At 45.8% G+C, this 144,179-nt stretch overlaps 2 long non-coding RNA genes across 2 annotated transcripts; both read left to right on the plus strand.

The window, feature by feature from the left end:
- Nucleotides 1-14,769: 14,769 nt before the first annotated feature.
- On the plus strand, nt 14,770-70,655 carry LOC146170872 (uncharacterized). The gene is made up of 5 exons (XR_014703089.1): nt 14,770-14,912; nt 29,845-30,002; nt 43,331-43,410; nt 66,485-66,568; nt 70,304-70,655. It is a non-coding gene; the product is annotated as an uncharacterized LOC146170872 (long non-coding RNA).
- A 4,696-nt stretch (nt 70,656-75,351) lies between these two features.
- Nucleotides 75,352-96,085, plus strand: LOC146170873 (uncharacterized). Its single transcript, XR_014703088.1, has 3 exons — nt 75,352-75,549; nt 95,583-95,661; nt 95,768-96,085. It is a non-coding gene; the product is annotated as an uncharacterized LOC146170873 (long non-coding RNA).
- The last annotated feature ends 48,094 nt before the right edge of the window (nt 96,086-144,179 follow it).

The following is a 144,179-nucleotide window of genomic DNA, read 5'->3' on the forward strand; positions in this document are numbered from 1 at the left end:
CATGAGGCAGCTATGACGGATTGGGAGATTTTCAAGGAAGCGTTTTTGACTGCCTTTTCAAGCATCGTCCAAAAGGAAAGAGCCCAGGCCCTCCTTCAGTCAAGACTTCAACTTACTGACGAGCCTGTCCTGGCCTACGTTGAGGAGATGAAGAGCCTCTTTCGCCGCGCCGACCCTAACATGACTGAAGGTGAGAGAGTGAAATTTTTAATGTGAGGCGTCAAAGAATCGCTTTTTGCAAGTCTTGTCCGAAATCCGCCAAAACCCGTGGCGGAATTTGAAACGGAGGCGTCTACTATCGAAAAGACGTTGGCCACCCGGATGCACCACTACGAGCGACCACTTCAGCCGGACTGCTCAACCCACTACCCCAATGCATCTGCAAGCGGAGAGAACCTTATGGACCTCATCCGGGAGATCGTGCGAGAGGAGCTCCGCCGATTGCTACCATCACCGCAACAACCCCAGGTGGCGACGCTCGCGGACGTCGTCCGAGAAGAAGCTCAGCAGGCGCTGGGCATTCTTAAAGCGACGACTCCGACGGCTCCAGAGCATGAATCAGCAGCGATGGACTATGCAGCTGCATTATGTCGTCCTGCACCCCGACGCGACCTCCCAAGCCGACACGACCTCCCAAGCCCTCGTCGCTACCATCCTGCTTCCGAAAGCCGCGCCTTGGTCCCCGCCCGCCAAGCCTACCAACGACCCCCAAGCCCCAGAAAGTGCGACGCCTGGAGGACAGCAAACAACCGACCGCTCTGCTTCCATTGTGGTGAGGCAGGACACATCCTCCGTCACTGCCCGTACAGGCGCATCGGCCTCCGTGGTTTCGCTGTCGACGCCCCACGACCCCGTCCTGGCGAGCGACCACAGGAAATCAACGACTTCCTGTGCAGCGGAGAGCACTCGTCACCAAGGCGTCTGTCACGCTCCCCATCACCGTACAAAGCCCGATTTGCGTCGCTGGGCAGCGGTTACGTGCAAGGAATGTCTCCTAGCCCCCGTAGGGGAAACTAAAGGCAGCAACCTTTGGAGGTGAGGTTGCTCAACGGCGAAAAGACGAAGATCCTCCGCCGCCGACGACCACTAACGACGACTCTACCACTTCATCGCCGCTCCACACGACGGCATCGACGACAACACGAAAAGAATTCAAGCAGACACTGCCGCCCAGCGAATTAACAACGGTATGCCCCGGTCATGACCTGAAGAAACGACGGAGTTGAGATCGGACACTGAGGCCCACGTGCAATTCGAGGACGCGAACAAGTGACCTTGAAGTTGATATCGACGGTCGCAGAGTCACTGCCATTGTAGACACCGGAGCTGACTATTCAGTCATCAGTGGACCGTTAGCCTCCCATCTCAGGAAAGTTACAACCGCTTGGGACGGCCCGCTGATTCGCACCGCAGGTGGCAACTGATTACTCCATCGGGACGATGTACTGCAAGAATAACCGTAAATGGGCGTACTTACCCCACCAGCTTTGTGGTCTCGCAGCCGTGTTCCCGCGACGTGATTTTAGGCATGGACTGCCTAAATGAAAATAGGGCTATCATCGACCTCCGATCCAAGCTCATCAAGCTCTCTGCAGACAAAGCCATACCTGCTACAACGACTTCGACGCAACACGTCGCTCTAAACGTCCTCGACGGAGAATTGACCGTGCCGCCCCGATCAAGCGTCGCCGTCAGCGTAGGTAGCACAGACATCGAAACCGCCGAAGGCATCGTCGAAGGAAATATCCAATTGCTCTTGGAACGAGGTATCGGCATCGCAAGAGGCATAGCAAAATTCCGGAGAGGACAAGCTCAGGTGCTGGTAACAAACTTCACTGAAGAATACTGGCATCTCAACAAGGGAACGACCATCGCTTTTTTCGACGAATTAGCGGACCTCAAAGACGTATTCGCCCTCTACGACCAACCACTGGAAGACGCACCGGACCAATTCCGTCAGCCCACATTTGACATAAACCCAGTATTCACCCACACCAGGAAAAACCAGATTCGCAGCCTTCTTCGAAACTACAGGGAGTGCTTCTCGTCATCATCGAAGGTACGACAAACACCACTGGCCAAGCACCGCATAATAACGGACGAACACGACCGACCTCTGCGCCAAAGTCCTTATCGTGTATCGCCGCGAGAACGGCTGGCCATTCGCGATCAAGTTGAGGAAATGCTGCGTGATGACGTAATCCTGCCATCGGACAGCCCCTGGGCGGCACCAGTCGTTTTGGTGAAGGAGAAAGACGGCACACTTCGCTGCTGCGTTGATTACCGCCGCTTGAATAGCATAACGAAGAAGGATGTCTACCCGTTTCCCCGCATCGACGACACTCTCGACCAGGCTCTGCAATGCAAGGTACTTCTCATCGATGAACCTGAAGAGCGGATATTGGCAAATTGAGGTCGACGAAAGAGATAGCGAGAAAACCGCATTCATCACACCGGACGGCCTTTATGAGTTCAAGATGACGCCATTCGGCCTCTGCTCCGCACCAGCCACGTTTCAACGAGTAATGGACACAGTTCTGGCAGGCCTGAAGTAGCAAATTTGTTTGGTATATTTGGACGACGTTGTTGTCTTTTTTTCAAACTTTGAAGACCACCTAAAACGACTGCAGACAATGCTGGAAGCCATCATGTCATCGGGACTAACGATAAAAGCAGAGAAGTGTCACTTCGCCTACGAAGAACTCCGGTTCCTAGTTCACATCGTTAGTAAGGACGGTATTCGCCCAGACCCGGAGAAAACAGCTGCAATCGCACAATTCCTACCGCCTGCCGACAAGAAAGCTGTGCGCCGATTCCTTGGGCTGTGCGCTTATTATCGACGATTTGTCAGAAACTTATCGCAGATCGCCGAACCGTTGACGCAGATTAAAAAGGCTGACGTACCTTTTAAATGGGAAGCGCCGCAAGAAGAAGCCCACGAAGAACTTAAGCGCCGCCTGCAGTGCCCTCCTGTACTTGGCCACTTTGATGAAAACGCCTAGACCGAAATTCACACTGACGCGAGCAGTGTGGGCCTAGGAGCCGTTCTCGTCCAGAAGAGTGCCGGACAGGAGAAAGTAATCGCCTACGCTAGCAGGTCCCTCACAAAAGCCGAAGTCAATCACTGTACGACCGAGAAGGAGTGCCTTGCAATCATCTAGGCTACTTCTAAGTTTCGTCCATACCTATACGGCCGACCATTCAAGGTGGTAAGCTACCATCACGCGCTCTGCTGGCTGGCTAATTGAAAGATCCTTCCGGCCGCCTTACCAAATGGAGGCTACGACTTCAAGAATTTGACATGAGTGTAGTCTATAAGTCGGACCGGAAGCATTCCGACGCAGACTGCTTATCCCGCGCTCCCGTCGATGCTCCCCAGAAGAATGATGGCGACGACGCCTTTTTGGGACCGGTGAGCGCCAGCAGTTTCGCAGAACAACAGCGATCAGACCCTGAGCTGAAAGCGCTAGCCGATTACTTGGAAGGAAAGACCGCTTCCCCTCCTGGTGTGTTCAGGCGAAATTTATCATCCTTCACGTTAAGCAATGGCCTCCTCGTGAAGAACTTCGCACCCAACAAGACCGCGCAGCTTCTCGTAGTGCCTAAAAACTTCGGCAAGAAATTCTGCAGGCGTTGCACGATGAGCCCACAGTAAGCCACCTAGGATTTGCGAGCACGTTGCGTCGAATCCAGGAGAAGTATTAATGGCCGCGACTGCCTGCCGTAGTTGCCCACTACGTGAAGACGTGTCGTGAGTGCCAAAGACGCAAGACGCCGCCGATCAGACCAACAGGACTACTAAACCCGATTCCGCCCCAAATCCTGCCCTTTCAGCAAATTGGGATGGATCTCCTCGGCCCCTTCTTCGTCTATGGGTAACAAGTGGATCATCGCGGCCACTGACTACCTTACCCGTTACTCCTAAGCAAGGGCACTACCAAATGGTACCGCGGCAGAAGTCGCTAAATTTTTTGTGGAACAAATTTTCTTGCGACACGGCGACCCAGAAGTACGGCAGAGTTGACGCAAGCCATCCTCGAATACAGTCACACAAGCCATCGACGAACAACTGCGTACCATCCCCAGACGAATGGCCTTACGGAGCACCTGAACAAAACGATCGCGGACATGATAGCTATGTACGTCGACGCTGAACAAAAGACCTGAGAAGCCATCTTGCCGTACGTGATCTTCGCGTATAACACGGCAGTTCAGGAGACGACCAGAGCGACCCCGTTTAAGCTTGTGTACGGCAGGGAGCCCGCGACGAGGCTCGACACAATGCTGCCGCACGTAACTAGCGAAGACAACCTTGACGTCGCCGCCTACCTGCAGCGTGCAGAGCAAGCCAGACGACTCGCACGGCTGCGTATTAAAGACCAACAGCGCACCGACAGCCGACGATACAATTTACGACGACGCCACGCAGAGTACAATCCAGGAGACCAAGTGTGTGTTTGGACACCAATTCGCCGTCGCGGATTAAGTGAAAAGTTGTTGCGTCGATACTTTGGGCCATACAAAATCCTTCGCCGCGTCGGACCACTGGACTATGAAGTCATTCCCGACGGAACGTCAGCATCACAACGGCGACGCGCACGCCCAGAAATTGTACATGTACGACTGAAGCCATATTACGCGCGTTAAAGAATCTGTGGTGTTTAAACTTTGCAGTGTTTATGTTTAAGCTTCATTGTTTTGGAACATCGAGGCGATGTTTTTTTAAGGGGGGAGTAATGCGCGAAGCCTTCGAAACAGTATATGTTGTTTTTTTAACAGCCGCCGGCATACAGGCTTATCACTCTGATTCTGGACTGCGTATCAGTTCCGTAATCTTTGTTTGTTAATGCTCGATGTCGCGAGTCACACCTTTATCAGTTTTCTGTTAGCGCAAGAGGCACCGAGATCGGTCTCGAAGGTTCCGGCCACTCGGGTGTCTTTCCACAATGTTCCAGCCCGGGCTGGTAGCTGTTTGCGATGTTATCTAATTGTTCTGTGCAGCCTTTAAATTGAGCGTTGGCGAGTGTGACGAGCATTCTTTGTCCGACGACCGACGGGAACGTTTGTTGCTATCGCCGCCGCCGAGTTGCTTAGTTCTTTTGCGGGCGCAAGTCAGCCCAATAAAGAGTTTCTTCAGTGCAATCATCGAGCCTTCATTTGTGTCGTCGACCTTGTCACCCCTTCGTGACAATATTACAGTTGGTAGTGTGCGCCTGTATATACATTATATCCTGCTATCGGGATAATAACCCTATTATTTTTCTCGTTAAATTTAGGGTATGACTCGATCAAGGCATGAATGAATAACATACATGCCCCCATTATATCTTCCCAATATATTTATCCTTTGGACGGCGCTTTATTTCTCGGAAACACCTTGACTCTCATCTAAAAGTTCTTCGTCATATAATCCAATTGACAAAAAATCTTCATTTTGAAGTCATGCAATAAAAACGATTGGCGCTTTCCTTTTGATGTGTACAGCTAGTACTTTACATTGCATTTATAACGTTTATCGCATATTCGGTTACCCAAAGAAAAATTTCCCTAAAGCACTTGATTCTATGAAAGACTAATATAAGCCACTAGTCCGCGCAAAGCTCGAACATGGCGCAGTACTCAGGGATTTCTTTTAGGAAAACCTAATTCACTCTTTATAATGATGCAAAACTTCACTCGTTTTATTCTTTCTAGTTATTACCGAACTGCGAGCATATCTACAGTTAAATCTAACCTTAATTAGCCCTCATTAGCATTATGGCTTAAAATCTTAGATTTCAATTTTTTTACAATATATTGCCGCGAAACCTTCAAAACTGTATTTGTTGTTTTTGTAACAGCCGCCGGCATGCGGTCTCATCACCGTGATTCTGGCACGCGTATCATTTCTGTATCCCGTGTTTTTTCATGCTCGTTGTCGCGATACGATGCGTTATCATTTTCTTTGTCGCGAACGATGCGCCGAGGTCTGTCTCGAAGATTCCGATCACTTGCGTATGTTTCCACAATGTTCCAGGGTTCTACTATTAGCAGTTCGCGACGTTATCTAGATTGTTCTGAGCAGCCTTTAAATTGAGCCTTGACGAGTGTGACGGGCATTCTTTGTTCGACGATCGACGAGCACGTTTGTTGCTATCGCCGCCGCCAAGTTGCTCAGTTCTTATGTGGGCGCGTCAGCCCAATAAAGATATATTTCAGTACCATCAAGCCTATGTCTTCTTTTGGTGGCAACAGCCTTGTCACCCCTACGTGAAACCTGGTGGATGTGCGGGGTATGGAACTCAGTACCTCTCGCAGATGTCATGTAGTGGTGACAAGTACTACTACTGGCCGCGACTGCCTGCCGAAGTTGCTAACTACGTGAAGACATGTCGTGAGTGCCAACGACGCAAGACGCCGCCTATAAGACCAGTAAGACTACTAAACCCGGTTCCGCCCCCAGACCTGCCCTTTCAACAAATTGGGATGCATCTCCTTAGCCCCTTTCCAGCTTCGTCTATAGGTAACAAGTGGATCATCGTGGCCACTGACTACCTTACCCGTTACGCCGAAGCAGAAGCACTACCACATGGTACCGCGGCAGAAGTCGCCAAATTTTTTGTCGAACAAATTCTTTTGCGACACGGCGCCCCAGAAGTGCTCATCACGGACAGGGGAACGGCGTTTCCGGCAGAGTTGACGCAAGTCATTCTGGAATACAGTCATACAAGCCATCGACTAACACCTGCGCACCATCCCCAGACCAATGGCCTTACGGAGCGCCTGAGCAAAACGATCACGGACATAATCGCCATGTACATCGACGCTGAACACAAGACCTGGGACGCCGTACGTACATCGAAGTGATTTGAACTCGGTTCTTGTCTTGAAAGACGCAAGCCTGCGACTCACGCGTATATGTGTGAGCACAAAGGATCGAGCAATCGACTGTCTGGAAATTTGTTAGGAGGTCAGAGCTCCCGAGGGATTCCTGTTGCAGCAGCGCATTATTGATATACAACGTGTGACCAGAAACCCACTGCATTATATATTTCTTGCCGCTACCTTATATGTTCGGTACTGTTCGCTGTTTTACTGAAACATTATTTATTGTCCCAGTGTGCTTTGCTATTTCCATGTTTATCAATAAGATTTCTTTCGTTCCCTGCTATGCAAATGGTTGATGTTCACGCCTATGACGTCATGATCGTTTCTACTTTCTTATCCAGGTACTTTTCAAGCAGAAGTCTTAAGTTCTGGACCTATGCAGCATTCCTTCCATATGCAGGGCTATTTTACAAGCGATCTCTCGGTTTAGTACGTACGACAGATAATTCGCTTTAATCACTTCCGATACATGTCCACGCCTTAAAACTAAACGTTCTCCATATTATTAGTCTGCAAGCCACAACAAAAACCCGAAATTGCGGCAGCTGCTTCAGGAAAGAATTCTTTTCAATTAGCTTCTTTTATTGCGCGTGCCTCGTGTAGCTCTGAATAAATATTCTTAATTTTTAATCACTCTGTTTAACATAGGGGTCTCAAACTCATATTGATATGCAGGATGCGTTGAGAAAATATGTCTCTCGCGGACCAGAAGTGGACAGTAACAAGCAAGAAAATATAGAAGCCATAATTCAAAACAATCTGTAAAACAAAAGCGAAATACTAATAAAATAAATAAAAATCAACTGTTTTGTTCCTATGAAACCACACTCCCATTCTTTGAGCAAAAAGAAAAAAGGGGAAAAAAGAAACAGAAAAAGCGGAACATCTTCGATTTTTTGTGTCCAAACGCGCCGGAGGAGCGCGTTACTTCAGGATGGCTTGGCGGAGTTACTGAAAGGATACAGCGGTTGAAAACTACTACAGTCACTTGTCCTGACAGTATATAAATGCGAATGAAAAAGAGGTCTGGTTGTCCAGCGCCTAGTTATTGAAGGTAACAAAGTTGACTGTCTTGTAATTTTAACTAATAACGCGCAACTTTGGAAAACGCGCTTACATTTCCAACATTTCGTTCGCACGTACAGCGTCCTCGCGCGCTCGAGATCGTCTCTTGGTCGCGCTCTACACTTCTGCAATGAACTTGAAAGCACGCACGCACCCACGAGCACAAGCTGCCGAGTCTTCCAAGAACTGTTGACAAGAAGCGGGGGAGGAGAGGGGGGTAGTTTCCGGTGTAGAATCGGACCTCTCGCTGCGAAAATGCGCCCCTCCGACTTCCGAAAAAAAAATGAAAAGAGGCGCCCGTCCCACCCCGGCAGGTCGTAAAAGAGGATGAATGGGCCACACGCAAAGAAACAAAACCAAATGACAAGGACGCTGGCCCGTTTTCTCGCGGCTCTTAGCTTTGCCAGACTGTTTTGAGAAAAAGAGTATGCGATTAATAACCTGGACAATAATCATTTTCCTTCGTTTTTTTTCTTCATGTATTTGATCGTAAGACAACTTTGTTCGAAAAGAGCTCCTTCAAAAATAGTATACAAATACCCCAAAACTGCATGCTGTCTTCAAAGTCGGCGTGTACATATCTCTTCTCTCGCCCAGTCAGGAACGCTCGCCACCAACTTTCGAGCTGCGGGGGTGACACAGTTGCCCCGCGCTTCCCACCATTTCCCCCCTCTTTTCCGCCCTTCCTTCGAAACGTCCGAGCGTGAGGTCGGTTTGTTTCCTCCGGGTCTCCCTCCGTGTACGCATTTCTCTTCTCCTGCCGCGAAGTAGTGTTTTTAGAATTTGTCTCCTTGCTTGCCTGCCGCGGCCAAGGCTTGCCAGTGCCCTACGCATAATTTCTGCCCCCGTGTGCGTTTTCTCTTCTGTCCGCTTCTTTTATTTTACACAATAGCCTTGTCCTCCCTTACAATGAGAAGTTGCGTCTACTCAAGTGCCCTGCGATATAGCGGACGCATTTCAGTGAGTGATACGGGCTAAATGCGGTGTACGGGAGCTTGTGCGCCAAAATATAACTGATGTTACATCACCTACAGCTGCGCTTCGTAATAAGCAAACAGTATAATGACATGATTACACATGAAATCGCGGTCACCTTGTGGCTTGCTGTTTATAAGAACTCGGTAAATAATTTTACTAACAGCTATAAGGTTCACTAAAAATGTGAGCGACAAGTTAAACAAACAATAGCAATAATTAATGTAACAAAACATTTACACTAAATAGCATGTATCATTTTGTTCCATACTAAGCGCAAATTACATAACATCGCGAAAAACCAAAGCCAAGTAACAGGCAAATTTAAAAAAAGTAGCAGTCGTGCTCTTCATAACTTTTTTTCAATGTACCGCCTCAACAGTCGGGCCGACGCATTGCCGCACTCTTGTCATTAACCTGGCGCCGTGTCCGGCATATAGTCCGCCCAAAAAGTCGGGCCAAAGCCCGTTGCGAACTACTTGCCGAAATGGCTGGCGGATACTTCCGGGCCGACCGCTTGCCGTGGTTTACTAGCCGACTAAGTAGGCTGCCGACCATTTTCCGAACGTCGGCCACACGTAAATGGTCGGCCAAGGATGCCTGGGCGTCTTGCCGTACGTGATCTCCGCGTATAACACGGCAGTCCAGGAGGCGACCAGAGCGACCCCGTTCAAGCTTGTGTACGGCAGGGAGCCCACGATGACGCTCGGCGCAATGCTGCCAAACGTAACCAACGAGGACAACCATGGCATCGGCGCCTACCTGCAGCGTGCAGAGGAAGCCCGACGACTGGCACTTCTGCGTATTAATGACCAACTGCGCACCGACAGCCGACGATACAACTTACGACGACGCCACGCAGAGTACAACCCAGGAGACGAAGTGTGCATATGGACATCAATTCGCCGTCGCGGACGAAGTGAAAAGTTGTTGCGTCGATACTTTGGGCCGTACAAAAACATTCGCCGCGCGGACCACTGGACTATGAAGTCATTCCAGACAGAACGTCAGCATCACAAAGGCGACGCGCACGCCCAGAAATCGTACACGGTGTACGACTGAAGCCATATTGCGCGCGTTAAAGAATCTGTGGTTTTCAAACTTTGCATTGTTTATGTTTAAGTTGCTTTGTTTTGGAACATCGAGGCGGTGTTTTCTTTTTTAAGGGGGGAGTAATGCCGCGAAACCTTCAAAACTGTATTTGTTGTTTTTTTAACAGCCGCCGGCATGTGGCCTTATCACTGTGATTCTGGCACGCGTGTCGTTTCTGTATCCTGTGTTTGTTTATGCTCGTTATCGCGATACGACGCGTTATCATTTTAACGCGGTAGCGTTAAGGAGCTCGTGTCGCAGAAAAGCCAGTGTCGTGGCGTCGGCGGCGTTGGCAGTGAGCGATAAATCCCGGCATGCACTTCATAAATAAAAAGCAACTTACAAAATGGGCTGGGTGTTAATCGGACCAGGGCCTCCGGAGTGTGACGCGGAGACGCTACCACTCAGCCACGAGTTTTTTTTCTTTATTTCCGAAGTATACATGAACAACAAATGGTCACACTTAATAAAACACTTCAGCTGTCCTTGAGCTGACGCGTGTGAGGTTAAATTTTCTTTAATTTTACCAGGTCATCCAGAACTTCTGCCCACTGTGGTGGGTCGGGGATCGCGCAGATACATTCCCGTAGATAAACAGCACTTTCAACAAAATTTTCACGTACACTGCGAATGTTAATATCTTCATGCCTTACTTGCATCCGTGTTTTCCACCAGCTGTGGAGGCCCAGAAGCATTATTAAATAATATAGTACGTCTTCGTTCTCCACCGGTAAAAACCGGATGCCATAAGGCTTTAGTGGCAGCTCTTTTTTATTTGTTCTTTGTAGCACGTCCCAATGAAATACTGCATCCTAGCAGTCTAAGAATATGTGTTCAATTGCCTCTGGCTTCTTGCAAAGCTTGCAGTTTGTCGTCCAAGGAACATAGATTCCTTTTTCGTGAAGCCAGGTTTTGACGGGTAGAGTGTTCGAGTGCAGGACGTTTTGGCAGCCGGTCGAACTGGCATCCTCTTCACTCGTTTTAAAATATCCTGCCCTGGGCCTCCATGGTAAGGCTCCCGATACAAAGGTGCCGGCAGCATGATTTCCACTAGGTCCTTATACAGCTTTTTCTTGCCAACACTGTACAAATATTCACGAGAAAAACGCACTTCTAACAACTTGTAAGAGAGAACTACCTCGCGCAAAAATCCTGTGACAGCACCACGCATGTTTTCACTTGAGGAGACAACAAATCCGGGTAACAGCCTTTGCAGCCGCACTTGCATGATTGTTCTTAAAAAGGTGCCATTTCGGTCGCGAAGAAAAAAAAAAGCGCGATACCACATGGCGCAGAAACAAATGAATCAAACCGACTCCTCCGCTTTTTAAAGAAAAAAATAAATTCGTTCGCCTCGTCTTTTCGCAGGTCGAATTCCAAAGAAAAACCGCAAACACACGATGAATTTTTTGAATGGCAGTTCGTGACGCGCATAGAACATTCATTACATACCATATCTTTGAAATCAAAAACACATTGCAGATGAACGCGCGTGAAAACATTGACAGTTGCCTTCCCTGCCATGCTTCCGCTTTCCCTCGCACTCTATTTGTTTCTTCTTTCCAGTGTAAGCTAGGATCGCGATAACATTGTAGGGGCACACCCAGATACTGCATTGGCAAGGAAGACCATTGCAATCGGGAGAAAGAAGCCGGTTCAGCATCCCATAAGCCGTGCCAAAATCCGGAGCTTTTTTCCCAGTTAACTGGCCACTCAGCCACGAGTTCGATGCTTGAAAGCAGCACAAAAGCGCTTCTAGTGAATGCGGTGTTGCCTTAGAAACGTGCCGTAGAACCCTATACTGCGGTGTATATCGGTAATTATAAGCATGTTACTTACCGATGTCGCAGTTACACGAGTAACGAAGTACGTTTCTGCTACATTTCTTCTGCGCTCAGCGCACATGCAGATCTATCTTGCGGCAAACACAGAAGAACCCCTCCTTGCAAGGTGCGGCGCTGCCCCGACAGGTGGCGCGCCACTCGCCCTTGACGCTATCACGTTCCACTCTTGAAGGCGAAGCTTAAGCGTCCTCCAAATTTTTCTTTGTCGCGAAAGAAGCGCCGAGATCTGTCTCGAAGATTCCGATCCCTTGCGTATGTTTCCACACTGTTCCAGGATGTAGTAGTAGCAGTTTGCGACGTTATCTAGATTGTTCTGAGCAGCCTTTAAATTGAGCGTTGATGAGTGTGACGGGCATTCTTTGTTCGACGATCGATGAGCTTGTTTGTTGCTATTGCCGCCGCCAAGATTCTGAGTTCTTTTTCGGGCGCAAGTCAGCCCAATAAAGAGTTAATTTCAGTACCATCAAGCCTGTGCCTTCTTTTGATGTCAACGGCCTTGTCACCACTACGTGACAATATTTGCCATAGTTTGCTTAGTTATGATCTCAATCACCCTGCCCCTAAATTCATAACATAGATGTTGGACCATATCAATAATGTCGCTATTCCGTAATGAAAAGCAAATGTTTTATTTCAGTCGTTCCTATCACACCTATCGGTTGATCTGTTGAGTGGAGTCATCTTCCCGCTTCAATCGCTACAATATTGCTGATAACCAATGCTTCAAAGGGGCTTTAGATATAATGTATGAGTAGGATCATTTATTTTTGTACTGCTATTTATTTTGCTGTGTTTGTTTCGCTGGATGCCTTTTTATGTATTTTTAACCAGAAATTCATGAGCTAGTTAGATAATAATGTCTGACTATAAGTCATCTCTTCTTTGGAACACCGAGCATTGTTCTGCACTTTGTACTTTTTTTAACTATTCTCTGTCTAATGCCTCTGACCTTAAAGGTACACGAAGTAAATAAATTATAAACAAATAAATAAAAAAAATTAATTTATTCACACACAATAAATACGGAATGTTAGCAGGGGAATACTTACAGGTGCCAATTGCACTGAATCCAACTTCAAAAATCAGGCTGTTCGCATCCTCAACAGCAGTGCATACCGCCGAATGCTTTCCCTTCGCTGCGTCGACCAGTACGTCTTCTGTGCTATTAATTTGTGTGATTCTTTCCTAGCTATTATGTTTTTTACACTAATATACAACAAACTCCTTTATTCACAAAATACAGGTATTTAATGAATTTTAGCCTTGGGAAGTTTGCGGCTGAGAACATTTTTGGCGACCTCAAGTCTTCACTAATTATGTAAAACGATGTTCTTGTTCCGCATGCATTCCTCTCTGTAATAATTTGCCACTGACTTTAATAGTGCCGATGTCATTACCTAGGCTTAATTCCAACATGAGCTTCTTTTTTCTTCGACAAATGAACAGATTATAGATTGCTTCACTTCCTTGTAGAGTTTCTACTTTTTACAAAAAATTTCGTCATGTTATTTATTTGACTAATGTCCAATCATATTCCCTCCCTCCTATAGTTACCTGTATATACCTCCATAATGAATTCTCTGACTACGCTGTATTTTGATTGTGCACATACAGCATGCTATATAACAGTTTTTTCTTTGATCATTTATTTGTGGTTTTCCCCTGATATTTACTCCCGATTTATAAACGCTTCTGCGACAGTATCATCAACTGTTTTAATGCTTAAGGGGGATACGGAGCTAAAGGCCAACTTTTAAAAGTTTACACAAATACTATAGATTAATCTGGAATGCTTATCTTCGTCTTAGTATAATGTAATCCATATTTCATCATTGTATCACACATAAAAAAGAAGTTGTAGCTGTCGCAATGAGCAATTAAGTGTCTAATTTCAGAAAAACCATCATTTCAAAAAATTATGATAATATAAACTTTTGCACTGAGAGCCTATTGGGTGTCTCGATAACGCTCGTTGGGCTGTTGTGTGCGCCTGACGTGAGCACGGGAGAATTGCGGCAGCGGAACCGGTTTTCAACAGCCCAGAAAGAAGGCGTTCTGACATTCTCCTTGCCCGATGCAAAGGCCTATACTACGCGCTTATGTTTAGATAACTCAAAGGTGCAGGATAAAGCCGATTTCCGGTTCTTCATGACATTGTTCTTAACAAATCAGCAATTAAAAACAAACTGCAGGTTTTCTGGTGTAATTATTTGCCACGCGTTTTATTATTTTTTTTTTTGCAGGAACATTGGAAATCCTAAAGGTACACCTCATCTCACGTTGTTCCCAACAACATTTTTGTCCAAATACCCACCTGAAAAGAGTCTCTTTAGAAACAGTTTTGAAATTGCAGTTTTCCTCATGATTGCTCTCTTGAAAAAGGTTAAATATCAAAAAAAGATAAGTTCGAGGATTCCATAGCAAAATATTCATATTTAGGGCCCAGATTAATAAATCAAAGTGATCTAGTGCCTGCGTTGGGACGTTTTTTTCAACATGACACTGCTCGCCTGTATACCAAATTTTACCAGCCTTTCTAAGTGTTATAAATGAATGTTTTCTCTTCTTCAAATATGCGGCCTTCCCAATTCAAACCTACGGCTGTCACTAAGTTTTTGGTGGAAATCTGCCACAGAGGAGATAAATATGCAGTATGTACTGATAGCAAATAAAATTGAAAGCAATATCTGATTTTCATCAAGTACTTTGATGAAGCGAACAATTAGGCCTCTAAACCAAGTGCGAAGCGCCGCAAGACATTTGATACAAACGAAGAAAAAAACGTTAGACATAGAAAATCAGGCACTTGAAAAGGTATTTAAATTTTTTTCCAACACCATGTTTATCTTGAGCCAAAGCTGCTGTCAAGGTAATTAAAATTCATTATGTGAATTAGTTTCTTACTACAGCTGTTCAGGATATAAAAGGGAAAAGCTCAGATCATAGGACGCTTTATCAAAAGACTATAATATAGGGCTTCACACAGCAGTAATGCATATTGCTAATTTTCTTATCCTGATCGCACCTGGATTCGGCATTTATTCTTCCTTGGCCCAAGAGTTTTCTGAGGTAAGATAAATTTGAATGGCCACTCTAAAATGTTTGAGTTTAAAGAAAAGAGATGTAAAAGTATTACGGCGAAAATCTGCTTTTAATTTCAAATTCCGGGCTCACTAAGTGTTTCGCCATTGAACTGAAGGTTCTAAGTTTGTGGCATTCAGCAACGTTCGTGACAGACATGTATATTTCAACCTAAAATAAAGTAAATGCTCATGAGATCTTTAAGCCGAAGTGAGACTAAGCTACGCCATACCGAATCTGTTATGAAAAGCAAAACCGGTCATTCATCCGGAATTTCGTGAGTGGTTGGTGTTGCTTATATGACAGTCCCACGCGATCGCTAGTTGTTAAATACCCCATTCCTCGCAGCTCCATCTCAGCTGATTTAATGCAAGTTCATTAAACAATACGGAGATATCACGGAATCAAAGAAATGCGACCTGCTTTGTCGAAGTGCAGCAAGCCGTCTGCGTTTGAGATCTGCACCGACATATATTTGCATACACCACGCAAAGGTAAAAATATTTCCTTACCTCGAGGAATTTGCAAGTAAATCGTATAATATTGGCCCTATATATCAATTTGGAACAGTGGGAGCAGAGTACTTTGCATACTAAGGTACCAATTATTGAACCGAATCATTAGCTCCACTTGTAGACGCACAGCTTGCCCCGGCCATCGCGAGATCTGCAGGGCAGCTTCTATGAAGACTGCACGTAAATTTAGATGATTTCACCGGCAAGCTGTCTTGAAAACATTTTAAGACACGAAAGAAGAGATAGGATTTTTAAGAAATCACAAGCCCGACGTATACCCGTGGTCACCTCATATGGCAGACTAGAGCTTTCGTTTCCCTGCGGCGCCTATAGGTACCACCACATCGACCTCAATATCGGCATACGTGTTGACATACATATTGACATAATATCGGCCTCAACATTGACCTCAAAAGTAAAATAAAGCAGTCCACCGATTGCTGGATGGCTGAGATACACAGTGCCACTAGAGGCGGACCTAGAAAATTCTGGAACCATATAATCTGGCTAGGCAAGAAGAATCAAAGAAAGCAGGACCGGATTCAAGATAAGGAAGAAAAATGTTTAAGCCTTTGTAGGTCGAATTGTTTTGAAATAAACTTCCCCAGATGGTCAAATTACTTTACTGCGGATTTTGAAAGTTCAATCTGAGTAAAGCGGAGGAAAAGTTGCAGGAAAATATTTGGAACCTTATTTTGCTGTCAACGTTGCTCCACACTCCAAACTCAGGAGACTCAGGAAACCACAAGGAGAGCAGGAATACCTCGTGAGCGTGAACGATAACCAAGCTAACAGCACCCCCAATAAAGATGGAAATCAGGTTTCTGCGGCCCATGCACCGGGAGCGGCCATAAAGATAAAAATCAAGTTCGCGATCACCGTTGGGGGGGGGGGGGAGATGACCTGAACTATGCAAGGGCCTTGCCGCAGATCAAGCCACAAGCTGCAGCTAGGATTCAGTTATTTTAATTCCCTGCGCGGGAGCGCCCATAACGATTAAATCAAGTTTCGCGCCTCCGTGGCGATCACATAGCGAAAGCAAAACGGCGATAGGGCGGCGGCGTGGCCGCAGACCAGGCTGCAGCTAAAAATCACTTCTGTTTATCTTCGCAAGAGGGCAGCGCAGTAACTTTCAAGCGCTTCTTGTAAGCCCCAGGAGGTGGCACCACCTCCCAGTGAGCATGCATCGTCAATAGACTACGTAATTTAAAACGGAGGATTGAAACCGTACCGGTACGGCAAAATTCATGAGGGACAGAAAACCGCCGCCTTACATGTACGGCAAAAACCCTCAAAGGTATAAAAGGAGACAACACAGTGAACTACATTACATCAGTTATAGCCGAGCCAATGAAGAGCGACGATAGGGTAATATCCGCAAATCAGGAAGCAACAAAAGACAGCATAATACAAAGTAGCTAAGAAATGACCAAACTAAACTGGAAAAAGGCAGAAAAAAATATTGTTAAAAGTACATCTATAGGAATAGATGCGATTCCGATCAAATCAAGTTGATTAACGAACTTGGTCGAAGAAGTAAGGAAACGTTGTCAAAACCTTTAGAAACAGTCATAACGAATAAGCAAATTCTGGACAGCTGGCGGCAGATTAAAATGAATTTTATTTATAAAGGGAAACAGAAAAATGCCCATAAAATCAAACAGGCCGATTACCAAAACATCTGTTATATACACTAAGTTGGCCATGCAGGCGGTGAAATTGAAGATGCAAGCATGGGTAAAAAGTAACAAGATACTCGGAGAAGTTCAGAATGTCTTTAGAAATGGTAGGCGCTTAGATGATAGCCTGTTCATGTTTACCCAATGCATCAAAATATCTAGATTGGAAAATAGACCTTTGTATAAATAGGCCTTCCTGGATATAAACGGGGCGTACGACAACGTAAACAGAGAACTCCAGTGGGACATATTAAAAGAAGAAGGTATCGGTTATGAGATATCTAGGTTCCTACAGGAAATATACCTGGATAAAAAATTAGAAATTACATGGGAAGGAATAAGAGGTACAGAAGCTGTCAAGGTATGCAAAGGATTAAGACAAGGTTGTCCTCTATCACCGCTGCTGTTCATGCTTTATATAGTTACTCCGCGTAACGGCGCACTGAGAAGCAGCAGCAGAAGAAGAATAAAAGGAAGCGAGGCGCGCGCAGACTGATCCGGGTTTCTGAGCCGTGTGCGTCCGTTCTTCACACGACGTTCACCTGTATTAAAACCATTTCATCCGTTACATTTGGTGCTAGGTGCTGGGTAAAAACGTTCTGGATCCGCCAGTGTCTCGTCGCAGACGTCGTGTAGCAGGTTTACCACCTTCATCTCCTCAACAGTACCATTCAATGGCTACCACCCGCACGACGCAGACTCATGAACAGCGACCTGAAGAGACGACGACCTTTCCCCACCAACGAGAGCGGCGTACGTTCCACGGTGCGCCCGAAGATGAATATGAGGAATAGCTCCGATATTACGAAAGATGCAGCAATTACAACAGCTACAACTCGATCTGTACAATGTTGTCTTCTTCCTCGCTGGCACGGCCCTGACGTGGTTTGATAACCACGAAGAAATCATGGCGAACTGGGACCGATTCGTTAAAGAAATTACGAATTCCTTTGGGGATGCCGTTGCGAAGAAGGAACGCGCTGAGCATAATCTTTTAAGAGAGCCCAGCTGCCCGGTGAGACATGCGCACGTTACATCGAGGAAATATTAAAAATTTGTCGCATTTTAAACCGGCAGATGTCAGAAGAAGACAAGGTAGGGCAGTTTTTCAAGGGGATTGCTGAGATTGTGTACAACTTCCTAATTTCGCGGGATGCCCTTGCCACAGTAGCAAATGTCATGAAGCAGTGCAGGGCATTTGAGGCGTTAACGGCACGTCGGATAGCGCTCACATTTGGCCATCTTTCTCATGTGACAACTGTTGCCGGTATCTACATTCCGGAGGCTGAAGACATAGCTTCTGTGGTCAGGAGGATTATACGCGAAGAGCTGGATATTCAGCGGCAACGTACAAATTTCTATGTACCTTACCACCCGACATCGAGGTCCGTATCACATGGGAACAGCGCACCACCATGGGTTGCACAAAATAACAGGGAACCATCTTACAACGGCGTGGAGCGGACCCTGCAACCAACTTCACACCCTTATTTTCAGCATCCAGCCCATACAGATGAAGTGCCTCGTGATGCTCCTCGTCGCACTTCTGTCACCCCATCTCGGCCTCGAAGGGATCCTGAAGTGAACTACCAGAGCCGCCAGTCACCCGTATTTTACGGCTGTGGGGGCAGCGGACGTATCTTCCGCTTTTGCTCGCTGACGCGGAACTAATAACTAAACTCGTAGACAGATATGTCGGCGATACAACATCCCTCCCTCTTAGGCAATACGGGGGCCCACCTAACGAAGCCCTCGACGCGCCCATCTCAGAAGCGGAAGATAGAGCCAAAATCCTTAGCTTAAAGACGCGATCAGCTTCCGGCCCCGGTGGAATAATAAATAAAATGCTACGAAACCTAGACGGCGCTTCCATAACAGCACTCACCAACTACATGCAAGAAGTATGGAGTAGCGGTCGTCTTCCCCAGCAGTGGAAAACTGCAAACGTTGTACTAATTCCAAAACCTGGCAAGCCCCCGAAATTGGAAAACCTCAGACCTATTTCTCTAACCTCATGCATTGGCAAGCTTATTTAACGCGTAATCCAAACAAGGCTAACTAATTTCATGAAGAAAAACGACCTGTGGCCGCACGAGATGGTCGGGTTCCGACCGGGCCTGTGCACACAGGATGTAATGCTCCGATTACAACATGACATAATTGACTCGATATCCAGAGATGCGAAGGTAATTCTAGCACTAGATCTAACAAAAGCATTTGACAACGTAAAATACCAGGCAATTCTCGCGGGACTACAGGAGTTAGGAGTCGGCGAGAGGACATATAATTACGTAATGGGTTTCCTGACAAACAGGACGTTGAAACTAAAGTTTCAGGACCTAGAATCCCCACTGTCCACCTGGGAAGTAAAGGAACTCCGCAAGGCTGGTCGGTGCTCTCCCCTTTCTTTTTTAACGTGGTGATGAGAGGCCTTCCTGCCGCTCTTAAAGTCATAAAAGACCGGAAGTTCAGCATTTACGCGGACGACGTTAATCTCTGGATGAACAACAGCAGCGATGGCAGCATAGAGGAACGCCTACAGGCGGCGGCGGACACCATTGTGTGCTACGCGGCCGAAAGGGGTCTTTCGTGCTCTCCGCAAAAATCCGAACTTTTCATATATAATCCAAAATCAATGAGGTGCAAGGGCGACTTTAACGTAGAAATTAAGGTCGATGGCAAAACCGTACCAAGAGTCAGCAAATCAGAATCCTCGGACTTTTTATTCAAGAGGACGGTTATAACGACGGAACGATAAAAAAAAATTCACTACCTACGCGACGCAAGTAACATGAATATTTAGGAGGATTGCATTCAAAGGCAGAGGCCTCAAAGAGAGCAGCCTCTTGAGACTGATGCAGGTGTACATAAGTCGAATATGCTATGCCACACCGTTCCTCAACATCAGGACCAATGAAGAAGATAAGATAGACGCACTCATCAGGCGTTGCGTCAAGAGGGCGCTGGGTCTACGGAACGCCTGATAGAAATGGGAGTGCATAATAGCTGGACGGAACTTTCTGAAGCCATGAGAATCGCCCAACATGGAAGATTAAGCGGGTCGAGCACGGGTCGAACCATCTTAGAATGGGTGGGTCGAAAAATAGATAGGGGCACAGCCGACAAGGTAGCCCTACCACCACAATGTCGCGAGAATATCATTGTCCGCCCTTTCCTCCGCAACATGCACCCAGAATACCACAAGGAGAGACGGGAGAAGAGAGAAGAAGCACTGGTCAAAAGGGCAAAAGAATTCAGAGTAAAAGAAGTTGCCTACGTAGACGCTGCAAGCGGCCGATCAGGGGCGGCAGTCGCCGCGGTAGTCGATGGTAGCGGCGCACCAGTCGTCTCCGCACCATCCGAAGCAGAAACGTAGACACGGCTGAAGAGGTCGCAATAGCGCTCGCTTGCGTCGGAACGAAGGCTAGATTGACCTTTCAGTTCAGTTCAGGCGTTCAGTCGTGTCCGACTCTTCGTGACCCTATGGACCATGTCACGCCACGCTTTCCGGTCTCTCACTATCTTCTTAACATGACATAGCTTCATCTGCAATGCCTCGAGAATGCCATCTAACCATCGCGTTCGCTGCCTACCCCTTCTCCGGCGACCCTCAACCTTTCCCAACATCAAATCTTTCTCCAGCGACTCCTCTCTTCTCATCAGATGACCAAAGTAGCTGAGCTTTAACTTTAGAATTTGACCCTCCAATGAGCAGTCAGGGTTTATGGTCGACAATATCGACTGATTTGATCTTCTGGCAGTCCAAGGAACTCTTAAGAGTCTTCGCCAGCACCACAATTCAAACGCGTCAATTCTTCGGCGGTCAGCCTTTTTCACAGTCCAACTCTCGCTTCTCTACTTTTTAAGGCAGGGTCTCGCAAGAAGCCGCCCGAATTCTGAAAGCTGCAACTAAAATCGATCGCAAAATCACCCTAATTTGGGTCCCAGCACACACGTCCGTCCCTGGCAACGAGGCGGCCCATTATTTATCCCGAGATCTGTACTTCCGGGCAAACGCGGAGCCGCCCGACTGCCAGGCGATGGACGAACGTTTGGAAACCTATAAAGAAATAATCAAAAATTATAGATTAGAAAGACGTCTGATACCGCCACCGGATCCAAGCTTAAATAATAAAGAGGCCCTAGCCTGGCGGCGATTACAAGCCGGAAATTTCCCAAACCCTGTCTGGTTGTTTCACACCCAGATAGATGAGAGAAAAAATGATAAATGGAAAGCCTGCGAAGCGAGGGGGACCCTCGACCATATACTTTAGGAATGCCCTAAGTCTTCGGGCGCTAGGGACAACATTAAAAGTAGAGAAGCCTGGTAACCCTGCTGAGAAGCGACGTCCCCGCTGACCAGCAGAAATCCGTCCGCCTGGCGGCTGAGGCCGCGAATAACCAATGTATATTTGCCAGTCCTTAGTCGCGGAGGTTCCAGCCCCTGTTCCTCAGGCCTGCGTGCCAGGAGCGGGGAGTAGGGGGCCTCCTAAATCGGTGGAAATTAAAGTTTTAATCAATCAATCATGCTCGCGCCAACAAATTACGAGCACCGCGCGTCACGAATTGTGCCCAGTGGGAGCAGCGGCTACGCGCTACCTTCTACCGGCCATCTTCGCCTAAACGCCGTGCACGGAATGACTCCCCTGTGTCCGATCGCAGCATCACTCCCCCGCCGCAGCGACAACCCCGTTCGCCATCCCCACGTCGCCGCTTCGTTTTGCTCGACCGCTGGGAAACTAGGTGATGCGACAGATGGAGGTAAGGTCGCCAGACGGTCAATTTGACGCATACCTCTACCCATCGTCATGCTAAAGAACAAAGTGTCAGTGTGTGTAGACAATGTCAAAATGGATGCTTTGGTTGACACTGGTGCCACTGTGTCAGTTATGAGTCTTTCCTTTAAGAACCGCTGTCGACAGAAAGTTATGTTTGTGTGGGACAAGAACACTATGTTTTGTGGAGCTGGGTGTGAAACTTTAGTTCCGGTTGGCCTGTGCTTAGTTTCAGTTGTAATTGGTGAAAATTGTTATAGGACAGAATTCGTTGTATTGAGACGTGCCTCACATGACGTTATCTTGGGTGTTGACTTTTTGTGCGAGTGTGGTGCGACTTAGACTTTAGTGCTGGTGAAAATTGTTTGCTGCCGAACATTGTCCCCGCATTAGTAGATAAGGTGTTCAGAGCCATCAAGGAGTTCTCGCCCTGAACGAAGATGTGCTGCTGCCTGCGATGACGGCGACGTTTCTCCCCGTGAAGTCATCTGAATCCTTCATGGGTAAACATTCAATAGTCGTCGAGCCAGATGTCTCGAATGAAGCGAAAAAAAAATATTTTGGTGCCACGCTCCATCGGGGAGGCGGAGGATGGTCGCGCGTGCCTCTGTGCTGTGAACGTGTCAGAAAAGCCTGTTCGCCTTCCTTCTGGTTTGAGAATTGAGGTTTGAGATTTGAGAATTATGTGACACATACCGTTTGGAATTATTTCCGATTGCAGAGGAGCCGCAAAAGAAATGTCTGATTATTGTGCTGAGTTTGAAGGCATGGTCAACAAATCGCTCCCGTCTAGTGAACGTCGTATTCAGCAAGACATTTTGGCAACTCATGCCCAAGTGTTCGACTTTGCGTCAAACGGATCGGGTAGCCATTTCCCAGCTTCTCGGCTACAGCACAAAATTAACACAGGAAATGCACCCCCTATTCGCCAAGAACCCTACAGTGTCTCCCCGGCAGAGCGCAAGAAAATTCAAGAACAGGTGGACGAAATGCTGCACAAAACAAACATCCGAGAATCTTCCAGTCCGTGGGTGGCACCTGTGATTCTAGTGCCAAAAAAAGACAATTCTTCGCGAATTTGTGTAGAGTATCGTCGTTTGAATCCGGTAACAAAGAAAGACGTATACCCGTCACCTCGCATTGATGACGCTGTTGACTGTCTGCATTCGGCGTCATATTTCGAGACAACGCAACGACCGGTCGCTACGGCCCCTTATACAGGAGGCAGAAGGAAGAGCAGAGTCAACGCAGTTTACTGTTGAAGGCGGTGTTTTGTTCAAGAAGAACTATTCAGTTTGACGGTGCTGCCCTCCTTTTAGGCGTCCCAAAAAGTCTCCGTGCACAAGTTTTGCATGCCAAGCACGATGATATTACCTCTGGACATCAAGTTTCTGTCGTGCCCTGCACCAAATTCGGCACAGTTTTTATTGGCCACAAGTTTATGCGGCAACCAAGCAATATGTTGCGATATTTGAACAATACCAACGACGTAAGGCACGCATCACCTCGCTGGCCGGACCGTAACAACCCGTCCAGCCGCCTACCTCACCTTTTTAAAAGATTGGAATTGACCTGCTCGGTCCATTCCCAAAAACTGTAGAGGGCTGCCGCAGGGTTATGGTCTGCGTTGACTATCTTACCAGATATGCGGAGACCGCTGCTCTCGCTACCGCATAGGCTGCTGATGTTTCGTCGTTTCTTTTGGATTCCGCTATTCGCCACCATGGCGCACTCCGTGTTATTATAAGTGATCATGGTCGGCAATTCACTGCTGATGTCATCGAAAAAATATTCCGACTTTGTGGTTCACACTACCGACACTCGACATTGTATCATTCGCAGACCAACGGCCTCAGCGAGCGCACCAACCGCATTTTGACAACCATGCTGTCCATGTACGTCTCGTCTGACCATCGCAACTAGGATGCAGGGCTACCGTGTGTGACGTACGCTGCAAATTATGAAGTTACCGGCTATTCTCCTTTCGATTTACTCTATGCAAGACCACCCCCCGTTTTCCTAGACACTATGCATCTTCCCAGTTTCTCCCAATGACGATGCTTCCGTTTCCCAGATACTACGCCGTGCCGAAGAAGCCCGTCGTATAGCCCGCTTACGCACACTTTCTCAAAGCCGCTCGAAAGAACACTACGATCTGCATCATCGTGCAGTAGCTAACTCCCCATGAAACTACATCTGGCTTTGGACGCCCATTCGCAAGCGAGGATTATATGATAAGTTTCTCTGCAAGTACGATGGCTCCTTTGTCGTTTTGGACCAACTGAATGACGTGAAGTACGTGATCGCCAAAGTCACGGCGGACAACCGCCGATCCCTAAAGACACAAGTTGTTCACGTGGCTCGCTTGAAGCGCTGCCATCTTCGATCTGCCTAATTTTTCGAGGGCGAGAATCGTTTGCCCGGGGGTGAATTGATACGCCGCATAGCGGCGCACTGAGAAGCAGCAGCAGCAGAAGGAGAAGAGGAAGCGAGGTGCGCGCAGACTGATCCGGGTTTCTGAGCTGTGTGCGTTCGTCCTTCATACGACGTTAACCTGTATTAAAACCATTCCATCCGTTACAATATGATAAAGATGGAATAGAGGATACAAGAAAGTAACCTAGGTTTTAGCCTGTCATATAGATTAGGCAGAAAGGCGGTAAGCAGCGCCTCAGCGGTTTAATGCATGTAGACGATTTTGTGCGGCTAGCAGAGTCACGAATAAATGCAAACTCTAGTTAAGTGTTGCGGAGACAAAGGGGACGCTCTAGGCTTCCTTTTCAGCCCAGTTAAATCGGGTCTCATGATTTTCAAAGCTAAACTGATCGTGGACCTAAAATACAAGGTCATGAAATATTCAGAGTGGCAGAATATAAATATCTCAGTGCATGGGTAAACGATGGATTGGCATACAATGAATTGCTTGAGCAATCACTTAATGCAAAATGGCGAAGAAGTGCCGTGAGAATGAAGCATATATGGAATCGTGAGGACACAACAGGTATGAGGTTTTGAGGTGTGTTAAGAAAAGAATTATGGTGCCCGGGTTTAATTTTGGAAATGTGGTTTTGTGCCTAAAATTGTAGGAACAGTCTACATTAGAAATAAATCAGAGAGCCGTCAGGCGATCAGACTTTGTGTCCACACGCAAAATCACAAATGAGGCGGTACAGAGAGATAAGAGCGGGACATCTTTCGAAGTACGGGAAGCTCAGCGTAAAATATTACATGAGGAACGCCAGAGTAAATTGGTCAGTAACAGATGGGGAGCTAAAGTATTTAAATATCTATATTTAAAAAGCGTTGACTCACAATGGAGAAAAAGAACTATGAAACTAACTAGTAAGTATGCTAGTCACAAAGACGGAGAAATAAAGAGCGTTCAGCAACAGGTGAGAAACACAGAAGGTAAAAATTGGATAAATTCCATGAAAAAAAAACAGAGTGTGGAATTATACCAAAAGTAGAAAATTCAGATCAGAAATGAAGCTTTATTTGATAACTCAATAGGCAGTGTCCTACTTTTTGAAGCTAGATAAGGGTGCCTTAGAACACGCAGCTACAAAAAGAAATTTAACAATGAAGACGACACATGAGCAGTGTGTGGTAACTCCAGTGAAACAATTGACCATATTATACTCGAATTTAATGGTATCCATCCGGAAGTCGATGCAGGCGCAGTCACTGTTCCTGCAGCTCTGGGGTTTAGAGATACCAGTGGTCGGGTGCATGAACCTGCGTTGGAAGGTAACAAATAGGATTGAAAGACTAGTGGCCTAAAATAAGAAATGTGACAATGTTAGTAATGGAGAAAGAAAAATTCAATAAAGGTAAGGATGGTATTGGTAACCGATCTAAACAATAATTAAGATATAAGGGAAAAAACGAGCATAATAGCAACTGCTACCAACCCGTTTCAAAGGGGACGCTCCGATATTGCATCCATCCGTCCATTGTATGGACGGATGGATGGTCTTCATAAATTAGAGATGACGCCGAAAACTATATTACGTCTCTTATAGGTGAGTTGTTTAGGAATTTGTGGGGGACATATAACGCTTCATAGCGACTCAGGCTATGAGAAACGCTGTAGTTGTGGGCTTCGGAAATTTCGATCTCCGGGGGATCTTTAACATCCACTGTCATCGCACAGAGGATGGACTTTTTAACTCCATCGTAAGCGGTCGCAGGGCCCGCACTTGATCGCGCATCTTTGGGAAGCTTTAGAGCCTAATCACTGCACTATCGCGGTTGGACATGCTTAAGAGTGACGATTGGGTAATCTCCTTTCATGAAGGAGCAACGCTGGAAAGCGTGATAGAAAGACGCTTATAATTTACCAGTCTGAAGTGGAAAAGTTACGGAAAGCAACAATTCCTAAATGCGGATTGGCAAGGATTCACGAAATTGTTATGAAGCTTATAAACGCTATTGGTCCAATAATAAAGGAAGAAAATTGTTAAAAGATTTGGAAGCCGCCATAAAGAATAAGCATATTCCTGGCAGCTTACGGCTGACTAAGATGAGTTTTATTTATAAAGGAAAAGGAAATAGGTTGCAATTATATCCTATAGGCCGATTACGACAACATCAGTTTTATACCGGCTGGCAATGCAAGCGATGAAAAATGCAGTCATGGGTAAAAGCTAATAAGATACATGGAGCACTTCACAAATAGTAGGAGAATAAATGATAGCCTGTTTATGATTGCGCAAATCATAGAAATAGTTAGGTAAAAAATATTTATATTTATCCTTCCTTCAAATTAACTTGGCATAGGACGACATAAATAGCGGGCTCTTGTGGAAAATACAGAAAGGTTAACATATAGATCTAACCAACAGATGAAATGCCATCCGGGCGTAGTAAAATTGTAGAATCGAGGGAACCCCTTATAATCGAGTGCGGAAGTCTCTATTAGGACTGTATTCTGTTTGGTTTGTGGATATTTAACGTACCAGAAGTGACTCGGGCTATGAGAGACGCCGTAGTGGAGGACTCCGGAAATATTAACTACCAGGGTTTCTATTAAGACCTTTATTCAGGCACAGTCACTTTAAATGAGGCCTTGGGGATTGGAGAGCCTACCGGTCGCGTAAGCCAATCTGCGGTGCAAATTACCAAGACCCGATCGGTAGATTAATGGTTTAAAAGCGAAACGTTGACGCAAGTGTGGGAATAAAAACTGAAATACGAAACTGAAATAGAACAGCAATAGAGGTATAGGGGAAATACACCAAGCATGATGGTAACTGACCCACCTCATTTCAAAGAGAATGCTTTTATAACCTATCGATCCATTCATCTGCGGTGTTGGATTTACCGTCCGTGTTCTAGTATATGTACGCTGAACACCAGCCAGCTAGGTTCGTCTCGTTAAATTGGCAGCACTTCGATGAAATTATGGTGGAAATCTTGCACATTTAGATTAAGCAGAACCCATGCGATAATGTGCGCCAATACGTGCGCCACCTTTGCAGTCTCCTGGTCTTTCTTTTGGTGATATTCTCTTGCCGTCGAGATATCTGTCGAATGCTATCTATATTTTTCCAAGAATCGCTATCCTACGCCACATTTCATGTGGCGCGGTGGTTACGGCGCTCCATTACTGTGCCCAAGGAAGCGGGATCGAATCCGGGCCTTGGCGGCCGCTTTTTTATACCAGCGAAAAGCAAGGCATCCGTGTGCTGTACTATATCAGCACACGTCAGGTCTCTGCTGTTGGTGGCGTAAATTTGTAATAAGAGAATAATTACGCATTGAGTGGACATCAAGGATATAATAACTTCCTTATTGAAATGCCTTAACCATCCCACATGTAAAGTATCGGTCGATAATTCTGGATCCCCAATAAAAAACCGACATCATAAGCGTGAGCCATCTCGAAGGAAATCAGTGTGGTTTATAGGAGCTTTTAAATTTCGTCTGGCATTCCTTACCTAAGTTTTTCCTGTTAAGCAGTTGACGCATAAAAAAAAATTCACAACATTGTTCTTTCATCTCGTCTTGCTTAAATAATTTAATTTTTCTGAACTTTCATATACAATAATTGTGTCGCCTACTTTTGCACTAGCATACGCTTTCAAATTTAGCTCCTACCCACGTATTAGGGATGCACGATGATGCGTGGTGATGGACGCTCGTTGCCATTAGAACACATATTGAATATTATTAAAGATCCTAATTATGTATTTGTTATGATGTGTATTTTCGGTTGTTTCCGCTGTTGATTGCTAATTATTTCTGCAAATTTCTAGCTCTACTACGGAGGCATTATGCTCTATGGTTTGCTGTTGCTGCTGTACTCGATGCTGTAATATTTCCTCACTTCTGTAATCGGCCCTTAGGGGACAGCAGTATATGCAAATTAATAAACAGGCAATTTCAGCAGACATCGCTCAAACTTCTTCTACGCTACTGTCACCTGTATATTTTTATGTATTGGAACTAAAATTCAGCATAGAGATTTATTCGGTGACAGCCTTTATATCGTTTATTTTCTGTAAAAAGCGAAGCAAACATTGAAGGGTATCTGTGCATGCCTGTAGAGGTGTAACCCTTGGATAGGATGGATAACGCCGCAGGATTTTATATTTGTAGACAAGCCATCAGATCAGTGATTTGGTAAGTCGCGCATGATATATTAGATTTTTTTTCAATATATTGGAAAAAAACACATAACGGAATAATACTGACTTCTGACTTTCAGAGCGATACCATCGTGCGCATTTCTCCCTTCGTTTATCAAAATTTTTATTTCGCCCTGCTGCCTAAGATGAGGGCGAGCCAATACGCGAGTCAAGATCAGTTGCCTAGCTGCACGTTCAGAAGCAGTATGTGTACCTAATCATGGGCATCAATATTGCACATGGGCGCCATTCTGCTTCATTTGAGTAAAAAAGCCGGCAGCGAGGTTTCATTCTAGCTGCGTTTTTAAAGCATCAGCAGATCCGCATTGCAGCGCTGTTTTCCAAGTACCAATACTGCCACTTTTCACTGAGCAGTTTAACCTCTTGGCAATGTCATCATTGTTTGGGACATCTATGTACATTACAAAGCATAGTTCAACTTTTACACTAGAGAAAAAAAAAAAACTAAGCGACACTATCACGCAGTGGTAGCAATGCCATGCCCACAATAGATTATAAAGTCGTAGTAGCACTAAAAAGCTCTCGTTTGTACTTACTTTTGCCTGTAAACAATTACGGAACTTGGCGAAGGAGATATCAGCAAGCGTGCTCGCCGGTCTCCGAAACGAATTCTCGTTGCACTCGTCAGCTCTAAATATAAAGTCGGGAATAAATATCTTTATAAAGGCGTAAAACTGACTAGAACAATCTGGTACTCTCTGGAAAAAGACGCCAGTGAGTGGAACCTTTCAAGATATGTCTCATTGCATACTGTGCGAAAAGCAAACTATAAATTTGCATCTCTGCCAAAGTGAGCACAAATAAAAGAATAGAAGATCTTTCTGTGCGGGGCACACACAGTGAAAAGAATTCACATAAGCTGCTGCCTGCACTCACAAATAATGGTTACAAATGTTTGCTGCAATACGAATATTAAAACCAAATTTTTACTTTTCTTCGAGGTAGACAACGGGGTGCTGAATTTTCTTCCACTCTCCTTTGCCTGGATAGAGTACATGATCGTCGAGGGCAGAAGTTCTGTTCCTAAACACTGAAAATAATGTAATATAGTATTAATTACCAGCCTCATGCAGAACAGCAACAGTGACACTAAAGGCTGCTGCATATGTGACTGGTTCCAGGACATTTTTATTCCTTGTCGATCGAATATAACATGTTTTGAAATTGCAGTACTTAATAACAGCCTAAAAATATATTAAGAAGAAATTTGAGAAAATTTTAAAGCCAAAGAAGGAATTTGATATTGCAATCATATATTATCCATTAGAAAAATAAAATATTTTTTCGCACTTTCATTATAGGTTTTCAACACGGATGACTACATATATTTGTTTATGCGCAGTAAGGCGAAAATGTACACTATGGATTGGATTTGTGTGAGATACTACGCTCGCAAAATGCGCACAGGAAACCGCTACTGCCTGCTGGAAGAATATAAACATCGTCAGACAAAGCAGTGGTAAGCATGTCCAGTAACAAAAAGAGAACCGAATTATTATATGCATAGTATTTTTTATTCGGAAACGAATTGCAAGAATTGCAGTTGTTATATTGCGGAAAAAAGCTTAAGCTATGCGCTATTACAACACCTTTGAAGATTTAACTGAGATACATGTTAATTAGGCTTAAATAAATTTTTATCAAGAGGCGACAACTGTTTACACTACTACTGTATGTTATCCGGAAATATTGTTCGGTGATGTTGTACCCCACGGTGTGGCGCTAGGAACAGAAATATGTACAGTAATCCCGGATGAACTCTCACAGTCCGTGGGAGATCTCTTATTTCCACTGAGGACGCAAATGCCGACACTATGCTGTAATGGCGCAAAGGAACTGAACTAGCTACGGTGTAATAACTTCGTTTTTTAGTGTTTAATAGGTAAATTTAGCGATTTCTTGGCGCGGAAGAATTATTTTATATGCTTTTACAAAATCACACTAGGGAAGACAGCTATGATTCACAAGTACATCATACACATATTCTCATAAAAAACTCTTACAAACGTTATGCAATCACCCATATTTCTCATACGTAGAATGATATTGGCAAGTGGTGGTGACATGGTCGTAGGGATCAAGGCGTCAAAATAGAAGACAGGCGTCATTGCATCGAAATCAATTATTTATTAGCTCTGGCTTGCCCTCGCTAAAGTATCAATCAAATCGACAGCAGCGACAGGAGCAAATGCGCTCTCTGGTCGTCGAACTGAGAATGCCCGTCGCACGATCCAGAGCGCAATTTAAAGGTGCAGAGAAAACATCTAGAAATAGGCACAGACCGTGACCAGCATAACCTGGAACATTGAAGAAACACACGCGAGTGGCCGGAATATTCTAGATACATATTGACGCATTTTGTGCGAAAAAGAAAATGATAAATGAGCACCTCACGACGAGTATGAACAGGGAATAGAAAATCGGTCCGTGAGCTAAAATAACAGTGATAGGTCACAGGCGACAACTACCGAAAAACAGCAAATAAAGATTTGAATCGTTCGCGGCAGTATTTGTATGACCATTCTACTCTTTATTTATCCTCTTTCGACAGCCGCCGGCACGCAGCCTTATCACTCAGATTCCAGCACAAGAATAGATTCTGTTTCCTTTGCTTGCTAATGCTGATTGTCTCGCGACTCAGCCTTATTATTCCGTTTCAGCACAAGTTGCCCCGATATGTATATCATATACCAGTGACTTGCGTGTGTTTCTGAATGTTCCAGGCAATGCTAGTCTCAGTTGCGGCTTTAGATGTTTCTTCGGTGCGGCTACTTTCGTCAGACATGTCGTTTGAGGAACGCCCAATGCCTGTTGGAATTATTCACAGACGACATCAGCGAGCGACGCCACTTGAGCTTCATGGGCGATAACAGGAGTCTGCGCCGTTCTTCGTGGACGACTTGGCTCATGAGTTTCCGTAGGCTATCTCTTCTTGTAGTCGCTCGTCGCTTTGGCTTGGAGTGAACATGTCAAGAGGCCAGTTGTACTGGCGCTTCCTGGAGTCCAACATCTTTCGAGTTGTTGCCGCTTCCTGGTAGAACACCGCCACAGGCTTTGGCGGAGGTTCAGAAGAGTTCATGTTTCACACCGAGTGTGAGCAAGTTCACTTTGGGTTTCTACCTCATGTTGTGATAGGCGCGGCGAAAGAGACGCTTCATTTCTTCAACGTAAGCCATGACTGACTCAGTGGGGAGCTAACGCCATGACTAAAGGAGAGACTGTGTGGTTTTCGTATTACGCACGTGAAAGCCTTCCGAATATCTGTCTTGAAAGTGTACCATTTCTTCAGATAAGCCTCACAATTCTCAATCCATATTCGAGTAGATGCCAGGAGAGTTTAGTGGACTTGTCTTAGCTTTTTTTTGTCGTTCCAGGCGTTGAACGTTGCCACACGGTCAAACACGTCGAGTCAGTCTTCCGCGTCCTTACCTGGTCGTCCTTGAAAGCAGGGGGTTTTCGGGGTTGGACTAAAACCAAGGAAGCTTCCTGCTATACTGGTGCCATCTTCAGGGGTACGTCCCAATGTAGGGATACAGCACATCTACCAGATGTCACGTAGTGGTGACATTACGATTGGTGACAACTGAGGACGATTGTCATTCATTTGAGTAAACTCTTTATTGGGGTAACTTGCTCTGGCAAAAGAACTAAGGAATCGGCGGGGGCGAATGTAACAAAAGAAATATTTATTTAAATATGAATGTACGCAAACAGTACTACTAACGGAAACAAGCTGATCTGTAAAACCATATTGTACAAAAGCTTAATTCATTACACAAAAAGATACTCTCAAAAATGTAATAAAAACCACGAATAATATCAATTTCAAGTCAGATGGTCTGGAACTCGAGCTTCCTTTCAATACTTAGCTCTTAGTAATGCTCTAAATGAAGCGTTTATAGTGCTCAGTGCTACGATTATATGAATATACTAAGATTTAAGGGGAATATCGGCTAGATCATGCAGCGCCCAGAAAAATCCAGCTATGCTTTACGAAGAAAAACGATTAGGAGGTGGTTGGCTGGCATTTCACGGCAAATGAACAGTGACCACCTCAGTCACTTGGTCGAAGGTAAGAAGAGAAAAAAGGGGAAGGGGAGGGCTTTTGTTCAGAAAGGGCTCAAGAAAAGGAACTAGTGCACTATTTGGCGCGTGCTGTTATGAAATACAACTTCAAACACCACCCTCCTATTGAATACATGTATGTGCCAAGATGACTATTTACGCAGCAAAGCCTGCACACCGAAGGTGAACAGATAAGAACCCAAGACGTCCCCAGCATCTCTGTCAGTCATGAAATGATGGGGTGCATTTGTCGGTACGCCCTCCTTTAGTAGGCGGATTCGTTACTGTTTTTCCATAGTACGAAGCCAACTGAGTTCACAACTCGTGTGCGCTAGACTGGGATAGAAAATGCCCGCATCGCTAACCAACGAAATGTGGACGCAAAAACGTGCAGTCGTTAAATGTATGCTGCTGTGTTTCTATGTGAGTGCACTTATGAACTTGTTGTCCGGTAATATCCCAAACTGGAGAAGTCGTTATTTGGTGAGCAAGACTCGCCACTCGATTCGCCAGCGATAATCTCTGATGGTATCGAATAGATCGGGGCAATGAGCGTACTTCCATTTAGGGTCACAGATTTTGCTTGAGGCAGGACCCGGTGGAAGCCTAGCAGATTTGAGTCCATTCCTCACTGGCGAACACTTCCTCAAGCTGTGTGCACATGCGCGCTGCCGCCGTGTACTATGACAAATGTATTGCTGCTGATGGCGCAGTGTCACCTAGAGCGCGGGGCACCAAGGTGCAAGATGGCTCCCAATCCAGTAGAGGAGCAAAGGCCTACCTACATAATCGGTCTGGCCTACAGAGCTCGTCATCCACTTAACGCATAGTGTTCTGCAGAACGTTACCTCAGACGGCATGCTCCACCCTCAGCAGTCACGTGCAAGACGAAGCTGGGCTCGCGAGACTAGTTCAGTTTTGCCCTTCCAGAACCAGGCAAACAACGAAGTGTGTTGTTCGCGCAATACGGAGGAAGGAGGAAACGCGATGCGTGGAAGAAGCCATAGCTTTCTACGTAACACATTTTTCACAAAATATGCCCTCTTCCTCATGCCAAAGATTAAGCGGCGATGACATCCAGTTGCTTCTTTATTGCTGCAAGAATCTTTTGCCACGTGCGTCGAGAACTGCTGCTCGTTAAAATGTTTCCTAGAATTATTAAATGCTCCGAGCGTGTTTAGCACGTCCGGTAGACTATTAGAAGAACGCCCAAGACATCCTGACTTTTACATTCCTGCAACTTTCCACCAGAGAGAAAGAGAGAGGCATATCATTGTACAATAGTAAAAAGCTCCCCAGCCAATCTGAGTCATGAAACAGCAAGGTGACGTCGTACGTATGACGTAATCTTCATCTGCGAGACACCAGGCAGTGGGCCAGGCCACGAACATTCTTTTTGCTGTCCTATATCATGCGCCAAACGGCAGCAGTAAACCATTTTGCTAATAAATGGAAAATATTTTCCATTATACAAACACGACCAATTACCGTTAATTCTTAGGCCCACACCTTAATATTTATATAGTAGAAAATTCTGGTGTTAAAAATAATTTCTAGGTTCTCCTTGAATCATATATGCTTGCCAACGTTATTGCTGAACCCTCACGTATTACCTGCTCTTCACTAATGTCTCACTAATGTCTTGTCTGAAACTTTATCTGCAGGAGGGATAAATATACCGCTAAACACCTTCCGCTTTACATGACTTGGACTCTGAATTTTAGAGCTGCAAAGTATAGATATTATAGACATCACACTGTCTGCTGTATTTTCCCATAAGGACTGGATTCATTTCCTGCAAATTTTGGCTACAAACTAAAAGCCAGTTTATGCAACACCAAGTACAAATGAAGTGTTAAATTGTTTTCTGGAGATATACATGTTCATATTGTCACGTAGTGGTGACGAGGTCGACGACACAAATGAAGGGGGTCGATGATTGCACTAAAGAAACTCTTTATTTGGGCTGACTTCCGCCCGCAAAAGAACTAAGGAACTCGGCGGCGGCGATAGCAAAAAGCGTGCTCGTCGGTCGTCGAACAAAGAATGCTCATCACACTCGGCAACGCTCAATTTAAAGGCTGCACAGAACAGTCTAGATAACGTCACAGACAGCTACCAGACCGGGTTGGAACATTGTGGAAAGACACCCGAGTGGCCGGAACCTTCGAGAAAGATCTCGGTGCATCTTGCGCTACAACAAAACTGATAAAGGTGTGACTCGCCACATCGAGCATTAACAAACAAAGATTACGGAGCTGATACGCGGTCCAGAATCAGTGATAAGCCTGTATGCCGGCGGCTGTTGAAAAATAACAAATACAGTTTTGAAGGTTTCGCGGCATTACTCCCCCTTAAAAAAACATCGCCTCGATGTTCCAAAACAAAGCAACTTAAACATAAACACTGCGAAGTTTAAACATCACAGATTGTTTAACGTGCGTAATAAGGCTTCAGTCGTACAACATGTACAATTTCTGGGCGTGCGCGTCGCAGTTGTGATGCTGACGTTCCGTCGGGAATGACTTCATAGTCCAGTGGTCCGACGCGGCGAAGGATTTTGTATGGCCCAAAGTATCGACGCAACAACTTTTCACTTAATCCGCGACGGCGAATTGGCGTCCAAACCCACACTTGGTCCCCTGGATTGTACTCTGCGTGGCGTCGTCGTAAGTTGTATCGTCGGCTGTCGGTGCGCTGTTGGTCTTTAATACGCAGCCGTGCGAGTCGTCGAGCTTCCTCTGCACGCTGCAGGTAGGCGGCGACGTCGAGGTTGTCCTCGTTGGTTACGTGCGGTAGCATTGCGTCGAGCGTCGTCGTGGGCTCCCTACCGTACACAAGCTTAAACGGGGTCGCTCTGGTCGTCTCCTGGATTGCCGTGTTATACGCGAAGATCACGTACGGCAAGATGGCGCCCAGGTCTTGTGTTCAGCGTCGACGTACATAGCGATCATGTCCGCGATCGTTTTGTTCAGGCGCTCTGTAAGGCCATTGGTCTGGGGATGGTACGCAGTTGTTCGTCGATGGCTTGTGTGACTGTATTCCAGGATTGCTTGCGTCAACTCTGCCGTAAACGCCGTTCCCCTGTCCGTGATGAGCACTTCTGGGGCGCCGTGTCGCAAGAGAATTTGTTCGACACAAAATTTGGCGACTTCTGCCGCGGTACCATTTGGTAGTGCTCTTGCTTCGGCGTAACGGGTAAGATAGTCAGTGGCCACGATGATCCACTTGATACCCATAGACGAAGATGGAAAGGGGCCGAGGAGATCCATCCCAATTTGTTCAAAGGGCACGATTGGGGGCGGAATCGGGTTTAGTAGTCCTGCTGGTCTGTTCGGCGGCGTCTTGCGTCGTTGGCACTCACGACACGTCTTCACGTAGTGGGCATTTTCGGCAGGCAGTCGCGGCCAGTAATACTTCTCCTGGATTCGACGCAATGTGCGCGCAAATCCGAGGTGGCCTGCTGTGGGCTCATCGTGCAACGCCTGCAGAATTTCTGGCCGAAGGGTTTTAGGCACTACGAGAAGCTGCGCGGTCTTGTTAGGTGCGAAGTTCTTCTTCACGAGGAGGCCATTGCTTAACGTGAAGGATGATAAATGTCGCCTGAACACACCAGGAGGGGAAGCGGTCTTTCCTTTCAAGTAATCGGCTAGCGCTTTCAGCTCAGGGTCTGATCGCTGTTGTTCTGCGAAACTGCTGGCGCTTACCGGTCCCAAAAAGGCGTCGTCGTCATCGTCCTTCGGGGGAGATGCGACCGGAGCGCGGGATAAGCAGTCTGCGCCGGAATGCTTCCGGCCCGACTTATAGACTACAGTCATGTCAAATTCTTGAAGTCGTAGGCTCCATCTGGCAAGGCGGCCTGAAGGATCTTTCAAATTAGCAGAGCGCGTGATGGTCGCTTACCACCTTGAATGGTCGGCCGTATAGGTATGGACGAAACTTAGAAGTGGCCCAGATGATTGCAAGGCACTCCTTCTAAGCAAATCGGCGGCGGCGATAGAAAGAGAAGTTTATTTGGTACCTTGAACGTACATTTGAAACCACAGACGATCGTGGGTGCGATGTTTATACAGTCGTCAATAATACACGCTATTCACTGTGCTCAAACAAAGGGTAATAATAACCGTAGCCAAAGCTGTCCGTATGGCCTCTCTTCCCCAAAACCCCAGGGGGTCGAAATTTCCGGAGTCCTCCACTCCGGCGTCTCTCATAGCCTGAGTCGCTTTGGGACGTTAAACCCCCAAATTAACCATCATATCCTTATATATAAGGACAATTTTTCATATAAAACGGTAAACTATTTAAGAGGAGTCGGTAACCATGGACGACGCAAAAAATACTAAAAATGATAACTGAGAAATCTAGTGTATACCAAAAATTTTTCAAGATCTAAAATTCGTCCGATTTTGCCGTCTTCAAAGCACACCGCACTAAAGCAAATTTCATTCCCTGGAAGGCCAAGAATAGTTATAACATCAACATGTTCGACGGGATCCATGATTAAACAAACGTATTATCTAGACGCAACAAGCTTTTTAAATCGCACATCACGAGATGAACATGAAAAGTTGGCAATTGATGGTGTTATGTATACTGAATAGGAACTAGCTGATAAGTTTAATAATTATATTGTTACACTTCTGGACAGTACCCATCACTTTACAGCAACTGATAACATTTCGAGATCCAATATTTACAGTATTAACCTCACTTCTTGTGACGAAGTAATTACAGCGCTTAAATCTTGAAAGAAAAGTAGGAATGAAGATGCATTTGGCATAAAACTCAATCCTGTTCTTCATGTACTGTACGTTCTGTGCCCTATGCTGTTTTATATATTCAATCTCTCGATATAGTCGGGAATCTTCCTAACCGCAATGAAGAATACCAAGTACCCAGAAATGTGGCGCAACAAACAATCACATGCGAAGGAACACAACACAGGCGCACCTATGCAGCACTGACTTGCCCCTAAAGCTGTTATTTTGAGAAAGCAAAAGCGGATCGTGATTCACAAACCATTAACTAGAAATACCCTCTCTATCTACAGGCCAGTGTATATTTTTCCGTTTTCTCAAACGTTTAGAAAAAATAATCTTTAAACAATATTCGAGCTTTGTTGATAGGTATAATATACTAAAACAAAAGCAATATGAATTTCGCCAAAAAAGAATTCATAATTAGCATTATAGAAGAGTATAAATTAAGAGTTGGTATTTTAATTGATTTCTCTAAAGCGTTTAACAGGATGAAGCGCTTGGCCCTGACAAGTAGGTTTTCAGTATATGGTGTCGGTGATGAAGCACTTAAATTAATAACAAGTTGTCTTAGCGATCGTACAGTCTTTTCGTACTGGAGGTTACCACTCAAAATATCAATCAATTAAACATGGCGTGACAAAGGAAGTATACAGGGCCGTTCTTATATAATGTCTATATCAATGATTTAATCCAAATAGATAACGAAGTAGATTATATCATATATGCAGATGACACTAGTTTATCTTTTCCGGAACTGAAGCTAATTACATAATCCGGAGAGGCAACAATGTGCTATCCAAACTGCATGTATGGCCCGTTGAAATGCTTTAATGAATAATGTGGAAAAATCGAAGTTGTAATGTTCCGAGCAAAAAAGAAATATTTTTTGACGGGAGCTTAACCCTGGGCGGAAATAAAATAGTACTAACAGATGTAGGGCAAACACTAAGTTTTTATTTTAATCAATTTATCATTTGGGATCATCATGTAGCTTATACAGAAACTAAGTTAGCTCCAGTGCTTGGCACCCTGCGGAAATTCCAATGCACGTACCTTACTAACCAGAACCAAACTTCTCATTCACCAAGCTCAGTTTTCGTCAATCCTTACTTCTTGCAGCCTAGTCTGGGGCAGTACAACAATTGCCAATCAAGCTTCTAAATTTGCCGAAAGGCTCAAGAAAAGTTATAGCTGATATCCAAATATGATCAATATCCAGTAGTTTGTTTTCCACATATAAAATCTGAAATTTAGTGACATATAGCAGTGCCTTATTCTAACCTTGTTTAAGTCCCAGTGACACCGTAACAGCTGCTTCGTTTCTAATATCGCTCAGTTAGCACAAATACACAACCTCATAGGACATGATATGGCCTTCAGTTAGTACCATATGAGCTACCCTGGACACTAAAAAAAATTTGAATTCTATAATGAAATAATTTATTCATCGTATTGTATGCATATACAAAACTTGTTTCTGCAATCTTTGTCAAGTAAAGAGTCATCAGAAAATGTTTGGACCCTCTGATTCTGTATACAGAAAGCTTTAATAGCCGTCTCCGCTGCACAATGTCTGCTTTTTGTGTTTTTGTGGAGGCGCTACTATGAACAATTTTGCTTATATACCATGAGCTTCACCTAACTTTCTGATCGTGGGGGTACGCACTTATTGACTGGGACTCTTTAGTCGTGTGGCTCATTATCGCCCCATAAAAACGGGACGCATGCAGGAAGAAAACTTCGACCAGTGTGGTTATGTGGGATATGGTGGTTGAGCTGCCGTAAAACAAAATCATGGAATTAACGCACTGTAGGAATTTGATTACTTGAGGAAGATGGGGAAAGGTGGGAACAAATGTGGAAAGAGATACAGAGGCGCCGTAGTGGAGAGTTATGGAACAAGTTCGACTACCTGGGGATATTCAACGTCCACGGGCTGGAAGCTGCAATATGCATATGAAAGAACTGAAAGAAATGCAAGGCACACTGCTTAACATCTGAAGTGAAAACCGAGTAGGCACATTGGCCGAGGCTTGCCGCTATCATTATATCTAATATAAGGTACGCATTTATCAAGCCCGTTCTTGTGAATTTTCGGTCATAACGCGAACGCCTACAAACAGCTGACATTGCCTTCAGCCGCCAGTGCCTGAAGGCAATGTCAACTTTTCGGGGAACGGCGCCTTTAAACTTTCATGTGAAATCCTGGGCTGCCCTAAATGGGACTGCCCATTCAAAGAACCAATAGGGTTGGCATGGGCTGCCCACTCAAAAGTCCAGAGATTCTTAAAGGGGAATTTTATAGGGCCCTTTCACTCATAGAGAACATATAATTGGGTTCTGTTAAGAAAAAACCTACAGAATCCAGATGTAGATGCCATTGACAACGAAACGTGCAGCATAGCAGGAATAAATCTTGCTTTAAAAATTATTAGGAAACACAGCAATCAATTATGGAGAAATCATGATCGCAATGGTAGGTGTGAAAAGGTAAGCGCAAATATTCAATCTCACAACATTGCTTGGAAAAGCATTCTTCTAAAACAGATGGAAATCTCTGGATTATAATTCATCCAATGGTTGAATTAAAAGCTGTGCCCCTCCCCTTCGTGATAAATAGACCTTTGTGAAGGAGACACAAAAGAAGTATTATGCAGAATATTCTACTATAATGTGGTGCAAGAGAGCACTGATAGCGTCACCACCTAATTATGTTCAAGGATTGTAAATTATTGAAATCGAAGTGTTCGACGTGTAATGGCATCATAGAAACTTTGTTAAAATGATACCTGATAGTGTCGCAAATAACTATGAGTTGCAAATCAAGCAGCTAATAAAGTACGAAAACGACAGTTGTGAGCGCTGCAGTGGGATGAAACATGGAGCTGAGCATCAATGAATCGCAGTTTGTTGAAACTCAGCAGTATGCACGCACAAACTCTGGCCAAAAGTTGCATCAGTGGGCGACGAAATATTTCACCTGTAAACGAAGCTGACCTCAAGGACATTAAAATGCAGAGCATTAATATTGTTCCTTTTCTTTGTATATTCAGGAGTGAAAGTCTAATATAATGCACCAATACTAGATTACAGCTGGCCCAGTAACCAGACTGGTTTTCGCACAGCATGTTTAAAATCAAGAATACCAGGCTCAGGAAAATAAGCAAATGGTCGCATTTATTTGAAATAGGGGTGGCTGTGCGCTACACTTTTCATAAGAATGAAACTGCCAGTTGCAAGAGTATTGTGCAATTTTCGTTGTGTTCTTTGCTATTTTTCTTAATATACGTAGTTTTCGCGTCTCAGGAAATAAGACTGTTTTCTGCCGGTAGGTCGCCCGATTGCTACACTCAACTTTTCTAAGCACAACACATGTCCCCTCTGGCCGATCTCCACTGCTAGGGAGTTCATTAGCCTTTTATTAGCTATTACCCACAGCTATCAGAACGCTCAACATAAATTGTCTTGTATTTTGTCTGGTAGGTGAATAGTCAACTAGAACATGTTCAATGTTTGCTACACAGCTCTTCCGACATGCTACAGAATTACTGTTTCAGACTCCATAAGACCTGTGTGAAGCAACTTGAGCAACGCATTAACGCACAAAAACCTATCTTTAGAGAAAAACTGGAGTAAGGTTCATTCTAAGTGCAGAACAAAATGCAACTTTGCTATTTAGGAAAGCAATTTTTGCCACCATTTATCAAAATATTGTCTGATATCAACTGGTATACACTGTGCAAAAGCAGTTTGGAGAATATAGGGCACTGCAGCAAAAGGGCTGTAAACAGAAAACAAGTAGAATATTAGACCTCACAAAGATAACTTCATTAATAAAGTTATGCCTCAGAGATGCTAAGTTATGCCTGGTGAGGGTCAAAAGAAAAGATATATATTTTCTAAGCAACATACGAGCGCCTCTAGACTGCTGGCCTTTCCTGAACATATTTCCCTTTATATGCAGCACCATGAAGCTGATTCATTCCTAGCTTTGAAATAGAGCATCACGCTTGTTCAACAAAAACATAACAGCCCAAATACTAAACGGTGCCTATAGCGCATTGTGTCCCTTATATTCATGGGGCAATCAGCCCACATCTTTACACGGCCTTTAAGCGTCGGCAGTGGCGAAGTGATACTACCATTTTTGCAGGCTTGAAGCTACAATTCTTGCACATTTCAAGCTACGCAACCTGATTTCCTTTCCCTGTAAAATGGATCGTAAAATGGCCTGAAACAGACAATTCTCCTTAGTGTTAACAATAAGTGATTCAGTGTAGCCTTTTGTTGTTTTTGTGCGTGATCATTGATATTTTTGCTTTGCAACAGTTGCCCACCTTTCCTCAAGCCTAATGTTTAGAGAAGAAATTTGGTTTGTTCGTTTTAGGTACTTTTACTTTGTAGGCTAATGTTCAAACTTTAGCAATTGCTACATTAAAAATTCATTGATCGCTGCTTTCTTCATTAACACTACGTTTATAGCCTTTTATGTTTTCCGCGCTTCTCGTCGTCGTACTAGAAGGAGATTGTATTTTTGGCCTCCGGAGTCAGTATCCTAGCCCATTTCCTACCATCACTTGCCCAATGAGCTTATGACGTTTTCCGCTAATACCACACAACATGACTGAGTTATGTTCCTTTGTTCGAAAATAGGTTAGGAAGGACCAGTAATCTTGTGAGCGCCAAAAAGTACATCTGGTTATTGAATTCATAATTCATTTCCAACAGCTGATTATATGAAACGCTGTAGACTTTCAAAATGACCCTCAACGACAGAATATATCATAGATGATAAGCAAGTACATGCAATATTAAGAACGTAGCCTCGGGGTTCATCCCACAGGAGATGACTGGAGATATACTTGCGTTGCAAAGTCATATGAAAGAAAAATGAATAGTCACATTCACGAAGAGACGTTTGCTGGAATCTTGGCCCAATTAGAACGCCCACAGCAATATCTCTGGCTGTGCACTTTCCTCAACTATCATCAAGACTGCCCTCATGCGTATTTTTGAGTTAACCAGCTAATTAGAACTCCGAGATGTGTTTCTGCGTATGGGAATTAAAGAAAGCAAACACACTCACCCGAAGTAGAGCTACGTCTTTTCATACCGCTGATATTGCATCAGTTAAATTAAAATGCATTTTTTATACGTGATAATATTTGCGGTATTATATAAAGCGAAGGTACTTCATTTATACGCGACTTTATTTTGATGTGACTGATTCTAGCTGTCTAGTAAGGCACTCGTACTCATTTCCGAATTCGGTCTCAATATAGGCTTTTAGGGTTTGCAGCATTTCCCTCCCATTTTCGTGAAAACATTCCATGTCTTGTTACCCGCAAGTCCGTTGAACGCTTGCCAGCCCTTTTCAACTGTATAAATGAACGGTCTATATAAAAAGTGTGCGAGATGCACCGCTTTTCATCTCATCACTTTTTGAAGCGTTTAGGGCCATACCCACCCGCCCTCTATTGTGATCCAATTTTATGAAACGGAAAATTGTTACTCTTATAATTTAAGACTATTTTTTATTTTTTGGCGACTTTACAATATTTATAACGCTACTTAAAATCAAACACTACAGGCAGCATATTTTTCTCAAGACGTGAAATGCTTTTGTAGACAAGCGCCTCACACCCTTGGTGGCCTACCACAGTGCCATTCATTTTAAAGATACCATTACGACTATTATTGAGCAAGGAACGCGCAAAAGTATAGAGATAATCCTGTATATGCCAAAACTAAGAAGTGTGATGGCGAACGTCTGCACTGAAGCCATACGGGCTTTCGCCATCAATTTGCAGCGAAAATGTTTCGACCTAAGGCTTAAAAACGTGAATACGAAGAATATTATGGTGTGCTAATTGCCTTAAAAAAAGAATTAGCACAACATGAAACTCCAATAAGTTTAACTGAAATGTTTAAACCACTGTTTAGTAAACCTGATATTTTACAGGGGCAAAACAAACACTACAGCTGTAGTGGAAGAGGCAAAGCCAGGTGCTAAACAGAAAATGACCGTGGAATCTTTTTATGGTAAGATGTTTTTGCCCCCATTGTATATCCTAATCTTCTGCAAACATCATGGTGCAAATGCTAAAATTCAGCTAGATATAAAAGAGCTGCTACGCACTTAAGCTGTTTAGTGGTAGTAGAGAACGAGCATCATCAACAAAAGGAGATAGTATAGACAGCGTCAACAGCGACGGCCATGCCTCTGGTAGTGACGTTGATAAGTACATAGGGAATTGGAGCCGGCCGCATCGTCTACTAGCTGAGTGTTGCTTGGGTGTCGTCCAGCCTTAAAACTGTTTCCACATGGAGCTTATATCATTGCATAAACAGCGTCCGCTGCCAGTGCAAAGTGACACAAACTAAGGGTTATCTTCAGCAGTCTCAGTTATTCGTGAAGTAAACATACTATAAAAAGGCGTTAGAGACTATTTTAGTCGTTGAGTCACGACAAGCAATATGGCCGAGTGTATATTTTTGAGTTCATTTTGAGTTAAGAGCCGGCTGTTTTTCCTGTCTTATATTTTGATAAGAAAGCACTGTAAACGACATCGCCACGTGATCATGAATTTTCGAACAATCGCTGTCATTCGCGTTTAGCTACAGTAAACAAGTATGTGTGGGTACTGCGTAAACCTTCACTACTCCCCTTATTTAATGCTGCGATAGATATTTTTGCGGCGATTAATTTGTTATTTCGCAGGTCTAGACAGCAATGTAAAGACGGATATGATAAGCGTCAACTATGGCATTTATTGAATATAAAAAATTGTGCTTCATTCTCATGATACATGTATTTAATGACCTATGCGCAGTGCCTGCTGGAAGCCGTATTCCTAAATAGTTTTGAATTTTACCTATGCGCATCAGCATTGAGAATCTTACAGTTTATAGTATGTTGCTTTATTGTGTTTCACCCACCTGCGTCTGCGTACACCATGAAACCTGTCATCACCACTGTTCCTTCCATCTTCACGCCTAATCAATTGGGGATGCTTTAAAGAGGAAGTGATTAATTAAGCATCGCGTTTAACAGCAAAACACGTTTAAGAGCATTGTTGGGTTCCGTTCTAGTAGTGCATTGAGCAGATGAACCTTTATTTAGATTCATCCAGCGAGCATTTGTGGCTGATGAGCAGCCTGTCTCGCAGCACAATAGTCCTGGATTCCACTTCAACCCTAACGCAATGTGACTCAATTTTTATTTGCCTCCATTTAATTTAATTTGGTTTGATAAGTTCTATGACAAATTTTACTTCAATATGCACATTTGAGCCGTCTTCACAAATGTGATGTTCCTTCGGGAAATTTCGTTCACGGCCAACGACGAGGACGCCAAATTTTCTCCGATACCGGACCCTAACCGACATCGCATAAAGTCATGTGAATTCGGCCGCTGCATTCATATACCTATAAAAAAGCGGTGATATATTTATGTAGTGAGGAAGGGGGTGCAGAGGGTCTCATATATTGTGTAGGGGCGCATCACTCTGCGCATATATTAAATGCCCTTTCAGACTTTCAAACTAATCCTTATTATCATTAGCCTGACTATACCCACTTCAGGGCGAAGGTCTCTCCTTGATTCCTCCACCTAACCCGCTCCTATGGTAGCTGCATCCACTTCACCCCTGCGAACTTCTTAATCTCATTCGCCAAACTAACTCTCTATCGTTCCCTGCTACGACTTTCGTCCCTTGGAATCCCGCTTTTTACTCTAAGCGACCACCAATTATCCTCTCTTCGCACTATATATCCTGTTCATTCCCAATTCTTCTCCTTGTTTTCCACTGGAATGTCAGTAACTTGTGGTATTGCTCCCACCCACTCTGCGCGTTTCCTATCTCTTAACGTTTTTTTTGTTCCATAGCCTTCTGCGTTGTCCTCAACTTATGTAGAACCCTCCTCGTTATCCTCCACGTTTCATCCCCATAGGTGAGTGGATTTAAGGTGCAACTCTTGTATACTTTCCTCTCGGGCTATACCGCTAAGCTGCTTGACATATTCTGCTAGTGCTTGCCAATGCGCTCCATCTAAATATTATTCTCTTTTTTGTTTCACTTTTATGGCCTAGATCTGCGGTTAATACTTGTCCTAAGTAGACATATTCGCCTACTACTTCGAGTTGCTTCTCTAATTAACCTAAACTGCTGCTCCTTCCCGAGGCTGTTGAATATTACCTTAGTGTTCTGCATATTGATTTTTAAGCCTACCTTTCCAATTTTTCCTTCTTGGTCATCAATCATTCTTTGCAGTTTATCCCCAGACTTACTTAGCAAGGTAACGACATAAGAGAATCGCAGATTACTGAGGTATTCACATATACCATTCTCCCTAACTTTTCCCATTCCAAGTCTCTAAATGCTTCATCTAAGCAAGTTTTGAACAGTACTGGGGAGATTGTCTCCTTGCCTAACCCCTTTCGTCATAGTAATTTTTTTAGTTTCTTTTAGCAGTACCTTCGTTGCTGTGCAGCCACTATATATACCGGGTGTCCCAGCTAACTTGAACCAAGGGTTATAAAATAATATATTTGAGGTAGGTCAGTGAAACCAGTTGCATACAACTACCAGCCTGCTTGCGCACTACAGGCAATTTTTTGTTTTGCAATTAGTTAATTGGCTAATTATGTTAATTTTTCTAATTTAATAAATATTCACCTTAGACCAAAAATGTGAATTGGAAAGTTGTAGAGCACCTTCAGAAACCCCCATTCCAATAATTGCGATAAAGAAAGTCTCACGTGTATCTTTTTTTCCGGGCTCAAAAGAAAGCCCGCGAAATACAAATATTACCACATGACTAGCGCATTTGAGCGCCGCGATTGTGGTGCTCTCAGTCGTGGTTTGAGCGAACGAAATCAGCTGCGGCCGTGACCCGATGGTCCCGTTGCAGCGGCAGGCAGAAATGTTAGCGATGGTTGGAGCAAGCTCGAGCTCGCCCGTCGTCACCGCGATCTTGGCCAGGCCTGTGCACCGCAGCAGCCTACATCACGACAGGCGGATGACGATAAAGAACCGGCAAATGAAGGTGCAGCGCTAATTTTAGTCGAGTCACATGCCATCTCGCCCCTTTACCCAAGCCTGTATGCGCAGATTCAGTGGCTGATACCTTATCGCTGATCCGTTTGCCGTAAAGTTCGCTGATGGGAGAGAAGGAGGGTTTGTTAGAATCCCGGTGGTGTCGGCTCGCCGCTCTCGGTGCTACTGCACCATCACGTGGGCCGGCTGCCGGACGCGGGCGAAGAAGCCATCGCAGGCATATCGGCCTGCCGCTTTAACGGGGCAAAGGAGACACGGCCGCAGCTTATTTCGTTCGCTCAAACCACGACTGAGAGCACCACAATCGCGGCGCACAAATGCACTAGTCACGTGGTATTATTTGTATTTCGCGGGCTTTCTTTTGAGCCCGGAAAAAAAGATACACGTGAGACTTTCTTTATCGCAATTATTGGAATGGGGGTTTCTAAAGGTGCTGTACAACTTTCCAATTCACATGTTTGGTCTAAAGCCAATATTTATTAAATTAGAAAAATTAACATAATTAGCTAATTAAGTAATTGAAAAACAAAAAATCGCCTGTAGTTCGCAAGGAGGCTGGCAAGGAATACAAAATAATACATTTGAGATAGGTCAGTGAAACCAATTGCATTCAACTGCCAGCCTCCTTGCGCACTAGAGGCGATTTTTTGTTTTTCAATTACTTAATTAGCTAATTATGTTATATTTTTCTAATTGATTAAATATCGACTTTAGACCAAACATGTGAATTGGAAACTTGTAGAGCACCTTCAGAAACCCCCATTACATTAATTGCGATAGAGACAGTCTCACGTGTATCTTTTTTTCTGGGCTCGAAAGAAAGTCCGCGAAATACAAATAATAGCACGTGACTAGTGCATTTGTGCGCCGCGATTGTGGTGCTCTCAGTCGTGGTTTGAGCGAACGAAATTAGCTGCGGCCGTGTCTCCTTTGCCCCGTTAAAGCGGCAGGCCGATATGCCTGCGATGGCTTCTTCGCTCGCGTCCGGCAGCCGGCCCACGTGATGGTGCAAGTAGCACCCAGAGCGGCGAGCCGACACCACCGGGATTCTAACAAACCCTCCTTCTCTCCCATCAGCGAACTTTACGGCAAACGGATGAGCGATAAGGTATCAGCCACTGAATCTGCGCATACAGGCTTGGGTAAAGGACGAGATGACATGTGACTCGACTAAAATTAGCGCTGCACCTTCATTTGCCGGTTCTTTATCGTCATCCGCCTGTCGTGATGTAGGCTGCTGCGGTGCACAGGCCTGGCCAAGATCGCGGTGACGACGGGCGAGCTCGAGCTCGCTCCAACCATCGCCAACATTTCTGCCTGCCGCTGCAACGGGACCATCGGGTCACGGCCGCAGCTGATCTCGTTCGCTCAAACCACGACTAAAAGCACCACGATCACTGCGCTCAAATGCGCTAGTCACGTGGTATTATTTGTATTTCGCGGGCTTTCTTTTGAGCCCGGAAAAAAAGGTACACGTGAGACTTTCTTTATCGCAATTAATGGAATGGGGGTTTCTGAAGGTGCTCTACAACTTTCCAATTCACAATTTTGGTCTAAGGTGAATATTTATTAAATTAAAAAAATAAAATTATTAGCCAAATAACTAATTGCAAAACAAAAAATTGCCTGTAGTGCGCAAGCAGGCTGGTAGTTGTATGCAACTGGTTTCACTGACCTACCTCAGATATATTATTTTGTAACCCGTGGTTCATGTTAGCTGGGACACCCGGTATATATATATATAGTGGCTGCCCATATATATATATATATATATATATATATATATATATATATATATATATATATATATATATATATATATATATATCTGCCAGTACTTTCACGTACGGCTTGTCTACACCCTGGTTTCGCAATGCCTGGACGAAGCCGTGGTTTCTACTGAGTGAAATTATTTTTCGTAATCAATGAATACTATATATAAGAGTTGGCGATAGTACGAGCATTTTTCTTTCACCTTGTTGATGGTATTAATATGATCGATAGTAGAGTGGGTACAGTGCCCTTTCCGAATGCCTGCTTGATTGCAGGCATGTGCTTGATTGCAGTTTAAGGTTGTCCTGATTCTATTAGCGTGTACCTTAGTAAAGACTTTCTGCGTAACAGAGAACAAAGAGATTGATCAGTAATTTTTCAGTTCCTTAGTTTCCCATTTCCGATCTATTAGGATACTATTTGCGTTCTTAAATAGTATCGGTATCGTCCATGACACCAGGCACTAAGTATAAAGGGTGTCCAGTTTTTCTAGGACGATATTCCCCTTGATTTTTATAGACCTTAAGAAACACCCCAGAAAGAAAGACATGACATTCATTTACTAACCCATCAAAAAGTCCTTCTGCAGGATATTTCCCCCCATCCTTTGATAAATCTGCAGATACCCGAATCTATGCAGCTGCTTTCTCCCTTTTAATAGCTTCTAACGCTTCCTTGACCTCGTCCTTTGTCAGTTGCGGTACGTCTGACTGCTTTTTTCTACGGCCAATCTGGATATAGTCTTCAATACTTTGACTCTGTAGAGTTCAGTATAGAATTCCTCAGCTACTTTGACTATCTTGTCCATATTCGTGATGATGTGGCCCGCCGTGTCCTTTAGCGCATAAATCTGATTTGGCCTATGGCCAATGTTTTTTCCACCGCTTTAAGGCTTCCCTCGTTCGCTGCAGCATGTTCAAGTTTCTCCGTGTTATACTTTTTGAAATCGGGCATTTTGCGCTCATTGATTCGGTTTGATGCCTTTGCCAGTTATATTCGATGTATTGGTTTGGACGGTTTAATCCTTAGGCGTTTCTTAACCAAAATTTTCATCTACTTAAACAGCTTACCGATATCCTCTCTAGCTATCCTACCGCCTACTTCTACAGCGCACTCTGTAGTGATATCTCTGAAATTATTGTTCGTCGCTTCTCGGCTAATGTCGTCATCCTCGGTTAGACATGAATATCTATTGTGTAGCGAGACGCTGAACTCTCCTGCCCTTCCCCTCACCGCTAATTTATTGATGGACTTCTTTCTTACTAATATGTTTCGTTCCCTCTTCTGATTTAGATTAATTCGACACATAACCATCATGGGGTCATTTCATCTCACTTTCCCGATTACCTCTATATCCTGCATAATAGCGCGGTTAGAACACAATGTAATATCAATTTCATTTCCAGTCTCCAATTTAAAACTTTTCCATGTCTACTTCCAGTTCTTCCGTTTGCTGAAGAAGGTATTCATGATTCTGAAGTTATTACGCTCTGCAAACTCAACTAGTATCTCCCCCCTGCTATTCCTTGAACCGATGCCATAGTCACGCACCGCCTGTTCTCTTGCCTGCTTTTTCCCTACCTTGGCATTGAAGTCGCCCGTTAGCACAGTGTACTGCGTCTTTACTTTCCCCATTGCCAATTCTACATCTTCATAGAAGCTTTGAACTGCCTGGTGATCATGACTGCATGCCGATGGGTAGGCCTATAGAGCCTTCAGTTTGTATCGCCTATTTTAGCCCAATTATGACGCCTCTCGCTAATAATATAAAGTTCACTTATATTACCACATATGTACAGAGGGCAAAATGCATGTCTAGAACGACCGAACTGCGTGCTCCGGGCCGCTCGGAGCTACGTGCGCGACATCTAGCGATAACGCCTGGTTTGAGACGGGCGGAGTGTCGGCATGCGTGGCCAAGCTGATAGCACTGCCTGTCTTTTCGGGGCTCGCAGGCCGCCGCGGCTTTACCTTCTGCTTCAGTCGTCAGAAGCGCTGATGTGCGCTGCCAGTCTGCGAAAGCGCATACGCGGCGGAGCGCACGCCACTGGCTTCTCTTTTTTTTTTTACTTTCTTTTTGGGCACTATCAAAGCTCTGGCAGAGAGCATTTCACCGCATCATTCACGCGCCGGTGTACTGCATCGTCACCTAGCCGCCAGCCTTATATCAGTGATCGAGGTTTGGCAGGCTGCATTTGCCGGCAAATGCCAAAATCGGCATGCCATTACTGAAAGCATACTTGGACCTTAAGTGTGGCGTATACACAAGATCAGATATGCGATAACCTGAATAAAGTTTTCATCCCTACAAGTGAACAGACCAGATGCGTAAAGGCATCGACGATGGCGCCGCGACTCACTGTAGACCAAAGGAAAGCCACCACAGAGATGGGCCGGACAATGACCCAAAGAGCTATAGCTCAAGCTACTGGGCGCCCTTCAGCCACAGTCAACAGAGTACTGCAGGCATTCCACAAAGAAGGCCGACTTAAGGATGCTGCGCGCGGCCGGCCACCAAGAGCGACGACTGAAGAAGACAGGCTTGTTGTCGCAGGAGCAGCAGATGATTCGTACCTCAGCGCCAGGGAGCTTCGTGACATGTTCGCTTTGAACGCATCCACTCAGACAATCAGGAGCAGGCTTCATGCAGCAGGTGTGAAAAGTAGACTAGCTGCGCAGAAAACACAACTGAGACAAGCGGATCGGGACACGCGCCTGGAATTCGCGTCTGTGGTGGAAGACTGGACCCCAGACAATTGGAGAGCAGTCGTCTTCAGCGACGAAGCCACTTTTTGCACGCGCTGGGACCAGCAGAAGCGGGTGTGGTGGCCGGAAAAAGCACGGTAGGACTGTAGTCTGTTTCAATGTGCTCGCACGTCTGAGAATATACCCGGAGTTTTTTTTTAGGCTGTCAAATTTATATTTTAAAACCAGTGAAAGGTAGGTGAGTGCAGTCTGAGTTGTTAAACTGTATAGCACGGTGGGCATTATGTAGGCAATAGAGATGAAACACGCATAAAGAACTTAAATTAGTATATTTTATTTTCGGCTTCAGGGCGAAACAATAAATCGCAAAATTAAAGGTCGTGAATGCATAATGCGAGCTCAGTTCTTACGTTTTCGGAATCGGCAATGTTTTTTGAAGTATAGAACATCAAAATCACACTTGTAAATGTTCGTTAGGTTACCTTTTCTGTATGGCACACCCACAAAATTGCATCTTTAGGCTAAGATGTGTTGAATTTTAAAACAGCGTGTGTATTTTATCATATAAAAGATGTGTGATTGATTTCGAGTATTATACTGTGCGCTGCGACGCCATACTAAAAATCTACAATGCTGGAAAGCCAGCTTAACGGACATTTTGACGCTCCATATTTTAACGAACATTTTAACGAACGGACATTTTGACGCTCCATATTTTGAACCATAATGGGCTTCAATTTCTTTAAGGCGCTGCACTCTCGTCGTTTCCAGTCCTTCACTGCTACCACATCAGGTATCATTAGCTCTGATGGCAATTTGATTCCTCTAATAAAACCGGATTTCCCTACCACCATGCAGGGACGAAGAAAAATACGTTTGGAATGTGCGCAGTAGCGGCCGTGTTTCAGTCAGCGTGTGGGGAGCCATCAGCTACGACGGACTAGGACCTCTGTACCGCATTCCTGGGCGTATGACAGCAGAAGTCTACGCGGAGGTGGCAGAAACGGTCCTCTTGCCTTATGTGCTTGATGGGCTGTTTCCGGATGGGCTCTATCACTTTCAACAAGATGGAGCTTCTGTGCACTCAGCCAAGACTGTCCGAGACCTTTTTGAAAGGCTTGGCGTTATGACCCTTCCATGGCCTGCAAGAAGCCCTGACCTTAACATTATAGAAAACGTGTGGGGACTGATGAAGAAAAGCCTATCCAAGAAATCAGGACTCTCCAATTGCAATCCGGACGGGCTATGGGAAGCCATTGAAAATGAGTGGGGACACCTCCGCAACGACCGCGCTCTCGTCGACTCCCTCTACGAGTCACTGCCGAAGAGGATTGAGATCCTAAAGAAATCTGGGGGAGCCCCTATTCGCTATTAGTTTGTCCTCTCCATCCCCTAATAAACAGTAAACTTGTGGAAAAAATAAAAGAACGTGAAATAAGAAGCCAGCAATCTGTTTTCTTTAATGACCAAAGAAGAAGAGTGAAATAAAGACAAACCCGCCGCTTACACTTACTTCGCGGCACCTTTAATACTAATTTGCCTTCCTGCAATTCCCGAAGAACGAAAACTGCCAAACCTCGATCACTGATATAAGGCTCGCGGCTAGGGTGACGATGCAGTACATCGGCGCGTGAATGATGCGGTGAAATGTTCCCTGCCAGAGCTTTGATAGTGCACAAAAAGAAAGTAAAAAAAAAAAAAGAGAAGCCAGTGGCGTGCGCTCCGCCGCGTATGCGCTTTCGCAGACTGGCAGCGCACATCAGCGCTTCTGACGACTGAAGCAGAAGGTAAAGCCGCGGCGGCCTGCGAGCCCCGAAAAGACAGGCAGTGCTATCGGCTTGGCCGCGCATGCCGACACTCCGCCCGTCTCGAACCAGGCGTTATCGCCAGATGTCGCGCACGTAGCTCCGAGCGGCCCGGAGCACGCAGTTCGGTCGTTCTAGACATGCATTTTGCCCTCTGTACTTAATTTCGAGGAATCCTACTCCTAGTTCTCGCCTCTGCGGTAAACCTCGATAACACAGTACATGCCCCTCCTTCCGTACAGTATATGCCTCATTTGGCCGCCTAACCTCACTAAGCCCTCTGACACCCCATTCCATGCCCTCTAGTTCCTCTAACAGCACTGCTAAACAAGCTTCACTAGCCAGGGCTCTAGCGTTAAACGGTTTCCAATGGCGGCCTGCTCAGGGGAGCCAGATAATTTTAGCAGCCCCAGCCGCGACACAGGTCTCTTCGCCGCCGTGGTCAGTTGCTCTACCGCCCCTGCTAACTTAGGGCCAGGGTTTTGTAGGATGAATCATGGGAGGTTGCGGCCAATACTGCACCATGGTGGCCAGCGCCTGTTCTGGTGAGGGAGTGCGTTGTCGGAGATGTTCGCTGGCATCAAGTCACACCCCAAACCATTGTATGTAATTACATCGACGCGCGGATTTTTCTTTGGTCCGGTGGAGAATTGCGCTGCATCGGAATTCGAACCACGGTCCTCTTGCATGCGAGGCGGATGTTCTACCTCTACACCACGGCTACCCTTCTTTTAAACCAAGTGCAGGAAAAATAAAAAATAAAGAAAACAACGAATGTCCTTAGTTTAAAATAAAGCATCTTGCAGCAGCTTTCCGTTAACGACTAAAAAGCGACCAAAGCCAGTGCGTCAGCCATGGATAATGGAATACGTTAAGGGCAGGTTCTGGAAAAAGAAGAGATTTGTTTGCGCGCTTATTAAAGACAAAGGATTCAGAGAAGCTTAAATCATTCAAGAAACAAAGAAATAACACAAAAAACTTTTGGGTACAATTAAGCAATATTACTCAAAAACCAGGAAAACAATAAAATATCTAAGCGATTGTACCTTATCAGTAGGTGACTCAATTATATTCTAAACGGTACGTCCCGCCATGATGGCTGCCCACTAAGTTGACAAATTATGATTAAGTTCCTGTGGATTTTGAGGTCACTGAAATCTTATTTAAATCTTTTTTTTTTTTTGCCTCCGTGTCCTGCAGTAAGCATGACCATTGCTGCAAAAGGCATTTGAAGAAAAGAACACCAGAAAGTGGAATTTTGTTTCCAGTGACTTTGCAAGATTTCAAAGCAGTGTTCGTTTCTGTGAAACCCAGTCAGTGTGTTAAGTTTGTTTACTTGCAGATGAATTCAATTTGGATGATATTGATATTTTAATGCCTTAGTTAGCTCATGTTGTGAACTCGATCTTTTCAACGAGGCATTTTTAATGGCACTTATATATGTCGAAAGTGTCACTTCATTTTACATGAGCAGATAGATGCTATATGTCCAATTACTGGCCAGTGTCGGTCCTGCCAGTTTGTTCTAAGGGAATTGAAAAACTAATGCACGAAAAAATTAACCGTTTTATGGCAAAGCACCACATATTAACATTTTTTCAGTTCTTATTTACTAAGCAACGTTCAACCGAGACAGCGCTACTAAAACAAAAGAAAAAATAAGTGACCTCTTCTTGAAAATGATTACACGCTAGGAAAATTTGCGGTATTTTCTAAGGCATTTAACCGAAATAATAACATTACCCTTACAACTTAACTAGAAAATTTCGGATATAAAGGTACAGTTGTGAATATTTTGTACACTAAAAAATCGGCAGCAACAAGTACGAACAGACAGTTACACATCTACTTTCACACGTCTCCGGAGTGTCGTTCCTCAAGGGTATTATCAGGCCGATGCTATTTAACATCTACATAAATTACGCAGTAAATAATAATGATAACACTAGGTTTATCGTATATGCTCATGACAAAAGTTTATTGTTTCCACTAAATAGTTTGCCTGAGCTCGAAGCTGAAGACAATGGTGTACTTACACTGTTACCTAATTGAAACATGGTTCAATTTAATGTCTCAAAACAAATGCTGTTCTTTTCCGCACTACAAACAAGCCAGTGAATGTAAATTTCAATCTTAGCCTAGCTGGACCCAAACTAAATCTTGTGTCTATTGTAAAAAGTCTCGGTGTTGTTTTTCAAGAAAATATGTGGTGGGTGGTGGTGGTGGTAAGCATTTAATACGAAAGGAGAGGTTGCTTGGAGAGCCACCCCAAGTGGGCCGCTCCCCTTACAATACTAGGTGGCGTACCTTATTCCGGAACTCCGTTGGTCTGGGCCGCCACACGAGCTCGCTGGACCAGCGCTTGTTGTGCCGCTAGATCCAGGCAGCCGAGCAGGGCCGCCTCCCAGTCCTCTCGGGTAGGGGAAGGGGTTATGGGTAAAAGAGAAGGATTTAGCTGGGATACCCAGACCATGTTAAAGGTATCAGCCGCCTCTCCACAGAAAGAGCAGAGGCCAGAAAAGGAAGGGTCGAAATGTTTGAGTACTGCCGGGCCCAGTAGAGTATCAGTAAAAAGTCTAAGAAGTATTCTTTCGCCCGCTTTCACTAGCCCCTTGAGAGGAGCCGGGTACTGACGGTGCGAGTTCCGGTAATAGGATAGATATCTTGAAAAGTAAAAAGAGGACAAGTGTCCTGGTCCAGATCGGTAGGATCTACGTCGTTTTCCCGGTTAGTGAGTGCGCGGGAGGCCGAGTTGGCGCCCTCATTGCCTAGTATAGCCCTGGTGGCCTGGAGTACAAATGAGAAATCGAGTCTGGGGATCCTGATCCCAAGCTGGTATCCGAAGTATTATTTGTGCTGTAGGCGTTATCCAGCTCATAATTCCGACAGGCTCCTCGAGAGTTGGATAGGATGAATTTAATTGATGGTGGGAGGCAGCCAGGGCGATTGCTACCTCTTTGGCGTGGGTTGCGCTAGGGGCCTTAAAGGTGAGGCCATCCACCTGTCTTTCCTCGTGAACGACTGCAGCCGTGCATCATCTTCCCCTGGAATGGTGCGGGCCCGCAGCATCAAAATAGAAAACATTGTCTTTAGAGCCATAATGGCGGTGCAAGGCATTGGCCGGCGCCTGATGCTGTTCATTGTGGTCTTCTCTGTCGATTTTGGTAGGAGGGGGTCGAACACGGAGGGCATCTCTCCATAGCTCTGGCACTCGTACCCTTTCCTCAATGTGATGGCTGTGTTGTATATGTAGCCGGTCCAAAAGTCGACCAGCGGACGCGGTCTGGGTAAGAAGCAGGTGCGCCTCGCGTAGCTCCCGATAGGTGTTTACCACTCCCAATGCAAGGAGCCTCGCATTGGAGGTAGAGATTGGGAGATCGAGCGCCCTCTTGATCATCTTGCGGAGAGTGACCTCCAGGATGTCTTTATCATGCTTGCACAAGTGCAGGTATGAAGTTGAATAAAGAAATTGACGAGATCGTCACAAACGCATGGGCGAGTCGCATCGTATTCCTGCTTCTGAGGCCCCCACGCTTGTTGGAGACGCGGCGGACCATGCGGCCCAATTGGTCGCCAACCTTGCGAAGCTTGGCTAGTGTTGTGTCAGCGCGACGATTTTGGTGAATAAAGAGTCCGAGGACTTTAATCTCTGTAGCTTCGCGTATGGGTACACTAGCCAGAGAGAGAAGTATTGGTGCCTTGCATCTAGGCGAGGGGCGTTGATGCACGAATTCTGATTTTTGAGGAGAGCACTGGAGACCACAGTACGTAGCATAGCGATCCACTATGCCCGCCGCTGTTTGCAGGCAGTACTCCAGTTGACCAATGTTGCCCTCTGTAGCCCAAATGGTGATATCGTCGGCATACAGAGCGTGCTGTATACCTTGAACCTCACCTAGTTTGGCAGGGAGATGAAGCATTGCCAAATTAAAGAGTAGTTGGTACAGCACTGCGCCTTGTGGCGTGCCCCGCGCGCACATAGTATAAGGACAGTGGTTCTTGTCTTGAATGCGGATAAAGACTTCACGGTCCGTTAAGAACTGTTTTACGTAATTAAATGTGTTTTATCCGCATTGCGTCTCGCTGAGGTGAGCGAGGAGGACACTGTGTTTCACATTGTCGAAAGCACCCTTGTTAATCCAAGGCGAGAACCACCTTGTCATTGTGAGGGTGCTCGACAGGCGTGAGTACCTCGTGGCTGAGTTGAAGCAGAATGTCCTGTGCTGACTTCTGAGGTCGGAATCCGAAAATTGTGTCTGCGTAAGTATTGCGGGCCTATGGATATTCAGAGAGGTGATCTCGAACCATGGCCTCCATGAATTTGGCTGCGCAAGACTTTAGGGAGATAGGTCGGAAGTGATCGATATTGATCCGTTACCAGGCTTAGGGATAAAGGTGACAAACGCTGTTTTCCATTCTAGGTGGAGGGGTGTTTCTTCTTTCCAGATAGCGTTCATATATTTTAGCAGGGCCTCATATGCCGGATGAGGAAGGTTGGCCAAATGTTTGGCCATAATCTTGTCCCTGCCGGGAGTGGTACCCCGTTTCATGTTAGCAAGAGCTGCCCGCAGATCATGGAGCTGGAACGGACGATCTATATCCCGATTATCTCTGCTTGCATAAAGATATTCCTGTCCACGGGTGTCTTGAACTTGACACAGATACTGATCCCGTAGAGTCTGTGCAAGTTGTTCCGTATTGCCCTTGATATTATGAATTGCTCGTTGCAGATATTTCTGTGTTTCTGTGCAGATCTGAGTGGGATCTATGAGGCTACGAAATAGCCTCCAAATATTGCGACTAGAGATTTGTCCAGCAGCAGAGTTACAGCGATCGACCCAGTCGGAGTCGGTGAGCTGGGCAGCATACTCAGCCGCCTTTTGGGTGAGATCGCGAATTCTCAAACGGAGTTTCTTGTTATGGTTCTGATGGCGCCATCTCTTAGTGGGGCTGCGCTGTGCTTCTCAAAGATAAAGGAGATGGCTGTCCACGTCCGTTACCTTCTCTGTGTGTTGTTTCTGCCTCTTGTGTAGTGTTTGGATGAGGCTCTGGGCCCAGGCATAATGGTGGTCTCCGGGCATACAGCAGGTTGTCAGGGATTTACGGAAAGCCGTCCAGTCTGGCAGGAGGGCCTGTGTTATGGTGCGGTGTAGGGGACGAGTGTAAATTATTGTGTTGATGATGCAGTGGTCACTGACAAGGGTTTCCTCAGCGTTGATCCAGTCTGCGTGTCTTATGTTGCGGGTGAGGGTAAGCTCGGGACAGTGTCCCTGGTTACGGATTTGCCCACACGTGTTGGATGGACGGGGTTAGTATGAAGAATGATGCCAGGCGTGGAGATTCGTTACGTAAGCTGTCTGCCACGCGACTCTTCCTTGCGATAGCCCCATAACTGACTGGGTGCGTTGAAATCCACCACAATCAGAAGGGGATCGCGACCTGCTATATTTAGCGCCTTGCTAAAGATGTCCGAGAACGTAATGTTCTTAAGTTTAGGGGAGGGGGAGTATATATTTAGGATGTGTACGGGTGAATCAGTACGGCACAGGGGGAGGACTGTCACCATCACATACGGATAAGAAAAATAGAGTTCGAGATCGACCTTCTGCGCGGTAAAGCTTCTGTGGACAAGAAGACAGGTGGACGGATCTCGTTGAAAAGGGTTGTAGCCCGACAGCTTCGCCGCAGCCCCAGGTTCTTGGAGTGCAACTACTGCTGATGGGGACTCAAAAGTCTCGAGATATAATCCTAAGTTAGCTGTCTCTTTACAGTTTTTAAAACCACGGCAGTTCCATTGCATCAGGAAAAAAGCCTGATGTTTTGAGGGGCTGCAGAATGGGTTAGTTCCCACCGCCATGTTGAATTTGGAGTTGAGCTTGGTTAGACTGCGCAGCTACGTCTTCCAGTCCCTGCGGAGCTGGGAGGGGCTCCGCAGAATCTTCGGAAATTTCCTCCAGGACAATTTTGTTCATAGATTTTGACGGGCGCTTAACTTCTTTGGGCGACATAAGCCGGTGGCCGAGGTGCGAACCATTCTCTTTCAACCATGTTTTGATGTTACTGGTGACTGCAATGGTCACCTTCTGAGTGATGTCTTCTAGGACCTTACCAAAGTTGGAAAGTTGGCCTACCAAATTAGCTAGAGTGTTTTCTAGAGCCGTTCAGCGGCTGTCCATTGCCTTTTCCTGAGGGCCCTCGCACATAGCCTCGGATTCCGAAGGGCATACCACTGGTCCGCTGGCGATGACGGCGGGGAAGGTGTGGCTACGTGTGCAGAGCGTAAAATTTTGTTTTCTGCAGCTAGTTGAGCTACCTGCGCACGAAGCGCTCCCATTTCGCGGCGCATTTCTACAATTTCGGGGAAGAGAGAGGAAGGAGCGTGAAAGGAGGAGAGGAGGCGACCCCAGCCCAGCTGCCTACCTTGTTCGATGACTTCTTGGAAGCTGTATAGGTTGATGACTCACTGCCCCCGAGCTCCGGAAAGTACTCAGCGTGGATAACATGATCGCCCTGGTCCTGTGAAATCTTCTTTTTCGGTGACGTCCTCGATGACGGCTTCTTGGAAGATGAAGGTAGCTTCTGATTGGCCGGCGCACCGTCAGCCTTGCCGCCGGGATCACCTCCAGACCACTTGCCCTTCGACTGGAGATGTCGTGTTGCTGGGAGCCTTTTGGGTCTCCGGGCTTGCTGAATCCTTCGAAAGTTTCCTTTGCAGGCCTGCGAGCCCCTGAGATGGGCTTCCCCGCAGACCATGCAGGCCAGCTTGCACTCGTGGGGCGCTATGCCATCGGCAACCGTCCCCACGTTTTGACCCCAATGGCCACAGCGTTCTTCTACCGGGCGCGGGCAGATCGCCACCCGGTGTCCGATGATTCCACACCGGCAACAAGCAGGGATTGTCCGCTTGTACTCCCGCACCGGCGTGACCGTTCAGTTGTGGCGGACAAAGCGTGGCCCCTTCCTGCCTACGAAGGTGATCAGCGCAGCAGACGAGTTTCCGAGCTTGCGGACGAAAGCGATTTCTCCGTCCCGCCAGATGAGTTTGTTGCGAAGCGTAGCCGAGGTCTCCCGCTCGTGGACGGTGATGACACCCCGACACTCCTCCCCGCTGAGTTTTGCGTGGCCAACGAGAGGAAGTGGGCCCTCACTTGAGTTCAGGATGAATTCCCGCGCCAGCTTGTTGGCCGTGGCGACGTCTTGGGTGGCGCAGAGAAAAATGTTCTGATCCCAGAGGGGCCAGATGGTGAGGGCCTTGACCGCCTCGGCGTCAACATCGGAGGTAAGGGCTAGGCTTAGGTCACCAGGCTTGAAACGTTGACGGAGGTCAATGGTGGCCCGCGGCTTTACCCCCACAATGATGTCTTCCTTCTCGAAGCGAGACATCTTGCTTGACGCCACGATGTCTTTTGGGCCAGTGGAGCCCATGCGTCGACATCGGCAGCAGGAGAATTTTGTAAGCAGGCACCTGACGCGTGTGCACATTAGTTTCCCCTAACGACTACATCATCATCAATGATTTCGCATCTACACAAAAATGTGCCTTAAAGGGGTCATGAAAGCCAACATTTGACCATAAACTGATTATTGCATTTCAGTCCACACACGTTATATTGTAAACCTTCCCAATGTGAGCACATTTGGTGCAGTTGATATTTCTAAATTATTTTTATTATTAATATCGAAAGTAGCTTCCTCGCCTGGCAACCATTCGCTGCTGACGTCACAACAAGCTATCATTCTCGTGTCGTCTGCTATTCGCAGTGTCGGCTGAACTCTTGCATGCACGCCCTGGATAGTGATCGCTGGGAGCTTTTTCTTATGCAGCAAAAAATATTTTATAGAACTCTTCAATATAATATATGTCTTCAGCGATTCTCGAACTTGTTTCGGACTTCGGCTTGAGATTGTGAAGAGTCCGAAATCAAAGTGCTCATGCTGTATGCTTTAAGCGCACTCTCAGACGCATATTATTCTTACGTTATGAGAGCTTATTTTAGACTATTTTAGCTTGTTTTCAAAAGAAGCGCTCCGGCATATAACAAGGCACATATCCAACGTTTCCTTCCCCTGTGTAGGTGCGCCGCAAAAGGGGGGGCGGGTTAGTGTTGTATTGCTGATAGCTGAAGCTCGATATTTCGCTCCAAAAACTAAAAGCAAAACCCAATTAAGCGTACGTTGGCGCAAAAGCGCACCTCGCGATCTTAAAGGAGCTCACAAAATTTTGAACAAAACGGTATGCCAATCGTCCTCCCGTTATGTATGCGTGTATTAATCAAACTTAAGTATTTTGGCTGATAAATCATTTTTTAAAATGTAGTTTCGCTCTGGCTGCGGCCAGCGCACGAAAGAATGCGCCGCGGCCGCTGCTTCAATCCCATCATTGCAAACCCAACGCGCTTCGGATGCGCTTCACTGCCCTCACCGAATGAGAGCCTCCCATCCACCGCTGTCTCCGTGTCGGCTCCCCCGCAGCCGCCCGCTCGACTGAGACCGACTCCCGAGCCTAGCCTTGCATTTTAGAGCGCAGCTCTTCGGCGTCCGTTCCTGCTTTTCGCGATGTCGTCGCCGTTGTCGGTGTCCCTCGTAACCAGCTTCGCAGTCGGAGCAGAGCGTGCTCCTGCCGCCATCATTCGCTGCTGCGTGTACCCCCCGCTGCATCCCTAAAAAATAAATCACAACCTTTTGTTTTGTTCGAGCATGAAGCGCAGTATGTAATTTGAAATGCAATATTAATAAAAATGTTTTATGGATTAGAATTACTTACTGTAAAGAGCGTAATATATCGGTTGCGTCCGTCACGCCATCTTTGCGACGTTGAGTAAGTTAACTTGAAAAATCGGTGCGGCGTAAATCCGTAAAAAAAGAGTTTAAAGAATGTTTAAAGGCGATTGTTTTTGAGAGCTGTCTCTGAACGCAACCTATAGGTAACGTGCACTCACTGCAAAAAGGAATTTATTACGCTGAAGGTAAGTGAATACTGTAACCGTTGTCATACCGTCACACCCTGGCTGCATTCGCGGCTGGTTTTGTTGCTGTTAAGAACATAAACATGATATTATGCAACCTAAAGGGGAACTTACCCCAGAAACTATGGTCGTAATTTATTTGAAAGTTGTGAATTTTAAAATACAAAACTGTGCCAACAGGAATGGAACACATGCCGAACACATGTCTTACAATCAGGTGCATGGTGTCAATCCATTGCGCCACAGAAGGGACGGTTAGTGACGTCTTTAAGCGCGATATTACTCATTTTGATTCAATGGACTAAAGATGGCGCGACGGACCCAACTGGCATTATCAGAGGATTACTGCAAGCAATTTTAATTCAGCAAACTATTTTATGGCGTATGCATTTTAGTTTATGCACTGCAATGCATACTCAAAAAACGTATAGCTTCCTTTTTATTGTATTTTATTTGTGAGTGACGTCACCTGGCACTTCCGTTGCTGCAGTTTTCAGGGCATAGCAATACGCGTCGGCGACCGCGGGTGTACTCAAATTTCTCCGCCCTCCCCTGCCGCCACCGTTCGCTGCCGCATGTACTATCCCCCCTCGTTATCTCCGGTTGCTGCGCGCGCTACGCTGCCACCGCTAGCTGTTGCGTGTACCCTACCCCTCCTTGATCCTCCCTGGCGGCGACCGCACGTGTTTTCAGATTACTGCTGCCGCGCCTCCCGCCATTGTTCGCCGCTGCGTGTACCCCTCCTCCTGCCTGGTGGCCACGGTCTTCTCCGGTTGCCGAAGCGCCGGCTCGGCATCAGCGGATTACGATGCGCGCATCGCAAGCCGAAACGCGGAGCCACGTTGACTTGACTCGTTAGCTGCGTCAGCAGCATCAGTCAGGTGCTGCTATCTCTTCGCCACGCGACGTTATTATAGGCCCACGAGCGGCCTTTCGCGACCTCCCGCTAACTTAATTGCTCTCATCGCTCTTCCTCCAATGCCACAGCACCGTGGCGGCAATCAGAGCTCCGGGCCGATGGCGGCGGATCTGGAACATATGAAGTATAGCTGCTTGTTTTCCTTTTTCAAACACGGTTAAGCTACAGACAAGCGCAGCTGATCAGGCCGTTAACTAATTGGGTGTCAGGTTCTCACTCAGCCTCTGATCCGACCAAACATATCGCACGACTCTCCACTGATCAGTGCGCTGATCAAACCTCACACTGCGGTGACAAAGCCAAGTTGGGCGTACCGGCGTCGTCTCCGTTGTATTGCGACTGATCAGAGAGCATCGATAAGCTACCCGGAACATAACGGCCTAGCTGCATGCAGCGAAATGATTGTGACCGTGCCTTATGCTGAGAAAAGATGCCTTACTCTATATAGGTTTTGTGCGTTGAGGGACGACCACTTTTTCAATATCATCCAAAAAGAAAAAGAGACCTGTCCTTGAATATTTCAGCCTGCATTGTAGACGATGCTGCGCCGCGTATTCTTTTCTGAGTGCACATGAGCATTTTAAAATGGCGGCCACCCTCGGTTAGAGGAGCTGATCAATTTTAATTTCTATCATGTTTTTTTTTTTCAATGTGCGCCTCGCACGTCACTAAAACTTTGCGAGTAGAATCACAGACCTGCATATTATTCACAGAAGAGTAAAACGGCAATACGTCGAATGACCCTATCATCGCTCCTGTAACTATACGCGGCAGGTTATATTACAGGAAATCGGAAGAAAGTAAAAAAAAAATCGCTGCCGTGAACGTCGGCAATTCTCTCCACGACACACGCGAAGTGGTCGCTTATATCCGATAGGACTGTTCTATGTATGCGATTGTGCAGGTTAAATTTATTGTAAATAAAATGAATAAATTTTGTGCTAAATAGGTGACAATACCTTCGGCCAGTACCCTAAGAGTTGAGCGGTGTTTTTGTTTTTGAAAATAAAAGCAGAGAATTATAGCTCATCATGGCAAGAATATTTTATCGACATGGCAGATATTCACACTGCAGAGTAGGCGATTAGCGCATTACTACATAATATTCTTCGTCATACACCGCTAAATGTGCAGGCCAAAGAAGTATGTTCTACTCCTTGCAAATTTTGTTGTGCTGTCCTCCTTTGTACAATTATAGGGTTCAAAACTCTATAGATTCCGTAAATTATTATTTTTACTTTTCGAGAATTGGAACAACGTAATTTCAGCTGCTGCCATTTCCGATCAGTAGAGAAAGAAGACCTGACCTAGTGTGATGCTATTGCTAATGCCAAGGAATTTATATGTATACAGGCATTCTGCAATTCCCTAAAACGCGTGACAGAAAATAGCGTTGTTTGAGATTAGAATTCTGAAATATAATCACTCAAAGGACACCCAAATAAGTAACTTTTATCGCGGTAATTGGTAAGCTTTCTTTTACCTATCTAGTTTATTTTTATTTTGTTAAAATGGGGCCCTAGTGAGAAGTGTAAAGGAATAAGAAATATTGCCACAATAAATTGAATCAGATAGTGAATTGCTTAAGGAAACAAAACGTTCTTATGATCATCTATTCGGCGTTTAGCAAATATGTTGCCTATTTTTCCCTTATGGCTCGGTTCAGGTGTCCATATAGCAAGTGTGACAGATACTGCGCCTTTCCCTGCCTGTGAACGAATTGTTATTATTAATATTATTATGTTGCCTATTAGTAAGGGAAGACAGGTGGTGGTCATTCAAGGTAACTGAATGCTTCAGAAGAGGTCAAAACCACAACGCGCGTCAACACAGTAAGGTGTGGGTGACGATTTCGCTGTTTTTCGGGAAAGGTTAGCCATTGTTTGTTAGAGGTAGAGCTCTTGACAAGGTATGGCATGGATGTTTGTTTTAACGAGAACGCAGTGTGTGCCGCGAAAACATTCAATGACATGCAGTGTGCGAAATACCGCCACTGGCATGCAGGGCGGTACGCGGTGCCCTTTGACAAAAAATGCGACCCACTTTTTATGCTGCAGGATGCCTTTGCTGCGTCTGGTCAAGAATAATCTCAGGTTCAATTATTCACCCTGATGCCTAAATGTTCCCATTCAATGCCTTAGAATACGTCTTATAATTAAGCTGTAAATAGCACTGGGGAGATCATGTCTCCTTGCCTAAAGCCTTTCTTAATTGGAATTTTCAAGTCGAAAGCCTTTCTAGGCTCATGAAACGAAATCCCGTGCGCGAGAGTTGTGCGCGAGACGTGTTCGACATTTGTGAGTCGAACCTGTGCATCGAATTTGTACGCTGATGTGTCTCTTGTCAATAATCATCAGGGCGTCATCAGAAATTAAAAATCCTGTCTCCACCCGGAATTGAACCTCCACCCTTCGGATCCCCAGCCGAGCGCTATCAACAACTGCGCCATACCCGTGATCGTGAAACCCAGATCACAATTTTACTTCCCTACCGAAAGGATGATAGTAGCGATGAGAATGATAACGATAGTGAGAGCAACTTGATGCACCATTTGCAGCAGCAATGCTCCAGCTTTCGCATTTTTTTAGTATCGATTCTGTAGTGCTGTCCGAAGTTATTACTTTCTTTAGGCAGAATTATGATTGTTGTGCAGGTACTATAGATATGTTCAAGTATTTTCAATGTGGCATACACCCTTATCTCACATTACCTGTATGACTGCTGATTTTTGGACTGAGTTAAATGATTTTGCCGTAGTCGATGAATGCTATGCATAGGGACCGCTTATAATCCGAGGAAGTTATGTGAGCTCCGTATTGTAGTGCAAAAAACTAAGGATTCCATATGTTGACTTGAAGAAAAATAAATTTGATTCACAAAGGAGTTTCTTGGCAGGCACTTAGCAGCGCGCTACGTAAAATAAGGTATATCCTAGCCTGACACTTCAGTCGAACTCCTTCAGTTAATAAAGCTGTCATATTAACAGTTTAAAATACGTTTCGTTCGACCGAGTAGCTGCAACGATGCTAGAACGGCTGATAAGGCACATCAAGGCATGCTTTCAGCAACCACGTCTATGCAAGTGACATCTAATGACGAATTCTCGAAGTAGGTACAAAGTTTGCACTGCTGCGGATGAGCTGTTCATACACCTAATATATTCTGTTTGTTTTGGCCACAATAAAAACGTAATCCAGAGGGCCATTTGTTTCTAAGTTTGACGTTCTACATTTGGGCCACACAGCCAGCTTCTTACAGATTAGTTTCAGATAAGCTATATATCTATTACACGTGGTGCCGCACAAACACATGATTTTGCCACTTTGTGCTAAAGGGCCAAAAATGAGAAAATATAAACTAACATTATGATGTTAGTGATCAGGAGAGAAGCAATGTCCATATACAAAAACCGGCCGGTGTGACGGAGTTGTTGAGTGCTTGACTACTGTACCTAAGGACGCGGGATCGAATCCCGGCATCGGCGACGGCTTTTCCGTGGAGGCGCTAGCCGAGGCGCCCGTGTTGTGTGCGATGTCAGTGCATATTAAAGAACCCTAGGTGAATAAAATTATCGAAGCTCTCCATTACAGCGTCTCTTATAGCCTAACACACTTTGGGACGTTAAAACGCAAAACCAAACCATGTAAGAAAGAAGAATCCGCAATGTAAAGTAGCAACCTCCAATTGGCGGCGTTGGAGCTACCGTGTTGTACCGGACACGCCACGTGCTTGCATAAAATAATAAACAAGGCAACACTCTATTTTGTGCTCCGTGTAGCGAGAGCAAAATACTCACGGTTTTCATTGAGCCGCAAATTTCGCTCAATGTGATCGCATAAAGCAGAAACGCCGTGTCAGTGAGTAACTTTGATAAATCACCGTTTTCAGGCACAGGAAGACCGAAAACATACACACTAGAGCATTGGGACAAAGATCAAAAATGTTTCATTCTTTCAATAAATAATACAAACGGTAAGCCTTGAGTTTTTCGCATCTTTCTGATTTCATGCATATCAGCATTATTCATCATTAATGTTATCGCAAACCTCACGTAATCATAAATATTGAAAAAATGCAGGTTTCTGTAAAATTGTGTGCTACCTTCACATTATTTCAGTTCCACTTGCACTGCATTCATTTCGTAGACTTACTATCAAACGGAGGATGCCGAGATAAATGCTGCTAAATGCTTGACGGTCCCTAGACCTCGTTAAATATAATTAATTAATTTGTTGACCGCAGCGCCGCAGAGGGGAATGGGTAAAAAAACGAAAAACACAAACATGAACATTTAATCTAGAGTAATATTATGACAGTTAATGCCTTGCGAAAATGATGGTTATCAGTACTGTTCGAAATTTCAGTGGCAAGGTTGTTCCATACACGTGAAGCACTAGCCACAAAAGAAAAAAATGCTGATACGGTGTTATAGGTTTTAATTCCAACATTGTGAAGAATATTGGTATTGCCTTACATGTAGCGGGAAAGAGGAACGTGCGCGTTCCGTGGAGAGAAACGATGATACCTATGTAAAAGCTTAGGCGTAAAATGTTTCGCTCCTTCATGGTTTCCTGGCTTGTCGTGGCGGAGGGGCTTGCGAAACTCGATGAAATCGTGAACTCTGCTGTGTAGGGCCACCCAAGATAGACAGGTCACGGCAGAGAGTTCTGACAAGATGTGATTCACTGGAGAAGGTAATGGCAACCCGCTCCAGTATTTGCTGCCAAGAAAACCCTATGACCAGTCAAAATAGCACTAATTATATGGCGCCGGAAGATGCGCCCCCCAGGTTGGAAGGCGTCGCACATGTTACTGGGGATGAATAAAGGGCGATTCCTAGTAGCTCCAGGAAGATTGAAGCGGCTGGGCTAAAGCCAAAAGGACGCTCAGTTGTGGATGTGTCGGGAAGCGACCGGAATGTCCGATGTTGCAAGGAGATGTATCACGGAGATGTATCAAGGAGATGTATCGATGTTGCAAGGAGATGTTGCAAGGAGATGGAATGTGAGATATATGACGCAAGGTAAACTGGATATCATCAAGCGAGAAATGGACAGAATAAATATTGATATCTTACGTATCATCGAGCTCAAGTGGACCGGTATGGGAGAATTTAATTCCGGCGACCAATATGTCTTTTATTGTGGGCACTAATCCAGGAGAAGGAATGGGGTCGCTCTCATAGTAAACAGAAGAATGGGCAAACCAGTGCACGGTACAACCCCCAAAACGACCGAATGATTTCACTTCGGATCCAAGATCACCCTTTCAACCTGACAGTTATCCAAGTCTATGCACCAACCGCTACTGCTCAAGAAGCTGACGATGAGAGATTTTATGGTACCTGCAATGCTTTTTGGACCGCATTCCATCATCAGACGTCCTTTTTCTGATAGGAGACTGGAATGCTAAGGTGAGGAGTGAAGAAATGTCCGGAATAACAGGCAAGGTCGGTCTAGGTGTGCCAAATGAAGCTGGACAGAGGCTAGTAGTTTTGTCAAGAAAACAACCTGACCATAGCGAATACTCATTTTCAACAGCACAAGAGGCGCCTGTACACATGGACTTCACCGGACGGTCTGTACAGGAATCAGATTGATTATATTATTTGCCGGCAGAGATAGAGAACCGCTATACAAGCAGCAAAACCAAGGCCTGGGGCCGACTGTGTAACCGATCATCGGCTTCTTGTTGCCAAATTTAAGCTTCGATTGAGGAAAATGCAGAAACCTAGAAGACCTTTCAGGTATGATCTGAATCAAATTCCATCAGAATATGCTGTGGAAGTGAGGAATCGATTTCAAGAATTAGGTTTAGAAGACAGAGAGCCTGAAGAGATGTGGACTGATGATCGTGATATAATACAAGAAGTTGCTACTAAGGTAGTTCCAAAGCAAAAGAAATGCAAGGAAGCAAACTGGTTATCTGAAGAGGCTTTGCAAATAGCTGAGGAAAAAGAGGATGGCAAAAGGTATGGGGGAAAGAGAAAGATACAAAGTTCTCAATGCGTATTTTCAGAAAATAGCAAGAACAGATAAGAACGCCTTCCTGAACATACAATGCCAAGCAGTTGAGGACAACGGCCAATTGAGGAATACAAGAGCTCTCTATAAGGCAATCAAAGATATCAAATGCAGCTTCTGTGCTAAGCTGGGCGTGATAAAGGACAATTGAGGCAGGGACCTCAGGGAAGCCTCAGAGATAAAGAAGAGGTGGCATCAATACACAGAAGAACTGTACAAGAAGGACCTGGATGTGCAAACCCAACATAAGACGGCTGTGATTATACTGATCTCAAGCCGGGCGTCCTGAAGATTGAAGTTGAACGGGCCTTAGCCAGCCTTGCTAAGAACAAAGCTAGCGGAACTGGTGGCATTCCACCTGAGTGGCTTCAAAACCTCCCCCATGACAACGCTATTGACGTTCTGTATACATTATGTCAGCAAATTTGGACAACCCTGCAGTGGCCACAGGATTGGAGGAGGTCAGTTTACATCCCTATTCCAAAAATACGCAGTGCCAAAGATTGTTCGAATTACCGCACGATCGCGCTTATTTCGCATGCTAGCAAGGTGGTGTTGAAAATCCTCCAAGGTAGGCTGCAGCAGTACGTGGATCGGGAGGTTCCGGACGTGCAAGCTTGGTTTCGCATGTTTTTTCTTGATCGCTTTGCAGGAGATGGAAATCATTTAACCCATTTCATTTATTTCACTCTTAAATAGGCTGCTTTCGCAAATCTGTCAATTTGGGCGAGATTTACCTACGCTGGACCTGAGACAGGAAGCAGCAATACCATTTTTCACTAGCTTCGAGTGTTCCGTGCACATACCCGAACATGACCATAACATACGGAAGCTACACTGCGTTAACGTGCAAAAATATTTTAAAACAGCAGCAGTACTTAACGTGGTAAAATCAGAGCAAAATGTTAGTTATAACATATCCGTGCTTAGGCGGAAAATCGCGTCAGTACGGAGCAGATTCATTAGAAACAAATTTCTTGTGAAGCAAAAACCACACCTCGTATTTATCGACGTAGCCGATCAATCTACACGTTTTACTGTTGTGGAATGTGTGTCGTTCTTTTCAACTTCCAACCATGTGAAGTAACGCCAAACCACACGTCTACCGTGCTGGTCTCTGAAGCTGAGCGAATGGTGAAAGATCATTTGACTAACGGACTTGGTGCACCCTCCTAAGTTTGTGTCTAATACGAAAAAAGACAACGTAATTTGAAATTCTGTCGACTAACGTAAATAAACCGAATAGGACTAGCCCCGATATTGAATTGGTGCACTCTTGAAGTCTTGGTTGTCTGCCAACAACATTGCGTCGGAAAGCCAATAAATCGGGATGTACCATCCAGCTTTGAAAGTTCTATATTCCGCTGGTTGACAGAGTCAAACCTTTTCTAGTTCCTTCTTGTATCACTTTCACGTGTGCACAATATCTGGGTTTAGTGGAGTTATGGCGGTTTCCTAAGTGTTTGTCGAGTTTGGGAATAACGCGAGTGTCCGATATGAACCTCAGTGCGGCCACTTTTAGTTGCCGAAGAGCCTCCTTCATATACCTCGATGGATCATTTTTACTGCGACATTCCTGCTTTTCTGCGTAATCAGTGTGGGTGTTATCACTTGAAATATAATTTACTTGTTTTGTGTCTGAACTGCCATATCAGATGAATACCTTTACCGCATTTTCTTTCAGGCAATGTCAAGTGTGAGCTTCACCAATGGGCAGTTAATATAAACGTTGGCCGTTCCAACCGATACGCGAAAAGCGATGGCTACCACGCTTGCGAAATGAAATTCAATGAAATATGCCCTTTCACACAGCACAGTGTACTCGTATATGACAGAGAAGAGTGCAAGGAAATAATCCCGACGTCTTCATAGAAGAAACTGCAGATTCAGATTGATGATTTTTTGCATCCACTAAATATGAAAGTTTACACATTTCCTACAATTGTTCCAGATAGTTCAGGTACAAACTGTACTACACGTTTTGAGCTCACGTAAGACCACGTCAGTACAAATAAATCTGCTGTTTGGCTAATGTATTCGTTTCAGACGTTTACTGAATCCTCGGAATATTTATTAGTTATTTATTATGACGCAACTTTCAAAGCTATTCAAGCATTCTTCATTCGAATAGATGCGAAGCAAACAAGTTCGGGCGCTGCGTTTAATGTATGAAGGAGCACATTAAATTTTAATTAGGCAGCTTTAAGCTTCCTCTTGCTGTTCTTAGCTGTGTCTTTGTGTACACAATAATCAAAGCCGCAAGCCCACATCGCGCCTTAGACCATTCATTTAGTGTAATAAAAAAGGTTTTCGTTTTGGTGACCCAAACCTGATAGACCTGAAAATAAAACAAATATGACTGTTATTGCACCATGCCCGGGCTGGAACCTGCTACGTAAAAAGGCAACCCTTCTTATCAACGCAAATAAGAATATCAGAAGACTGGCTCGATACGTACTTTTGCCACAGATGTCCTTGTTATAGCCGTCTTCGTATTCGGTGCAGAGGATGGTTGCTGTTTTGGCTGTATGAGGCTGGGAAAGTGAAAGCATTCGCCCTTTGCGACGGAGGCCCCTTTGACACCGGTGTTTTGTTCTCTATTGTGCATTCCATAATCTCTGTGGGAAATTGTGGGAAAGTTGAAGGGAACGAAAAGGACAAAGGCGCAAAGATATGGTTTGAGCAGGATAGGCTATTCATTGACAAATAGGCATTTGTCTGGGATAACGAGAACCGCTGCCTTGTGAGTGTGGAACGGACGCTTGCTATTGATAATAAAAAAGTATGACAGTTTGGGACGGAAAAACAAAATTCACATTGATAAACGTCAATGCACGCAGTCTCATGAATAAAACTGCCGAACTTGAACACATTATCATGCTTTATCAGCCAGACGTTCGTGTAGTCACGGACACCTGGTTGCGTTCTGAAATAACTGACAGCGAGATAATACCTCCTGCATATCGAATGATAAGAAATGATCGTGATACGCGGGGTGGCGTTGTTGCGCTTATTTTTAAAAACGGAACCGAATTTGTTCCTATGAAGGACTGCCCTACCACAGAGAGCATCTGGTGCAATGTAAAGCTTGTCATTTCGTTCTGTGTTATTGCAGCAATGTATAGACCCCCTAACGCTCCTATTGCATTTCTCGAATCGTTACAAGACTACTTTTTCAATAATGGATCTCACAAATAAGATGTAATAATTGCAGGTGATTTCAATTGTCCTAGTATATCTTGGGAAGCTCTTGGTGTAGGCACAACTGATGCTAAAACCTGTGAGGTCATGTTAGACACTGCCTATAATAAGGATCTCGTACAAATTGTTAAATGTGCAACAAAGATCGGAGCAAGTACGGGACCAACATTGGATTTGGTTTTTGTAAGCAGTAAAATAATTGAATATGGATGTCCATTGGAAGGGCTTTCTGATCGTAACCTTGTCTTAGTTTCCTTTCAAGGGCTGAGACCACCTGAAAGGGAATCAAGGCGAACTATTTCTATCAAATGAGTTTCCGAAAGTCGACAATGTCAGCATCTAAGATTACATGGAAATGACCCTGGGTTCATCTGATGGGGAAGACGACGTCAGTTATTTGTGGGAGTGGTTTAAAAACGTAGTCACGTACTACCTACAAAGGTTTGTTTCACAACTTAATAAAAGAATCAGAAAACGTAGCCCTTGGATAAGTCGAGAAATAATCCCGATAAAGCGAAAAATAAAGCGGATAAAGCGTATGAGAGAGATGATTCAAAATGAAATTTTACACCTATCTTCAATGCTTAAACAAAAATTGCTTAAAGCGAATGATCAGTACTTTTCAGACACGCTTACGCAATTTATGAAAAATTCCCCCAAGCGTTTTTGGCGTCACCTTTCAACCTGAAGTGAAAAACTAGGGCTTATTACAGTGGATGGTTCCGTTATTACTGATAAATGGGAACTTGCTAACAGGTGTAATGCTTATTTTCAATCTGTATTTAGCGCTTCAACCGCCTAGCCCCAGAATTCTAGAACTGAACTGTATTCCCCACCGTCTGACATGCCAGATATTACCTTGTCCCAACAAGTATTTTTCCCCTCCCTCTTCATTTAGATACAAAAAAACTTCTGATGCTAATCTTAATGAGTTCCTGAGACGGTACGCGGAATGGGTTGCTAAATATCTAATTATTATATTCAACGCATCTCTGAAGCAACATTCCTTACCCAACGACTGGCTGCAGGCTAGGGTAGCTCCAGTACAGAAATCTGGAAGCAAGCACACGCCTGACAATTACTGACCAGTATCTATCAATTGCACTTGTTGCAAGATACTTGAACATGATGTGGCCAACTGCTTATCTAAATACCTTGAGGACACAAACAAGCTAAATTCCAATCAACATGGTTTCAGACGGAATTTGTCTACTGTTACTGAACTTATGGAAACCCTGCATCATTTTTCAAAAGCAATAAATGACAGGAATCAAGTGGATGCAATCTGCTTAGACATGTCCAAAGCATTTGCGTGCGCCCCATGATGAACTACCTAACAGACTGATTGGCCTTGGCGTAAATAGACATATTGTACACTGGATAAAAGCTTACCTCACAAACAGAGCTCAGTTTGTGGAGATAGAGACCGCGAAATCTTGCATCCTGGGTGTGCCATCAGGCTTTCCTTAGGGGTCTGTGCTGGGGCCCCTATTATTTTTATGTTATGTCAATAACATTGCAGTCTCATTTCATCTCCATATTACTGTCCGGCTGTTTGCGGATGATTGTTTAATTTACTCAGTCATTTCAAAGCCAGAAGATCAGCTGCAATTAAATTCGGCACTAAACTCTATTAATCACTGGTGCACAACTTCCCAAATGAAAATTATTTACACAAAAACTTCGTATATTACAGTGACTTACAAAACTAGAAATATTTTTTCGTTTGGTTATGAAATAGAGGGGCGACTTATAACACGCCTAAGCTCTTTTCATTATTTAGGTGTTACTGTATCTTCTAACTAAGTTGGAATGCACAAATTAATAACATGTGCTCAAAAGCCGAAAACAAGTTGTGGTTTATTAGAAGGAAACTGAAGCTCGGTTCAGCAAAAGCAAAACTGACTGCCTCTCTCGCGCTGGTACGTGCGACACTGGAATACCCGATCGTCATATGGGATCCATATCCGTCAAAACAAATCGATATGAATAAAAAGGTTCAAAGAAGGGCGGCCAGATTCATTCTATCAAAATATATATACACAGATTCTGTTACTGACATGCTACCTGAATTACAACTTCCTCCGCTATCTAAACGACGAAAGGTCGCCAGTCTAAATTTTTTTTTATCGGTTGTGTAATAACCACTTCAACATAAACACAAGCCCATATTTGCAACAGCGTTCCTGTCCTCGTATACGAAGCTCTCACAGCTATCAGGTTACACCTATTAATGCCCATGTTAACTGCTTTAAATATTCTTTCTTCCCCAGAACAATATCAGAATGGAATTCTCTGCCCAGGCCTTTCTTCAAACAGACAATATGCTTCAATTTGAAAATTGCTTATACAGTCACATACCCCACAAGATATCCCTGTCACTTTTAGCTTTTCATATTTTCCCCATTTGTGATTTTGGTGGCTTGCAGGCCGAATTATTTAGTGAATAATTTGTTCACCACTGTTGTACTAAAGTCCTGTATCTACAGAGCGAGACGGTTTTGTCATTTTTGGAATTGAGTTTTCCAGAAATGTATAAGGTTGTATTTGTGGCTGTGTGTTCCTTAATTACATGTATTTGTATTCCCCCTGTAACGGCCTTACGGCTGAAAGTATCAATAAATAAATTAATTAGTTTCATTCACTGCCGCTTTGGTAATGTGCGACGCTGTTGCTAAGCGGGTATTGGTTATTTTGTTTTGTACCCTTATGGTGCTGTAATTCGCCTTTGACCCCACTAGGCAGCAGTGGTGGCTCGAATACAGAGTTAGCTGACAGGCCCGTGCATTTTCTTTTATTCTAACAGTCGCAAAAACCACAGCTCGGTGTTCTGGCAGACGACCGCTGTTTATATAGGCACCTCCTTCGAATATTTAAAATTATGATTTCATTCGGTTTGTATTGCTCAATCGTACCAAAAGGACTACGGCTATGAAGTATGATCGAGATTTTCAAAAAGGCATTGCCATACCTTCCAGCTGTTCAAAATTTCATAACCACTGACCGCAGAGTGCAGAACTGGCCGAGTCTGTTTTGTGCGTTGTCAGCGCACGTTAAAGATCCCCAGGTGGTCGAAATTTCTCCGTAGCCCTCCACTACGGCTCCTCTTCCTCTCTTTCCACTTTCACTCTCATCTTCCTCCCTTCCCTTACGGCGCGGTTCAGGTGTCCGCAGAGCAAGTGTGACAGATACTGCACCTTTCCCTTCCTGTGAACGAGTTATTATTATTATTAAACGCTATAAGTACAACCAATATATCATTCGGTTTCTTGTGGCATCTCTATCCGCTGTTTTATGCCCACACGTGGTAGTGGCGCCAACAGAACTTCAGAACTTTGGCATGCCCGTGTACGTTTGTCCTTCACTAATAAGTTGTGGTTTATTAGAAGGAAACTGAAGCTCGCTTCCACAAAAGCAAAACTGACTGCCTATCTCGCGCTGGTACATCCAACACTGGAATACGCGAGCCTCTTGCCCCGTCCCTGCGGCTCGCCCTGTTCCTGCAGTTTTCCCCGTTCCACTACAGGCCTACACCCTTGCCCTTCGAAAAGACACGGAGGCGCTGCTGGAAATAGTCGGTGCTTCTTGCATCGCCTGGCGAACCGCATAATCATCGACATGCTCCGCAGCGTCTGTTATAAACATACAGCAACGCCCTACGCTCTCAGTGGGTACGCGGACACCACGGCTTCAGCCATGTCTGACAGACAACCCATTCTACTGCTACAGGTGCGTAACTGTCTTTTTATACACGCACAAAAGAACGACAATCGCTGCCTGTTGCTGTTCCCGTGCCCACGGGAGATGTTGAAGAAAATCCCTGCCCTCCCCCCTTAACACGTAGTGCTCAAAATAAAGGATCCACTAGCGCAATTGAAAGCTCCGCGGACCAAGTAGAACCATGCGTGCCTATAACTCAAGCAAGAACTTCCCAAAACGACGAGATACTGCACATCCTCAGGCTTCTGCAGAAGCAGTCGGCTTCAATGACCACCAGTAATCAGGAGCTAAAACAAAGTGTTGAAGAGATCCGTCAAGGTCAGGAAAATATTCGATTGGTTCTCGGGGACATAGGCAGCAGGCTTGCACATGTTAAACGAAAAGTGGAAGAAATAGACAATCTTAAAGAAAACATGGAACACACAACCAGCGATATCCGCAAGCAAAATGCGTTTTTGCAATTGCGTTTGAGCGAACTGGAGGACAGAAGCCGGCGCGATAACTTATTGTCCCACGACATTGCGGATGAAAACGAAACATGGCAACAAACCGAAGCGAAAGTGCTGAAGCAGCTCGATAACGAGATAGCTTCATCGGACATTCAGCGTGCGCATAGAATCGGACAACACAACCCTTCCAGAAACCGCCCCGTTATAGTGAAATTCACGAACTACAAGACGAAAGAAAAAGTTTTGCAAGCTAAAAGATAACAAAATAAGTATAACAGAGGCTTTTTCCCCAGCCACACGCCAAGCCAGAAAGAGGTTAATCGAATATGACAAATCCTTACCCGGCTCGTCATTCTTCAAGCTCAAGTACAATAAGCTAGTTATCGACAAGTGCTTTACATACGATCCTATCACAGACAACATATCAGAGTTAACCCACACTACCTCGAAGCAAACTGTCGCTCGTAGCCCGGTTGCTAGTTCAGGGCAGTCGCCTTCTGAGCAGCGAAATGCATCGTCATCCGATTAACGTTTACAGAGAGGTAGTGGCTGCAGCTCCCCACCAATCCACGTGTCTGTCTTCTTCATTAACATAAGAAGCGCTATCAAAAAATGTACTGAAATTTCGTCTCTTGTTGACTCTTGTTCCTCTGATATTTTAGTACTAACCGAGACATGGCTTCATGGGCACATTCGCGACAGAGAAATTCTTGACTCGCCTAAAAAATTTCAATTCTATCGATGCGATAGGAGCGCAAGGAAAGGTGATGGCGTCCTCATAGCCGTTTACAAATACATCGAATCTTTCGCTCTTAACATAGCTACGTTTTTGGAAATGGTATGGGTACATCTAAAACTAACCCACCGCCATGTTATTTACGGGCTTGTTATCGGGCTCCGAACTCATCACCGACAATTGTCTCGGAGCTTCATGACACCATTACCATCGTAACGACGTGATTCCTGAAAACACCTATATTTTTACTGGGTGATTTTAATTTTCCTGAAATTAACTGGCTGGATGGCGCTAATCCTATAAATTCCTGTTCCTCGACTTCTAAAGAATTTGTAGACTTATGTTCGTGTTTTAACCTAGCCCAGATTATCACACAACAAACACGCATAACAGATACTACAGCTAATATACTAGATCTAGTTCTTTGTTCAAGCCCTGAATTATGCTCAGAAATAACATTCTTACTAGGTTTGAGCGATCATCTTGTATTAAATTTTCACATTACCATCTCCAAACAAAAAAGATCAAAGACGACTAAAACACTGCGTAATTACCATCGCGCTGTTTTTAACCAAATCTACCTCTTTCTAACGAAGCTCCTAGAAGGCTTTGAGCTACGCCCCGTTGATCGCGCTGTTTTTAACCAAATCAACCTCTTTCTAACGAAGCTCCTAGAAGGCTTTGAGCTACGCGCCGTTGAAGCTAACCGGACATTGTTGAAGAACAAGGTTGCTGAACTTACGGCCCGTTTCATTCCTATTCGAAATATCCCATATAATCTAAAGGCACCGTGGTGTAACTCGCACATTAGGCGGCTATCTAACCGAAAGAAACGCTCATACCGGCTAGCTAAAACCTCACGCAGCCAGTTTCGCTGGTAATCCTATCGCGCCGCAAATGATGCTTATATTTCAGCTGTTAAAAATGCTAAAAAAATGTTTCTCACTAAGACTTTACCGGATATGCTGCTAGTAAATCCTAGAAAATTTTGGAAAGTTGTTAATATGGCAGACAGGTCTAAAATCACTCTAACAAGCTCCAACGACGAACCTATTCCTGACAGTGGCTGCTCAACAATATTAACCAATGTTTTCTCCAGTTTCTTCAATAAATCTCTGTCTAACAACATACCTTTTGTCGCCCTTATAATTATCTGCCAATGTACCCTATCACTATCAACCCCGATGGAATCGCCAAAATTTTTGATGGCCTGAAACCTTATGCAGCTGCCTAAACTGAAAGCATAAACTCAAAGCTTTCAAAAAGCACAAGATTATATTCATCTATTATTCTGTCTAAAGTATTTCAGCAATCTCTTGAGCATAGTACAATGCCGGCAGACTGGAAACCAAGGAAAGTGATTCCAGTACATAAATTTGGAAACATTCACCTAATAACTGTCGCCTTATTTCAGTTACCAGTATCCCCAGTGCAATGTGGATTTAATGGTTGGTTTGAACGTCTAGGGCGGCCAGTAATTCGGGCACAGCAGGGTCGAATTGCCAGCCGCAGAGCACAGCTTCAGGACGAGAGATGGGCACCGGAGACAAGCGATGGTGATAGCGATGCCGCAGCGTTTTCCGTTCTTTGTCTTCTTAACATTTCCCCGACGTGTAGAAGTCGCCATCCTGGCGACTCAAGGAGAAGAGACGACCAGAGGGTTGTAATATGGCTTGAGGCTGCTAACGTGGACAATCTCGCGGACAAGACGGCGGTGGTCGGAAGAATGGGTGACTGGCTCGATGACGTGGGATGTGCGTTCCAAGACGCGATAAGGTCCGTGGTATTTGGTTTCTAGTTTGTTGGTAACAGGAACGCATAGCCAAGCGAAGCTGTCGGCCAGGAACGTGGGAGCAGGGGTATCGCTATCATGCTGATCTCTGCGATAGCCTTGAGTGTTGGAGGTAAACGCGCGAGCTAGCTGACGGCCTTCCTCGGCCTTCTGTACAGTATCTAACAAAGCACTGTACTCAGAGGCATCTGGATGGTATGACAAATTTGTGTCCAGAGTACAAGATGGTTCACGGCCGTATAAGAGAAAGAAGGGCGATAAACCAGTTGTTGCTTGGGTGGCAGTGTTGTACGCGAACGTTACAAATGGCAGTACCTTGTCCCAGTTGGAGCTTCCAGATTCAGCTGTAACATACATTGCGAGCATGTCCCCAAGCGTACGGTTGAAGCGCTCCGTGAGGCCGTTTGTTTACGGGTGGTACGCAGTTGTAGCCCTACGTATCGATTCCCTAGTGAAAAATCCCGTATCGCGACAAACGGGTTTGAACCGGTCCTGTATTATCCCGTATAAATTTGATACCGGTGTGACCAGTTCTGTATGAAGCTTAAAGGGGTTTATATCGGACAGGTCATGTCCGGTATGAATCTCAATCCGGATGGTCCAGTCCGGTATAGAGTAATACAGGGCAGACCAATTCCGGTATGCATCTTATACATGACATCCCAATCCGGAATTGATGTGAAACAGGGCGGACCAGTGACTGTATGAAGCTTAAACGGGTTTATATCGGGCAGGTCATATCCGGTATGAATCTCAATGCGGACGATCCATCCTGGCATCGAGTTAATACAGGGCAGACCATTTCTCGTATGCATCTTATACACGACATCACAGTCCGGTATGGATATGAAACAGGGCGGACCAGTCCTGTATTGAGCTCATATAAAGGACAGGTCATGTCCGGTTTAACAGAAACCGGACAAATTCGATATGAATGAAATTGATACGGGACAGAGTATTTCCGCTTCTCAGTACAACTCGGGCGGATCGTGAAGCTCAGCCAGGATGACCACGTCGGAATATGCCTTCACGCTAAATAAGCTGAAACCATACATAATATACATTAAACCTTTTCTGTGTATATGGAGTACGCGTTGTTTCGTACATACCTAGAAGATATGAAGCCGTGGATGTGTGCGCTAGCAAGTACATACATGCATCGCGTTTTGTTTTTGCGTGTGCAACAGTCGCTGCAGCTTGTACGATCTTGCGGTGCATCTTCATAATCTGCGACTGAAGGTCTGCCACCTTCAACGCGAAAGTGCAAGCAAGAACGTAGCGTTTCGTTAGCGCGGATAAAATACGCTCGAGAATAAATGAAACATCGCTGACCATCGAAATATGCACAGGTCAGCCGGACATCGGGAGTCGTTTCCTCGAGTGTTTACGCATGCAAAACACTTGGTCAGAAGTAAATTCAATGACGTCGCGGCTCCACTGGCAGCAGGTGAAGCTAAAACAAGTGTTGGTGCACCGCATATATCTATATGTAGCAAAAATTGCATGCGCTCGAAGACGATGACAAAACACATAAGCACTAGTAAATTGTGACATTCGGAGGTTTGTCTGCAAGAAAGCGATACATTGTAAAGATGCGGGACACGGATAACCCTTCGTGATAGCCAGGAAAAAGATGCAGTGTGTTTAAAGGGCGATCGTTCAATGACGACCACAAATTGTACACCCTACAAAAATACACAAACTACAAAAGAGCAATCTCGACTACATAAGTAGATATATAACTACCATCACCGTGTCCTGACGTGGTGTAGTGGTTAAAGTGCGTGCTTTCCGGCCTAAAATACCGAAGTTCGAATCACATGTAGTTTTTTTCCTTTTGTTTCTTTTTCTTTTCTTTTTCAAATGTAGTAGTGTTATGTATTATTCAGCCTATATCAATTAACCAGAAACCGGACGAACGCGTCATTTCTGGAACTGATACCGGGCAGAGTATTCCGCTTCTGAACAGAAGCCGAGCCGATCGACGAAGCTCAACCAGAATGACCATGCCGGACACGCCAGCGCACTAAATAAGCATGATACCAAACATGTTATACAACTGTTCTGTATATAAAGGGCGCGCTTCGTTTCCCAAATACCTCGAAAATGCGAAGCCGTCGAAGTGTGCGCTAGCAAGCATATACGCGCGTCGCGTCGCTTTTGCGCGTACAACAGTCGCTTCAGCTCGTACGATCTTGCGGTGCGTCTTCATATCTGCGACTGAAGATCTGCCGCCTACAACACGAAAGTAGAAGCACGAACGTATCGTTTCGCTAGCGATGACAAAAAACCGTTCGAGAAAAAATAAACAAACATTGCTGACCATCGAACGATGCGCAGATAGCCGCACACCGCGCGACGCGTTCTCGAATGTTTACATATTGAAACCGCTCAGTCGGAAGTGTATTCATTGGCATCGATGCTCCGCTGGTAGCACGTGAAGCTAAAACGCCCAGTATTACAAGTATTAGTGCAGCGGATATCTCTATGTAGGAAAACTTACAAGCGTTCGTAGACGATGAAAAACACGTCGGCACTAGTAAATTATGATATCTCGAGGTTTGCCTTCAATAAAGCGATGCATTATAAAGATACGCCACATTTGTGAACCCTCGTGATAGCCTGCAAAGATATTCAGCGTGTTTAAAGGGCGATCGGTGAATTACGGCCACAAATTCTACTGCCAAGGAAAATATACAAGTACGAAAGAGCAAAAGTAGCTACATATACTGAATAATAACCACTGTAACCATAAGCCGCTGTAGAGTAGTGTTTCTTTTTTTCTTTATTAAGGTGCCCGTGTGAAGACCATAAGGGCCGAGGTTCGATTCCACATTCGGTACTGTTTTTTTTTAATTTTATATATTATTTTAAATGTAGTCGTTTTATTTTATATTGTTGCATGCTTTTTCCACCCTGGTGACGCGTTTCTTTCCGGAAACGAGGGCCATCAACCATACAGGCCATTCCCGTATCAGAGCTCCGCGTGGTTTCATTCCGGACTTCCCAGGGCAGTACAGGAATTTGCTGATATAGCCCCCAATCCTGTATCCCAGATCCTGTACAGTAAACCTGTATACGATTTCCTGTACGAATTTTATACAGGATTTTTCAGTAGGGTTTGCAAGAGGACAGGAGCTCTTGGACTACTTCGGAAAGAAAGACACGACCTCTATCACTCAGTAGCTCGCGAGGGGCGCCGTGTCGAAGAATGAAGTGGTGCAGAAGAAAATGGGCTACCTCTCGGGCTGTCGCCGCGGGATGTGCAGCAGTCTCGGCGTAACGGGTCAGGTGGTCGGCGGCGACGATGACCCATCGATTGCCAGCGGCACTGCATGGTAGCGGACCATAAAGGTCGATTCCCCCGTGATCAAACGGGTGAGCTGGACACGTAAAGGCTGGAGAGGGCCAGCGGGATGGCGAGAAATCTTGCGTTGTTGACAGGCGGTACGAGAGCGAATGTAGCGACGTACGAAATTGTATATTCCCGCCAGTAGTACCTCTGACGAATTTCGATCATAGGTTTTCAGGACGCCGGCATGAGCGCTTTGCGGGTCAGAGTAATGGTGGGCACAAACCTCGGAGCGGAGGTGGCGCGGAATGACAAGAAGCCACGTTCTGCCGTCTGAGTTGTAGTTCCTTCGGTAGAGAAGGCCGTCCCGAATGGTGAAATGGGATGCCTGTCGGCGGAGTGCCCGAGGATGCGTAGCTGCGGAAGTAGTGCCAAGGATATCTAGCAGGTTAGAAACCCAAGGATCTTGTAATTGCTCGAAAGGCATATCCTCAATGGTGAGTGCTGACAAGGATGCTTGAGGAGTGGACTTTGAGTTAGGCGAGGGCACCGGTGACCAAGAAAGAGCGTCTGCGCTAGAGTGCTTGCGGCCAGAGCGGTACACTACACGGATGTCGTATTCCTGAAGCCTGAGAGCCCAGCGCCCGAGACGGCCAGACGGATTCCTTCGAGACGCGAGCCAGCAGAGAGCGTGATGATCTGTAACTACCTCGAATGAGTGGCCGTATAAGTAAAGGCGGAACTTCGTTACAGCCTACAAGATTATCGAACACATCCTTTTTTACACATTGTAAACTTTTTAGAATCTAACTCATTTTTTCATCATGCACAACATGGTTTTCGCAAGTCATATTCGTGGAAACACAACTTGTCCTTTTTACCCACAGGCTGCATACAATTCTTGATCGTTATTCAACTGTATATTGCATCTTTATAGATTTCGCTAAGGCGTTTGATAAGGTAGTCATATTCGTGCGAAACACAACTTGTCCTTTTTAGCCACAGGCTGCATACAATTCTTGATCGTTATTCAACTGTATATTGCATCTTTATAGATTTCGCTAAGGCGTTTGATAAGGTTTGCCACCGGCTTCTGCTACTAAAACTGCGTACAATAGGACTTCATACTAATGTACTGAATGGCTTGAATGCTTTCTAACAGAAAGTGAGCAGTTCGTAGCAGCTAATGGCACTAACTCCAGCTTACACCCCGTCCTTTCTGGTTTTCCGCAAGGTACCGTGCTTGGGCCCTTACTCTTCTTAATATTCATTAATGACCTGCCTGATACTGTTATCTCATTATTTCATCTATTTGCCGACGATTGTGTTCTTTTCCGTGAAATAATAACTGATGATGACGTACGCGCAATACAAACTGATATTAATAATATCTCTTCCTGGTGCAATGCATGGGAAATGACACTAAATGTTAACAAATGTAAATTCTTACGAGTGTCAAGGTCGACTGGCAACTTACCTGGATATCATCTTAACAACGTTGCTCTCGAATCAGTAACGTCATACAAGTAGCTAGGCAATCACATCACATCTAACCACAGCTGGAAAACTCACGCCAAATTTATTGTCAACAAATTTAACCGCCTATTAGGCTACTTAAAACGGAACTTTCACTCAGCCCCTGCTAACAGTAACCTTCTCTTCTACAAAACCATTGTTGGTTCGCAACTCGAATACGCATCGTCAGTTTGGGATCCATGCAATAATGATGTTATTAACCAGCTAGAAATGACTCAGAACAACGCAGCTCGATTCATCTTCTCTATCACCGCACTGCCAGCGTATCCACAATGAAATATAATCTCAACCTGTTAACTCTCGCAGCTCGTCGAAAGCTCGCCCGTATATGCCTCTTTCATAAGATATTTTATCATGATGACCTACGCAATAAACTACTCATTCCAACTTCTTATATATCATCTCGCATAGACCACATTCACAAAGTGGGCATAACTGCATGAAATGGTTGAAGTTTCCTTGAATCATTTATACCCCGCATATTGAAAGACTGCAATCGCCTTCCCACTCCTACTGCAACCATCACTAATTTTTCGTTATTCCAGTGTGCCGTGCGAAATGTCGACCATACAAATTTTCATTAGTACTGTGTAACTTTTGCTTTAATTTTTATGTGTTCACCTCAGAGTACCATGCATTTAAATATTTCCGCGAAAATACTGTTTACATATTGTGTAATGATATCCTCTAACACATTTTCTGAGTCCGACATAATACTTGTGCAATATTGCGCAGTTCTTAACTATGCTGACATCTTTTTTTTACTTGTTTACGTTTCTCTGCTGAGCATTTTTTGTATTCTTGTACTTCACCTTCTCCTCTCTGTAATGTTCTTACCCTGAGGGTAACAATAAATAAAAAATAAATACAGCAGTTCTCCAAAAGCAATGAATGTTTCGGACTGTTACTCGTGCTGTAGCTAGATGGTTAATCCAGATTCACAAACCAGACTACGTAAAACGCAGCAGATCGTTGAAAACACCTTCGTACATGGAAGCTGCATATGTACGTGAGAAGAGGCAGCCAAAAATTCTGCAGGTAGAAAAAAATGCAATGCTTTTATGTTTGCCTTCAAATGTGTTGCGTTGCCACTTTATAAAAACTGAACTCCATGGAGCACATATTGCAACCTTCCGTCCGGTAAGGCCTTGGCCGTCCTAAGTGATGAACATATTGCGGTAATCAATTCTGGGAACAAGGTTAGGTAGATACCCCTTCTTTTTTATGAAAGTGGCTTTGTGGTTCCTAATGATGATACTAGTTCAATTATTCATGCGAAACTCTCACAATTTCTGTAACAGTAGCTCTATTCAACGCCAAACTCGAGAACCGTTCCGTGCCAGCGTTTCATCTTGATTTTGCCTTATGAAGCCCCACGACGACACTCATCGTTTGATAAGTATTGACTTCATAATTCGGATCTAGATGAGTTAAGATCTAATTAAGATGGTTTTCACGGAAGATATGCCGAACAAGATGCAGCACTGGCACATATGTGAATTACAGCGCTTTCCCATGTTTTGGTAGCTGGGAATGCCGGCTGAAATGGGCTGGATGGACTGACTGGCATTCGTGAGACGTTTGAAATTGCGTCCCGCCGAGTTTGATATTCATGAATAAAGATGGACAGACAGTTCAGAATAAAGATATTCAGAATAAAGATGGACAGAGGATCCGGTTACTTGCGTGGTCAACTTCGAGAATATTGTTCACGCGATCATGTCGGTGGTGTTGTAAAGATATAGTCCCTTATTAACCAAGCTAAAATGTGATGCCGGTTGTCGAATTAGGTCCAATAATAGATTAAATCTCATTTTGTGTTGTTTCATTATTAACATAACAAAAATAGATGCTTGCTGCTCTACGTTTCAGAGAAAGCTATTTAAAAATCTCCGAAGAAGCGGTAAAACACCTTTGCCCAAATTTTATGCTCCACAGTTGAACTAGTGCTCCTAAATGCTGGCCGAGACTTGCGAAAAATATACATGCGTTGCTCTCAGAAAAGCGGGATATAGGCTTCACATGACGCCTATACAGGGTCGTCTCGTTCCAGTTATAGGGAGCCGGAAAACATATTTAAATATGCACTAGTTACCTTTATTTCGAGCTTTCCCATCCTTCCTCTGTCGTCCCATAACGATCACGTATGTATGCGCCTACCCCAATCAATAAACGCAAGTCTACCCGGTATCCGCTTACTAAGTGTGAAAGACGCAATTCAGTGTCGATGTCGGCACGTCGTGGAGCGATGGATCAAGCAACAGCGTTTCGTTTGCTGCCAGTAGCGTTTGCGAGAGGCAGACGCTTTCTGCCTGAAGCAGTCGTACACCAAACAGGCAACTATGCAAGGATGCACCAGCCTAAGGATAACAGTGAACACAGGGTGCGTTCCCCGTACGAGAAAGCATCAGTCATCTAACCCGCGTCTCCAGAATTTTCCTCTCTTGAGAACTACACCATGCCACATTTTTGCTGAATATTAGTGTTGAATCACTTTTTTGAATGTTCAGAGGCTGGCAAACTTATTTAACAATCTTGTGAGTGCCTGCAGCGTTTTCACCCTGAACCCCCCCCCCCCCCAAAAAAAAAAAAACACAGCAGGAACAAAGCGTAATGAACTTTATTAGCGAATGTTTCGCCAAATTACTTGAGTTGTCTCAGGCGTACCTTAGGTAAAATTGTAGAATGATTAAGCTATTTCAAATTCGAACGTATTGCGAGATCTTTGGATGCGCTGGGAGAAGCGAATCCTTCATAACTGTTGTCTGTTATAGTATTATCTGAACTAGTTTGCTTATGGATGTGCACGAATAAGTATTCGTCTACTGAGGGCTCAGTAGGGCTGCAAATTTCTGGACATCCTTAGGCCTCCTTGCAATCGTCTAGGCGGGTTCTACCAGTCTTGATCCATGATCTCCTGCAAATACACATGGTCAACAGAGAACAGTGCAATCAGCTCCGCTTGAAAGGTGGTTCAATGTCACTTTTGCACGAACGCATGCAATTCACCCCCGGAAAAAGTTGTGTAGTTGGGGAGCTGCATTCAAAGTTATCACATGGTAACTTCAACCGCTGCTGTCTGCCGAATCCCCTCGGTCATCTCGGTTCGTATAGGTGAATTTTGCTACTGAATTAAACGGTAATCCCTTATTTTGTGCACCCCATACATTTAAGGACGAAGTAATGGACACTATATGAAGTAATGGACACTATATGACGGCGAAACATGCCGTCATATGGCATGGTGAACACATCAGTATCTCTCCTGTCACCCTGCGGGACCTGCCTTCAGGTCACCAAGCAAGCCGCGGACTTCAAGGGTGGCATTTTCAACACCGTATGCTGCCGAACTCCGTTCGAACCCGAAACACGGCCCCAACATGACCAGACCAGTCTACAGCACCCATTGTTTTTATCTAGCCCTGTGAGTCCCATGCTTCCAAGGACGACGGGATAAGGATGAAGAAGATTGGCTCGACCTGTTTGAGCGTGTGTCAATGTACAACGCGAAAATTAAGGAAACGAGGCTAAGGCAAGTTTACTTTGCTCTTCAAGATTCGGCTCGAATTTGTTTCGAAAATTGTGAGCATTGTTGAAGAATTTGGAGGCATTTCTGGTGCTCCTGTTGGGTATAACAAATAATGTAATTGGTAAGGGGTGAGCATTCAGGACAATGGCATATACTTCAAGGCACACTTTCATTTTTGACGCAAGAGTAAAAGGGATTATATGGGGCTCTGAGATTATTAAAGGTGTAGGTGAGTGCCAGTGCGAGAAGGCTGTTATGTGTAGAGCTCTTTTTTGAAGACGAATAATGGGATCAAAGTATGTTTTGGATGTGAATGCCTATGAATAGCTGCAGTAGATAACGTGGGAATGAAAAATGGCCGTTCGAAAAATAATGTAGCCATCTGAAGCTCGTTTTGAACACACGTTTGCAATGTGTTCTTTAAAGTTTAACTAGTTGTCACTTGCAAAACCTAAACATTTCATTGACTTTGTCTCCTCCAAGGCTGTTCTATTAATAAATTATTGAGAATAGAAGTGCTAACGAACTTATTTCCTGGACGAAATAAAACAAATTTTGTTTTAGATTTTTAAGCGTGCGTTTATTGCAGTTAAACCAGACATTTATCCCGCATGCTTTGGAATTACCGCTTCCATTCCTAAAACTAACTTCCCTGAAAAGATTACTGCTGTGTAATATAATCAGCGTATAGAATGGCCTTAGATGAAGGTTACATTTGTGGGTCATCATTAATTATATATAGAGAACGAAATAGAGCCTAGGAAAGCACCTTGTGGAATGCCAGTTTAAACTTCTTGAAGGGAAGGAAAGAATATCAAGATAAATGTATTGCTTCTTGTTTGAAAGATAACTACCTAAAAAGTCAAGTGTATACTGTAGGAATCCGTAGTGCTATTTTCTTAACACAATAGAGTAACTAACAGTGTCGAAAGCTTTTTAAAAACGAAGTGTCTAAAGACACATGCGACGTACCCATTCGATTCTCTTAAATACACGGCAGATGTCGATATACAGGCTCATGGCTATATGCACGTCGACCGCGTATGTCTGTATTCCGCTTGCTACGCGTGAATATCTCTCAATGAGATGCTACGTCGAGTTCACCCATTCTCACGTAGATCACGGTCTTCACTCAGAATTGTGTACGGCAAGCATTGCTTGTCACACACATATCTGCAGAAGATGCGACGAACTGCACCGCACGGCTCCATTAGCTGGCATCGAGATAGATTCACTAGCAGCTTTCGCTTCGCACTGAATTATCCCCTCGATCTGGCCGTAATGCAAGCGAGCTATGTCTAGCATTCACGCTCTCTTAGATCCCGCATCGACCTCCGAAGATTGAGCGCCGGCGCAACACACACACCCTGCCGTGCAGAACATTCGGCAGTCCAAAGTATGTGCATACGCTGTATGTGAAATGCCCTATATGCTCGTTCCTCACATGCATAGAGAGGAAATAGGATGTTTGTAGTTAAATCCTTGCTTTAGATTCTACCTCACAGCCATGACAAAAGACATGGCGAATCTACTAGAAGCCTACGGCAGTACACCGGCGAGCTGTGTAGTAGTTGCGCGCCTACTTGTCTTGTGCGCCACGCCCCTCAGTGATAACGGCTATATATGCCGCCGCGCCGCGTGCTGCTGCGCACTTCGCCCTGGCTTATCACGGACAGCGCCCAGCTCTGCTGGCGCTCGCCAGTAACTTGTTTCCGGGAATAAAGAAATTCCCACCGCGTGCTTCACGGCTGCTGTCTTCGTTTCCTGCCTGCACGGAAAAACACCACATAATGGCGACGAGAATCAACGCATCGACTGCGGGACCCTGGAGCTAAGCCCTGGTGCCGATACTGCAAGATGGCCTCCCAGCTCGGACTAATGGAACCTTTTGACGACTCGACGAGTGACTGGACGTCATACGACGAACGCCTCGCATCGTACTTGAAGGCGAACAAGGTTCCGGACGACCTTCAAGTCGACGTATTCGTGAGTCTCATCGGTCCCAAAACTTACCAACTCTTAAAGTCTTTGACTGCTCCTGACAAGCCTACTTCGAAGTCACTAACCGAGTTGAGGGAAATTTTGAGCAAGCATCTGTCACCGAAGCCATCCGTTATTGCTGAGAGAGCGAAGTTTTATCGCGCTGTGCAGCGTGAAACGCAGACGATAGCCCAGTTTGTGGAAGATATACGCAGGCTGGCTCAAACTTGCGAATTTGGCTCTTTTCTGGACGATGCGCTTCGCGACAAATTTGTCTGTGGCTTACGGCGAATTGACATTCAGAGGCACCTGTTTGTTCAGGACAAGCACCTAACATTTCAGAAGGCAATTGACCGTGCTTTGGCCGCCGAGGCTGCAATGAGCAATGCAGGGACAGCACATGACTTATCAGATAGCGCTGAAAACGTTCACCGAATGCAGGGTGGGAAACAGAAGCCTAAGTACGCTAGCAAAAGTGGCAAATCGCAGCCGTGTTATCGTTGTGGTTCATTCAAGCATGATGCACAAGCATGCCCGCACGTACGAGCTACTTGCTTCGAATGCAACCGACAAGGGCACATACGAAGAATGTGCAAAGCTAGAACAGTACAGAAAAAACAGAAGCAGTGCATGCGCACGCTTGAGTGCAAGGCGCTGCTCGACCTAACTAAGCTAAATAGTGTCGACGTGTCCAGAACGTCACCCATAATGGTTGGAGTGAATGTAGAAGGAACTACCATACGAATGGAGCTTCACACAGGAGCAGCAGTGTCAGTTATGTCGCACCATCAGGCTAAAGAGTGCTTTCCCGGTATCCGTTTGCAACGTACAACAATGCAACTGAAAACATACACGGGGGAAACTGTAAAACCTGTTGGCGTAATGGATGTGCTCGTCCGCCACAACAACCAAGAGGCACGTCTGCCGCTGTACATTCTTCCGCATAACGGGACACCGCTCTTAGGTCGCAACTGGCTACAGCATATCAGACTAGACTGGAGTGGAATTCAAGGGCTTTGTAAGGTGTCCGCTACACCAGGCAGTCCGCCGGCAGCATTGGAAGCGCTGCTACGGAGAAACGCAGACTTGTTCAGTGACGAGCTAGGAACCATACAGGGAGAAAAGGCAAGTCTCCAGTTCAAAGATGACCAAAGACCACGTTTTCTGAAAGCACGAAGTGTACCTTTCGCTCTTGTGGAACGGGTAGAGGCAGAGCTAGAAAAGCTCGAAAGGTTGAGAATCATTTCTCGCGTCGCCAGTAGCAGGTACGCTACACCAATTGTTCCTGTGATAAAGCGTGACGGATCAATTAGAATTTGTGGCGATTACAAGCTCACTTTGAATCCGATTCTAGACGTCGAGACATACCCGCTTCCTAAGTTGGATGAGCTTTTGGCAGCATTAGCCGGAGGTCAGAAATTCTCGAAAATTGATCTTAATCGGGCTTATCAACAAGTCGAGATGGACGAGGAGTCAAAAGCCTACCTAACCTTGAACACGCACAAGGGCCTGTATGTTGTTAACCGGTTGCCTTTTGGCATCGCCTCAGCACCGGCGATTTTTCAGAAAATCATGGACAATATATTGAAAGGACTTCAAGGCGTTACTTGCTACATCGACGACATAATGGTCACCGGAAAGACGGAAGAGGAGCATCTAAGAAATTTAGAGGCAGTATTGAAAAGATTGTCTGAGAGAGGCATCAAAATAAAGAAGGAAAAATGCGAATTTTTGAAAGACAAGCTGCAGTACTTGGGACATGTCATTAGCGCTCACGGAATTGAGCCGGCTACTGACAAGCTAGAAGCTATAGCACAAGCTCCGCGTCCTACAGACAAGCACCAATTGCGTTCGCTGCTGGGTTTGATCAAATACTATGGGAAGTTTGTTCCTAACTTGTCAAGAGTTGTTTTGCCCCTCAACAGGTTGCTACGCCTCAATGTTCCCTGGTCCTGGAATGACGAGTGCGAAGAAGCCTTCTCGAACATCAAGGAGCTGCTGTCCCAGCCACCAGTTCTCACTCACTACGACCCCGGTGCGCCCCTGCAGTTATCGTGTGATGCATCGGCATACGGTATTGGAGCTGTCATCTCTCATGTACAGCCAAACGGTCAGTGTCATCCTGTGGCGTACGCATCTCGCACCTTATCTGCAGCAGAAGTCAATTATAGTCAGCTAGAGAAAGAGGCACTAGCTTTAGTTTTTGGCGTGAAACGCTTCCACTATTACCTCTTTGGTCGTTCTTTTGTATTAGTTACGGACCACAAGCCCTTGCAGACAATTTTTGGTCCCAAAACGGGCATACCAACTATCGCCGAAGCACGTCTGCAACGCTGGGCTTTAGTTTTGTCAGCTTACAACTTCACTCTGAAGTATAAGCCGTCGTGTCAAAACGCCGACGCAGACTGCTTATCGCGACTGCCTCTGCAACGTGAAAGCGAAGAATGCTCGGATGATCAATTTTATCTCCTACGCTTGCAGTCCTTGCCAATCAACTATCGTGACGTCGCACGCGAAACGGCCAGAGATCCGATCCTTAGACGAGTCATGCAGCACGTAATGAACGGGTGGCCTGAGCGCGTTGACAGTGAAGAAATGAAACAGTTTTTTCACAGACGCTGTGAACTTTCGCCGCAGCTAGGATGTCTCGTTCTTGGTATGCGTGTCGTTATTCCTGCTAAACACCAGCCTCAGATGCTCGATGAATTGCATCAGGGACACCCTGGAATTGTGAAAATGAAAGAACTAGCACGCAGTTACGTCTGGTGGCCAGGAATTGATCGCGACATTGAGACTAAAGTCCGTTCGTGCAATGCTTGTTTAACGCAAAGCGCAATGCCCTGTCCTGCCCCTTTGCACCCATGGGCATGGCCAACCAAACCATGGCAGCGCCTGCACATCGATTTTGCAGGACCTTTCAAAGGAACCATGTTCTTGGTGGTTGTTGACGCTCACTCCAAGTGGCCGGAGGTGTGCCAGATGCGCGACACATCTGCGGAAAGCACAGTCAATCGACTCCACGAACTCTTCTGCAGGTTTGGTTACCCTGAAGTCTTGGTATCTGATAATGGGCCGCAATTTACCTCAGCGGTGTTTTCAGAGTATCTTAAGAGCATTGGCACGCGGCATGTACGAACATCAGCCTACCATCCTAGTAGTAATGGACAAGCTGAGCGATTTGTCCAAACTTTGAAAGCGGCACTACGGAAAAGTACTGCTGCAAGTTTAACCACAACATTGGGAGAGTTTGTTGTCTTACAGAAACACCCCACACCGGACGACGGGCGAGGCGCCGGCTACTCTTCTGCTCAACAGGCGACTGCGCACCCGGCTGGACGCAGTCAAGCCCTCGCTGCAGCAGACTGTTCGACAAGGCAGTCTGTGCAGACAGTGCGTCGCAAGCAGCGCACACGTGAATTTTCTTTTGGTGACAGTGTCCTAGTGCGCAATTTTTGGCGGGGTGAAAAGTGGTTGCCTGCTGTCGTGTTAGAGCGAACGGGACCTGTTTCGTACCGACTTCAAGTGGAAACCGGTCAAGGAGTGTTCATCTGGAAACGCCACCAGAACCACATCATTCAGGCCGTGGGCTTGGACTCTCGCTACACTCGTGAAGAGCAGGGTACCTCTGAGCAGCCACGTCCAGCGACGACGCCGGTTCAGCCAACATCGTCCCGTCCTCCATCCACGACACAACGGCGGTATCCGGAAAGGCAGCGCCGCCCTCCAGACCGCTATGTGCCTTGAACTAGTCTGTGTTGATTTTTCTTTATTGACTGTATGCACCCTATTCAAATAAGACTGGGGGAGTGTAGTAGTTGCGCGCCTACTTGTCTTGTGCGCCACGCCCCTCAGTGATAACGGCTATATATGCCGCCGCGCCGCGTGCTGCTGCGCACTTCGCCCTGGCTTATCACGGACAGCGCCCAGCTCTGCTGGCGCTCGCCAGTAACTTGTTTCCGGGAATAAAGAAATTCCCACCGCGTGCTTCACGGCTGCTGTCTTCGTTTCCTGCCTGCACGGAAAAACACCACAAGCTGCATGTTGACTCGTCGAGGCGAAGGCCCGCTGCACTGCAATACATGAGTGAATAACCAAACAGCCGAAGCGGGAATGACCGCTTCCTTACGAACCGCAATATTCTTTGCTACTAACATTGGTACAACAGGCAGCCGAACTGTTGGACGCTTAATTTGAGTCCTAAATAAAGTACTATCAGTTTAGGGGATGACCAGACAAGTGCTCAGCCTGCATATCTTTTTCTCGTCGTTGAATTTTGCGAACATGTAGTTTAAACACCCACCTGCTCGAGGTTTGCGTGACCCGACTGAACGGTCTCAGCTTTGAAACGAGCGGGAGATATGCATGCGTCGCTGGATTTCGCTACGCAGTAGAAAATGTGCGCTGCATAATTCGTTTACGAAGCTCACTCTTGGAAATTTCCAGAGGGTGCCATCCAAGCGATCGTTGCTACAACCACGCATCTTTGTTCCCACGGCTGGCCTACCCTGAAGAGCATAAATGCTCCACTGTGGACGTATCACTGATCGAAGAGTGGACGGAATTTTATAGTATTGTCAAAGAAGGCCAGGTAGAGACGGCAGAGTCGTGGCAGCAAGGCAGGGTATGCCGTGTCAGCGTTTAATCCGATGATGAACCAAGGCGCGTGCCGGAGCCGGCGCCGCGGGACGATGACGATGGTATGTACAAAAGAAAGAAGACGATCATGGTACGTACAAATGAAAGAAGATCCGTGGAGGGCTCACAGTATTCACAACTCAGTGTTTCAGGTGTGGTCAGTAGCTTTAAGCTCGAACAGTTCGCCTTTCAAGAACGCGGCCAGCGCTGGACCGGCAGAGCGATTTTTCACGCTACACTGCTGCTTTGCTAGAAAGCCTCCCTAGGCGGCGTTTGACATTCAGCTGCTTTTTGTAGGCCTCGCAATGGAACGCAACGCCTTCAGAAACATGCTAAATGTTCAAAAATCTATTATCTTTAACACTCTCACTCCAGGCTGTCTTCAGAAACAAAGTAGGAGGACGCTGATAATACAGTTGACTACTCCAGTCGAAACCAAACAACCGCGCGTCTTTGGAGATGTGTACAATCGCCTTCACGGTTCTTAAAATTATGCTAAAATTTGGTAAAAGTCATTTTATGATCGCTGGGACGTTAGACCCGCATGACAGTGCTGTCACGTGAATAAAGACACACCAAACCGAAAGCTTATCTCAATAACATAGCTAACCGAGGTATATCTTACGGCGTTGTGTTCATTTTTATGGGGAATAAGCGACTAATGCTGCCATGTACCAAGAACAAGGTTTATTGCATTTATTTTCGTGTGTAATGACTATGTTCTTTAGGATGTAGCTTGTTTAGGAACGTTGTTTCATTTGAGGAAACCAAAAATGCAGGGGATTTGAACTAGTGCAGTCTCTCCTAGGATCATGCTTGGATGCAGAGGGATCTGTTGCAAAATTGTACAAAATGTTTTCCTCTCATTTCCTTGAGTCTGGCGCACATGGAAGTAAGATACAGTTTATTGTTAGTTTATCTCCACACTCCTTGCATATTCGTTTGTCCTCTTCCATAAGAATGAAACTGTGTGTCAGGTGTGGGTATTCTTTTGTAAAGATGGCCTAAAATGCCCTCTATGATATGTATTCGATGACTGCATGGTTTACATTCCTCGATGACAGGTTTGACTAAGTGTAGTTAGTTGTTTATTTAAATGCTTTCAAATTCCTGCCATTTCACTCTCAATTTTCTGTGTACAAGCTTCTTGGTATCTTCATGCAGGATATTAACCCTGTCCCGCTTTCATGAAATGTAGGGCTTCTGAAGACAGGAACTCCTTGGAAGTCATAAAAATAAATGAGACCCACAATCATAAGCTATCTAAGATATCCATATATGTCCAGCCTACACAAGAAGTAAGAACAGATGCCAGGTCAATCACGGCAAGGATATCATTAGGTGTAGGATGGGTGTAAGGCATCAAATACCATAGTCCTGTGGCAGTACGTATATTGGGCAGACAGGCCGATGGAAAATGCAGTATATAACAAAGAATGAAATAAATTTAGCAAAACATTGTAACGCGTGTGAGTTTGTACCTTTCTTTGTTTATACTAATATACTATTTCTTCATAAAGACCAGACTACTCGAGAAATCGCCGAGGCTTTCCATATTAACCGGAAGCAAAATGTTTGTGTTAGTAAAATGTCTGTCGCATTGACAGAAAAAGAGATGACCATGCTGCACAATCGATAGTGCGACGGCAGGTTTCATCACGTGCGTGTGATGGGGGGGCGTTCTACATGTGATGATATATTTTACAAATTTCGACTATGCGCATGTGGGTACACCAAGTGTGTGTATATATATGCTCTTCCGTTCTTCCATTAAATCAGTTGTCAGTTTTGTGCCATCGTTGCTCAATTCTCCTCTTTGTCTCATCTTCGTTGCGCACTTATATTACTGTCCCTCTAGGTTTTCTACCATGGAGGGCAGCCTAAGACCGTATGCTAATGAGTATGGGTAATTTAACAGAGACATGAATTAGGGATTAGTGATTTAGCCAAGGGCATGTAAATTAACGAAAATCCACAGCGGGATCTGCAGACAAGAATCATTAACGCTGGTGCATTGTTCCCTTACAGGTCGAGATGATGTGTCTCCCTAATTTTTTGTTGCTCAAGGCTTGTTATTTTCTTCGTTCCTCCAGGTGAGGAAAGCGATAGCACCGAGAATACTCGAGACCATCCTTAACGAGGATGCTGGTGCATGTAAAAAAACCCCAGGTGGTGAGTATATACCAGAGCCCTCAGCTGTTGCGTCCCTCATAGCCGTAGTTGTTTTGGGATGCTAAACCATAATATTTCAGTCAGTCAGTCTTTTTTTTATTTGCAGAAAATCACTCCTTCCTGCGGGTGGCAGAGACAAAAGGCATGATTGCCTGACGAGGTCTCAGCCCCCGTAACAAACTAAGCAGTCTACAGCAGTCCATAAGAGAGCTGGTACAATACATAAATATGAACATAGAAGCCAAGGAAAAAAAAAATAATAAAAAATACACGCATATATTCATACAGCATGGCTCTATTCTTTCAGCCACTATGGACTGGGGCGGCTTAATTCGATTTCATTATTTACATTGAACATTAGCTCATGCCACACAAACATAGGAAAAGTTCATATTGGCATAAAGAAAACATAGATTTATCAACGTTACTGTACATTGTAAACAGAAAACAAAATTGCCCGAAGTTGCCCTTTGAACGTCTTTGTCGGCAAACAGAAATCCAAAATAGAAGCATAGCGATTTAGCATGTCTATTACCTGATATTCAAAATCTTGCTTTCCATAGTTTGTTCTAACTTGTTTGGTTCTCCGTTTGGGGTTACGAATATCATATGGCCCCAAGACCAGCATGTAAATAGTGTGGAGTTTCTTTTTATAGATCTGCTGTACCAGTACCCATAAATAGACTTTATTTGCTAGTAAAACATCAAAGGTAGGAAAAAGTGGTTGCGTTGGTAACAATCTTAAAGGAGCGGTGTGGTTTACAAAGATTCGGAGGACACGCTTTTGCAGCATTTGTAGCCTATCATAGTTCCCATTTGTCGTCGTTCCCCAGACTAGAATACCATACAAAAGTTTGGAACAGAACAGGGAGTAATATAGTGAATATTTTAACCAGAGAGGTAGAAGGGAGGCTATTTTTCTGAGACATCCGACAGACTGCGAGTTCAGACAGCAGGTGATTGACATGAGGGGTCCAAGACCGGTCTTCACTAAACCATACCCCAAGAAACCTCTGCAGACTCACTTGCTATAAGTTTTGTCCTCTGTACTCCAGATCAATTTCATTTCGTGCTTATTGATTGGCTTAAATGCCATGCACTTTGTTTTTACTGCATTGAGTTGAAGTTTGTTTTGCTGCAACCACGCGGATAGTTCGTCCAAATAACCATTTGCTGATTGTTCGATGTCATGCACTGTCCTACCTGTAAAAAAGTGTCGTCTGCAAACATGGCTACTGTGGGTGTTGTTTTTAATTCCGTGATGTCATTCACATATAAGAGGAAAAGTAACGGGCCTAGTATGGACCCTTGTGGGACACCTAGTTTAATATCAAGTTGCTTTGAAGTAATACAGTCTATCTTAACAAACTGACGCCGAAACGATAAGTAACTCCTAATAAGATCCAATGTAACGCCTCGGATCCCATAGCAATCTAATTTTATAGCTATGATTTCATGGTCAGCAGAATCGAAGGCTTTACGCAGATCGAGAAATATTCCCAAGGTGAAAAGATGATCTTCAAGAGTTCTGATTACTGGCTGCTTTACGGTAAGAAGAGCGTCCTGAGTTGTTTTATTTTTTTGAAAGTCATATTGTGAGGGTGATATTATACGATACTTAGGTATTTTACAGCCGGTTTTTGATTGTCAGCTCGTAAACCTTAGAAAACACCGGTAGCACTTAGATTGGCCGGCAATTCATAATATCATCAGTTCTCCCTCTTTTGTGTATTGGAAGTACTTTGGCCAGCTTTAGTTTGTGCGGGAGATACTCCTGTAGAAAACGTGAGATTTACGAGATGGGCTAGAACAGGGCTGACTATTGATGACACTCGCTTTACGGGTTCAACTTTAATATCATCATGCCCACTCGCAGCATTACTTTTCAGGTGTATTATAAGATCATTAATTTCTGTTTCGGTAATGGCTTCCAATACGAATGAATTTACTCGGCGAGGAGGCCAGTAGTCCCCACCCTGTTGAATAGACGACTGGGGCATGGCCGCTTTATTGAAATGCTCGTTGATTTCCTCTGCAAGCTCTTTGCCGCTTATGGAGCCATTGATTACAATTTGGTCTGCCTTAACCTGTGAGCAGTTTATGCCGGTAAGGTAATTAACCTGCCTCCAGATCTTAGCTGGATCCGTTCTTATCCTAGAAAACACTGCTTCGTAATATGCACGTTTGGCTTGCTTAATATCAGCGTTTAATTTATTACGATACTTCTTAAATTCTGTGAACAAGTTGTCGCCTTTGCTTGTAAGAATTTGTGGAACATATTATTTTTCTTTTTAATGCGTTTTAGCAAGGTAGTGCCAATCCAGGGCGTCTTATTCTTCCGATTGTATTATGTATGCTCTTTTAGCGGAAATGCACGATTGTAGCAACTAAGAAAGACACCAAGAAAAGTCTCATATGCAGAGTTTGAATTCTGCTGTAGGTACACGTTCGACCAGTCAGCTCGTTCAATTAAGTAATAAAAATAGTTTAATAAGAAAATAGTTTAAGGAGGCATCATTCACCCCCCTATATTCAGGCCTGCTGCATTCATAGTTATATTTTAGAGTGTATTGTGTGGCAATGAATATGGACATATGGTCGCTGATGTCGCATGATAATACTCCTGCTTTAAAGTCGAATACATTCAGGTTTGAAATACATATATCTATAGAAGTAGAACTGTTTGAAGTAATTTGGGTTGGCGTAGTAATCGCATTTTCGCACCCGTAAGGGGATAAGAGATTCATAATGTCCCGCGCAGAAGAGTCATCTGCCAAAGTGTCAAAGTTTACGTCTCCCAAAACAAAGAACTGCTTATCAGTATTAGTACAATACATTATTACATTTTCTAACTGCTCTAGGAAATGCCGCTAGTATCCAGCCGGTGGCCTGTACAAAACAGCAACTAGAAACGTGCTATTTTCTACAGTTAGGCAGTCTAGATCCCTATTCATCACTGTGTACTCATCAACAATATTATATGCATACTTGCGCTGCAGGTAAATAATCAGGCCACCCCCCCCTCCTGCCCTTTTTGTCTAATCGTATTGGGATGTAATCAATAAATGTAGGGGAGGGGTCATCTTCGTTTAACCGTGTTTCTGTGAACATGAATGCCTCAAAATTGACTTGCAGGGAGTTTAGCCAAATGTCCAGCTCATCTTGTTTGTTTCTCATGCTACGGATATTCAAATGTAACAAGGAAAGACATGGCTACAACTTTTGAAGATTTTCTCTTAATGTGGACGGTTCGGTAATTAAAGATGCCGAGTTAAGCATCATATTTGTTCGATAAAGAACGCTGACCCAAACAGTGACGTCTGAGGTTATGTGATGTAGGCGAAATCATATTTGTTTGCAATTCGGATGGCGTCGGTATGTTCATCCTTGAGTGCCAAAATTTTCCCCGAGCTGACCCATACATATTTCCATCCAGCCTTTTTCTTTTCTTAAGCGCAGCACTAAGGCGTTGCTTGTTGTGTGGTGTCAATTATTCATTCACATAAATGGTAGTAGTGCTTGTGCCCTCGAATCCCACATCTTGTGGTGACAGCTTCTTCTTTTTGGACTTGGCAAGGAGCGCGTTACGCTTGGTTTGCGATATAAACCGTACAATGATAAGCTTATCGTCACCGCTGACCGTGGGCACCCGATGGCAAACGTCGATATCAGCGTCGGTTACCATTTCACCCATAAGTTCGCCTACTTTTTTTTACCACGACAGTCGAGTCTAGCTCCTCGGGCACACCCTTAAATTCCAAGTTATTACCTCTCTGATATTGTTCGAGCTCGTCGACTTTTTTTCAAACCTTTCGTTTTCTGCTCTCAAGTATTCATTCTGAGCTGTTAACGCTTTGATTTTCTCATGTAGCGCTTTGACGTCACTAAAATTACCTTAATTTCATCACAGCTGTCACCACAGAAGCGAAGACTATCTTTTATTTCCCGCATTTCAGCCCGCATTTTTCTAGGAAATCAGAAAACAAGCTCGCGAGTTCCTTTTCGTCTTTCTTTGCTATCGTGTGCTCAAGTTAAAAGCATTAAAAAACAAAACCATTGGTAGTTGTCCGGCAACAGTGCAACAAGTAAGGTAATTACTATTTAATTTCAAAGGTCGTTTTTGCTCACCTGTACAATGTGGGCGATTTCTCTACCCGAGGGATGCGCAAGACAAACACACAGTGAGCCGTATGACAAACGTCTTTAATCTCACAGGGATCGTCGAAGTCGGTGCTAGGTCGTCGTCCGGGTGGCTGCGGGTCGTTTCCGTGGAGAGCGCCAGGAGCGAAGCAGGAACGAGGAGGCAGGGTTGATTGGTGGACCAAGAGGAGCGACGGCGGCGCGAGGCTTCCTTTATAGCCCCCTCGCGCGGGACTGGTTATCCCCGAACGAGCGGGGAGGGGGAAATAGGTACCGCGCAGGGGGCATTGGGATAGTGGCGCGGCCTTCGAATGCGCGGCGCGCACGGGCCTTACGGATACGTGGTGCAGGGCCCCACATCTCCCCCCCCCCCCCTCCCTCAGCGTCCGACCCGGGCTACGCCAACAGCCGGGCCATGTCCATGTCCGAGCCCGGGTCGGCGTAAAATAGGGAGGCTTGTCGCCTGGCTCTGGTGGGATGCCCTCTCAGCTGGTTAGTGTGACGGGAGAAGCAGCAGGCGTGGCGGGACTGTTACTGGTCCCTCTCCGGCAGCGGCCACATCCTCGGGGTCACAGCGCAGCTGGGCTTGGCCACGGATACGCCTGGCAGCGGCCCTGAGCTGCTGCTCTACATCGTTGACCCCTTCCCACGTGGCGCGGTGCCGGATGCACATTGGAGCAGGCGTTTCCGCCCCGGGCACACCTGGCTTCCTGAGGCCCGTACTCCAAGCCTGGGCAGCGGGCTCCAATCCGCACTTTTTGAAGACGGCCAGCATGGCCGCGCTGGTCACAATGATGGGCCCCAAACCACTACAAATTAGGGGGGTACCCCCTGTTTATGCGGCCCCTCCTGGAACCATGCGCTGGGTGCGCTTTCCCGCCCCAGCGACGGTGGTTCATCTGGCTGGTGCAAAATCTTATCAGAATGCATTCTGAAAGAAGCAAAGACGTTAGACAAAGTAGTGCACTACCTTGGCCTTAGGTTGTAGCGTCGGTTGGGAACCGAGTTGCTACCTGTACGCCTTACTTTGGGGGAGATCGCTGCATTGCTTTGAGCTTCCCCCGCTTCGCAGTTATCGTCCTTGCGAAGGTGGTAAGCTTTCAAGTCTGCGACGTGCACCGGACCAGCGGTTTCACCGCTCGCCAACAACCGCAGCTGGTAGGTGAGTGGCGTAGTCCGTGCCGTAACTTCGAACGGTCCAACCCACTTGTGCGCTAGCGACGCGGCGAAACCACGCGCTGCGTTACTATGCGGGTGCGTTCTTTTCAGTACCAAGTCGCCCGTGTTGAAAACGACGTGACGACGACCTTTGTTGTACTCATCCGCTTGCTCCATGCGCGCGGCATCGAAGTTTCCACGAGCCTTCGGCGCTGACTACCGGTTTCAGAAAAGGACGCGATAATTGCTTCTAATGGGCTACCATTCAGTGTCGCGGGGGAGCCGTCTGCCACAAAAGCGTGGACGCTCGATCGCTGAGCGACGCGTTCCTGTTTGGGCGCGCTAACAAAGGGAATGAGGGGGGTGAAGGGGCTGTAGCGATAGCCGTTCTCCCCCATGTCAAGCACAATGCCTTCGCTCGAAAGAAAATTTCTTCCCAGAATAACTGGTATGGCTAAGCCGGGCAGATAGACGAAGCGATGCCTCCGCTTCCTGCCCTCAAAACGCATGACCAGACGTACCGCTCCTTCCGCTTTTGTCGTCCCTGCTGCTAAGCTCAAAGGGGTTTCTGCTGGCCTGACACGGATGTTATATCTACGGCAGGCCTCGAACACATCATCACCGACCAGTGACAGAGTTGAGCCCGTGTCAATGAGTGCCGAGTAGCTTTGACCAGCTAACCGCACTAGCATAAAAGGGCTCGAGCGCGACAACTATCCTTGCGCTCTACAGGCGAGAGGGACAAAAGCCTCTGCGCCCCCGGGGCTGTCGCCCGGTGACGCGGCGTGGGAGTACATTTCCCATTTTCCGCCGTGACTACCACGAAATTCTCCCGCCGACGGCGACAGGCTGGTGTTACCAATTATGGCCCCTGGCAGTCCGCGTTTCCCTGCATACGCCTTGCTTGACACTCTCGTGCCACGTGGCCCGGCTGGTTGCAATTCCAGCAAAGCCGATCGTTCACCTGCCGCGCGGTCGGGGGATGCCGCGTTCCACGAAGCGGCTGAGGCGCCTGTTCCCTCTCTCCGCGCCTGTGCGGACGTCGCTGGGGAGCCCAGCTCGACGCCGCTGCTCGAACGCGTACGGGTCAAGAGCGCGAGGAATCGCGGAGCCTTCCTCTGGCCTTGCCTGCCCTACCGTCATTACGTCTGCGCCTCTGGCGCGCGGTACGGGGTCTTGGCCTCCGGCCCAGGCGCATCGCGGCTCTAGCGATTCGGCTGGCCTGGGAGGTGGCTGGTAGCGCAATTCAGCGAGTAAATCCGCCTGTACTACATTCGCTTCCTGTGCTAGGGCCTCGAGGTTTGCAAAACCACGTCCCCGCAAATACGGCTTGAAGCGCGGATGGCATTGCCTCATCACGCGCGTGACCTGTTCTAGATCGGTTGCCGTGGGATCTGCTCTCTTGTAGAGCTCCTGCATTGCGCGTACATACTCGAGGAGGCTCTCCTCTGGGTGCTGTGTGCCCAACGCTAGCTCCTCAAGCATCCGGCGTTCGTAATCGGGCGGCAAGAACTCGGCGCGGAAGCGATCTGTGAAGTCTGCCATCGACTGGAAGGCCGGCTGGCAGCGTCTCCACCGCGCCGCGCTCTCAACAAGTGCCACGGGGATTACCTGCGCTAGCACCACGTCGTCTGGGGAACCCAGTGCCATCTGATAATCCTCGAGTTCTTGCAAGAACTCGTGGACTGACTTCACGTCCGTGTAGCCGGAAAAGGAGGGAACCTCTACATTTATCCGCGGACGCGAGACTGTCACCGCGGCTGTGGCTTGGTTGGCGCTAGCCACCGAACCGAACTGACGGGTGAACACCGACAACACTTCGTTCATCTGCCTCATCAGGGCGGCCGCATCTGTAACCTGCGCAGACTCTACCGCGTCCTTTACCTCACTTCCGGACGCACTGGCATCCGAAGCGGCGGCCCTACCTGGCACGTCTTTTCTCGGAGGCATTGCACTCAACAACTAAGGCCGCCCGGGAGCCTACACGCGCACGACTACCACCTAGCCCGCATCAAGAGGCTTGTCACAAAGGCTAAACACTTCATAAAACTAACATATGAACAAAAAAATTAAAACACAAGCCGCCCGACACTAAAAAACACACACATAAACCAAAACAAAATTAAAACACTGTACAAACACTACTATACTACACTCCGCGTCATCTGTACACACGATAGCCCTAAACTCAAAATGGCGTCGCGCCTAACATACAAAGGACCGGCCCGTCGTGTTGCCGTGCGCTGCCACGCTGGCAGAGAAATCGTCCACATGGGTGCTAATTCAGCCCCACGTTGGGCGCCAGTTGTGGGCGATTTCTCTACCCGAGGGATGCGCACGACAAACACACAGTGAGCCGTATGACAAACATCTTTAATCTCACAGGGATCGTCGAAGTCGGTGCTAGGTCGTCGTCCGGGTGGCTGCGGGTCGTTTTCGTAGAGAGCGCCAGGAGCGAAGTAGGAACGAGGAGGCAGGGTTGATTGGTGGACCAAGAGGAGCGACAACGGCGCGAGGCTTCCTTTATAGCCCCTACGCGCGGGACCGGTTATCCCCGAACGAGCGGGGAGAGGGAAACAGGCACCGCGCAGGGGCATTGGGATAGTGGCGCAGCCTTCGAATGCGCGGCGCGCACGGGCCTTACGGATACGTGGTGCAGGGCCCCACAACAAATATACAGGAAAACTTAGTCGACATGCTGGCTGGATGCACTGCTGCCGGACTGAGGAGCGAAGCATGGATTCCTGGTTTATGTAGGCAGCTGTCAAGCTGCTCCGCCAGCGCACGCACAGACGAACGAAGTGGCAGCAACGAGAATGCGCAGTAGGATCCTCTGGCGTCACAGTGTCCAAGGGGCATAGGCAGTCTGTGTCGTTGATGGCCAGCCGTTGCGTTGATCCAAGAGCCAGGAAACAAGCCGCTGTAAAAATATACAGGAAAAATTAGTCTACCTTCTCGCTGGATGCACTGCTGCCGGACGCAATCGCATCATACACAAAATGACCAATTTTTTTCTGCATGGGAGAGCAGCTGTTGTACAATTTGTTTTCTGCTTTCATGAAGAATACCACACTAACTCCACATGTCCTTCTGTCGACCCTTGATATGCATCATAATTATACACCCAATTATGTATTTGTCTAAGGGCACCTGTGCATGCATGCACCATTACTTTCCATTTGTCAGAACTCAAATGCATAATCCTTGTAATTCAACTGCCTGCTATTTGAACTGTCCAGCATTGGCGCAAGCTACAAATAACTGCAATTAGCAAATCAATCTAAGCAGGAAACCATGCCAAGAACTGCTTCGGTTTTATCTTCAACAACTGTTTGAGAACTATAATTAGTCAAATGTTTCACAGCATAGATGAGAGGTTACAAAATTTTAAAAATAACCCACCCTGCCTGTGTCATGTAGGGTTTCACGTCCTTAACTGACATATGTAGCTATGAAGAATACTGTAGTGGTGGGCTCATGATTATATTGACTGCCTAGACTTTGTACTTTGCATTTACATCTCGCAGGAAACAGATGTATTTGCATTTTGCCTCCACCAAAGTGCAGCTGCCATCACTGCGATTCAATATCACGACCTTGGAGCAAGCAGCCAAACGCACCGCTGAGATGTTGCTGCATGCACGTACATCCTATACACGTCAACATTTCCAGCATTACATTTGTCACATGCAAGGCAGATATTCATATTCAGCTTTGGAGTGACAAGTTTAAAAGTGTGCCATTTGTGTTTGTCTAGTATGAAACAGCTAAATAAACTACGAGAAAACTGAAAACATTGAACAATAATACATTGAAAAGCAGATATAAAGCATATTCGTTCCTTTAATAATGATAATGTGGCCTTCAACAATAGTACAAAGCCTGAACGTTTAGGAAGGTGCTGTGCCAGGCAGCTAATATTTTACAGAAGCTTGAACCATTTTACCTGTAGTAATGCGTTCCTTTAATAATGATAATGTGGCCTTCAACAATAGTACAAAGCCTGAACGTTTAGGAAGGTGCTGTGCCAGGCAGCTAATATTTTACAGAAGCACATGCGATAACTGTATCATGCGCATTCCCAACACTTTCTGCAAGGCCAGATTAAAATATTACCGTAAAATTTTGTTTTCAAGCTCAAAACGCACAAATGTAAACAATACGGGCGTACTTTGTAGAAATATAATTTTCCGAGGTTTGAGCTCTGTAGTGCAGTCTGATAACAAATTGTCGTGGACATAATATTGTCTGACTGTTACACAGCGCATGTAAATAAATTCCCACGACGCTCTCTTTACGCGACGTTTTTGGACTTACCATTGCACCTAATAAACACTGACATGTACGAGGAACATCGGTGATAATAAATGAACACGCTGATATCCGTCCGTCGTCCGGACATCGGCGCACTCATCACAGCACTCTCGTAGTCTCACACAGCACTCCTGTAGGACGTAGTTCGGACATCACAGCATCTCACAGAAAGCACAAACCGGCACCTACACACTCGCACACCTCGTATCAACTTCGATTTGGCTACATGTGGCTATCGCGGCTAAGTTGTTGCTACAACCACACATTCGGGGATCTTGGATCCGTCCGGCTTTTCAGGTGTATCCCAAGGCCCATCTGCCTTGCGTATTGAGGAAAAAAATGCATCGGGTTCGTCGGGCGTAAACCGGACTGATCAGGTCCGTCCATCGTACCGGCTTTCCCGACGTACACCGGAGCAATATACGTCGGGTTTAGCCCTGCTCGGGTCCGTCCGCCGTACCTATGAAAAATATTTCCTGGTTCCGTCCGACGTGTCCCTGAGAAAAACGCACCGGGTTCGTCAGACGTACCTTTAAGACCATTGATCGAGTCTGTCCGATGTATCTTTATCCACAGCCTTTTCAAAATAAAGAAGCAGTACTGTCAGAATTTCATTTCTGTGTATATTTTTATATGGAGAGTCTGTAAGTTCGAGAACTGCTATGGATGTAGATCTGTTAGATCGGAAGCCACGCTGACATTAAGGAACAATTATTTTCTTCCAAATATTGGCCTTCTTCTAATCCTATAGCTTTCTCAAAAAAAGTTTATATTACACTAAGCACCGATATCGGGGGATAGCTGCCTGGATCATTGTATATCATCGTTTTTTATATACAGGAATGACTTTCGCTATTTTCAGTATGTCAGGATATAAACTTTTCTCTGTTGCGTGAATAAATATATGGAGCAAAATGGGTGCACTGGTTTCAACATTATCTTTCACTACTTTCACTGGTATCCCGTGTGGCCCTGTAGCTGCGGCGCTACTCAAGCTTCCAACTATATCAGTAAATGTATCAAGTGTAAGTCCAGTTAGTGTAAAGCTACTATTGACAGGTACTGAAGGCGTCCTCCATGGAGTAGCGTTTATAAGTTGTGCCAGCTGCCGGCATATGCTGGTAAAATGTGAAATAAATCTCAATGTTGTGTCCTTATGCACTACATTGGGATAGACATGCTTTGTAGAAGTCTTCCAATTACATCATTTTGAACATTCCATGTTCGTTTCCTGTTCCCGTTAGCTTGTTCAATAAGCGATGCATTATATTCTTTTTCCTCCTTATCATGGTTGGCAATGAATTTCTAGCAATGCGAAATTGCTACAAATAATTTGCACATTCTATTTCTCCTTCTTCCACTTACTGTGCCAAATACACTTTTCTCTTGTTGATTTCAGTAGCCTCTCAGTCATCCAAAATGTAAGAGGCCTGCCGAATTTTCTTTGATGAGAAATTGCGCATTCAGATATTGTAGTCTTGAAAAAAATTGACAAAACTCGCACACTTTGAGTGCACATCAGCATCAAATATACTGCCTGGATTCAGTAGCTGCAGGTTCCTTTTTAACAAGCCGTAATAACTCGGGTGGTCATTGAACGCATATGGTTAGCATGTTGCTGTATCATTGTATACACACCTGATGTAATAATCTCGATATTGCACAAAATGTGATCTAGTATTGTAGCAGTTGTAGATGTTACCCTGTGGTCTCTATATCGTGTTTTCGAAGTTAAAGGAGTATAGTAACTGCAGATATTCATTATGTGCTACAATATTACATTATTATTAAAGTCACCTGTTATTATCCTTGGAAAGTTACTACTATTACTCAGGGACGTAAACATGCTTTCCATCTGGCCGAAAAATACCGGCAAACTAGAACGTGGTGGCCATAAACTACTCAAATTGTTACACTTTAATGTAATTAAATAACATGATGCACAATAGTAGAAATATTACCAACTAATTCTGTAATAATTTTAAATTCAAGCTCAGATTTTATAAGCAGTTCGACATATCCTTCTCGAGAAGAGGTGTCCCTAGAGCTAGAAACGAAGTTATATCCCGGAACAGGAAAATGTTCATTTTTACGTAAGAATGTTTTCGTGAAGACAATGACTTATAATTTACAGCTGTTTTGAGATAAAAATACAGCAAACAGATCCAAGTTTTTGTGGACGCTGTGGATTATAACAGTGAGCAATAGAAAAAATATGATCTCTTGTTAAATTCCTCATTTACGTGACATATCGAAAAGCTCATTGCGGTAGAGAACGGAACCAAAACAATAAATGTTCACTTAGTTAACCTCAGCCAGGTCTTCCTCGCATGTTATGTGGAGTAACTTAGCATTCTCAGCCTTCTTCATCAATATCTTGCCCTGCGATACCCAGGCGAATTGCCATTTCCTCTCGTGTTTTGTTTTCATCGCTTTGCCGAGCAATAGTTTATATTCTCGGCACAGATGCTCATTGCATATAATCTAGTGGTCCGTCCCGAATCCAAATATAGTAGTAGTCAGCCTCTGCTTCATATTTTTTAGAATAATGCAACATTATTCGCACGACTATGCTTTCCTGGGTTTTCTCTTTAGCCGGCACTCAGTGTATGGGTTCAATGTCTTTGACAATTTTCCTCAAGAGTTTCAGCTGACTTGTAGCGTCATAATGCGCAGTGATTCATTTGGCACTGCTGGAACCCCTTTTATCTCAATATTGATTCCTCGGCTGCACTGCTTCAGATCTGTTAGCTTTTTCCTCACTTCATTTTGTTCTTTTCGCTGTTATTATGCCTCCTCTTCGCATTCCGCCTACTCTTTCGTGATTTTATTTATTTCCTGACAGACACTGTACATCGTATTTTTGAAACTGTTCAAAAACAGCATTCATGATGTTGCAAGAATTGTTTCACTTCTTATATGTCAGAAAGCGAAGTTTCATGATCAAGTGCAACAGCTTAGTTTCTAGTCGTGTAATCATTTCGACCAAAGTTTTGGAAAATTTTATCGTTGTCGGCGATATATCTTCCAGCCTATCACCGAGGGCAGATAACAGGTTCGTTCCTTTGGCCATATCGCAGGGAGTGTTGCAAGGAAAGGCAGGAGCTGTATACTAAAAAATGAGGCAACTAAACGCTACACGTAAGTACCTGCAAACCGAAGTAAAATTTTGTATGCCCTGTGCGCTGTTTACAGCTGCCTGGATCACCCTGAACTCTTGCGCGGGGATGGTCGCGTCACTCTTTTATCTTCTCCTTAAATACGCAGAATTCTGTTGTCCAGGGAATATCTACACAGCGTACGTGTTGAAGAAGTGGCCCTTTTCCGCCGCAAAGGTATCAATTATGCAATGTGTGGCAAGCTGGGTGCAGCTATATATTCAGAGACGAAAAGAGTGGCCAGGGGCCCTAGTTTCGACAATCTGACATTTTGTTCAAATTATGACGTATCGTGACGTGTGCAGCAGGATGGTGCCAGTTTACGTCAGCACACAGTCGGGTTACGCATTCTGAAGTAAAAGAAAAATACAGTTACAGAAAAAAGCGCGATATCGTCTGCTACTATATATTGGCGCCAAGTATGAAAAATGACGGTGCTCCTGCAGGAACCGAGTCGTTGCGGTGCCTTCCGCAATTCAGAAGCCTCGGGTTGCAGTGAGGGCGAGTGAAGTATGTTGTGGCGTTACGGTATTAGTGTATCATAACATACTTGCGGTCGGACGTTCGACATCAGCTATGCACTATGTAAGCAGCGAAGCGCGTACGTGTGCAGTGCTAAATTACTGTAACATAAAAGATAGCAAGGTGGCCAAAATTAACCCGAGACCCTCGTGCACGCGACTTCTTGTTTTCATCTTCCATTTTGATGATGATGAATATGACAATTATATTTTTCCAGCAGATAAGAACTAGTCCCCGTCCACGGAACGAAGGACTAAGAGACGGGGCCAGAGACCTCCGCGATTAGAAACAGGCCAAGAGACCTTGGCTCTTCGCTGCTTCTTCCGCCAGGTGGACTTCTTGTTGTTGTTAGCAGGGACCTCGCTGCGCAGCAAGACTTCTCAGGCTTCTCTACAATTTATATTTTCTTTAGCCCTTGCGAACTAGCCCATTTCCAGATTATGTGGTTGATGGTCTCTGTAGCCCCACAGTGCTTTCCGGGTTTATAACCGTTCCCAGCTTGCGGGCGCCGCCATGCGACTGCCTCTTTATTGTTTAGAATTTTATCAGGTGGTGGCACCAGTCGCCTGTCTAACCTGTCATTGTCAAGAATCTCTGTTTAATTTTGCAGACGTTCGTCCTTGTCAGGAAATGATGCGTGTGCAAAGGTCAAAATTCGGCTAATGTTTTAGTTCAGCCATCTACCGGACAGAATCCTTGTCGCCTCCGGCGGGACCTACTGTTTACAAATTTCCAGATCGACGTTTTGCTATCGCTTCCATTACGACGCAAGCGAGCGCTATCGCAACTTCTTTCGCCATTTCTGTGGGCTTCTAATTGTGGCAGCCGATACCGGGGCACCTCGGCCGTCGACCATTGAGGCGACCCGACTTGCAATTTGCCGCGTCCACGCACGCAACCGACTTGCTGTCAATCCAATCGAAGCCACTGATTAGCGCTGCAGCTCTCTTCTCCCTCCTCTCTGTGTTGAATATGAGATGCATGCTACAAGAAAGTGGAATGATTAGATTTTCTCCGCAGTTCATCGGGATGCTTGAGTGTTCTCGTAGTGCCCTATCTGTCTGCAGACCTACCATTTCGAGAATAGTTCTGCCCGAATCTTTCCAACAGAGAAGTTCTGACAGCCTCCGTTATTTTGTCCCAAGTATTAGGGAAGCAGAAGAGTTGAAGATATCGCTACAGAATATAGATATTTAGCTCTTATCGAGGTGACGACATTAGCCTAGAAGGAATGAACAATAATTTCAACGATATCCTTACTGAGTGGGCTGTAGAAGCAGGCGGCAGGATAGTTAGAGAGGATACCGATAAGCTTTCTAAGGACGAAATATTTTATTAAGAAATGCCAGAGCATGGAAGTTTCCAATCCAACAGACAATTTAAAATTGGCAGAGATATCAAAGCTACTCAATAATATCAAAGTGGCCAATATATGGAAGTATAACATGAAAAAAAATGAGCACACTTTAAACAACGGGGGAAGCCTTAGAGCGAGAAAGAATAAATGGGCATAGGCAAAAATCAGATGTGTGCGCGAAGGGATCAGGCGGGCAATGTCACCACGAATATGGACAAGATAGTCAAGTTAGCCGAGGAGTTCTATACTGATCTCTACAGCAGCCAACGAAGTCACGACAATAATGAGATTGGCGAAGGGGAAATGCAGTCAGACGTTGCACCAGTGATGAAGAATGAGGTTAGGAAAGCATTAAAATCTATGAAAACAGGAAAGCAGATGGAGGGGATCAGGTACCTATAGATTTGTTCAAGGGCGGGGGGGGATATCGGGCTAGAAATACTGGCCACCCTGTATACGCAATGTCTGGTGTCATCGACGATACCGGAACCATGGAAGAATGCAAAACACTTCCTTTAATTCATAAGAAAGGGGACACTAAGGACTTCAAAAATTTTAGTCCAATCAGCTTACCGTCTGTTACATATAGGGTATTTACCAATGCAATCGCTAATGGAATCAGAGCAACTCGAAACGGCAACAAAGCAAAAGATCAAGCAGGTTTTCGGAAAGCATACACTACTATCGATCATATCCATACCATAAACCACGTGATAGAAACATGCTCGGAATATAAACAGCCCTTATACATAGTATTCATTGATTACGAAAAAGCATTTTACTCAGTAAAAACCTATAAACAATATATATATATATATATATATATATATATATATATATATATATATATATATATATATATATATATATATATATATATATATATATATATATATTGTGAGCTCTCCACGGATCTTCTTTCATTGGTACATACCATGATCTTCTTCCTCTTGTACATACCATCATCATCGTCCCGCGGCGCCGGCTCTGGCGCGCGCTTGGGTTTTCTCCATCAGATTAAACGCTGACACGGTATACTTATACCTTGCCTTGCCTTCACGGCCTTGCCGTCTGGACCTGGCCTTCTTTCACAATATATATATATATATATATATATATATATATATATATATATATATATATATATATATATATATATATATATATATACAGATAAATGAAGGGGGAAAAAGGGTGTTCGTTATAATACATGAAGGAAAGAAGCCAACAGTCGACGAGGCCAAGGAAAGCATTGGGGATTATGTTTTATGTCTTTATTTTATTTTTTACTTAGATAATCACAGAAATTAGTAATGTAATCTGCTTAGGGGAAAGATAATTAAGCACAAAGTAGAAGAAAAAACAACGCGCCGATGGGGGGGACCGAACCCACGACCTCCGAATATCGAGTCCGGTGCTCTTCCAACTAAGCTACATCGGCCGCTGTCCCCCCCCCCCCCTGCTACTTTCTCGGGTATTAATGTTGTCTGTATACGACCTTGAGAGTGTTCACCAGCGCCACACTCAACCATAGCGGCGGACGTGGAACGTCCTGTGTTACCGCCAGCGTCACATAGAACGTGATCAAGAGCGACGGCGACAGCTGTGCTAGAACCCTCTTATGCTACCTATGGCCTCAAGACTGCCAGAACCGAGACCCCCGTAAGCTACAAGCAGATAAATGAAGGGGAAATAAGGGTGCTCGCCATAATACATGAAGGAAAGAAGCCAACAGTCAACGATGCCAAGGAAAGCATTGGGGATTATGTTCTGTCTTTTTTTTTAATTTTTCTCGGATAAATACAGAAATGAGTGACGTAATCTGCTTAGGGGAAAGATAATTAAACACAAAGTAGAAAAAAAACGTGCCGATGGTGGAGACCGAACCCACGACCTCCGAATATTGCGTCCGGTGCTCTTCCAATTGAGCTACATCGGCCGCTGTCCCCCCTGATACTTTCTCAGGTATTGATGTTGTCTGTTTACGAACCTTAAAAAAAGACATAAAATATAATCCCCAATGCTTTCCTTGGCCTCGTCGACTGTTGGCTTCTTTCCTTCATGTATTATAACGAGCACCCTTACTTCCCCTTCATTTATCTGCTTGTTGCTTACGGGGGTCTCGCTTCTGGCAGTCTTGAGGCCATAGGTAGTATAAGAGGGTTCTAGCACAGCTTTCGCCCTTGCTCTTGATCACATTCTACGTGACGCTGGCGGTAACACAGGACGTTCCTCTTCCGCCGCTATGGTTGAGTGTGGCGCTGGGGAACACTCTCAAGGTTCGTATACAGACAACATTAATACCCGAGAAAGCAGGGGGGACAGCGGCTGATGTAGCTCAGCTGGAAGAGCACCGAACGCGATATTCGGAGGTCGTGTGTTCGGTCCCTACCATTGGCACGGTGTCTTTTCTACTTTGTGTTCAATTATCTTTCCCCTAAGCGATTACCTTACTCATTTCTGTGATTATCCAAGTAAAAATAAAAAAAAAGACAAAACATATTCCCAATGCTTTCCTTGGCCTCGTCGACTGTTACCTTCTTTCCTTCATATATATACCTTCACATATATATATATATATATATATATATATATATATATATATATATATATATATATATATATATATATATATATACATATATATATATCATAAGTAAATAGATGTATTTGGTTGCTAGAGGTTACATAAAAGTGAAAAATTGCTTCATGCTCGTCGAATACAAATAATCTTGGAAACAGTATGAAGCAATTTTTCTCTTTTATATATATATATATACATATATATATATATATATATATATATATATATATATATATATATATATATATATATATATATATATATATATATATATATATATATATATATATATATATATATATATAAGAGAGAGAGAGGATGCACAGTAGCCATAGTGCTATAAAGAAAGGTGTTAGGCAAGGAGACACGATCTCACCAATGCTATTCACAGCTCGCTTAGAAAAAGTATTCAGAGACTTGGAATGGCAATAGTTAGGGATAAGAGTATATGGAGACTACCTCAGTAATCTGCAATTTGCTGATGACATTGGCCTGCTAAGTAACTCAGGAGACGAACTGCAAAGAATGGTTGGTGACCTACACTCAAAAGTAGGAAGGTAGGCTTGAAAATTAAAATTAAAGCTCAGCTACGTTGGTAATCTGATGAGAAGAGAGGAGTCGCTGGAGAAATATTTGATGTTGGGGAAGGTTTGAGGGCCACCGGAGAAAGGGTAGGCAGCGAACGCGATGGTTAGATGGCATCTTCGAGGCGCTGCAAATGAAGTTGTGTGATATTAGGATGATAGTGAGAGACCGGAAAGCGTGGCGTGATATGGCCCATAGGGTCACGAAGAGTCGGACGCAACTGAACTGAACTGAACTGAGGCTTGAAAATCAATATGCAGAAGACTAAGGTAATGTTCAACAGCCTCGGGAAGGAACAGCAGTTGACTTTAGGTAGCGAAACACTGGAAATAGTACACGAATATGTCTGTTTAGGAGAGGTAGTAACCGCAGATCCGGACCATGAAAGGAAATAACAAGGAGAATAAGACTGGTATGGAGCGCATTTGGGAAGCACTCGCAGATTATGATTAGCAGCTTACCAGTATCTATCAAGAGGAAAGTATACAACAGTTGCATCCTATCTGTACTTACCTATGGGGCTGAAACGTGGAAGCTAACATAGATGGTTCTACTTAATTTGAGGACAACGCAGAGGGCAATGGAAAGAAAATTGGTAGGGATAACGTTAAGAGATAGGAAACATTTAGAGTAGGTCAGAAAATGAACTCAAGTCACTGACATTCTAGTGGAAATAAGGAATAAGAAATATTCATGGGCAGGACATGTTGCGCGAAGAAAGGATAACCTATGGTCGCTCAGGGCAACAAACTGGATTCCAAGGGACGGAAAGCGTGCAGGGGCGGCAGAAAATTAGGTGGGTGGATGAGGTTAAGACGTCCGCAGGGGCCAAGTGGATGCAGCTCGCTCAGGGCAGGGTTAATTGGAGGAATATAGGAGAGTCCTTCGCTCTGCTGTGGGTGTAGTGAGGCTAAGGATGATGATGATGATTGTGCACTCGAATCGAAAGGAGCTTCTCTGTTCATGTGGTAATTGGTAAGCCCAGGGCCCTCTTTATGCACCGTTGAGTGAGAGTGTCTAGTTTCCTCTTCTCTGACCTGATATTTAGGAATGCGGTGCATAGTTTAGGCGGCTATGGTTGGGTTTGTTTGAGCAAGCTTCTTTTCTTCAAGCCTCGTCCTTTTAAAGCGAACTTTCTGAATATGCTAATAGCTTGCGTGGCAAAGTCCTCTAGTTATGGATCAAGAAACAGTCTCGTTTACTGCCAGATGCCTTCGTGAGAGAGGAAATAGCTTCCTACATAGAGCAGCCCTAGACTAAACATGTAGAAACGCAGGGGTGCGGCAGCCTCGGGATAACAGTCACCACAAGGTGCGTACCACGCATTAGGAAGCTTCGTTCAACTCAGCCGCGTCTCCAGCTGTTTTGCCTCATGATAACTACACCATGCCCCATTTCTGCCAATTATTAGTGTGAAACCTCTAATTTAATTTTTCTGGGCCTAGCAAATTTATCTAATGATTTTGTGTGCGCTTGTTGCTTTTACACCCTGAACAAAAAAATACAGCAGGAACAAAGTGGAATCAACTTTATTGACGAATGTTTCGCCAATACACTTGGTTTTATCATTTGTACCTGAGCCAAAATTGTAGAATTTTAAAGCTATTTCAAATTCGAACATTTTGCGAGATATTTGGATGGGCTGAGAGAATCCAATCCTTAAGAATTTTGCATGTTATATAATTATATTTATTATTTTGCTTAGGCGAGTGCACGATTAAGTATTTGTCTACTACGGGGTCAGTAGTGCTGCAAGCTTCTGGACGTCCTTGCGCTGCCTTGAGCCTCTATGAAATCGTCAAGGCGGGTTCTACCAATCTTGGCCCATGGTCTCCTGCAAAGACACGTGGTCAGCAGAACTCCGTTCAATTAGCGTCGCTTAAAAGGAGGCGAACATTTACTTTTTGCACAACCGAATGCAATTGACCACCACAAGAAAATATTGGGTAGTTGTGGAGCTGCATTCAAGGGCATGACGTGATAACTTCAACCGCTGCTGCCGAATCCCCTCACTCCTCCTGGTTTACATGAGTGGTTGTTGCTACTGGCTTAATCGGTAATACCTTAATTTATGCATCTATTACCCCATAAAGTTAAGGAAGAAGTATAAAAGGCCACATGACGGCGAAATGCACCTGTAATAAACAAAATATCCGCATTATTCAGCCTAGCAATACGAACGTGCCAGCTTGGCCTAGCGTAGCTTGCCCGGCTTAGGATCCAGGGGACCCAGAGGGATTGATTCTCATCTCCCCATTCCAAAAACGAAGCCTGAGTTTCCAGAACCAACAAACTGATCTAATGCTGAGGTACCGTGACAATCATGTGTCACCCGTTATTAATTAGAATAATTATTAACGATGCACCCTTAACGGTGCCACATTCCCAGACACCCATAGAGTGAGTGGGGGTAGCTGTTCCGGTCGCAAAGGAAATTCCCTCCACCTGCGTGGCAAGCTCAGCCGGATTTCAACTACCTTGTAGTGACAGAAGGGGTGGCTGCTTTGTGCCCAGCTGTCGCCGGTTCAATTCAAGCCAGAGTAAGGGTTGGAGTCAGAAGTAACAAACAAAACACACTTTATACTCAGCAAGAGACGATGCAGAGGAATACACAAGAAAACTAATGATGTATAGTCGAGAGGTTCACAGAAAAACAAACGTTAAGCATGCAAGTACAGAGGTATTCAAGAACACAGAGGCTTAGAATACAAAACAATACAGGAGAGAGTCACATAAACAAACACTAAATTGTTCACCGGGAACTGTTGCAGTCCGGCGCCTAGAGAGGAAGCGGCGCTCCTCATGAAAGAGGAGCGCCGCTTCCTCGCAGGTCCGTGGGCTGGCCAGCAGCGGCTGATCCCCGTGAGTCCAGTTGTCGCACTTGCGAACACGCCGCAACCACTGACTGACTGACTCCACAAGCGGCGCGGCCTCCATAATTAGGGTGCGCCGCGTCTGTCTGTTATGGCGCGCTAAGGCTAGCGCGGAAAATTAGATTAAAAAAACTGTGGGACAGCGCGAAGCCGAAAGGTGACAAAGGAGATAAAGTGTCTCTTTTCTTTATTAAATTGTACATTGAAGGACTGCGTTAGTCTGGGATAGTGAGAAGGCGGAAATAGTGCCGTTGGGAAACAAAACGAAAAACAACTGCCCGGAAAGCCAAAACAAAAGCGCAACCAACCCCTGAATGACGCGTCGAAAAGAGCAAAAAAAAAAAAAAACATTTGCTGAACATAAATGCCAGAAGTGTACTGAATAAAATTGACCAACTCGAAATTGTTCACATTGACCAAGATCCAGATATTGTGGCGGTCATGGAAACATGGCTTTCGACTGACATTGGTATTCATGAAATTTTCCCGTCGAATTACTCAGTGATTCGCAAAAGATAGGCTGTCGGATAATGTCGCCACCGGATAATGAAAAAAAAAAAAAAAAGATTCTTCCATCACCCATGCGCCGACTTTAGCAACATTTGCTACAAAGATTGAAGCCACTATTTCTGCAGAGTAGTGCCCTCCATATCTTCTGACATAATGTATGAAGAATGTTAAAGCGTCATGGTTGAGGTTTTGAAGCAACTCACCTGGAATGCCATCAATTTCGCTAGCTTTGTTCTTAGCAAGCCTGGCTAAGGCCCATTCAACTTCACTTTCCAGGATGCCCGGCTCGAGATCAGTAATCACAAACGTCCTATGTTGGGTTTGCACATTCGCTGGATCATAGAAAAAGCAAGAGAGTTCCAGAAACCCATCTACTTCTGCTTTATTGATTATGCAAAAGCGTTTGACTGCGTAGATCACAGCAGATTGTGGCAAGCTCTCCAAGAGATGGGAGTTCCAATTCAGCTCATCTATCTCCTCAGGAACTTGTATGAAGGGCAAGAGGCCACAGTCAGAACTGGGCATGGTCTTACTGGTTGGTTTCCGATTGAGAAAGAAGTGAGGCAAGGCTGCAAACTGTCGCCCTGCCTATTTAACCTATATGCAGAGTGCATCATGAGGAAGGCCGGTCTGGACGAGTCTTCAGCTGGAGTGAAGATTGCTGGAAAACGTATTAACAACCTTAGATATGCGGATGATACCACTTTAATGGCAGAAAGTCAAGTGGAACTGAAGAGATTGCTGGAAAACGTATTAACAACCTTAGATATGCGGATGATACCACTTTAATGGCAGAAAGTGAAGTGGAACTGAAGAGACTTCTGATGCGCGTACAAGAAGACAGTGAGAGGTTTGGGCTTAACCTGAGCATTAAAAAGACAAAGATCATGGCGTCTTGTCCTATCAAGTCCTGGAGCATCAAGGGAGAAGAAGTGGAAGCTGTGACAGATTTTCTCTTCTTGGGCTCCAAGATTACCTCGGAAGGAGACTGCAGCCATGAAATTAGGAGATGCCTGCTTCTGCGAAAGATAGCAATGGTTAGCCTTGACCGCCTGGTAAAGAGCAGAGACATTAGTCTGCCAACCAAGATCCGTATAACTCATGCTATGATTTTTCCAGTTGTGATGCATGCATGCGAGAGTTGGACTGTGAAAACGGCTGTACCGCCGAAGAATTGACGCGTTTGAATTGTGGTGCTGGCGAAGAATCTTGAGAGTTCCTGGGACTGCCAGAAGATCAAATCAGTCGATATTGTCAACCATGTACCCTGACTGCTCATTGGAGGGTCAAATTCTAAAGTTAAAGCTCAGCTACTTTGGTCATCTGATGAGAAGAGAGGAGTCGCTGGAGAAATATTTGATTTTGGGAAATGTTGAAGGTCGCCGGAGAAGGGGTAGGCAGCAAACGCGATGATTAGATGGCATCCTCGAGGCACTGCAGATGAAGTTATGTGATGTTAGAAAGATAGTGAGAGACCGGAAAGCGTTGCGTGACATGGTCCATAGGCTCACGAAGAGTCGGACACGACTGAACGACTGAACTGAACTGAAGTGCCCTTCATGGATCCTCTAGGGGCTCTGATTATTTACTGACATTGCGCTTCACTTTTTCCTTAGTTTTTGTACTAAACAGCGCATAAGCATTCGCGTAGTTTTCCTTTGTCCTCATAGGCTAGAGTATGAGTTCTTTAGTACTGATAGAGCTATCTTCATATGCTATACTGAACACGTTTTGCTCGTCTTGGTGCCTATTTGTTTTGTTCATTGCTAGCACAGTTTGATTATTTCTTGTTGATAACATCTTCAAAAGCCGTTTGTACAATGTCAGCCATCTGAAATATTTGTACTATCGGATTTACTCAGACATGTTTTATGGCCGTAATGTGCATTCTACTTGTTTTTGTTCAATGTACCCGTTCTGTATGTCCACCTGCTTGTCCTCCGTAAAGGGACCTGCAGAATTGAAATAAAAATTATGTAACACTGTCTTAGAAACCCAAAGATTTTTCGACGGGTTAGTCAGTACATGATCTTGATTTTTATAGCACTGAAGAAACACCATCGGAAGAATGACTTTATGTTGAATGTATGTATTCAAACTTGAGTCATGGCTCAGTCTGTATTCAAACAAGTTCCAACTTTTGTTGGATGTATCAGCTTCTCTGAAATAGGCTCTTTTAGCTCATGATAGCTCCCACTCAAAGGTAGTAAAGTGTGGCATAGTTTCACTTTGTTTAAGATCTGCCCTAGATAAATATTGCCCGCACAAGATAGATGAAAGCTTTCAGTATCAGACGGGAAGAATTCTTTCAGCAGGCTACCCAGCGCATTTGGTCACCAGCGCGTCCGAAAGTCTTCTCAAAGAATCAAGAAGCCGGGTAACAAACGACAGGCCGAAATGAAATCTGTTCAGGTTATTCCCTATCTGCGCTCTCTCTCGCACAATTTGAAAAAAGTGGCTTCCAGGCACGATGTCCAGCTAATATTTTCAGCTTCCTGCAAGCTGGCAAGTATTTGCCCGATGGTGTCAGGAAAACGTGTCAAAGATGTCTGTACTGTGCAGCATCAAAACATATTCACCCAGTGCACCACCAAGGTGGTGTACGAGATTCCGTTGACTTCTGGTACGGTTTACGTGTGACAGACGGGAAAATGTTTTAATGAGCAGGCTCGAAGGCAAAATGTGTTTATAAAGAACAAGACAGCAGGTAACTTAGTTGTACATTGTAGCCGTTGTGAAAATTGCCGTCCCAAGTATCAGGAAACAAAGTTTCTAGCCAAGGCACATGACAAGGCAGAAAGAGAAATTATCGAGGCTTTTTACATTCATCACTTAATTAGATTTTACATTCATCACTTTACAAGTGCTTTATCACGCCTTCTATACTCCTTTCTAGAGATCAGCTCTCATTTTTGGAAGGATATGTGTAGCTCGTTTTCATATATCCTAATCTCCAAGTTACTTCTTTTTTATGTTTTTAATGATTTTAGGTGCCTTTTACACGGTGCCTTCCACCTCTTGAATTTTATGCTTTTATCTTTGACTTGTTTTTTTTTTTTCGAAGAGTTTGCCACAAGGGATAAGTTGAGAGAGGGGAATAGGATGCTGGAGATAGAAAGTTAAAAGAAGGAGTGAAGTCCAGTTGTGCTTATGTATTCGAGAAGGTTGGCAGTATAACGATTGTCCATTGTCCATTTCTCATAATCACTATCGCGATTCCACCGCAGGCCCACCTTCATGGTTATCCGTTGCCTAATATGCGTCGTTGATGGACACATCCACAACAAGTGACGCACATCGCAGACGTCAGGTGGAGTCTAAGAGTGAGGGCACCTGTCAGTCACTGGCAGATCTTTTTCCCGCCATCGATGTCGAACAGATGGGGTCAGAGCCGCCCCTGCCCGAATCCCGCGCACTGTCACCTCCTCTTTCCGAGTAAGACTACGGGGAAGAGGGTGCGAACACGGAGGAATGAGAGCGCGTGTTCGCTGGCGCAGAACTTGCGAATCGAAAACGTGGGACAGGGACGGATCTGGGCGAAGAGGGGAAGTTGGTGGATCGCCTGATGTGTTTATATGCGTCATAGCATCTGCTTGAATATTATGTGGATCACGAGCCACGGGGTGCCAGTCCCAGAGGAATGAAGAAGACCAAGAATGCGGACGGTTTGTACCTGAGGAATTGGGGTATTATCTATCATAAAATTTATAGTGGGAGCTTTCTGTAAACCAGCTTTATTTCCAATGCGAATGAAACAGGATTTTGTATGCGAAAGAGTTAGGCCCAAAGGAGGGAGGCAAAATGTCAATACATCCAGCGCATGCTGGAGGGCCGCCTGATGGACAGACGTATCTGGGTGACAGCACCATAAGGTTATATCATCGGCATACGCAAGCACGCGTATAGAAGGGATGACCTCTAGGGCTCGAACAAGTGGAATGAAGGCCACATTAAATAATGTAGGGGCGGGAACGGAGCCTTGGGGCACTCCTCTGTTTGAGGGGAAGTGACCAAAGGGCTTTCCATGGACACGCACACTGATTGTTCTATTTGTTAGAAAGGCGTGAATGGCGAGGAGAAACCTGTGAGGAAGACCAAGAGTTTGTAGGGAGGCAAGAATGGCTGAGTGAAGGATGTTATCATATGCCTTTGTTATATCTGTAGCGATCACAGTTCTAACAAGATGACTGTGCGGACAGTGGTGAAGCACGTCAGCAGCCAAAGTAGCAAGACCGTCCTCCGGTCCTATTTGCGGGCGGAAGCCAATTTGGGATTCTGGATAACAATCATGGGATTCCAACCACCACGATAAGCGAGGGGCGAGAATGTTTTCGTAAAGCTTGCAGATTGTTGGCGTCAGGGAAACTGGACGAAGGGCCGACAGAGATACTGGAGGATGACCTGACTTCGGTATTGGAACAACAATAGAATGCTTCCACTCGTCCGGCATGACACCAGAATGCCACACGTCATTGAATGCATCAAGCAGGGCCTGCAAAGCAGTCCCTTCCAAGTTGCGGAATAAGGAGTTAGGTATGCCGTCGTGCCCGGGAACAGAGTTAGATTTGAGGCGTTCAATGGAGGTCAGCAGCTCTGCCATGGTTAAGTCAGAAGTAATCGCATCGAGGGGTTCGGTAACCGGTAAGCAAGGTGGAGAAGTTGAGGTGGAATCATAGTGGGGAAAAAACTGTCTGGCCGCCTATTTTACAAATGTGTCCTCATCTGCATTCATCATTATTCGCAAGGCGAATGCTCTCTGTATAATCAGAAACTTGAGAAGACCGCTCCATGGCGTGAAACACTCTCCAAAGTTGTCGATTACTCTGCTTGGAGGACAGGCGCTCACACCATGAAGCCCAACGTTACCTTCCTAGACGCTTTTCATACCGCCTTGCACGCGCGGTAGCGCGGTGAAGAGCGGGGATAGCCGATGGGTCATCGGGGTTAGGAGCAGCATAATGATCTTCCTGGCGACGCAGAGCCCAAAGACTCAGGAGGTGGATGTCCGGGTTTGGCTCGTCTTCATTTACAGTGGTGGTAATAGTATGGGACGCAAGAACAGCAGAGAGAGTAGACAATGCTGATGATGGGGTGAAATCAGATAAACGATTGTCTGCGCGTACAGAGTCCCATGATGTTATTCGTACGCTACGGCGTATTTTACGTATCCGCGAAGGAATGAAAGAGATGACAGGACTGTGATCACTACCCCAGGTATCTGGTTCAACAGCCCAACGAAGGTTACCAGGACCTAAACACCAAGTCAAATCAGGTGAGTAAGGCCCATCTCGTGGACGGGTAGATGTATGCGGGTGGTTTAGAAAATGAAAAGAATTATCTGAAAAGCTTCCCTGGATGTGTGCACCCCTGGGAGAATCCAATGGGTAACCCCACGAGGTGTGTGCGCCGTTGAAGTCTCCACCGACTAGAATAGAGATACCCGAGTAGGTAGAACGCAGAAAACGAACCCATCCAAGATTAGGAGATGCGGAACCAGGACGGCCATAAAAGGAAACTAGTATAAGTGGCGTGCGTACAGGCTTAACTAGGTGTGCTACCACATCTTGGCGTGCGTTACACCATCGTGAAAGGTCGATCGGTGTGTGGGGAACTGAAGTGTGAATATAAATTGCAGATTTACCTGGGCTGAGGGAAGAGGTGATACAACGGCGATCAGGAATGGAAGGTGAATGGTAAGCGCAGAGTACTGAAAGGCGAGGAAGTGAGTTATGCTCTTGAAGTAAGAAGGCCCACGCCTTTAGCTTTTTGTCGCAAAGACGGACGTTCACTTCAGAGGCCTTATTCGCAAAGCCTCGATAATTCCACTGCACCACCAGAGACAGTGCATTATCCATTGCGAGGCCGAAGAGCTTCTACGATGAGGAGGTCTCCTGCTCCATAAGGGCTAATATTTTATCCACTGCCGGGGTATTCGGGGTTAACGTGTTGTCTGCACGGGATTATGGTTTGATGCTTATTGGAGGTGATTCATCTGAAATCTTATCACGAGGTATTATAGTTCTTCGAGAGTAGTGAGAGCGACGCTGTTCTCGGAGCTGGGTGAGTTCGTCTAGACGTTGGCGAGCCTCTGCAATGGCATTGTCTAAAACAGTGTCTTCCTCTGCGGCATCCACATGTGATTGGTGCACTGGCCGTTTTGGTGTACCATTTGATCCACGAGGGTGAGTCGCTTGTGCGTATGAACGATGCTGAGAAGATGTATGATGAGCAGGTGGGTGAAGTAAAGGAAGTGCAGGGAAGTCGGTTTCATCACATGTAAGAGCAGCGAAGCGATTACTTGTAGGAATATCTGCTTTTCCAGGCGGCTTGCGCGACGGCCTCGTTCGCTTCTTCTTTGGACAAGCGGGGGAGCGCACGTCATGGTCCGCCGATTTGCATAGGGCACAAAGCGCTATTGGTTCATTCATGTCGGCCACAGCTGCCAGATTAGGGCAGGTATTTTGCATGTGCCCTTCTTTATGGCAGTGATAACAAAATATACGACGAGGCCGGAAGGGCTGTGGTTTGATAATCGCACCATAATAGGTTAGGTACTCAGACAGAGTCAGCGGGCCTTGTAGGGTGAGTAGGTATGAACACCGGCGCCCCAGAGGCTGTGCTTGCAACACTGCGTGAGTTGAACAGCGAATGTTTGCTCGCACCTCCTCAGAAGGACTTCTGCTGTCAACATGGTAAAACGCAGCGAAGAGCGTCAGGGCCAGAGGAAAAATATATTTGCACAGGGACATGCTCATTCGCATCCGGGGGAATTTGAGTAACTGCACACATTTTCTGGGCGTCCACCAAGGATGGCAGGTTCACCGTAATGGTGTTCGATTGGCGATGGACGACATATCCACAGTAGTTAGTAGAACCTAGAACTTGGTCAATTATGGCTTGGACACACCGGGGAGGGATAGTCGTTATATCAAAGCGCAATGTAGGCTTGATGGTGAAGCGGAACGAGTTAGCAGCAAGTGGAAGCGAGGCTCGACTCACTGGCGGCATCTGTGGTGGTGTCAGGGGCTGACACGCTGTCGTTGGCCTTGGAAGGGAAGACTGAATCGGTGCGACGGGCACAGTTCCTTGAGGTAGGGTTACAGGCACAGAGGCGGCGGAGCAATCCATGGGACAAGCCGAAGTCGTTCCATCCTAAGACGAAGCGGACTGGGGGCATGTAGGCGTTAATGATTGCGTGGCCGTGGATGTTGCGCCAGGTTGTAACACAGCGGAAATCCGCACAGCTGTCGTCGGCGGAGCAGAATCTATGCAGGCGCGTAGCCCAGCCTCGCTCGGCAATGCCGAGCTAAGACTAGCATGCGCCCGAGGGATCCGGTTGGACTTCCTTACTTGAGAAAGAGCCCACCGAGGCGGAAATCGCTCCACAGGGGCGTCTTCGTCATTCGTTCTTATGGAGGGCACTGTCCTACCCACACAAAACGACAGTAAATAGGCGAAACAAGATAAAAACACAGAGCTCTAAGCGGACACGCATCAGCTGAGGCGCTTCTTCTTCGTCGTTCTTCAATTTTAAGCTGTTGTGGTTTGTTGCCCGCCTTTATCATATTCTTGTCTTTGTCAATGCGACCTGCCATTCACCCATGTGATTTGCCATGACTCAACTGGTTCAATCCCACCTCGTGTTTTTGTTTTCTCTTTTTGTTTTTTTTTAATTTATTGTGGAGGTTATCGCAAATTCATGCAGACCAGAGATTATAAAAGAGTGCCTGGGTTCCTTTTCTGCTCATTAAAATTCGAAGTTGCGCTTCTGTCCTTTTCTGTCTTTATTCCTGTGGTGTGTCTTCAGAGCTGTAATAATAAAGAAACCCAAAGGGCTGCATTTGTAAAGATTAATATATCGTACTCCAAGAGTGTCGAGGTAATTGTACATACAATTATTGTTAATGTTATTGGACACAATTTCTGAGGACATTACGTTCATGGGCTCTTCCCCAAATTATTGATATGGGGCAGAAGGCAGCACAGGAAACCACAGCAGGTGATGAGCAAGTGTTCACAGCACAGCAGAACAGAACACAGCAAGTGTTCAGGCAAGTACCAACGGTTTCTTCAGCTTCGTCGGTTTTCACTCTATTTTCTATCGTCGTCTTCTTCGGTGACATGTACGTAACATTACCCCGCCACGAAAAGCACTGTCTCGGTGCGTACTACGTCGAGGAACTACAGCTGGAGTGGTAAGGCTTCATGCGAGCGACGTGAACGATTTCGGAACGTGGCATATCGAACAGTTGACGTGGGTGCACAGGGCTGACTTCGTATGTTGCAGAGGTGACTGGCCGAAAAACACGGTAAGGGCCTGTGTCCCGCGGCAAGACCTTCTCACAGAGCCCAATTCTACGAGCGGGAGTCCGGAGCAAGATGAGAGAGTCCGGAGAGTAGTGGGCATCGCGATGTCGAGAATTATGGCGCTGTTTTGGGGTGTTCTAGGAACAAGCCAGTCGGCGGCGAGCAACAACACGGGCGGCGTCAGCTCGGGATATGGCGTCACGAACATAGGAGCTTGCATCAGCGGTGTGAGGAAGTACGCTTTCAAACGGAAGAGAGGGGCCACGGCCGAACAGAAGATTAGCCCATTGTATCGTGACGGGAGGATTATATGCAAACGTAACAAACGGTAAAGTAATATCCCAGTCACGGTGATCAGCCGATACATACATTGACAGCATGTCCGTGAGTGTGTGAGGCGTTCGGTGAGGCCGTTCGTTTGTGGATGGTAGGCGGTGGTGAAGTAGTGCTTAATGGAGCAGTATCGGACAATTTCTTCGACTACTCGAGCAAGAAAGCAACGGCCACGGTCAGTGAGCAGCTGGCGTGGAGCACCGTGGAGCAAGATAACGTCGTGGAGGAGAAACGCAGCCACATCAGTTGCACAGCTGGTGGGTATCGCTCGTGCAACGGCTTAGCGCGTAGTATAGTTCATAGCCACCGCAATCCATTTATTCCCCGAAGCAGACAAAGGAAAAGGCCTGAGGAGATCAAAGCCAACTCGGTAAAATGGGTCTATTGGGATGTCGGTCGGCTGTAAGGATCCAGCAGGCACAACCGAGGGCTTCTTCCGCCGCTAGCACCTTTCACAAGAAGCCACGTAACGACGAACAGAGCGGTGGAGGCCTGGCCAAAAGAAGCGCCGGTGGACGCTGTCGTAAGTACGAGATAGGCCAAGATGACCCGCGGTGGGCGCGTCATGCAGCTGCTGAAGAACGCTGGCACGAAGGTGTTCGGGTACTACGAGCAGAAGCTCAGCGCCATTTGGTCGCATATTCTGCCGATATGAAGTGCCGTTGTGGAGCATAAACAAAGCAAGAGTGGCGTCAGGGTGATCAGTGCTGAGGCGGTTGATAATGCCGCAAAGCTTGGGATCTAAGCGCTGATCATGACTAATTTTTAAAAGGTAAGTGATGGACAGCACACAGGTGTCATCGTCACACTCGCTTTCAGGCGGCGGATCTACCGGGTTGCGGGACAGGCAGTCGGCATCAGTGTGTAGCCGGTCGGACTTGTGAACGAAAGAAAAAGTGTATTCCCGAAGACGCTGCGCCCTACGCCCTAGACGACCGATAGGGTCCTTCAGCGTAGACAGCCAACATAAGGCGTGGTGGTCGGTGATGACGGAGAACGGGCGGCCAAACAAGTAGGGCGAAATTTTGTAATGGCCCACACGAGGGCTAAACACTCACGTTCTGTTGTCGAATAATCCCGCTCAGCCGCTGAAAGGAGGCGACTGGCATAAGCAATGATGTGAGTGCGGCCCTTCTGCTGTTGGGCGAGAATGTTGCCAATACCGTGGCCACTGGCGTCGGTGCGTACCTCCGTTGATGCCGAGGGATTGAAGTGTGCCAGTATGGGTGGGTTGGTGAGAACCGCAATGAGCGCAGAAAAGGCTTGAGATTGTTCTTGGCCCCAGTAGAATGGAACGTCGTGCTTCAGAAGAAGTGTGAGTGGACGAGCCGTGGCCGCAAAGTTGGGGACAAACCGCCGAAAATACGAGCAAAGGCCAAGAAAACTACGACCGTCACTGGTACAGTGAGGTGTAGGAAATGCACTTACAGCACGAATTTTGTCGGGGTCGGGTTGAACGCCGCGGGAATCGACCAGGTGTCCGAGCACTTTGAGTTCACGGCGGCCGAAGCTACACTTCTTTGAATTCAGCTGATGGCCAGCTCTTCGGAAGACTCCAAAAATGGCATCAAGGCGGTGAAGATGGCTTTCGAAGGTCGAAGAAAAGACAATGACGTCATCGAGATAACATAAGCACGTCGTCCATTTGAAACCACGTAAAAGGGAGTCCATCATACGCTCGAATGTAGCAGGCGCATTGCACAGGCCAAAAGGCACCACCTTGAATTGGTACAGGCCGTCGGGTGTGACGAAGGCGGCCTTCTCTCGGTCCAGTTCGTCGACCGCGATCTGCCAATAACCGGACCGGAGATTAATCGAAGAGAAATAACTAGCACCGTGCAAGCAGTCAAGGGCATCATCTATCCTGGGAAGTGGGTAAACGTCCTTCTTTGTAACTTTGTTGCGATTTCGGTAACCAACGCAGAACCTCCAGGTATTGTCCTTTTTAGCAAGTACGACAGTGACGACCAGGGGCTGCTCGAAGGCTCTATATTTCTTACCAACATCTTGTCTACTTCTTGTATGACGCGACGTTCAGAAATGGCGACTCGGTAAGGTCTTCTGTGAATTGGTCTGGCGTCTCCTGCATCGATGCGATGAGTATCCGTTACCAAAATCAAAAATGTCACTGTACGAGGTCAGAAGGCGCGTAAATGCTTGAGAACGATCAGGACACAAGTCAGGAGCAACCATTCCTGATATACGGGCCTCCGTAGGCGGGGACTCTGCAGGTCGTGTCGATCCTCCAGCAGTAGTGTCAGGTAAAAGTTCAGACACTATAAAGTCAGACAGTGGGGTCAGTTCGGCAAGAGAAATGCCTTCAGGAAGAACTTATACAGAACAGCGGAAGTTCAGGATGGGAATATAAACGTGGTTATTGGCTACGTGCACGATATCATGAGGGAGAGCTATGCTACGCTGCAGAGTAATGTCGGTTAAGGGGGAAACAACGTAGTCGCCATCAGGAAGGGAGGGAAAATGTCACATGAGCACATACACAGCAGCTTCAGGTGACAGGCGAGTAAATGCAGTGGAGCGAAGACGGAACGTTGAAGTTTCATGAGGATAAAGCGTCAGGACTGAGCGGCAGGTCTAGATGAAGCAGTCCAGAAGAACAGTCAATAAGAGCAGAATGTGCAGTTAAAAAGTCTAGGCCTAATATAACATCTTGAGGGCAATTGGTGAGGACTGTAAATAACAAATGGATGTTGCGGCCAGCAACACTAATTCGTGCAGTACACATACTAATAATAGTAGCTGTGTTGATATCCGCCACACTGATGGTAGATCAGTTAGCGGGTGTCAGGACTTTCTTGAGGCGTCGGCGGAGCGATGAACTGAGGACAGAAATGTGGGCGCCAGTGTCAATAAGTGCTAAAATTGGAACTCCATTCACTAGAATATCGATGATGTTACGACTAGGTGCGGGGGTCAGTACCGATTTGGCAGTCCGGGTCGGTAATGCAGAGTCACTCCCGGGCGTTGCATTAGCTAGTTTCCCGGGTAGATGCCGGTGTATGATGGGGAGGAGCGGCAACGAGGTACCGGTGAACGGGATCGACAATCGCGTGTAGATGGAGATCGACTGGAGCGACGAACAGTTGGGTCGGTTTCGGTGCGATGCTGATTCGGTTGAGGAGGGAAGTGTGCCGATCCATCATAGGTGGGGCGGGACTCGGGTGGTTGTGCAGCAAAGCGTCGAGGTCTATAATAATACCGACAGTCAGCGTTGTAATCGGAGAGGGGGGTGGGGAAGGCACGGCTACGGCAATAACGCGAAGTGTGGCCGGCCCGACAGCAAATAAAACAGATTGGCCCGTCGTCTGAGGTGCGCCACTCTGGAGGATTGTGGCCAACGTAGCGACGTGGAGAGGCTGGGTTGGTGGTTGCAGCAGCCACTAAAGGAAAAGGGTGCGATGGTGGCTGGGGCGGCACGGGGCTCGAGGAGAGGCCGACGTTTGCAAGTTCCTGACGGACAATGGCTTGTATCATGACCACGGTGTCGGGGAGCGCAGACGGGCGTTGTGCAGGAGTTAGGGGCTCAAGTTCTCTTCGGACGATCCGAGTCACGGTCGTGGGATGAGAGGGCTGGTGCAAAGGGGCCAGGTCATCGCAGGATGGTGTAGCGGCCATGTTCGGAAGACGGTCAATGCGATGTACGAGACATCTTTGTTTTGCTTGCTCAAATTTTCGGCAGACTTGAAGCGCCGAGTCGACAGTATTATAATCTATGCAGAAGAGGATGTTGAATGCATCATCCGCGATACCCTTGAGGATATGCCCTAACTTGTCACATTCCGGCATAAAGCTGCTGACAACGCAAGAACGTCCTGAATATAGGAGAGGTAGGACTCTGTGGGGAATTGAACTCGGGAAGAAAGTTCCGTTTTTGCAGCAAGAGCACGCCCAATAGGCTTCCCGAACAAGTCCTGAAGCTTAAGCTTGCAGCTGTCCCAGGTAACAAGGTCTTGTTCGTGGTTTTGGAACCATGTTCGAGCTGTTCCAACCAAATAGAAGATAATATTAGCGAGCATGATGGTTGCGTCCCAGTGGTTGTTGCGGCTCCAGCGCTTATACTCATCTAGCCAGTCGTCAACGTCTGGGTGGTCCTCGCCTTTAAAGATGGAAGGGTGGCGAATTTTTGTGAGAGTAACTGGCTGAGGCGATGTTTCCGTGGTGGTAGGGAATGCTTCAGAGGTCATCGTGGCTGTTTGTGGCCTCGTTGGGATCCCAGGTAGGTGGCGGCCGCAGCGCAAATCCAGCTTTTTGCCGCGTAAATGGGCTAATCGATGCATACGGGGACCTTGATTCACCTCCACCAAGATAATACGGGGCAAACGGCTAGCACAGGAAACCACAGCAGGTGATGAGCAAGCGTTCACAGCACAGCAGAGCAGAACACAGCATGTGTTCAGGCAAGCACCAACGGTTTCTTCAGCTTCGTCGTCTCTCACTATTTTCTATCGTCGTCCTTTTCGGTGGCATATACGTAACAATATGTTCGAATATTAACGTGTTTATCACTCTCTCGCAATGTTTGATATTGTTTTCCTTTGCATTTTAGCACAATAAGCTGGCATAGAGTTTGGCAAAGCATTTAGGTGTCTTTATATGCTTTAGTTTTGAGGTTAAAAAAGTAAAGTATACCGCTCCTCTCGGAGAACACATTCACTTTCAATTACCGGCGTAAATTTGAAAGTACCTGGGTCATCGGTACGAATCCCCAACACAAAGGTCTCCAACTTGACTAGTAGATAGATGGCAAATGGGAACCAATATTTAATTAAGTAGCACTCAATGCTCCGCAAAAAGAATTGGCGTTACACTTTTTCCCGAAGATGGGAAATCTTGCGCCACATAAAGGTACGTTAGCGATTTCGTGAGAGGAAGTGGTACGCCAGGGTGATAGTGGAAAGGGCTTCTACCACAGGTTATATCTCGTCAGCATGCATGATTCCCGTCACGGTTTCGCTTCCTCTGGAGCGGTTCACGTCACATTCGCTAAGGTAGAAAGTGAGGCATAATCAAGGTTTTTGATCAGCGCTGATAACTGTATGAGTGCGTTCAGAATAAAAATTCATTTTATAACTTATGTCATAGTACATGAAAAGGAAACTTGTAATGGCAAGTCGGTAATTATTTCTTATTACTTAGTTAACAGTGAGCTTCGGATGACCTCCCTCAAAGAATAAGATTAGGGTGCGGGCATTAGCTTCTTATTTGACCAGCGCACAGCATCCAGTTTGCTACTATGTGTATACTGAAGGTACTAAGTTGTGCAACAGCGAAGCTTGTACGGTATGGTCAAGTCCGTTTTGTGGTGTGCGTGAGGTTACAATACCATACATGGTGACAGATTCCGCAAGAGATGCCATCTTAGAGAACAGTGTCTCTGTGATGATTGACCCAACTTGACTCTTGGATTTCGAACCACGCACGCGACACTGAGGTCATACAACCACGCTTGCACGGTTTTCTTAAAGCAAGGCATTACATTTATTGATTAGTCTTTCATATACCACGGTAAAATCTCAAATGTGCACCTAATTCCAGTTTGTAACATGCACGCTAAATTAGCTTTCATTTTCGGCCCCTAACGATGACTGGCATTCCTGGTCGGCCTAGTGTGGAGCTCTCAGTCCCACTTCTGTGGCTGTTCTCCCCTTGTGGAAGAAAGAACGAAGTGCGCGCCTCGTACTGCTTTGCGTCGAGTGCTTTGACCGTTGCTGTGGCGGTGACAGCAGTGCCTTTGTCGGCGGGAACGCGTTTCGACATGAAAGTCACCTAACTCTAGTTCTACAGAATCTGTAATAAATCTGTCATAAGTTAAAATAGAATCTGGTTATTCACCCCTCTGTATTTTCAAGGATTGTGTTAAAATGTAGTTGCCAACATAATTATGAGCGTCGATATTCATCGCATATTCGCTGCATTAGCGAATCATATATCTGCGCCCAGTTATCCTCTGCATCAGAAATTACGGAGAATAAATGGATAGAAATATCATTTCACGGACGTCTATGGTGTAGGCAGTGTTTCCATTTCCAATTTTATGTCAAAACCTAGCATTATGTATAGTAGAAAGACCGTCATCCCGCTCGAAAAATGCGCTATTGTTACACCGAACACACCTTCAAGTATTCTTCATGTTCATTTTGCATTCTATAGAATGAGCACAATTTAACGCATGATACGAATCAAGCAAATAAAAAAATCACAGTGACTTAGCTGTAGCTAAGCTCAGGAGATTGCGAAAGCAAGAGAGGCGAAGTGTTTCCAATGGATGACGACACCACTTGTAAGGCTGGCTCGATGCGCGCGCCCTCAAAGGTTGGAGACAACTCCGCCATATTTTGCCCCCCCCCCCCCCCCCTTCTCATAGCGCTTCAGGACCGTTCCTGTTATCTGCAATCTAAATCTTGAACGCGCGCCAAGGAACGCCACGTGAGAGGAGCGATGGCGTACCATCCAAACGCACACTTCTCGGAAAAGTGCGAGATCTGCGCCTTTCCTCCAGAAGTCTCATCTTGTCTGGCGTTCCTGTCATCTGCAATCCCAAACTAGAACGCGCGCCAAGAAACGCCACGCGACAGCCGCCGCAAAAGCGGGACACACTTGCGTGGGCTCAAATATGGAGGCGTAAAGGCGGCACTGACCCTTTCAAAGAATATCCGCATCCTCCGGAGCGGCGGAGGGGGGCGCGCGCATCGAGGCACCCTACCACCTATTAGACCACAGCGCACTTAGTGGGAGAAGCGCAAAGTCCCGGCGTGGCTACGAGCCACGCTACGCTGAAGAGCCGACTTGGTTGCCCATCATAGTCTCGCTTATGACGTCACACCATCTGTTAGAATTCAGCACACCTTGTGGAAGTAAAGACCCTTGATAATTTGAAAGTAGCGACACCCTCCTCCGAGCCGCGCTTTTCTCCTCGATTCTTCTCGCGCGGCGAGGGCGAGCGCTGCGCACGACACGCTTTTTCACCATGGCGCCCGCCGGCCGGCCGCAGCAGTGAGTCAAGCGCGAGCTTTTGGGCCGGGTCTGCGCTCCAGGAGTGTACAAAATTTTTTAAAAACTGCGAGAAAAGCATTGAGAATGCCGAAAGTAATGTTCATGAATTGATTGGTTTCTTCTTAGAACTGTTTGAATGGGGAATACTGATAAACAAAGCTTTCAGGAGAGTTCTGTGCTGCAGACACTTTTTAAGTCACATGATAAGGTATTTTACTTTGTGCACCTAATCAGTAGTGCCTCTGACTTTGTATTTGTTTTTTTAGAGCGTGAAATCTGTCACCGCGGTAAAACTTCGTAAGACGATCCGGGCTGGTGCTTTGAACTTCAAGATCAGAGAAGGTCAATGCAGGGCTTAGTCTATTTCGCTACTGTTAAGCTATCTGTCTAAGCATAGTATATGTCACGTATTCAACCATGAGATTGGATTATTGGTTAATTGTGCATGTATTTTGATCAATTACTGGGCCAAATTATTTGATATTTAGTAAATTGCAATTAAAATCTAAATTTTAACTGCAACATCGAACCGTATAACGTTGGAAAGCTTAGGCCAAGTGTAATGGCACTGTGCTAGTTAGCGAATCGCAATAATCGGCGTTATAATTAGTCAATTTTGTATACCATACTTTGAGCTGTTCCTTGCCGCTTCGAGGCAAGGAACATGTTTGCCACGGCTGTCTTGATATGATGCTGATGGAGGAAGTAAATCATTTTATGAGTACGCGGCCACTCACTGACTTCATCATCATCATCATCATCAGCCTGATTATACCCACTGCAGGGCGAAGGCCTCTCCCATATTTCTCCACTTAACCCAGTTCTGTGCTAGCTGCATCCACTTGACCCCTGCGAACTTCTTAATCTCATCCGCCCACCTAACTTTCTGCCGCCCCCTGCTACTCTTTCCTTCCCTTGAAATCCAGTTTGTTACCCTCAGCGACCATCGGTTATCCTCTCTTCGCACTACATGTCCTGCCCATGTCCATTTCTTCTTCTGAATTTCCACTAGAATGTCGGTAACTTGAGTTATTTCTCTGACCCACTCTGCACGCTTTCTATCTCTTAATGTTACCCCTACCATTTTTCGTTCCATAGCCCTCTGGGTTGTCCTCAACTTAAGTAGAACTCTCTTGGTTAGCCTCCACGTTTCAGCCCCATAGGTGAGTACAGGCAAGATGCAACTGTTGTATACTTTCCTCTTGAGCGATACCGGTAAGCTGCTAGTCATAATCTGCGAGTGCTTGCTAAATGCGCGCCATCCCAATCTTATTCTTCTTGTTATTTCCTTTTCATGGTCCGGATCTGCGGTTACTACCTGTCCTAAGTAGACATATTCGCCTACTACTTCCAGTATTTCGCTACCTAATGTAAACTGCTGTTCCTTCACGAGGCTGTTGAACATTACCTTAGTCTTCTGCATATTGATTTTCAAGCCTACCTTTCTACTTTTTCTGTCTAGGTCATCAATCATTATTTGCAGTTCATCCCCCGAGTTGCTTAGCAAGGCAATGTCATCAGCAAATCGCAGATTACTGAGGTATTCTCCATCTACCCTTATCCCTAACTGCTCCCATTCCAAGTCTCTGAATACTTCCTCTAAACAAGCTGTACTGGGGAGATTGTGTCTCCTTGCCTAACACCTTTCTTTACGGGAATTTTGTTACTTTCTTTATGCAGAACTATGGTTGCTGTGCAGCCACTATATATATCTTCCAGCACTTTCACGTACGGCTCGTCTACCCCCTGATTTCGCAATGCCTGCAACACCGCGAGGTTTCAACTGAGTCAAATGCTTTTTCGTAATCAATGAATGCTATGTATAAGGGCTGGTTATATTCCGAGCATTTTTCTATCACCTGATTGATGGTATGGATATGATCGATAGTAGAGTACCGTTTCCAAAATCCTGCTTGATCCTTTGCTTGATTGCAGTCTAAGGTTGTCCTGATTCTATTAGTGATTACCTTAGTGAATACCTTATACGTAACAGACAGTAAGCTGATTGGTCTGTAATTTTTAAGGTCCTTAGAGTCCCCTTTCTTGTGAAGGAGAATAATGTTTGCGTTCTTCCATGGTTCCGGTACCGTCGATAACACCAGGCACTGCGCATACTGGGTGGCCAGTTTTTCTAGCACGATATCCCCCCCGTCCTTCAGCAAATCTGTAGTTATCTGATCCTCTCCAGCTGATTTCCCCCTTTTCATAGTTCCTAGTGCTTTCTTGACCTCGTCCTTCGTCACTGGTGGAACGTCTGACTGTTTTTCCCTACCGCCAATCTCATTTCGGTCCTGACCACTTTGGCTACTGTAAAGATCTGTATAGAACTGCTAGGCTGCTCTGACTATCGTGTCCATATTAGTGATGACGTTTCCCACCTTGTCCCTTATCGCATACATCTGGTTTTTGCCTATGCCCAATTTCTTCTTTACCGCTTTAAGGCTTCCCCCGTTTTTTACATCATGCTCAATTTTGTCCATGTTATACTTCCTTATATCTGCCACCTTGCGCTTATTGATTAGCTTTGATATCTCGGCCAATTCGATCTGGTCTGTTGGATTGGAAGCTTTCATACTCTGGTGTTTCTTAATCAAATCTTTCGTCTCCTTAGACAGCTTACCGGTATCCTCTCTAACTATCCTACCGCCTACCTCTACCGCGCACTCAGTAATGATATTTCTGAAATTATTGTTCCTTGCCTCTAGGGTAATGTTGCCATCCTCAGTTAGAGCTGAATACCTATTCTGTAGCGAGATCCTGAACTCTCCTGCCCTCCCCCTCACCGCTAATTCGTTGATGGGTTTCTTTCTTACTAATCTATTGCGTTCTTTCTTCAGATTTAGGCTAATTTGGAACCTCACCATCCTGTGGTCACTGCATCGCACTTTCCCGATTACCTCTACATCCTGCACAATGGCGGGGGTTGAACACATTATGAAGTCGATTTCATTTTTAGTCTCTCCGTTAGGACTCTTCCATGTCCATTTCCGGTTCTTCCGTTTGCTGAAGAAGGTATTCATGATTCTTAAATTATTGCGCTCTGCAAACTCAACTAGTAACTCCCCCCTGCTATTCCTAGAACCAATGCCATAGTCGCCTACTGCCTTGTCTACTGCCTGTTTTTTCCCTACCTTGGCATTGAAGTCGCCCATTAGTACAGTATACTGCGTTTTTACTTTTCGCATTGCCGATACTACATCTTCATAGAAGCTTTCAACTGCCTGGTCATCATAACTACATGTAGGTGCATAGGCCTGTACAACCTTCAGTTTATACTGCTTATTAAGCCTAATTACGATGCCTGCAACCCTCTCATTAATACTATAGAATTCATCTATATTAGCCGCTATATACTTATTGACAAGGAAACCTACTCCTAGTTGTCGCATCTCTGGTAAACCTCGATAGCACAGTACATGCCCATCCTTCAGTACAGTATATGCCTCATTCGGCCTCCTAACCTCACTAAGCCCTATGACATCCCATTTCATGCCTCTAGTTCCTCTAACAGCACTGCTAAACTAGCTTCACTAGCTAGGGTTCTAGCATTAAACGTTGCCAGGGTCAGTTTCCAATGGCGGCCTGTCCAGCGGAGCCAGGCTTTCTTAGCACCCCCTGCTGCGTCACAGGTCTGACCGCCGCCGTGGTCAGTTGTTCCGCAGCCGCTGGTGACTGAGGGCCGGGGTTTTATGGAGCTTATCATAGGAGGTTGTGGCCAATTACTGCACCAGGGTGGCCAACTCCTGTTCTGGTGAGGGAGTGCGTTCCCGGAGGTGTTCACCGGCATCAGGTCGCACCCACACCTGTGTATACAATTCCATCAACACGCGGAATTTTTTTTTTATTCGGTGGAGAATTGCGTGACACCGGGATTTGAACCCCGGTCCTCTTGCATGCGAGGCGGATGTTCTACCGCTACGCCACCGCTGCACCAAAATATATTGTGTCCAAAAGTTGGGTGCGCGCTAGAATCGAGTATGACCCTAAATCTCCGATATCATATCGCCATCGGCATTTCAAAATGGCCGCCTGGTACACACTTCGAGCCTACTAGCTGGCCTAGCTGTCTATGCCTAGCTGCAGTAGTGTCCTTCGTGTGATGTGGTAGATGTGCTTTGGTTAGTCTACCCGTTTTCTGCAATTGGCCGACCAGTATAGACGTGCCGACAGCGAAGATGTGTCGAGTTCATCATGATGCCGCATTTAAAGGGAAAGTCATCGTGTGTGCAGAGACTAACGGAAATTGGGCCGCATCTCACGCATTCGGAGTTCCGGAAATATGCGTGCAGGACTGGCGCAAGCAGAAGGAAAAGATTTTTGGCAGCAAGGCTACACGAAAGGGTTTCAGTGGACCGAAGCAGGGCTGATTCGTCGAAACAGAGGAGCGGCTCGCCGAATATGCTCAAGAGCAGCGAGCGGCGCAGCGGCCTGTGACGACTGACCTGCTCAAAGTCCGGCCGATGCAGCTATCCCTACAAACAGGGCTAACGCGGAGCGACTTCAAAGCGAACAGGTGCTGGCTGTCAAATTTTATGAAGAGAAAAGGCTTTTCTGTTCGAAGGTGGACGGGGATATGCCAGAAGTTGCCTGAAGAATACGAAGAAAAGCTGCACAGTTTTCAGCGGTTCGTTTTGAGTTTGCGCCGCAAGAACGACTACCACCTCGGCCAGATTGGAAATTCCGATCAGACTCCGCTCTACTTTGACATGCCTGCCACCACAACCGTTGAAAAGAAGGGGGCGAAGCAAGTGCGCGTGTTGTCTTCCGGCCACGAAAAAACACGCGTCACCGCAATGCTTTGTTGCACCGCAGATGGACACAAGCTGCCCCCATATCTTATATTCAGGCGCAAGATGCTCGCGAAAGGGATCTTATTTCCGAGTGGCGTGATTGTGCGCGCCAATGAAAAAAGTTGGATGACAACGTAATTGGTCGCCGACTGGATCGGTCACGTCTGGCGCAAGAGACCAGGCGGCAGTTTGGGCCTGCGTGCGATGCTTGTGCTCGACGCTTTCAAGTGCCAGCTCGACCAACGCATCAAGGACAAGCTCGCTGCGTGCCACACCGACCTTGTCGTGATACCCGGCGGCATGACATCGCAGCTCCAGCAGCTCGATGTTTGCTTGAACAAGCCGGTTAAAGATAGGATTCGGGCGCTCTACACCGAATGGCTTGTGAGTGGCTGCCATGAATTCACTCCCAGCAACAGAATGAAGCGTGCCTCGCTGCAAGAGTTCACTGGATGGGCGAAAGATGCGTGGTGCACGATACCGTCTGCCATGGTCATCAAGGCCTTTAAAAAATGTGGTACATCGAATGCCATGGACTGCACCGAGGAGGAAATGCTTTGGTCCGTCAACAGTCAAAAGGAGTTGTCTGACAGCGACGACGAGTGAACATTGTGCCGGCATAGTGGAAACAATCTTGGTAAGATAAGCTGTTGCCTTTTGTGTGTGTTTTTTGTTATCGCAACTTTAGTGCATCGAGATTAAATCTTTGCTTTTCCAAACGAGACAAATTTGTATTGCTGTATGAAAGCGTGAGGTGCGCGGTACTTCTTTTTTCACGGAGAACAGGTGTGCGTTACAATCACGGAGCTTTTCTATTTAGGGGGGGGGGGGGGTCACGAAAAACGGCCGCGCATTACAATCGAGGGTGCGTTAGATTCGAGTAAATACAGTAACTGAAATATTATTTATATCACGATCAAATTTTTGCAAAAACCAAATCACTTGGAAAAACAAATGCGCTTCTCTCAGTTTGTATCCGAGGAATGTCACATGGCAAGACACTGGCGGGCTTTGGTCTTGGCGATTTCCTGGAAGCAGATACGCTGCAAATGCTTTGGTCTGCCCTTCGCCTCTCGAAGTGCCTGCCTTACCATAGGCGCCTCTCTTCGGATGCTTGACATGTTTATGAGGGTCGGGAAGCACGGCTGCCATTATTTCCCCATTCGTCAGGCAATGAACAATGCTTCAATACGCTCAACCGCTGTACTAAAACCAACGATCCCACTGCCTCACATCATGGCCATGATTGGAACCCTGTTGAAATTTTCTCCCGTCATCGAGAGTTTGCGGTGTGCATAAAACGACACTGACATTTTTTCGGTTTAAACCGAACATTTTAAAATGCTCTTTTGGTGTACCTTTATCACTGTCTTTTGGTTTAAAATGATAAGTCCGCCCCTAGTTATAATGTCATGGCTGTTCAATTGTATGGACTGTTTGGAGGTTCTGCAGAGTTGGAAAAAATGGTTGATGGTGCCACATCATCATCAGCCAGATTACAGTCGAACCCGGATACAGTAGAACCCCGTTGTTACGTTCCTCACTGCTGCGTTTTCCCGGCTATTTTGTCGCTTTCATCCGGTCCCGGCATTGCTCCCGCAGGATCCAATGTATTGGGATCCTCGTTCTTACGTTGTAGCTGTGAAAACGTTACCGCATGATACAACGCAACTGGTCACCGCGAACCCGCCTGAGGCAACGCGCGCCGACCACCTTTTAGACTTTTGAAGAGTCTTGGCTAGGCTTGGCTATGGAACTAACTTCAAGAAGCTGTATGTAAGTTGGAGAGGCCGCCACTAGATGGCCATCTGCCTCGTGAACGTCAGCCTCGTGAAAAATGAGCATGGTTGGTTGGTTGGTTTGTGGGGTTTGACGTCCCAAAGCAACTCAGGCTATGAGAGACGCCGTAGTGGAGGACTCCGGAAATTTCGACCACCTGGGGTTCTTTAACGTGCGCTGACATCGCACAGCACACGGACGCCTTGCTTTTCGCCTCCATTGAAAAGCTGCCGCCGAGGCCGGGATTCGATCCCGCGTCCTTGGGAACAGTAGTCGAGCGTCGTAACCACTGCGCCACCCCGGCGGATAGCTACTGCTACCACCCCGTTTCAAAGGGGACGCTCCTATATTCCATCCATCCATCCGTCGGCTAGGTGGCATGCACCGCCACCGCCCGATTCAAGGGGTTCAGCTTCATCAATCCAACCATCCGTCGAACCAGTCCACGACAAAGCCGGTCGTGAACAAGTTGAACTAACCATTGTCCTTTGTATCCGACGATCATGATCTGACGTTCTTCGATGGCGTCACGCAAGCGGAAGGCGCTTTCCCTCCAGGAAAAGCTAGACGCACTCAACGATGTCGACAGGCCGCCAGCGCGGAAAAGAATTGATATTGCCAAAGACCTTGGTCTGCCACCATCGACGCTTAACAGCATCGTCTCAAAGCGTGCCGAGATTGAAGGCAATGCAGCGCTTTTCGGCCCGAAAGCTAAGCAGGCTCATGGGGCCAAGTATGGAAAACCTCAGCGAGGCTCTTCTGACCTGGTTGAAGCAAGCTCGCGCTGCCAGCGTCAACTTTGATGGCAGCATTTTGCGCGAGAAGGCAGTGGGCATCGCCGACAGACTGGGCACCACCGTTTCCGGAAGAGGCACGGCATCGCGTACAAGACAGTAAGCGGTGAATCAGCAAGTGTGAACTTGGCAACAGTCGACGATTGCAAGGCCACACTATCTGCTATACTAATTGAGGGCTATGCGCCTCGTGACATCTACAACGCTGATGAAACGGGCCTTTTTTTTCGGGTGCAACCGTCGAAGTCCCTAAGCTTGAAAGGAGAAGCGTGTCACGGAGGCAAAAACAGCAAAGAGCGATTGACGGTGCTCCTTTGCTGCAACATGGATGGTTCCGGTAAGTTAAAGCCATGGGTAATTGGCACATATCGAAACACTCGCCTGCTGCCATGTCACTACAGAAGTAACAGTCGTGCATGGATGACGTGTTCGTTGTTCGAAGAATTTCTTCACTACTTCGACAAGATGGGATCCCAGTGCAGGAGTGTTCTTCTTTTTCTAGACAATTGTGCTGCCCACTCAAGAGACCCGCAGTTTCTTCGGAACGTCATGCTTGTGTTCTTCTCGCCGAACACTACAAGCCATTTGCAGCCGCTGGATGCCGGCGTCATAAAAAACCTGAAGCATTGCTACCGGAAGTGTGTTGCGAAGCGCTGTCTTGCGCGTATTAATCGTGGACAGCAGCCTACGACCATTTCGGTGCTTGACGTTATGCATTATGTCGCTTCAGCGTGGGCTGCACTGGCTGCATCAAATGCACAGCACTGCTTTGCGCAGTGTGGCTTTCGCACGGACGGCGAAGGGGAATTTCCTGACACAGATGCTGGGGAGTCGGAAGCAGCCTCTCGCGGTCAAGAGCTCACTGAGGCGATGGATGCGCTGTGTGCCACGAAACTCACATACCGCGACTATGTTGCAGTGGATGCTGCAGTCGTGACATCGGAGTGCCAGAGTATGGATGATATTGTCGCGAGCTCGTTTGCGAGTGAAGCCGCAGATTGTGATGACGAGCTCGAGCCACAAGATTCCGAGGATTTGTCAGATCCGAGTTTTGGAGAGGCGGTCACGGCTCTGAACCTCCTCCGTAGGTATGTCGCACCTCAAAGCGACGCGGACAGCAATGCGGCTTTCCAGGCTATTGAGAAGCGCCTGGTGTTTTCTAGCGAGCGAAAGAAACGGCAGTCCACTATTCTTGATTTTTTAAAGTCCTAACGTCACTTTGCGGAAATAAATTGTTTGAAGTGAAAGCTGCACCAATCTCGTTCCTTTTCGGAGCCTTCCTCACTGTTGCGTTTTCCAGGCTGTTACGTTCGAACCCTGCTATATCGAATTTTGGATATATCGAACTCATGAAATATCCCCTTGAAAATCCCATGTAAAAGTAAAGAAAAGCCGCGTCATATATCGAACTCTGCACCGCACGCTGAAAAGTGTGCCACCCCCAAAGACGATCGTATCACCCTCGGCCGTTTGCCGCATGACGTTTTCAAGCCACGCGCGAAAAGAATAAGAGGGGAAAGTTCGGCGATGACTGGTATAGGGCAGCGCCACGCCCATTTGAGATTGTCGTTTCCACCGTGCCAGCACGTGAAGTTTGCAAGACATGTGCGCGAATGAACCAGAGAGCCGGTGGGAACGATAGGGGGAAAAAGCGATATAGCGAAGCGCAAGGGTGTGCCCATTTTTTTGCCGAGCTATCTCTTTCCTTCCTCTCTCCCGGCCTTCGTTCGCAGTAGCACGCGCTACACGTGCGTCAAGCCAGCTCAGCCCGTTTTCAGACAGAACGTCGGACGCTTTCTCCAGGTGTTGTGAACCCTCTGCGCGCGGCGGCTGACATGGCTATTCTTATCGTTGTGCTGTAAGCGTGGCTTAGTGGAAGATATGGCTGCTGCAAACGTTAAGAAATGGCCTTTTTTTTTGCAAGAGTCGTTTATTCTTGCATGTATGAATCAATGAAAGCACGCGGTCTGCTGCGATCGTGACACTGGCTTTTAGCATTTTTCGCTTCAACAGCATTTAGCTATCACGCTTTCCAATGATTTTGTGGCAGTGGACAACTGGGGCGCGGCGTGATATATCGAACCAGGCTTGTGCAATCAAGCCATCACGGGCACTCTGCCATGTTCGCTCCCCGCCACTGCAGGAGCTAACAAAAGATAAACGCGCCGCCCCGCGCCTTGACGTTATTGCTGCGCAGCGTCTTGGCACGCTGCCAAGAAATGAGCTGTGGATGAGAAGACCGAAACGGAGTGGCGCGCGCCTTCGACAAGCAGCGAAAACGCTCGCGACTTCTGCCGCGGCGACACAGAAACCTTGTGCCCAGCTGCCACGGTGGCTCGAGCGACGAGAGGGACGCAGTTCCAACCAGTTGGAAATTTTTTGCTCTGTCGCTGTCGCACGTGGCTGAGATCGCTCAATCGCTTGCATGTGAGCGAGCTGGCCTTAACGTTTTTTTTTTCTTTTTCCAAATTCTCGGGCGTAAAAGTGAAGGGTGGGTTCATTATGCGAGTGGGTTGATTACGCGACAAATACGGTATCGTTTTTTTCGCATCTTAAGTACCGTCACAAGCCGATTTCTGTATACAGTAAAAGCTCGTTAATTCGGACTTCTAGATACCGTAAGATATGTCCGAATTATCGAGAGAACAAAAAAAAAAACATACACGATTTTATCTCAACATACCTCTATTACTTAAAGTAAACACGAATGCTTGTCTGCTTTCCCGCCGAAACTCACGCGGATACTATTTTCCACAGTCCTTCCAGGTGCTTAGCAGCGCGCATGCCATCTGCAGTGCCCCAACAAAATTCCTCTAACACAACGAGGGCCTCTGCTGCTTCCTTCACAGTGCGAGGGGGCCGAGGCTGCTCCTCTCGTAGCCCCTCTTCCTCCTCCGAATCTTCGCCGTGCAGTACGTCCCGGACAATTTCTTCCTCAGTTAGAGAGCCGACTGTAGCAACGCCGTCATCAATGCTGATGTAATCGGCAAGTGTCAACGCATCCAGCAGCACACCTCCGAAATCCGGGCAGTCATCTGCATTGTCGTCTGGCGACGCTTCTGCCACTGTGTCGGAAACAGTTAGTGATGAGGTGCGCAGGCGTGTTCTTCCAAACGTAGGCAAGAATGTTGACCGCGCTCAGAAGATCCACGTCGTACTGCTTACCGACTTCATTGCACAGTAGCATTCGTTCCAGCACGCGCCTGCGGTATTTAGTCTTCACATGCTGAATTATACCTTGGTCCATCGGTTGGAGGGCCGATGTAGTGTTGGGCGGCAAAAAAAGCAACTTCAATGTTGTTCAGTCCGGTGGCACTGTTATGTTCACTACAGTTGTCAAGGACAATTAACACCTTGCAGTTCTTCGTGGAAAACTGTCAGTCTAACTTTTGTATTCAGCCGCGAAAAATTTCCGATGTCATCCAGGCCTTTTTATTAGCCCGGTATTCCACCCGAAGAGCAGGCACGTCCTTAAAGCACCGTAACTTTTGTGCCTTTCCAATGACGACAAGCGGCAAGCGCTCTGTCGTGTCATGTTTGCGGCTAAAAGAATGGTGACTCGTTCTTTACTCCTTTTTCCTCCGATGGAGGGATCTCCTTTCATTGTCACAGTCTTGTCAGGCAATGCCTTAAAGAAAAGTTGTGGTTAAAAGACAGCAGGGTACACTGGGAGAAGTGGTCGGCCCTATAGCCGAGACACAAGTTCTGGGGCAAGCATGCTGGGGCCTCATGCGCTATGTAAAAGAGCGTAATGTCACTGAACGCACCAGTCAAATAAAAAAAACAGGGGGCACATAAGTCTTCAACGTGCGGAAATGAGAAAGCATATAACTGCCAATTCATTAACTATCGCTATCCTATCTATCACTATATCCACTAATGCCGTCAAGTGACGTATCATAACTGTCACTATTCGCAACGAACACTATCACCTCATTATTTGGGCCTATTACTATCATTTACTATTAATCTCCGTAACAGTCACCATCATTAGCTATCACTATTGATATATATATGACCCATTGATATATACTTCAATTTTCGTTGACTTACGTTGTCAATAATATCTCTATTACCTCATAATATCTGACGAGACACCTATACATAGACTTTTAATTCTTATACTTTCTTATTTTCTCATATATGGAGGTGGGAAAAGAGCAAGGCACAGAAATAACTGACTATTATCAGCGCGAGGTTCATGTCTCTGTCGAGGAGGCGTCCTTTGCTTCAGGACAGGTCGGTGAGAGAAAATTGATGGAACTGCGTAGGGCCTCAGTTTTTTTTTCAAGTTCGTGTAATA

The sequence above is a fragment of the Amblyomma maculatum genome, unplaced genomic scaffold, assembly GCF_055883805.1.
Source record: "Amblyomma maculatum isolate TAMU_Amacu unplaced genomic scaffold, ASM5588380v1 scaffold_30, whole genome shotgun sequence".
Classification (NCBI taxonomy): Eukaryota; Metazoa; Arthropoda; class Arachnida; order Ixodida; family Ixodidae; genus Amblyomma; species Amblyomma maculatum.